The sequence below is a fragment of the Colossoma macropomum genome, unplaced genomic scaffold (genome assembly GCF_904425465.1).
Source record: "Colossoma macropomum unplaced genomic scaffold, Colossoma_macropomum, whole genome shotgun sequence".
In the NCBI taxonomy this organism is placed as follows: domain Eukaryota; kingdom Metazoa; phylum Chordata; class Actinopteri; order Characiformes; family Serrasalmidae; genus Colossoma; species Colossoma macropomum.
Genome location: NW_023494798.1, coordinates 11,800,770 through 11,944,948, shown reverse-complemented (window position 1 = coordinate 11,944,948; position 144,179 = coordinate 11,800,770). Strand labels below are relative to the sequence as shown.

General features: G+C 39.2%; 5 protein-coding genes across 5 annotated transcripts in view; 3 read left to right on the top strand and 2 right to left on the bottom strand.

Moving 5' to 3' along the window:
• Positions 1–26,297: 26,297 nt before the first annotated feature.
• Positions 26,298–71,080, bottom strand: nrn1la (neuritin 1-like a). The gene is made up of 3 exons (XM_036585747.1): positions 70,885–71,080; positions 33,678–33,825; positions 26,298–27,652 (listed from the first exon to the last, which is right to left on the bottom strand). Exons 1-3 carry the CDS (start codon positions 70,934–70,936, stop codon positions 27,364–27,366), a joined length of 489 nt encoding a protein of 162 aa, XP_036441640.1. The 5' UTR covers positions 70,937–71,080; the 3' UTR covers positions 26,298–27,363.
• Positions 71,081–75,024: 3,944 nt separating this feature from the next.
• edc4 (enhancer of mRNA decapping 4) lies at positions 75,025–98,444 on the bottom strand. Its single transcript, XM_036584845.1, has 29 exons — positions 98,219–98,444; positions 96,720–96,876; positions 96,359–96,470; positions 96,158–96,257; positions 94,157–94,343; positions 93,840–93,987; positions 92,210–92,314; positions 91,966–92,075; positions 91,573–91,656; positions 91,260–91,355; positions 90,901–91,000; positions 88,481–88,661; positions 88,146–88,212; positions 87,808–87,902; positions 87,452–87,642; positions 87,091–87,167; positions 86,709–86,841; positions 85,135–85,646; positions 84,695–84,796; positions 84,117–84,260; positions 83,942–83,975; positions 83,156–83,336; positions 82,612–82,767; positions 82,125–82,240; positions 81,547–81,712; positions 81,028–81,214; positions 79,915–80,134; positions 79,435–79,598; positions 75,025–77,352 (listed from the first exon to the last, which is right to left on the bottom strand). Exons 1-29 carry the CDS (start codon positions 98,304–98,306, stop codon positions 77,169–77,171), a joined length of 4,197 nt encoding a protein of 1,398 aa, XP_036440738.1. The 5' UTR covers positions 98,307–98,444; the 3' UTR covers positions 75,025–77,168.
• Positions 98,445–100,014: 1,570 nt separating this feature from the next.
• LOC118818555 lies at positions 100,015–104,159 on the top strand. Its single transcript, XM_036585801.1, has 8 exons — positions 100,015–100,027; positions 101,128–101,201; positions 103,057–103,131; positions 103,243–103,320; positions 103,452–103,550; positions 103,668–103,715; positions 103,807–103,887; positions 104,010–104,159. The coding sequence occupies exons 1-8, from the start codon at positions 100,015–100,017 to the stop codon at positions 104,157–104,159; spliced, it is 618 nt and encodes a 205-aa protein (XP_036441694.1).
• Positions 104,160–110,644: 6,485 nt separating this feature from the next.
• On the top strand, positions 110,645–124,580 carry LOC118818554. The gene is made up of 10 exons (XM_036585800.1): positions 110,645–110,715; positions 116,553–116,630; positions 121,700–121,773; positions 123,270–123,325; positions 123,439–123,513; positions 123,625–123,702; positions 123,834–123,932; positions 124,048–124,095; positions 124,187–124,267; positions 124,390–124,580. The coding sequence occupies exons 1-10, from the start codon at positions 110,645–110,647 to the stop codon at positions 124,537–124,539; spliced, it is 810 nt and encodes a 269-aa protein (XP_036441693.1). The 3' UTR covers positions 124,540–124,580.
• Positions 124,581–133,139: 8,559 nt separating this feature from the next.
• The window catches only part of LOC118818553, an 11,185-nt gene continuing 145 nt past the window's right edge, over positions 133,140–144,179 (top strand). Inside the window, exons 1-10 of the mRNA XM_036585799.1 lie at positions 133,140–133,329; positions 133,411–133,498; positions 141,475–141,548; positions 143,038–143,093; positions 143,207–143,281; positions 143,393–143,470; positions 143,602–143,700; positions 143,816–143,863; positions 143,955–144,035; positions 144,158–144,179. The exon at positions 144,158–144,179 is cut by the window's right edge and continues 145 nt beyond it. Of these exons, the coding sequence (XP_036441692.1) occupies positions 133,140–133,329; positions 133,411–133,498; positions 141,475–141,548; positions 143,038–143,093; positions 143,207–143,281; positions 143,393–143,470; positions 143,602–143,700; positions 143,816–143,863; positions 143,955–144,035; positions 144,158–144,179 (811 nt within the window). The remainder of the gene's footprint in view (positions 133,330–133,410; positions 133,499–141,474; positions 141,549–143,037; positions 143,094–143,206; positions 143,282–143,392; positions 143,471–143,601; positions 143,701–143,815; positions 143,864–143,954; positions 144,036–144,157) is intronic.

Below are 144,179 nucleotides of genomic sequence, written 5' to 3'. Positions count from 1 at the left end.
CGAACGGAGCGCTGAATGGCTGTGGCATCGCTGCTGGAAAAAAAAGCAATCACTTCAACTCCAAATAGGGCAATAGGATGATGTAGCACTGCTCTGAATGCAAATGGAAATGCCATATGAAATGGTAAGCTATAGAACTGGTGACAGTCATCTGTAGCCTGTAAAGGGCACGGACTCTGTGACAGACCTACACTGAATTAGATAAGATAAAGTGTTTTGGTGAAAAAGGACAAGCAGCATAAAGGGAAGGAGAGTTAGAGAGAGGGTGAGAGGAAGAAAGGATACTGTATGGCTGTTGTGTCTTTATGAACAACATATAGAACTGTGCAAATGTCAAAGACCACCTTTTCACTCAAAACCTCCATTAAATTATTCATTTTTCATCATTAGGAAAAAAGAAAACATATTTAGCAGAAAATTACACAGAAGCCTTGATTTCTATCAGGAAACTTGCTTTCAGTTTTCCATATGCAGGGATATTTTTCCATGCTTCTTGTAAAGAGCAGAGTTCAGTCTTAGAAGTTGGTTGTATTATCTGCTTCTCACAATCCAAGTAATACCAACCACATTCAGTGGTGATGAGGTCCTGTTTCAGTGGTCTAGTACAAAAAACCTTCTTTTCTGTCTATTTGCTTTTCTCAGTAACAGCTTCTTGACAGTTCCACATCCTTTCAGACTCATAGTGTTAAGTGGAGTCACAGTAAAAAGATAAACAGGTACCTGTGGATTTTTTCAGATCTGAAACAAGAGTGGAGCTTGAGCTTCTCCTCTCTCTCAAAGATGAAAGCTTTAAGTTCTGTTTTTCTGACTGTGACAGTTTTGGTGGTCTAACAGTTGTTAGGAATTCCGTTTTCTCTGTATTGTTAATAATATTTCCAAAGCTCCAGTTTTGGATTGTTCTGTTTTTCACTTGTTGTAATTTGACTTTCACCTTCCTTGTACAAGTGGAATATTTTATTTATGATTTCCCTTTAGAAATACCTCCTTTAGCTATTTTGGATGCACACGAGAAAGAAATATGAAGGCAGCTGAGGTGTGTTTGGGTAGTTGTTTGTGTGAATGTGTCTTTGAAGGGGAACATAATGTCAGTGACAGCTTTGGAAACAGCTTTTGTTGGGAGGACACAGCTGTGACTCGTTTTTAGGATTGGAAAGATGGAAGGGTTAAAGTGTCAGTAGGTGCATGAAAGTAGAGAGTGGACAAATAAAATAATACATTTTATATTTGATACATAGTTTTGGAGGCTTTTGTGTAATTTTCTGTTACAGTTTCTGCCTTGTTGTACAATACTGTAATTTCAGGTTTATTTTTTATTCTGATTTCAAGATTTGATGATTTTTTTATTTGACTTAATGAAATCTTGAAATCAGTTTGAATTGATATTTTGTGTTTATCTGTTACAGTTCTGTATAACTCATGTCTGTATTCTACAAAACTAATGTGAAAATACTATATGAAACTTTTTTTAAAAAAAAAGGCAAGGTAGCATGTGCTTGTGATCGTATAAAGCATTTAAAAAAAAGATTTGTTTTTTTACACTAAATTTACTTACTAATTAAAGGTTTCATGTCTCTCAGATTTTCAGCGTGAGATGAACCACAAGACTTTTATATGACCCTATTTATAACGCCCCCAATTAATTATGGAGCTGACTGTATAAACAGTATAAAAAGATGCTGCACCCATCATAGTTTTTAGCATTTAAAGTGGTTTCCATAAAAGACAGCAAATGAGATACTAAAAGAGTTTCTGAACTCCAACCTAAAGTCATTAGTCTGAATGGGATTTTTGCCAGCGTTCTGTAAAGCTTGCCCAAACCTCACAACAGTTGTTATGAAAGATTGCATTTCGGGCAGCGCATGGACAGGTCAATTTAGGCTTCTGTCCAGCTCTTTTTATGAGGTTTGTCATTCTGTTGCTTTGCAGGGAAATTGACTTGGTCATGGTGTGATCTGTGTTGCTCAGCCCCTCCATAACAATCTGCAAACAAATCAACAGCATCAGCGTGATGGATCGGTTGGATCTCTCTCTCTCTCTCTCTCTCTCTCTCTCTCTCTCTCTCTCACTCTCTCTTTTTCTCCTTGTCCCATCTCCCTCCTATCTGCCCCAAAAAGGTCAATACCATCCGTTAAATCCAAATTTGCTGACTGGTGTGCATTATTTATCAGCATGAAGATAGAATTGGCTCTATTAAAAGCAGCACTGGCTCTTCCTCTCTCTCAATTATTCTCATGATAATCAGTCTTGGCCTGTGGGCCTGTCCAGCCTGGAATTCTGAACAGGGCAGAAACGAGATCTATAGGCGCTCTAAAATTTGGCAATCTGGATGCCAAGTCTGGAGCGAGTTCACATTCAGCCGAGCTTTCCAAGCTAGCCCTGCTGAAAGTCTGAAATGGCTGAAAAAGTTTTAATTCCCAATTCCCACTTTAATTCCCCCCAAAGCTATGTTCATTATACAGAAAGCTCTGAATATAATATTTCCAAATATTTGGAGGATTATGCACTATTACTTCTGCCAGGTCTGGGAAGCATGCGTTAAATTTTTCTCTTTCATAAGGTGGAAATCACAGGCGGCCAATGTGGTGCAGGGTGTTCAGTGCATAATCTGCTGTCAGGTAGAGCTAAAATTCTAGACACATTTCTTGTCCGTGTTGCTATTCCTAGCCCGCACTCTTGTTTCACGGCATCTCCGATGGCCCCAGTGGCTCCCCAGGCGAGAGAGAGAGACTCAAACACTGTGGAAGATCTTTAAGAGGGAGGCCCTTTCTGCCCTGGTTTCAAACTTCAGCTTGCCTGCATTTCTATGGCCAGTTCAAAGAGAATCAATAGATGGGTTCCACTAGGCCAGACTAAATTTCTGCCTTGAACGTGTTTGTGAAATCCATTACGTGAGACCTGAGAGCGGAGAGGACACGCTGTACGCTGGGCATTATGCAATAGTGGACAGGGACTGAAAGATTCTACATGCTTCCAAGGAATAGCACTAAAGAAATGCTATAAAAAGTAAGATACATTTCAACTAGTAAAATCGAGTTTGAGAACAAACTTTAAGCTGGATCGCCAGAGCCCTTTACAAGAGCATGAGAACAACAGGAGAGCTGCCTCGCTCAAAAGTTCAAGGAGTGTGAAAATCTATATGTTTTGATACAATAGAAGGATGAAGGAAGAGATAGCAGTGTTGGAAAATAAGTTTGAAATGCAGTCTTGTGCTTTGGGTCAACCAGATGTGTTGGATGTATCATGATAAATGAAGTAGCAAAAGTAGTCTACAAAATGTTGGAGGAAACACAGACAGATGATATAGTATAGAATACTATAAGGAGCTGACTCATTCTGTAAGAATTGCTGATTGCAGCTCAATAATTCACAAAGTACTGAAAGTAATGGGTTTCTGTGGGATGATGGAGGGAAGGAAAAGCTTGTTCTACCAAGTTTGCTGGCTCTTGCTCATCCTTCGCTAGCAGGTTGTAGCTGGTATCAGGTTTGAGGTAGTTACAAAATGAAATTAGTAGTGAAATCAATGGGTTTCTATGGGATGATGAAGGGATGAAGGAAAGGATAGAATGGTCAGCAGGAATGAAGTCATGTGCTTTTGGTCAGTGGGTTAATGTTTCTATTAAGTTTACTGGAGTATTAAAATCAGCAGTTTTCCATGGGATGGTAGAGGATGTGAGAATAGATGGATGATGGGAAAAAGGAAAGATTAAAGAGCTGTGGAGAAACACTAATTTTACATAGTTTTACAGTGGTGATGGGAACCAGGGGTTGCGAGTGAATTTATCTCAAAACTATCGTAAAACTTCTCATCCAGCACATTCAGGACCATTTTGTGGAATAACTTTCTATGTGAGAGTCTTTAGAGGCATTAAACTCTTCAGACATCTGGTTCCTATCACCACCACTGTGAATAATAATGACTCAGTACATTTCTCTAGAACTGAGTATTTCACATCAAACCACTCTGAATGACTTTGCTTACATATTAACCATTTAATTCTGCAGAGAGTTTGAGAAATCAGTGGAATTCCCCTTTAATGAACTGTGTAAAATCTTGTTGGTAGATTCACCCTTTGTTATGGTTTTCCTACTTCAAGTGAACAGACTGAATAAACACATCAAAAACAGCTGCTAAAAATCAGTGTTTGACATACAGGCACTCTTTTTTACTACCAGTATATGTAAAAAAGTTTTGTTCCACTAGCAACAATATATGAACTGATGTCTTGGCGATTGAAGGACAAAGCAGAGGTCTTGAAGTGAACCACTGAGAAATACGATAGAATTCAAAATTATTTTGAACTAGTCACGTTTTTTTAACAAGTGCAGGGCTCATTGAAGGTGAAAGGATGTCACGAAGGACAGGCCATTAAACATGAAGAGCGTGTCATTCCCAACCAACTACATCCACTCAAAAGGCCGTCTCGCAGCATTCTCAGGGTATTTTTAGAATGAGCTGGTTCCAGCCGGGATCGCTGCCTCCACAAATTAATGCATATGAAAAATGAATGTTAAACTGCACAGAGGGCCTTTTCTCCATCACTTACCCTCCTATGTGGTAATTATGAAAATTATGTCCGGGAACCAAAAATATGATGAAGACTGATCAATTCTGTTGTAACCTTTCTACTGTGAAGGCCAAGGGTCTTTAAACCGTAAGGCAGCAAGTGAATACACAGATAAAAATCTTACTTCACCATGAGTCCTCAGGCAAAACTGATAGCAGAATTCATGAGAAAGAAAAAAGTGCTTCTGAAACCACGAATCACAGCCAAGATGGGGGGTCAAAACACACTTTAACACTCAGCCATTGTGGTTAAATTACTGCTGTAAGCCTCTGGGGTATCTGAGATTTCGCACCCACATTTGGCACTGTTTGCCCATTTCTCTTTGCAGAACTGTTGAAGTTCAGAGAGCCGTTGTTGGACTGCATGCTTCAGACCACTCCACAGGCTTCCAATTGGACTGAGGTCACTGTACTGTTGCTGAGGCTATTGCCCAGAGAGCAGCAAGGTCAGAATCGATGTGTGGTTTCACTAGCATGCTGTACACGAGCATTAAAGGGATTTGATGCAACTACGAGAAGAAATAGTCTGAAACTATTCTACAAGACTGCAAATGCTAAAACAGACAGTGAGTGCACACCATGCTGTAAAAACCTACTCAGTGTGCTGTATAACACATGTATAAGCATTAAAATATTCTTGAAATGATCCATTTACATCAGGATTAATGAGATTAGATACTTTATGAAGCAAATAACATTGTATTGACATTGGGGCCTTTAAAGGAATAGTCTGGCAAATCAAATTTACATGATTTTCCACTTACCCCAAATGCAGTTGATCAGCCAAGACAAGTTTGGTGACCAAATTTTGCTTCTTTAGTTTAGAACTGGGGTTGCTAGGCTAACGGTGCTAACAAACACTGTTAGTAGTCACCCAAAATGTTGCTATAGATACATGTAAGAACCTCACATATTATAAATTAGGTTGATAAGCTGTTGTAAGAGGTACGTAGTGTTAGCACAGTAACTCCTAAGCTTTGTTTGCTTACTGTTAGAAGTTGCATATCGAATGATGATGAACCTATAAAAATGAGGTTTTGCATTCTGTTTTTCAAAACCAGAACAAAGAAATCTACTGGTAGTCTGGTATGCTGCAATCCATTTCCTACTGTTGCAGATACATGCAGTGGCCATAAACTAGCAAGAAAGACGTTATCAAAATCTCTGTGTATATTATGACCGTTTTTCACCTGACGATTACAAGGAAGGTCTCTTGTGGGATGTTCTAAAATCTATAGCTGTACCAAGTACATTTTTATGGATGACACTCAAAGAAGTGAATCCATAGTAAGCATTATACTTTTTCTCCGTCTGCATTGTGCTCACTGTCATGCCATATTTGGCTAAGCAGTAGTCCGGAGAGTCACTGATGGGTCCAGCATCCAATTGATGCATTTTTCATGTGTGTATGCAGGTTCAAACATATACAGTTGAGGCTCTTTTAGCAAAAAATGTGGTCATAATTGGACACTGTATTGATTTTCTGAATACACTCTTACCTTCTCTCTGTTACTCTACAGTAAGTCTGTGTTGTGATTTCCCTTATAGCCCTTAGCATCTTAAGGTGTCGATACCAGTTCTAGTTCTCCTACACGGCTGCTTCTTCTTTTAGCCACACAGATGCTTTTTTCATTTTTATAGCTCATAGTGAGTCAAACTGTGCCCTAAACCACACTGACTTCTCTGTGTGACCTGAGTAAACCCTGGGAGTGGTTTGAGGAGGTTGAGAGAAGTTTTGGGCATATATTTATGGAAACGGTTAAGGTGACTACTGACTTACAGTGTTTCTTAGCAATTTTAGCCTAGCAGCTTCTAAACTAAAGAAAAAAATTTGGACAGCAAACATATCTTGGCTGATTGACTGCATTTGGGTTAAGTGAGAATCATGTAAATTAGACTTTTTGCTGAACTATTCTTTAGGCTACAATAATACACTTCTGTTTATAACACTGTTACCAGGCATTATAATACACCAGTGTAATTAATATAATGCCATCTTGTGCATACTGACATAAACACACATTAATGCTCAAGCTTTTTGTAAACACAAATCAGTGCTTATGCATGTGTAAAGGGTCTATGTGTTACTATTCTATACTGTGATATTCAAGTCAAGGACCTTTTTACGTACTTGTGCTTGTTTGTTGACTGAAATTTAAATATTTTGTTCCTCTACTTCTATATTTCAAAACTGGAGTTGGGACACCTCAGAGATTTGTACCTACCGCAGTGGCTAATCAGAAGGGCAACCCTCTGTGAAAAACCCTAGAATAGTGGGGTCATCCTGAGCCACCACAAGAGCTGATCAGGAGGGATGTACTTGTTGTTATTACTGTTATTATTAGGGAAGAACACTCAAGCATTTGTATTCTTTGCACTTACTTGCTGCTACAGGGTTCCATAATTATGACTCATGAAATTTCACATATTATCTCTTCTTCTTACAATACACCTTCAAAAATAATGTATGTTCTTGACTTACAGTAATAGGAAGAACCTTACATTGTTACAGAAACTTTAGATTATGTGGATGTTCTATAAACTTTAAAAAGGTTCTTTAGGGCTCCTGAGTAGCGTCTAAATGTTGGCCCTATTATTGGGAGTTTGATCCCCAGTGATGCCACAGCTGGGAGTCTTTGTCAATGTGGGTGCTTGTTAGCTTGTCGGTGGGTGGTGTTCTCCTCCAAGCATGTTGAGCTGTCAAATGACATGTTAGTGGCATATTGAAAAGGTGCAATGCTGCCTTCATGTCTTGGCATGTGCTAACCGTTACCCCCCCAGCTTGTGATAAGTTGAGACCTCACTTGTGAGTGAAACTGGTTCGTCATGCTTATACATTTCATTCACAAAAACAATTCTTTTAAGACCCATCTACTTTATGTTCTTTATGCGTTTCTTTAATGGCATCACTCCAAAGAACGCTTTTTGGCTCCTTTATGGTTTACAGCCTTTTCAAGCATTTGAAGCAGTCTAAGTCCATTTGATCTCTGTTAATACTTTTTTTATAGGAGTTTCAGGTAACTGTTTTTACCTGACACACTTTCATTTAAGTACATTGCTGTGGTGAGCACTAATATTTAATATCTGCTGCAAAGTTGTTACTGTGCCACATTTCCATGCGTCTGTGGCACTCTCTAATTTAAATATAATAAATGTCTAGCTTAAAATAAATAACCTCTGAAGTTGCATGCCATTATTTTTATGAGGCAATAACATTCCTTGTTGGTGTAGAATAATGGTGGATAAAGTAAACACATTTAAAACAAGAATATTTGTAGGAGCTGTGTTTGGATATTTGGTGATTAATAGCATCAAGAGGAGATTTTAGTGATATGCAGGTGCTAGTGTCATTCTAGCATGGCTGATCATCCGCAAAACCAACATTTGATGTGTTTTGGACACTTGCATGCTGGTCAACCAGCACTAGACCAGCTTCCATGCTGGCCTGTGCTGTTTTTTTTCAGCAGGACTAGCAAACCATCCAGAACTTCAGAGAAAAATGTCCCGAAACGTCCAACTGAGGAGAGCCTTTACTGGAGAACTATACACAGGATGATGCTTATATGAGTGGAAGATGCTGATTTTAGGATTTTAGGCACGTAGCAGGTAAAGAGTGAGCTTAGTCTTTACCTGTAACTGTATATGGCCAGATACTAGCTAAATTCAAATACATGATGAGCAAGTTATGCTAGTAATTTCAATAGAGTTTAGCCAAGCAAGAGAAGCTATATATTTTTAGACATGACAATATTGCTGTTGGCCCAATATAGTGTGGAATAGATGATACAGGACAATAAAAAAGTAGATGCATTCTCTAGCACAACATTCTACAACTAATGACAAAGAAATTACTGAAATAAAAACAAAGACCACCATTCAAGAAAGTACGATGTATTAATTATTTAGGATAGGATAGATGACGGATTCATCATCTACCATCTGTAGGTCTGTAGGGTATCACTATCCCTTTAACCTATCTCTCCCTCCCTCTCTCTCTCGATAGATTATTCATCACTGTTTCTCTGTGTGCATAGTGACTGCAAGCCCACTGCTACCTCCTGTGATTTCCACTGGGACACGTTAAGGGACCATTCCCTCATCTCGGCAGGGAATTAGAATATGGTGGTGAAGAAAAATTAATCACAGCTTTTTACACGCACACACACACACGTAGCCTCTCGGTCTCCCCCACAGTTGAAGCTGCACTGTATACAGTCCGGTAAGCCCTGGCGGAGTCTAGCTGATTGGTATTTTATGAGCCCCGTAAAAGCACAATGCCATAAATCCTCCACCCATGTGTGTGGTAAATATATGCTTTGGGACACATATAGAGACCCAAACTAATCCACTATCAGATATTGGATCCTAGAAGGCCGAAAACCTGAAAATGAGAAAACGAGCCTCTTACACTTCAGATAATCGATCCACATTTGTCTAGGCAGGGGGACTGTTACTTGTGTAAATTACACATGAAAAACGACGCTGCTCTCACTGTCCTTAGTTTTCTTTACGTCTCTTCTCCCAGTCATTTTCATTCATCAGACTATACTAATATTGTGGACAGTTCTGATGAGGAGAATCATCAGTTCCAGAAAATATGGACCCCAGAATTGAACGGTAACTGGCCTTTTCTTTATTTCTCTACTTTTTTTATCCCGCATTTTGGAAGATATAATATTAAGTGACATTTTTCATTAAAGAAAAACTCCAGAATTCTTCAACCCATTCTCTATCTGCCACATCTCTAGCGTACATCCATTTACCAAAAACAATCATTTCAACATAAAAAAGTACATAAAAAAGGAAAAGAAAATCTGTTGACTCAAAATACACACTCCAACGCTGAGTTCTGTGAGTAAACGCTTACATGACACGTATTTTGTGTGGAACAATTTATTATTAATTATTCAGTTGAAAGTGTTGCACAAAAAATCTGTAAATCAGTAAGTGAAATGGGACTATAGGGACTAATCTGTGGTCATTCATTAGCAGTGTAGTGGCATGGGTGGGGTGTGATGTGTGGTCTTTTATTTTCACAGGTTCTTAATTGATCACACATGAACACCATAAAACCTCAGCGTGAATCAGAAATCATAACACATTTTCCTTCCACAGTGTGATGTGTTTCAGAGTGAAACGCAGTGTCAGAGAGGGGCTCTGAGCTAGCTGAGCATTTGGCTCAATGACAGAGGGCAAAGTGTATCATGATATTACTGGTTATGTCATTTTTCCCCACCCGCTGGTGCACGATGACACAATCATTAATCAAAAGACGTTTTCAAGGTGGGCAAAAGTCACTGCACTTTCATCACAGAGTATGGAAAAAGAATTTTGTCTGTTAAATGATTTATAATCATACTTAATATGATCAGGGACAGAAAAGTCCATTTTAATTTCAAGTTAACCTTAAAGCTGCACTGCATTGTATTTACTAAGCAGAGTCAGGAGAAAACAACAGCAAGATTTTTGGACCACGACATGTGTCGTTACATATTAACGTCACACGCACAGGCTTGAAAAGAAAACATCTCAGTTTTTAGGTCTCATATGCAAAATCAACATTATACTGATGAAGATTTGATGACAAGATTAGATTATTTACTTTCATCCTCATTGAAATGCTCTTTTAACTCACGTCGAGTCAAGTCAAAGTTTATGTATGTAGTGCTTTTTACAACAGGTGTTGTCACAAGCAGCTTTACAGAAAAATCCAGGTCCAAGCCCCCATGAGCAAGCCAGTAGCAACAGTGGCAAGGAAAAACTCCCTAAGAGCAAGAGGAAGAAACCTTGAGAGGAACCAAGACTCAAAAGGGGAACCCATCCTCCTCTGGTCGACAGCAAATATCATTAGTACAAATATCATTAGTACAAAAGATTAGAATACAAAACGGGGAAAAACAGGTGAAGCAATGGTTAATTAAATAGTTTGAGTTTATGCAGCAGCAGCAGCAGCATCAGGAGGGACAGTTCATGCAGGTGAGGTTTGGGGAGTTGTTCAACTTGGCAAAGAAAAAGAAAACACACAGAGAGTTGAGTGCAATCATCAGAGTCATCTGCGTGGGGAAGGGGTACGAACCGCAACTGATATTACAAAATCTTTCCAAAAGATTACAAAGTCTTTCAAATGTTGCGTGCAATGACACATTGCCACCAGAGAGGTCCCCAAATCCCCAAATCTTACATAGTGCAGCTTTAATGTAAGTAAAAGTAAAGAGAATTGCTTTTTCACTGTATTAGTAATGTGTAATAGTAAATTTTGCATTATACAGTCACAAACTTTAAATGTTTATTTATGGAATGGCCAATGTTTTTTTAAGTACTGTACAAGTACTATACTATAATAATACTGTAAGTTCTATACAGACACAGTAGATATAGAATAGGCTGAAAATCACTTGAGTATTCCTTTAATAGAGGTGTGATGCATGCGAAAGATTGCAGGCAACATTGGAACTCATGATGCAATATTAGTGCATCAGAGTAACCGCCAGTTATTTGCAGTCCACATGCAGAGCTGCTCACTGGTTAAGCACAATTCTGGATTTGATTATGCTGTCAATTGCGATATTCTATTGAAAATCAATTTTTTCATTGCATCTGTATGCGGGAAAGCACTGTGTATTGTGGCAAGGACATATGCCAGTGGACAACTCTCCCTTGAACATGAAAACGCATCTCCATACCGCTTTGTATATTCAGTTAATCAATAGGTCACCTCAAAGCGACCTCAGTGATGTGGCCTGCAGCAAGCCACAGATAATCCTGTGTGTGTTCTGCGCTGCATCAGTGCTTCAGTGTTGCTCGTTAATGGCTCAGATACTTAAACTACAATTTAGTGTTAAACAAAAAGAGTATACTGTTGAGCTCCAGGATCATTACACTACTATGAACCCACATTCATGTATAATGAATTACATCTGTTTCAAGTATTTTTGGACTGTGTGCTTAATTTTGCACTACTTGTACTTGTTGTTTTCACTGCTGTTCTGCTATGATTCAAATCTTCGGCTCTTTTGCAGAATCTTTTTTTTCTCCCCTGGCCATGTCCCCTCATCCCACGCAAACTTCTTTTCTTTCTTTGCAATGACTCTCATTCCCTCTTTCCACCCAGTTTCATCTTATTTTTTTTCCCCTGTTCTCTCAGTTTTCTCACCTCCTCTCATCCCATCTTTCCCTGCACATGAGATTGGCCCTCATTCTACCTCTGCTCAATCCTTCGCAGAGGGGGAGATGAGGTGAGTGAGAGAGAAAGAGTGAGAGAAGAGAGAGAGAGAGAGAGAGAGAGGGAAAGAAATATAAAAAAGAGAACAGAGCTTTACTCACCATGCAGCACATTGAGCTACTTTACAGAAAGTAAAGTAGATTCAGCCTCTGGGGCTGACTTTTAATAAGCGAGTGTGCGCTCGTTTTGTTTGGAGCTGGTAGGGCAATAGCAGGATTTCCTGGGTGATAAATCACCTATTGTCTCTCTGAATTTAATGAGTGAGCGCGCTAACGGATTTTCACAGCCAGTATTCATCATGGCATGTTCATGTCTGCACAAGATGGTAGTGCAGCAGGGCCTCTACACATCATCTCCCAGTCACATGAACTCACTAATTTACACCTGGCTATAAGCAACTGTGAGATGTGCTGCTTTAGAACCTCGTCCACAATTCAACACAGCAGCAGAACACTCTGGAAGCAGCAGAAATCGAGTGGATGGTTGCTACCTGAATGGAAATGTTGTGTGCTGGGTCATAGGGCCAGATTTACTAAATGTATGTGGGGGCACCAATGCACTTATGATACTGATAATTATTCTTGAGAATTGATCTTCTCATGAGAATATTGATATTTGGGGTCCTCTTTAAGCAGTAAACTGAATATACATCAGTAAAACTAAACAGAAGGTGAAAAAGTAAAATTATAGCAAATAAATGGGTAGGATAGGAACTGCTTTTCCTTCTGCCTGCCTCTCTTACACAAACAGGCACAGACAGACACGTGAGATGCAGTGAATGCTCTATAATGGCAGATTATTTGAAGTTATTTCCCTAAACAGACAGTTTATGTGGCAGTTTATTTAATACTAATGCAAAGGCTTTCAAATATAATTTTGGTATAAACTCATTTACTCGTTTTTTTATTGTTATTAGCCTTGTTATTACTTGGTATCAAACGGGAAAGAAAAGCATGGTATTGCTCATCCCTATTGTCAACGTGAACTGTAGATTTTAGTGTGCCAGCATTTTAGGCCATGAAACTGTTAAGCTGCAAAAACAGGGAAGGTGCAAAGTGTATAAATTAAAACTGTATGAAAATGGCAAAAAGATTTAGTTCACTTTTGGAATTTAAAATATTTTTTTATTTACCCGCAACTCTTCAGACAAATCTGCAGATTTCATCACTCCCCTGATTTTTTTTCCATGGTGTTCTGTTAAGCAGTTCGTCTTTTCCCAGCTAAAACTCACCTCTTCTGACAGATCTTCCACCTCTTCTGGAGAGAATTTCCTCTATGAGTATTTTCAACTGGTTAAGGCACACTCTGTATGGATTTGTGTTTTAGCACCTTTGCAATTCAAATTAGCCGTTTTGTACAACGTCATTTAAACAACAGGTCATAGTAACAAACTAGAACTAGCTGCGCTTGCTAAATTTTAGCACTTGCTGCAGGTTTTGTGCACTGCTTTGTAAATCTGCCCCTTAGTGTCATCACGATTTTTTCTTTTAGTACTAATACAAATAACCTGTAAAATATGTAGTACATGCTAAAAAATATTTGCTTTAGCAATAGAATCAGCACAAGTGTATTACATGCCTGAAAAACCCTCATATGGATTAGAACTGCAGAAAAAGCCTGGAGGGCTTGTCTGTGTTTACACTGACCTCTTGTCAGTCATTTACTAAGACCCTCCCTTACACAACCTTACCCCACTCTGTCTGTTCAGTTGAGAAAACATGGCGGAATCCGGTTAGTGATCTGTGCATCACGTTCTAGTACTGCGGGGAAAAAACACTCAATGACAAAACAAAATTTTCTGTTCCACCTTAAATGCTGCTGTAGAGACGATATTTCACCTAATAGTGACAGTTCACTCAAAAGCTTGTGAGAGCTTGTTACAAGGAAGACCTGGACTGCAAAGAACAGTCTTGACTATTCTCGCAACAGCAAATCAGTATGAATAACAAGCAGTCGAATTTTCTAGTGGGCAACACTACATGTGCTAACAAAATCATGCTCCCCAGACAAAAGAGACACGGGAGTTGCCTGCTCTGGCCAAATGCCGCTGCAATACAAAGAAGTATTTGGAGAGCACTTGGATAGCATGATCTGACAAAAAGTCTTTCTGAATCAGTAAAATGCAATGGTATATACACACATATATATATATATATATATATATATATATATATATATAGTCTACTTCATGCTTTTCCCTCCTTCCTTCTGCTGCAAGTGGCTAATTGTGTAACGTAGGTGTGGTGCACATCCTAGCAATGAGTCAAAGCAGTGGACAAGGACAGTCAGTAGAGACAAGTTTCTGTCAGTAGAGGCTTCTATCTAGAATTCTGGTATAGAATTTTCCTGGGACCCCAAGGAGCATGATTTCACTGTAATTAGAACACAGGTTTGTTCCCTTTTTCACAGACATTTTTTTGTAACCGGAGTCATTCATGTGAGTCACCACCAAGTGATTGTGTTTGACTTGAATATCGTCCATTTGTGGGGAATCTTCAGTCTTGTAAACATGAATGAGTGAGTGAGTGAGTGAGTGAGTGAGTATGTATACATGTTTGTCACTTTTTATCTACAAATAAGGGCCACCATCCCACTTTGCCAGTCCACTGTACCTGATTTCATTGCATTGAAGATGTGTGCTAACACTATCCCAGTGCTTGTCAATAGTGTATGTGCTTAGCAGAGCTTGCACCTGTTTCCCCCTACTAAGGCACTAAATTGTTAACTGGAACATCTTTGAGGTCATTCTGAGTCTTCTTCCATGACCTCTCCCAGCTCCTTTCATGCCTAAGTACTTGCTTCTGCCACTGCTTTTTGCTGCACCCCCTTAAGCCCTCCAATATTGCTTAAATGAAACAGGAGAGCATTACTCAGAAGAGCTCCTTCTGCAGCTAGATGGCTTCCCTCAACAGCATGTCCTAGGGTTACCATCATGACAGCCACACAACCTTATTCAGCATGTACAATTCAATATCATTTAAATCTAATCCACTGCAAATTTGTAAAGGGCTTTTGTGTCCATTCTCGATTTAGCCCTTATAAGTTGATTGCAGCATAACGGCTATTCAGGACAAGGGTCTTTTTGCTTTGTTTAAATCCCACATATACTGTGCTTGTAAGGCATATTAGTTGTAAGAAAAACCTTGAAAAGATGTCAAATGAGTGCTTTGAACCACAGCGTTCTATAAAGATAAATGTGAGATTCTTATCAGATTGAAACATCATGGAACTGACTTAAACTGAATGGTTTTGGCATCTGAGTCGGAGTCTGATTTGAGCACCCCCCGCCACACACACACACCCTTTACTCTAGCTCTTCTCTGTGCTTTCATAAAACAGTACCTGGCTCTAATCTGCCAGATCAGGCCAGCTGCCAGAAGCCGCAGGGAGAGGAGGAGGGTGGAGATGAGAGGAGGGAGGGAGGAGAGGAGCAGAGGAGTAATCAAACAACCCAGCCTCCCCAGATCAATCAGCCAGTGTTGGAATTAATGTAAGCAGCGTTTATACTTTGGCATGGGACTGAGGTGTGTGTGTGTGTGTATGTGTGTGTGTGTGTGTGTGTGTGTGTGTATGTGTGTGAGAGGATATGCAGCATCTGCACAGGGCCAGTGATCCAAAAGGGTTCTCACCTAATGTAAATCAGCCTCATTCTGCCTGCTGCAGCAACACAGTTTGAATAATAGACAGAAGGACGCAGTGAGGATCGTCAGAAAGTTTCAAGCTTTGACCTCTTGCAACTTCTGCAAATTGACTTTTAACACAGAGTTGCCATATGGATTATGTTATTTTGGTGTCACTAACTAGAGCACTACAAAGTCATAGCAGGGTGCTGTTCCATTTTCAAAAGTAGTGAGTCAAAATGTATTGGCTCTAAAAAGAACAAAAACGTTGTTCTAGGGGAAACTGTGGCTGACTGATGGACAAAACTGGGCAGGGGAGTAGGGTGGTAGGCCTGGGAAGGCTTGAGCCTACCCAGACTGATCACAGGCCTACCTAATCAAATACAGAAAGAATATTTAGTAAGATGTGTTTTTTAGGATAATGACATTTACTTTGTTTTCTGTAAGTGCTGTCATTATAGTATGGCCAATCAAATTATTACGCTCTCCACCAAGCTGTGCATCATTTTCTCAAACCTCCAATCACTGCTTAGGAACCGTTACTGTATGTCATTGCCTTAAGCCTTCAGTGGGTGTCAGTGACCCAGTGTTTGAATCTAAAGCTCCAGTTGTGGTCAAAAGTTGTACCTGTGGCAGCAGTGTAGTGCATAAAAGGTACGGACAAGCAGCTTCAGGTAATGTTCACATCATCCGTTAGAATGGTAAAAAATGTGATCTCAGTGATTTTGACTGTGACATGATTCTTGGTGCCAGACAGACTGATTTCTATAACTGCTGATCACCTGAGATTTTTACATACAGCAGTCTGTAGAGTTACACAGAATGGTGCAATAAAGAAAAAACATCCAGTGAATGGCAGTTCTGTGGGCTGAGATGCCTTGTTGATGAGAGAGGTCAACAGAGAACAGAGAATGGTCAGCATGGTTCAAGCTGACAGAAAGGCTACAGTAATTCAGATAATCACTCTGTACCATTGTGGTGAGCAGAAAAGCATCAGAATGCACAACGCATTGAATCTTGAGGCGGATGGACTACAACAGCAGAATGCCACGTTGGGTTCCACTTCTGTCAGCCAAGAACACAAAGTTAAGGCTGCAGTGGACACAGGCTCAAAACTGGACACTTGAAGACTGGAAAAATGTAGCCTGGTTTGATGAATCTCGTCATGCAGATGCATGCACAGTAAACAGAACCACCACTAAAAATAAATAAATAAATACATTTTTGGTGCTTTATTTAAGCCAAATGCTGCATACCACTTATTTTTGGCAGATTTACCAGTGATTTCAAATCTGTTTTTGAAATGTTACTGTGGCTTTCAATTTCAAGTTTAAAGGTTTTTTCCCATTTGAGAAGACAAGAGCCTGGTCTTGTATGAGTGGAAATAACTGCCCTCCTTTATAATGTTTCTGATAGCACACTTTGCTGGCTAACATCTCTGAAGAACATCAAATCTTTGATTATCATGGTAGCAGTAAGAAATATTAAAACATCTAGTACATTTCACACAGTGTGGAACATAAACTGTGACCAAGTGCATTAGTTTGTGCATCACACTAAAAACATTTACCTGATTACTAAACTGCAGCTCTTCTCACATTTTTGATGTCAGCATCCTGAACTCAATCAGACAGTGGCGGGTCATCTGTATTTTGAAATGGAGATAAATGAGGACGATGTCTATTCACATTAAATTTTTACCTACGAACTGCCCTCTGTAACCAGACATGAGCCTCTTCTCAGGTGTGACCACTCCTCCTCATCCATTCGTCTAGAGCAGGTACAGAGGATGGTTCTCCTGACCACAGAATCAAAGGTGGTTGGTACCCTAAAACATATTAAAAGGTGGTAGCTGTCTGGAAGATTTAGCTTGTGCACATACATTCCATGATCTAACGAATTCCTGGATATCTTTCTTTAAAAATTCCCACTGTTTCTAACTAAATTAGGGGTTCTGTGTATCCCTGGAAGTCCAGAAATAGGGTTCAAATGCACTTTTTGTTTCTGACTGAGACCAGAACATATTCTCGGTCCTGGGGGCAATCAGAGGGAGGAGAGTCACCACTTTGTGCCTGCTGATTCTCCTCCATGATTTCCCAGCAGATCGGAGCCACAATACATGTTGGAATATGTAACTGTCAGGACAATTTTCCCTGGAGCTTGGCAGGAGAACCAACTCTGTGAGAGAGACTTGCCCCAACTCCTAAACCAAAGGCATCCACTTCCACCACGAAAGGTAAGGATGGATCTGGATGCCTCAGGACGGGAGCTGAGATGAACCAACTCCTTTTTAACATCTTGTCCTTTCCTTTCAAGTGCCGCTGCTATTGAACTGAACCCCTTAATAGAGCTATGATAAAAGTTAGAAAAACCTAGGTTTAGGCAATTGTCCTACCACTTTGACCTTGCTGTCATCCATGCGTATACCTCCTTCCTCCAGTTCATAGAAAAGATATCTTAGACTGATTAAATATACATTTTCTGCTCTCACAAACAGATTATTTTCTAATAGTCTCTGAAGAACCTTTTTAGCATGCTCTTGATGTTCCTCCAAAGACTGAGAATACACCAAAATGTCATCAATGTAGGCAATCACCCATTTGTCCAGCATGTCTCTCAAAACATTGTTAAAAAAAGACTGAAAAACTGACGGTGCATTGGCCAAACCATATGGCATTACTGTGTACTCATAGTAGGGCTGCAACAAACGACTAATTTGATAATCGAATAATCGATCGATTACTGAAACGAATAATCGATTATTCAGATTATGAATCACTACATTACCAAATAACTTTTAAGTAGTTATTAGCTTTGAAATTTAGCTTGAGGTTGTTTTATACATTTGCTAACTAACAATGAAGACAATAAAGATGAATAACATTCAAAAATTCACTGTTTTAATTAACTTTCCTGCTAATACAAAAGATGAAAACAAAAAAAAACTCCAATATATTTTTCCTGTCAAAATTTATAACCAAGGATATGCAAAGTAGCAAAATATAACAAAACTAAATCATTTTCCTTTAACCAAGTAAATAAAAAAATCAATCTAAATTTAAATGTTAAATTTAAATTGCAGTCTGTGCTTTGTGTATTCTGCTGTCTGTCTACACTTTGATGCAACTCAATTCTACAATCACAGGTCTTAATTGAAACGGAGGAAAGTCAGTGTCTCTCCATGCTCCTGTGAGATTCTTGCTCTCCTCTGACAGCAGATACAGCAGGGAAGACACGCTCTGATGGAGCTGATGGGAACGTGGCGAATGTTGTGGCAAACTTCTCTAATGAACAGTTAAATTTGAACAATTTTGTGTAAACTCTTCATTTCATCGGTGACCTTTCGTCCAGCTGCCCTGTATGTTCACAGAGAACTACCTCCTTAAACTGTTAGCCAGTGGTGCTGAATGTTCACGGAAAACGGAAAACTGTTTGCAGTCGTTCTCCTTGTGTTCGCCGAATTTGAACGCACCGGCGGCCTCGACGTTAAGACGATGATGCAGTGTTTACAACTGTAAACATTATCTGGAAAGTGAACAGGGTGGCTGTGAATAATAGTTACTTGCTTCTCTGTTCCAACTCCATTAACGATACCAGAGAGCAGCGCTTCGAAATAGAAAATGTTACAGCTCAGCTCAGAACATGAAGTAGGATGGAATTTAACATTAACATTAGCTAACTAGCTCGCTAGCACAACAATCGCTGCGTCCCAAACCACACACTTCTGTACTTCACACACTACACTAATGAGTGCACTTCTAATGGTATATATGCATTTTTACACACTATTTAGTGAGCTAGTATGCAGTTTGGGACCGTGAGAAGTTTCCTCTTCAGATGCTCCAACATGGAGGATGTGATCTCATGCCAGCTAAGGTTGGCTTTACAAACAGCACAGCTGACCTTTTTTCTGAGTTTAGCTCCCACACTTCTGAGGATTTTGTTCTTGAGGCAGCCATCGCGCTGTTGTTAGCTCTCCAGTGAGCGCGAGAAAGACGTGTCATGCCGTCACCAACTAATCAACTATTAAATTAGTTGCCAACTAATTTGGTCGTCGATTTTAGCCGACTAGGTCAAATAATCGTTGCACCCCTACTTTATAGTGCCTTCTAATGGTAACAAAAGCAGTTTTCCAATCACCCCCATCCCTGATCTGAACTGGGGGGTATGGACCCAGACAGCTCTATGGCACAATCACTAGGTCAATTGGGCAGCATTTGTCTTGAAAAATACTTCTGCAAGACCAGGATAACACTCAGGAACATTTACACATTGGAAACGGGGCTTTCTATGCTAGTTGCCTTTACAGGCAATAAAAAAAACACTGTCGAAAGCATTCCGATCCCCATTGGCAAATTTCTCCTTCCTCTCATATAATGTGTGGCCGATGTTTTAACAACCAGGGGAAGCCCACTATCAAATCATCTTTAGGTGAGCTTATCACATAAAATGAAATCAGTTCTTCATGACACATTCCCACTTTCATAGTGAGAAGGCATGTTGATTCCTTAACCAGTCCCTCCCCTAATGGTCGATTGTCCACTGCCTTGATGGTGAGTGGGGGTTGAACCAGTGTTCCGGTGGGATTCTCCATTCTTTCACCACCTTCTGGTCAATAAAACTGCCAGCATCTTCCAAGTCAATCAAGGCTAAAAGAGCAAAAACCTCTAAACCACAAGAAATGGAAACATTTACAGTCATTTATTTTCTAGAACTTCCATGTTGGAGAACCAAACTCACCTCCAACATCCTAGTATGGCTAAGACATTGAGAGCAGGTAGCAAGCAGGTCTCCGGCATGGCCACAATAGAGGCAGAGCCCTTCTCACAGTGTATGCTGACGCTCACTCTCAGGTAGCAGTGCCCTACCCAATTCCATGGGCTCAGTGTCCGACTGCAGAACTTCAGGAAGTGGTTCTGGTGCAGGGTGTTGGTGCAAGCCCCCTTCTCTTGTTTAGAAGACTATCCAAAGCTATGGAGGTTTACCCTTTCCACCTGTAAGGCTGTCCTCAAAGCTTTCTTTAACAGTAGTTAACAGTGCCGTTTCACTCCAGCCACTTCCTGTGGCTAATGTATGAAACTCCAGGGTGTAGTCAACTGCTGACTGATTGCCCTGACGAATTTCACATAGTTGAGAACCTACGTCTCGCCCTGCATGTGGATGATCAAACACAGCCTTAAACAGAGCATGAAAGCGAGTCTCTGACCAAAGTACATCACTTTAGCTTTGCCAGTGAGGAGGAAGACGACAAAATGTATTTTATCAGTGTCGGAGACAAACTGCTCCAGGTGATGGGCGATGTAGATACTACACTGCATCAAAAATCCCTTACATTGGTCGGGGGAACCACCGTACCGCCGCAGCAGGATGAGAAGAAGGAGATACGGGTGCAGTCACAGGAGGCGAGGGAACTGGCTCCAGTGGTGGGCTCCGTCAGTCCAGGTGGGAGTTGTGTTACGCACAACTTCAGATCCTGAACCAATTCAATCAGTTCATTCATGTGTTCTTGTGTGGCTAATCTTTGCCCTAAACTTGCTGCTTCCATGTTAAAGGCAAAGTCTTCTGTAACTTTACATGGAGATTAGGAATCAAGTGCAAGTTCTTTAGTATAGTGAGCAAAGTAACCAAACAAAGTCCAAACAAGGACCAAAGTTACTGATCATGGCATGATAGAAAAATTACAAAAAATCCATAAATCCAAAGCCGAAAATGTATTGTGTTAGGAAATAAACTGTCAAACCAAGTAGCATTTATTTCAAAGGCTGTAACTTTCTTTCAAAAGGTGACTGCTGTGTTTCACATCGCTATCACATAAGCAGTTACTGTGCAGACTTCTGTAGGTTTGCATCCAAAAAGCCTGTACTTTTTTTTAAGTTCATGATTCCATCAATGAATACCAGCTTACTAACACTACGGTAAGAAAAACAAACCCAGACTTTGACGTTGGATTCTTCTTCACACAAAGTCTATCATTATCACTTTCAGGAAAGCTAAAAGTGTTTTTCTCTAAACTAAAAAATAAACCTTTTACGGAGTAGCCTAAAGAGCCTCAGTGTTTCCCAAAAGTTTAAATGCTTGAAGTGTGCAAATATGTTTTTGGGGCCACTGTACCTAGAGCTGAAAAGTAGCTTAATGTTAACATAAGAACAATGAATAGCCGGCTATGTCTATTACATTTACAATTTAAATAATCTAGTAAGTAATATAACTGTTCTTTTTTGTGAAAGAATTTAATTGAATAAAATAGCTGCAGTTGTCATAGTTTACCTGTTCTAGCTCTGCCCTCTCCAGTCTCCTCCCTAGTCCTGCCTACCTGTTAGTATTTTCACCCATTTACTGTTTGTTACCCCACCTTCCCAGGTGTTTCTAGTCTTGTCTTTGTTGTAAATTGCCCTTTTGTTTCAGGGTACCTTTCTCTGGTCTTGCGTTTGTCTAGCCTCCGTGCTGCACATCTTTTTATGTTCCATTTGTGACAGCACTTTTGTCATGTCATATTTTTCTTTGCCAGCAGTACAGTGGTACTTTTACATGGCTGTCCTACAATTTTCTAGCATTTTATTTTTTCCCCTGAGGTCCACTTATGGAGTCGTTTTATGTATCCAAAACAGAAATAATAATTTTTTACATGATCGTTTTTCAACCTCTCTTTATCCCCTAGAATTACACAGACTGTTTTTGATACTGAGCCTTTGTTCTGATTTTGCTGCATTATATGTTGCTTCATTTAAAAAGAAGTCCAGGCTGAAACACTGCTTATAACTTCAGTGTGAATGGGCGGAGCTAAACTGCTATAGGCTGAATATGCAGAAATATGTAACTGCATTAGTTTTCATGATATTATGGACATACAGTGGATTCAAAATGGGATGTTTTTGCAGCTTAGTTTCCATTCGTGAACTGTCTGGACTTGGCAGTCAACGATACGTTTTTAATCAAACTCTATTTCTAAAACTTAGTTGTCCATAATATCAGCCTTTTAAGTGAAGTGCTTCAATTAGAAATCACTCATTTTAGAAATGAGTAGTGTTAAAGAAAAAAAAAAAGATGAGAAAAAAAAGATGAGAATTCAGTCAGTACTCAAGGTTTTTGGTATGAGAATTAGTATCAGAAAAGAAAAAGTGGTGTCATGCCATCTCCACTTGTAATACTTATTTGAATATACAAATCTGACCTAACAGCACCTTTAACTTTGGATGACCTACAAAAAAAATCCTCCCAGAATTCACATTATGTTTTCAAGATGTGCTTGTTTGGGCGCTATATACTCAAACTCCGGCATGATTCAGAGCGAGCATGAAAGTAATTGATGTAGAACAAGCAGCCATGTGCTCGTACCCATGTTGAAGTTTGTGTGGATGTGTGTTCTGGGCAGGAGCCAGCAGCACTGAGGGGTGATCTCCATCCTGCTAACTGGTCTATGTTTACGGAAGCAGCTGGGATGCATGAAATATTCATGCCTATGAGAGGCAGAATAGAAAAAAAGATGGCATTCGAAAGCAGCGGAGGAAACAGAACGCAATATGGCATAGCATTAACACAGAGCCCAGTGTTCAGCTCACTGTAACCTCACATCTCCAGCAAAGTAATGCTCATCTGACTGAGGACGCACTCTACACGCAGCAGCAGTGTCAGAGAGAGAGAGAGAGAGAGAGAGAGAGAGAGAGAGAGAGAGAGAGAGAGAGAAAGTGGAGCATCAGAGAGTATGTTTTCACCCAAGAAAGTGATGGACTGTGTGCCACATTGAGGCCAGACGTCAAGCTGAAATGTGGCCCTCAGCACCTTTTATTCATCATCTCTGCATGTGACAAAGTCATGCGAGAAAAGGAAAAGGCTACAAAACATGTTTACAAAGCTGTATAATTGAACTGTTTTTGTCCCTCGGATGATCCAGCCTTTTTGAAACCTCCGTTTGACAAAAAAGTTTCAGTACAAACTGGCTAAAGCTGGACAGCCAGTAAGAGGTCTCTGGTTGGTGGTGTCTGTGAAGTCTGGATGTGCACTGTCCAGTATGAGAGTCCATGGAAAGTCAATGGGAGAAGCCCCTTTCATTCCGAGGCTTCTACATAAACATCCAGTTTGATGGACAGTGATATGATAAAGAGTCCGAGCTTCAAAGGAAAGAGAGCAGAATTGTAATGAACTCTCGCCCTTTGTGGCGTCCCCCTTTATCTCTCCAAGGAGCACTGAAAACACCAAGCACAGGTGGTGGAGTCGTTCTTTAGAAAAGAAAAAAGGCTTCTGCATGCAACAGTATATTACATCTATTCAGAATATTACATTTTTTATTCATATTCTTAAAGATGACCTAATCTAATGTGAATTTCTTAATTTGATGTGCATTCTGCATTTAGCCCTTGTAGTCATGAGTAGAACCTTTTCCTAATTCAGTAAGAGCCAAATCAGAGCATACCAAAGGTTAACCCCTTAAACTGTGGGCTTATTGTTATTACTCTTAAAAAAGGAATTCAACCATTTTTTTTATTTCTATCATTTAGATGTAAACAAAATCATTTGGCGTAGTTTAATGTGAAGTGTGCTATTCTAGAGAAATTTACAGAGTCAGAATTGCTCACAGTGGTGGTGATAGGAACCAGATGTCTGAAGAGTTTAATGCCTCTAAAAAGCTCCCTCACAGAAAGTTTTTACACAAAATTATGAATATGCTGCCTTACACAGCATTATGAGATTTTTATAATTCTGACATAACGTTTTGCCTAACTGGTTATACCTTCATAGTGGAGAGCTACATGAACTGTGCTGTAAGGCAAAATAGTCCCCATACAAATCATATTTTTCAGATTTACCACTATTTTACCATTTTCAACATTACATACAGTGCTGTGCAAAAGTCCTGAGCATATTTTTTAAAACCATTTACCTTGGCTATAAGTGTGTTTGTGCTTGTAAAACACAGTGTAGCATTAGAATAGATGCAAATAAACATAAATACAGTAAAAAGTATTAGGAATTTCTTATTTTCAAAAGCTTGACGAACAATGTTTGGTTCCAGATTTCTTCTGGACACCTCAAGCAATCACATGGATTTGATTTTGGATTTGAATTCCAACACCAGCACACTTGATTTAATAATGAAGGATTAATTAGTCAAACCAGGTGTTAACTGATAACTACAGTTAATACTGGGCTTTATCAATGAGAGCTTTAGAACAAGTTACACAAAAACATTGACAAACATAAATAACTACTTATTGTATAATGCTATTTGTATTTATTCTAATATTAGTGCTTTGTCTGAACAAATAAACGCTCACTGCCTAATAGCTTTTAAATGTAATTGCGCAGGTGTCTAAAATGTTTCCACAGTAATGTATAAATATAAGACGTGTAGGTTCAGAGGTTATATTTGTGTTGTAGACATCGCGACCCCTGGTTCCTATCACCACCACTGTAAAGAAATCAGAATTTCTCTACAATGAACCATTTCACATCAAACCACTCTGAATGAGTTGTCATCTCGACCAGTGACTTATGCAAAAATTTTGAAAAATCTGTATCACCTTTAATATGTGTTACTCAGTAACTATAAACTACATTCCTTAAAAATAAAAGTGATTAATGGAACCAGAAAGGAATCACTTTTGCTACCGTTAGGAACATTTCAGTGAATGGTTCTTTAAAGTAACATTTCTGTAAATGAAATGTGTTACGGTTGAAAAGCTTCACATGAAGTAAATGTTCAATTAAAGATTTTAATAGAACTGTATATCCAAGCCAAGAACCACCAGAGAAGACCTAAATACAGGCCCTAAGAGGTTAGTAAAAGCTGACCAACAGTTAGGCTTACATCTTGGGACGATGGTCATTTGACTTTGTTTAGAGCTTAAATACATATCTGAAAAGGTTAATAAATCTCATTTAACAGTAACTACATTTATACAGTGCATAAACACATTTTGAGACACAAGTGGAATTTTTTGGCTCTTTGCTCGGAAAAATCGTTTTTGCCAGCCCTAATGAGTTTACAGTATTCGTAAACATGATTAATTTCCAATTAAAACAGAAAAGTAAGTAGAAACCTAATAGAGGGAAGAATGCTGAGGAGAGCAATGCCAGTGCGTTAGATGAGGGAATGTGAGCCGACAGTGAAAACACACTTTACGTGGCTGCTCACCAACACAAATGCTTACAAGATACACAAATGCTTACTGATCTCTGAAACAGCACAAGCCTTAACTGCATTACATACAACAGATGCTGCAGTATATTTGACAGATTTGCCTCAGGTAGAGACAAAATGAACTAAACCTTCTCTCTGTTATTCTACTATTCAGTACATTTCCTTCACATGGTACAGGCTCTTTTGAAAGCAATCTTCTCTTTTTGCACACAAATATGCACATTTGTGGAAATAGTTGACGTGTCAAAGTCACATTTACATTTATAAACACATTTTAGATACACAAGATAAACAAGGACATCGTTTCCGTGATAATGTACAGTACTACACAAAAGTCAGAGATCACCCTTCATTTATTTCATTTTCCACCTTCTTGATTTTTCAGCATTAGGGAAAAAGCAGAAAACATGTTTCACAGAAAATTACACAGAAGCCGCAATTTTCAGAACTTAGTGCGTCCACCCTTTAGCTTTATTACAGCTTTCCTTGTTTTGGGGAAACTTGCTTTCATGGTTTCAAAGAAATCTGCAGGGATGTTTTTCCACACCTCCAAAGTTCAGTCTTACAAGGTGGTTGCATTTTCTTCTTCCAAAGTAATTCCAAACACCTTCAGTGATGTTGAGGTCTGGACTCTGGAGTGGTCAGTGCATTGTTCTGAGAAAAACAGTTGTTTTGCTCATGTTTTGTCTGTTTCCTTTTCTCAGTAACAGCTTCTTCACAGCTACACATCCTTTTAGACTTATAGTGCTGAGTTGTCTTCTCACAGTGGAAGGATGGACAGAAAAATCTGTGGATTTTTTAGATCTGAAGTAAGAGAGCAGCTTGATTTTTCCTCTCTCTCAAAGATGAAAACTTTTATTTTTATTCATCTGATGGTGATAGTTTTGTTGGTGTACCAGGTGTTGTAGTGTTGTTAGTTGTCCCATTTTCTCTGTATCTTTTAATTTTTTTAGCTCCAGTTTTTTCTTTGACTTTCCCCTTCATAATGCAAGTATAATATCTTATATAATCTTATATAATCTAATCTGAAATATCTCCTCACAACAATGAATAGCTTGTACTTATTGACTGTTTAGATTGAAATTCAATAAATGAATGGTGGTCTCTGATTTTTGCACAGTACTGTATATTGCTATTTAGTATAAAAATGGCAAAAATGAATTTTTGCAGATGGCAGTCATTACAAAGCAAGCTTGCAAAACTGAGCCGAAAATGTGAACTTCAGAAACCCTCAGCGGTTTTCCCCAGCCTTGTTTGCAGGTGCGTTCTATTGCTTTGGGTTAATTTTATTCTGAGTGATCCCCTCTGATAATCCTCTCGGAAAAATAAATAACGGGTTTTGGCAGGGCTTCTTTATGCTGCTTTGCCTCCTGCAGCCCTGCATGTTTTGCAGCTACTTAATTTCATCTTCAGAGATTCCGGCTTCTCCAGCTAGCGGCCCGTATTGTTAGCAGTTTAATTTGGCCTTAAGAGGGTTGTAGGTGTTTGAGCTAAGAGAGCTGAGGCTTTCGCCTGCAAGTCTACAACACTGTGGGTTTTCAGATACTGTAAACAGCGCTTGGAATTGCTATTCCGCACATGCTGCATCTCCCTGGAGGATTCTCATCTGGCTGCGAGGGAAGTACTTGTTCATCTGAAATTAATTTTGCATTTGTATGTGTATACGTGTGTATGTGTTTGCTGGCATGTGGGAAAAAACAAAATCATATTATTTACAGCATGTGATCTTTACACAAGTGTCAGCGTCAAACGCCAGTCCATCAATGCTTCTTTGATGTTCGCTCTACTCTGTAAGTCTCTGTAAGGAGAAAGACTTGGCTTATATCCATGGATAGATGAGCAGTAAACACAAGCAAGAGAGAAGAAAGATGCTGTGAGCTGGGCTTATATGATTGGCATGTCCTTTCAGAGACTCCTGATTGGCCTTGTCCGCGTTCTGGGCCCTGGTGGTGGTTGCTGATTGGCTGCGGCTGGAGCACATGTCGTACAAGTTACCGGAAAACTGCATCTTTTTGGACTCTTGTCTCAGCGACTGCCACACGGCAGCTGCCTCTTCAGGACAGCCAGCCATGGCCAAGTTTGCACAGTCATGGAAATTGTCCCAAGACCTGCAACAGACACAGTTTACTATTTATTAGCTGAAGAGAAATTAGCTATAGCTGAAAAAAGTCAAATACTTAAAATTGTCTTTATGCTGAAGGTTAGCGAGAATAAAATTGAAGGCTACCAACATAGGGACTTCATAAACATGCATAGGCAATGGATAATGTATTCATAAAGCAATAGTTAAATATTTATAAACAGTTTATGCCAGCAGTTGCAAGACAACATAAGATTTATGAGGCATTGTTCCCAAGTAATGGAACTTATGAGACTGAGACCTAGTTAAGAACACTACATATTAGTTCTGAAGAACATTTCCATGCAATCTCTGATTTTTGCACAGTACTGTATATTGCTATTTAGTATAATTTTCATACATATTTTCATACATATGATAATATGTATAAAATACATATTATGATTATTGATAATTTTCATACATATTTTCCCATTTGGACAGTTTTGGGCACAAAACTTTGAAAAAATAGTGATGGCTAAATGTTGAATACACTGAAATATATTCAGTAATGTATTCAATTACGATACATAAAAAACTCTTCTCTTGTCATTTTTACTTAATTCACACTCTTCCTTGCAGGTGCTGTTTGACAGTTTTCTTCATGTAATTCTATATGTTTCATGAAATATTCACTTATTTAAATTAAGTTACAGAATTCTCAACATTAGTTTGACTCTCATATGTCCAGTTCAACACAGATGCTGTGCTTCTCACTTGTGAACACATAATACTGACGAGGCTGTTCAGTTCCATCATCCCACAAAAAAGTTCAGTAACGCTGAAATTAATAACTGATCATCACACTGATTTATCAGTTTACTCAGGCTTTAGCAGAGCTCAGTTACACTGAGATTCATAACTGGTCATCACATTGATTAATCAGTCTACTAAGACTTTAACAGAGCTCAGTAACACTGGGATTACATAAATCAAGGTCTCATCTACAGTGAGACATACAATAAAATACAATATAGTAATATAGTAAATGGAAATAAAACAACATTCTGTTAACATTAAGAACACATTTAAAACAGAATAATATAAAATGTATAGATCAAATAAAACTTGAACAAAATAAATAAAACAAGGCAGAAAGTAGAATAACTTTCAACTGAGTGAGAAAAAAATCTTTTACCATTTAGTCTACTGTGTCAGGGCATTGCTTTATGTCTGTTACATTTTTTATTTGTTCTGACTGTAAGGAATGTTAAAATGTAGAGCGGGGGCTGTTTCAAAAGAGCTTTGTAATAAAAAACAATAAATGCTGCCTTCTTCTTATGTGACAAGCCAACTTCACAGTGATAGGTTTTAGGTCTATAACCAGCCATACAAGAAAGTGCACTGTGAAAGATAGCACCTAAGATTTCAGTACTGAAGGAGCATTCATATACATCACCATAATCCAACACAGCTAAAACTTCTGCTTGTATAACTTTCTTTCTACTTTCTAAAGGAAAACCAGCTCTTCTTTATACAAATTCCCACATAATTTTTAATTTCTTCATTAACTCACCAACTTGTGCCCTAAAAGACAACTGCTTATCATTCCAAATAAAAAAATATTCCTAGCTTGAAACATACACTATGTTATAAACTAGTGAAATGCACAATTGTACCAATGCATTCACTGTTACAATATTAAAACAATAATATTTCATGAGATCTGGAAAACAACATACATATTGTCTTCATTCAACACTAGTTTCAGATTATGTACAGATTTCTGTAGGTTAAAGCCTTTCTGTAAATATTGCATGGCTAAAATATTGTTCCAGTTAAAGTATAAGTTCTCTGTCTGTACTTATACTTCAATACAAAAGTACAAAATTACTTTTAAATGTAAGTAAGTATCAAAAGTAAAAGTGCTTTGAGTTATTATGGGTATTATGCTATGTTCTTTGATGAACACGTTCTATTAAGGAAAAACTTTACAGTTAGTTGGTCACATCTGCAGCCACACAGCTCTCCTTAATAGATATTGTACTTTTGTGCTTTAACTTAAGTAGCAGTATAAAGAACTGATAAATGGCAGGCCTCTGCTTTGAAATTATTGCAATTATCACTTCCACTTATCATTTCCACATTAGATTTCACAATAATATTAAGCCACAACAAGAGAAATGTAAATTGAGTGTGGTGGGATAAGGCAAATGTAAAAATAAGAAAGCAGTAAAATGTAAATAAAAACAAAGAGTTTCTCAACCACTGGGCCATGGACCACAGGTGGGCTGTGAAGCACCCAATGCTGGTTCTCAGGCCAATACTGAGGTGGGCCAGCGGACTATAGTAAGCTTTTGATGGCACTTTGTCATAAAAATCAGTAAAGAACTAATTTACTTATCAATAAAAAAGGAATATTAAATGTTTTCAAATGGTAAAGTCCTGCAAAAATGGTGCACCAAGGCAGCTTCATCAGTTTTTTACTCCTTGCCTCTAGAAACAAAACACACTCCCCTTGACATTTCACTTAATTTGCCATCATTCTGCACGATTTTGGAAATAAAGCAAGCTCAATTTAATCTAATCTGTTGATTTTTTTTGTTGGGTTGGCACCCAAACATAACTGTGCTGAAAATTTTCCAAATATTTTTAAGCAAAAAAGTTTTGTTTTTCTGTGGGCCTTCATGCTTTCTAGTAATACATAGGTGGGCCTTGAGGCATGTTTACAGGGCAATGCTGAGTAATATTTATTTGTTAGCCATATAGCTAATTCTAATGTTTAGCATGTATGCTATCAGAATGAGAGGTTTGCTTGTATTTTCACTCTTAAAATTATCAGCTGTGTCTGAGACATATGAGTCTGTGTAACTAAGACATTTGTGTGAAAGTACATAGTAAACATACCTGAGAAGCAAGAGGGCTAATAAGCCAATATGGCCACATTTGAGTTATACTTCAATAGATGTACAGAATGAACAAGAAAAAAATCGCTATTATTTACATGACGCTTAATCATCAGACAAAATTTCATGATCATGACAGCCCTACTAATACATGCATGATTAATGCTGAATCACACGTGAATTATGAAGCATGGCCACAGTATGATGTCACTAAATATGCAAAAAAAAAGAAAAACAAAACACAATACCAGTCTAACCTCTGCAAAAAGTAATATCCTTAAATATTAACTTGCTAGTGATAATAGGTTGCCACAATTATGATGCTCGTGTTTGGATAAGAAAGGAAGAAAGGACATTTAGCAGTCAAGTAATACTATAATAACAGTAGATCTCATGGCATTGTAATTCTGTGCTTAAATTTCTCTCTCGTTCTCCTGAGAGGGACGAAAAGGAGCAGCCTTGGCCTAGATGTAAAACTGAAACTTCTGCTCTGCTGGGAAAACACTCCTGTTCCTGAAGAGGCCCCTGTTAGATTAGACAGGAGAACAGGCGCATTCTTAAAAGAAATGAACTCCTGTGAGCAAATGTGTAGTGAACATAGGAGTGTGTGTATGTGTGAGCGTGCATGCTTTATTGTGAGCCCAGTGGCAAGATTAATACCTTAATTGGTACCTTAAGGAATAACCTTAAACGAACATGGAGGCCCCGCTACGTCCCTACAGGTTGCATGAATGTGCTCTGACTGAATCACATTGAATGTTATGAGGCGGCTGTCAGGATCGCTACTCACTCAGTGAGTTCAGTAGAGCAGCAGTGTGGAACACTTTAAGTGTGACTGCGAGTACATGGCACAGTGTTTTCAAAGAATAGCTTACTGCTATACAATGAATACTTAAGCAGCTCCAGCACACGTGAATGTGACAAAATAAATATGGATTCAGGATGCATGGAGTAAAGAGTGGCAGAGAGAGAGAGAGAGAGAGACATGGAGAAAGAACCAGACAGACAGAGACTCAATCTTTAATTAGACCATCAACTTAAACGCATGGAACACATGGGAAAGGCTGTCAGGATTCAACAGACAGCTGAGAAAGATGAACAGACAGAGAGAGGAGTGAGAGGGGGTAGAGTGAAGGAGGAGAGAGAGCAAAAAAGAAAGTTAGAGAGGAGAGACAGAGACAGAAAGAGAGAGAAGGAAAGTGGTGGGAAGAGCAAGAAAAGTGGAGAGGAAAGAAAGAGAACGAGCTAGAGAACGTGACAAAGAGGGGAAAGAGTGAGGGAGGAGAGAGAGCAAGAGAGAAAGTAAGAGAGAGAGGATGAGAGAGGAGGAGAGTGGAGGGAAGAGCAAGGAAAGGGAGAGAGGAAAAAAGAGAACGAGCAAGAGAAAGTGAAAAAGAGAAAGAGAGAGAGGAGAGCATGAGAGAGAGCGAAAGAGAGAGAGAGAGAGAGAGAGAGAGAGAAAGAGAGAGAGAAACAATAGCAGATAGTGAGAGAATCAGGTGTCAAGTGAACCGTGCTACTCTACATCACCTATTTCTTTCAGTGACAACATAATGAGTGGAGCATGATGAATAATCCTGAGGTGTGAGTGAGTTTACTGTGTTTATGTAGGTAGAAATGGAGCTGCTTTCTGTATATCTGCCTAAAGAAACTGCCTCCTTGATATATACTCCTCATATCCTTTCATTTGTGTCTGAGAGTATACATGTGGTGTGTAGGGGTAGGAGAAAAACATTAACACAAGTATTGCGATATTTTGGGTGACAGAATAGTATCAATACACAGAAACCCATCTCAGTATTTAAATATTATGATGATATGCCTTGTTTTGGAGGCATCATTTGCATAAATCAGAATATCTCACATTATGTCATATTGTAAAGCTTATCATATCATATTAGAACTGAATCAGAGCTCAAGTATCATAGTAATACCATATTGTGTGATTCTCATCAGTGGCGTAGTGTCTAGTTATGTGCTTACATACAGGCCCATGCTTGGGGACCTGGGAATCGCCTCTGCTTCTTACATTATCAGTGCATAAGTGCATCATTTTCTTATGGCTGTAAGGTTACGAATCACCCGGCGCCACTGTTCAGTGAGTTCCAGCACTGCTCTATTTCTCTAGGAGCCACAGCAAGCCTTTCAGCATTTTGCTATTACTGTACTACATTACACCCAGAACAAGACCACCAGCATTGATAGTAGGTGGCACAGCTTATAGTATACACAAAGAAAGGTCTCAATCTAAAGTCTTTAATATAATCAGACAAATGCTAATTGTCTGTTTTCACCTCAGCTAATGTTACTAACCCTAACTAACTTATTTCATGTTGTACCTTTGAGCTGGAAAACACAGAGTATATGAAGAGTTAGCTAATCAAACATGAAAACACTAAATGATGGTGAAAGTTTTATTCTATCAAATCTGTACGCTGTGCAGGAGCCTTTAACGTTCCAATCACTGCTTAGCAACCAATTCTATGCATCATTATTTTGGTCAAGCTTTCAGTTTGCAGTACAGCAGAATTAGCTGTGAATATATTTTGAATTTTGAGCCTCCAGATATGGTCATAATGTTTTTTGTAATAATAATAATAATAATAATAATAATAATAATAATAATAATAATAATAATAATGTGATGAATCGGAAATAGTCTGGTCCTTATTATTTCTTATTGTATGGAGAAGATGATGATAAAGTTGACTTGCATATGCATGGTTAAACCAGACATTTAAATGACTGAAGCAGCCAGTTTGAAAGATCTGTATTGGTAAACTGACTTGAACATTCCCTCATTAAATGTAACTAGCTTGAATGTTATTTGGCCACCCTGCCAGTTCACCTGATGCACAGTTGTTGATGTCAGTTTAATAAATGCTTGTTGGGTATGGTGCTGTGTTGATTGTAAGAGTTCTCATCTAGTACTAACATATAATACAAAGACACCGTTTCATACATATTTTACAGCTTCTGCTATTATATCACATGGCCCTATTAGAAACTTGCTGGTACATCAGGCCCTGCTGAACTTATATTGTGGTTGTGTCTTTAACTAAGGGCAGCCAAAAAGGTTTTCATACAGACCCAGTTATGACTTGTTACGCACTGATTCCCACTGCTAGGTGTGTGTATTAGTGAATCACTGTAGGTAAGCATACACACCTGCAGATGGAGTCGATTTCTTGCGTGTCGTCGTCTTTTTGGCTGCTGACAGACAGACTGTCTCCCAGGGCCACCAGACACTCAGCAAAGCCCTTGTAGATGGAGCCGCATCTCCGAGCAGCAGCAGACCCGGGGCTGGGCACCAGCACTACAAACACAAACACAAACACAGACCAATATCAGGCAGGGCACCACACTTTTTAGTCCCCGCTGGATGCCATCTTATTACAAGCATAACTGGTGGTGTTGAGACAAAACACAATATGTAAGGAACGAAAGAACAAGAATATGATTTGTTTATGTTCAGCTTTAAAAAACAAAACAAAAACAAAAAAGCAAAGTTATCTTGTCAGAATCTCTACCAACAATGGTCACCACGCCAACACTGCCCATACACAACCAAACAATAATGCTTACATAAAAAATGCAAGGTGAATTTCACACACAGTCCCTCTTTTGTTCTTACTTTGCACATTTGCCTCACGCACCTCATACAACACTGAAAGAAACCCTTATAACATGCGTCTTGTAGAATCACTCGCTATTAGCAAAGGAGGATCTATGAGAACTGGACCCAATAGCAATATGATCCATGCTGTGTTTAGATAAATAAAAAGCAATAAATACTGAAGCCTTTACTCCCACTTCAGACTTCTAACTGCAACCTAGAAAGTAGCTATCAGGGCAACTTGATCTATTCCCTAGTTATCCCAAAGAGTACAAGTGATTTAAATGATTTTGTAGAATACTTCTAAAATAAGGTGCAAATAATGATCTCTCAAAGATTTCCACAGGGCATAGAACCAGACAGCAAAACTGCTTCTAGAAACTCTGATTTACCGCAGACGTAGCAATCCAGTATTCTCCAATATAAACAACAAAATACACAAAACACATGTACAGTCGTATGCAAAAGTTGGAACATCTCTAATCAAAGTACATGTTTTGTTTATTTCTAAGTGTAAATAGGTTATCGCATCCCCTACAGAGAACTTAAATAGGGCATGTTTTCTGCAAATTTGTTTGCTGCATTTAATATATTTGAAAAAATAAAACATAAAATGTGGCCTGGGCAAAAGTTATGTCCCTTTCACATTTTCATAAAACATCATTTGACCAGGGACACCCAAAATATTGCATATGACTGTAATCTTATAACTTGCTTGGAATGATTGTACCTTTTGTTTAAACAGTGTGGGTGGTGCTGGGTTTTTTATGCCATCACTTTCCAGTTTCCTCCCTTTCAGCTGTAGGAACACAGGCAGCTGAAGCTAATACAGCCACAATACTAGCTAACAGGTAAATAATTTTTTCTAAACATTTTGCGTTTATTCATTGAAAGCTTATGGAAGGTCATTTTTTGCATTGTATCTTACTTTAGAAGCACATTCTTCACAAAAGACACCATCATCATTTTACAAATCTCAGCAAAGCATGCAGAAAATGTTTTCAAGATGCCCTCTTTAATAAAAACGATGGATCCACACGCAGTTATATGAGGACACACTGACCTTGAAGAAATGAGCAAAGAAATTCAAAAGCGTCCCAAGATGTCTCAGCTGCTTTTATGTGTGAGGAGCTCATGCTGAGGCATCAGAGAAATACAAGCAACCAATTCTACTTGTTTTTTTCTGGTGTCTCCCCATGCTGGCTCTGTACAACTACGCTATTAGCTGTCTGCTCCTACAGCTATGCATGCAGTTATAGTGTACACTTAAATTGGTTGACTTAAAAAAATCATGCAAACTTGTTGCCTCAAAAATATTAAGTAAAGTTATTTAACAGATTCAAGCTTATCTATAAGTTAAAGATACTTTCCCCTTTTCAGTGATCCACACTTCTGCAGCAAGTAAGGTTAACTCGAACAGCTCAATAATTATTCATGGTTTTCTCTGAGCTCACAAGTTTTCAACTTCTGTTCACTCTTGAATTAGTTTGGTTGACTTGAACCATATATTCCTTCTTGTGTAATGTATTGCCATCACTTCAACTCCATTCTGTAACATGGACTGTTTATGAAGTAATGATTAAATGACTTAGATAAGACTAGAATCATCCATTTATGAGGACCTTGGTAGCTTAATGTATATTTGCTATTATGTTAGCAATCATTGTGATAGGCTGAACCAGTAAACCTGAACACAAAATGCATCCAAACTTCACATTTAACATGAGAGTTTGCTAAAATGCAAAAATAACAAAGAGAATTATATTTATAAATGAGAAAAATAAGAGCTAATTAACAGAATCCAACAAAACTGCTAAGAGTGCTGGAAAACGTTTAAGCAATAAGCCTCTTCAGTTTGTAAAACTTATCCAAATTAACTGATCTTAACTAGATTTACCTTAGTAACTAAGGATTATACAAGAAATAGTATGTGTTACTAGATCTGTATTAGTAATTTTAGCAAATAAGTAAAGTAAACCAAAAAAAAATTAGGTTGATGTGCTAGCTCTCCATACAAGGCTTCTTCTTTTCAGCTGTGCTGCTGAGCTCTTCTCTCTAGATGAGACATACCAACTGATGGCTAGACCGCAGAAGTAAGTAACAGCAGGCCTAAGCGAGGTACATGGTAGGATCTTAATTGGGTTGGACAGCGAATCACCGGCATTCTCCTCTGTCCCTCATGGGATTGCTCAATTAATATTTGATAGAAAAGGCTTTTTCCTCTTTCCCTCTCTCTGTGTGTGCCTCTCTCTCTCTCTCTTTCTCTCTTACTCTCTCTCTGCCAGCCTTCGTCCCCCTACTGATGCAAACCTATTGATTTCTGGCAATGTTTTTGCAGTGAGGTCTGAGGATTATTGGTTTCACTCATCTCCATCAACATTTAATGACGACCTGGAGCGCAAGGGAGGGAAACAAAAGAGTGCATGGGACAGAGTTGCAGAGGAGAAGGTAAAAGACATGCAACTACTCTTGAATCAGTGAGCCTTGGTGCATAGATAGCAATGTAAAATGGAAGTACAAGGAAAATCCCTTATCTTCACACATTTCAGCTGATCAGCACTAAGCCTCTCATAAAAATGCACTGTTCTCTTTCTTTAACGAATGGGGAAATGAATCTCCAGGTAGATTCAAATCTACCAAACAACAAGCAAACGAACCGAGCAAGACGAAATGGTAACCCAGAAGAAAGCAGTGTGCTCTCCACACAGTTCCAGCAGATTAAAAGTTATCCCATTAATACTTATGCTGCTGCCTGGCTGCACCCAATTAGGAATCTGTAGCTGTACATTGTACAGATGATCCAGAGGGAGTTCTGGCACATTCTGCAGCCATTCCCCCTCCCCCTTTTCCTCAGCACTGGTTATGTTATTATTGATGTTGTGTAATCTAGCCTCTCTGATAATTCTCAGCTCTGTCCACTCACGCAGAGCAGGATCAGGACCGTCAGTTCATCTGGTGACCCGCGGAGCAGATGCAGGACTCGTTTGAACCAAGACGTAAATATTTAATCTGTAATGCTGTGGTGGTCTCTATGGGGAGTGCTCCTTTAAAAAAATCAAGAGGGGGGCCTCGCACGAGAGGAGAGAGCACAAAAAAAACAGACAGAGAGACCTTCAGAAACACATAGGGCTCCATCCTACTCGTTATTCTCTTGCCACACAGTGCTACCCACTATATTGATGTATTCATAACAACGACATCCACCACAGAGTGACTTGATGTTCATGCAGAGTATGTTCTAACATAACTCCGTCAGACATGCAGATGATGTAAGACACCGTTAGCACACTCTTCCAAAATGAAGGTTCCTAAATGGTTCTTGGCTTGGACGCACTGTATTTTGGCCTTTTCATTTGGTATGTGGAGGTTATTTAAGCTTATAAAGGGTTCATCACACTCTTTAAGCAACTGTTCCTAAAGGAAACCAAAGGTGCTTCTTTTATGGCTCCAGGGAGCTCTTTTTGGATCCTTTATCTGTAATAGTGTACAGAGTTATGCCAATAAAGAGACTGCATGTTTCATGGCAGATCATTGAAGAAAAAAATCACTGTATTCAAAGGTTTTAATAGTAAATATATTGTTTATACCAGTAATATGGCACTACTGTTCCTTTTTTGTCTGTTCCAACTTATCAAACCACATGTAGTGCATGGTGAAAATTTCCTGAAGTATCATGATGCTGTATTTTTGCCATATCACCCACACTTAATGAGGCTATAGAAATGAAAAATCAACATGCATTAAGAATCATTTTATAACCGCATCTTGGTGCCCTGAATTGAAATCAAATCGAATTGTGAGGTTCCTGGACTTAAACCTACAGTTTCTTAGGTTCAAAGGCATCTACCTGACCGCTGCACCACTTGCACCATAGATAGCAGATATTACAGGACTTCACATGTGCAGCCATACTCTGTAGTAGTCATAAAGGCCAGTACAACACAAATACATTGTTAAACACCGCACATCAGCAATTAGTTTTCAGGACTTGAATCAAAGTTGTTGCAATAAAAAACTGCAGAGAACTCAGAGCCAAAAGAGTTGTATAATCAGCATCGCTCTCGCGGTCAGCCAGAGTGAGTTTGGATAAAAATGCTCTATCAGTGCTGGCTAGCTGGAGACTGTGCTTCTTGTATTGACCGGTTCATCGCTTGATGATGAACTGCTCAATGGTCCAGGGCAAACAACTGTAGGCCACCAAGGAAGGCCAGTCAGATAAAGGTGGGGTTAAGAAAACTGCACTCAGGGGGTCTGCCTTGCTTAGCTCCTCTCTCTCTCTATTTACTCCGTGATGTTTCTCCATTGGTAATTGGTTAGCAGTGCATGTAATTAGATGTGATAACCATACATTGTTTTACTCCTGTAAGCCTACACGGAATAATGTAGAACATTTGAGAGGAATAAGCTGATGGAGAGCCAGAGTTTATCCTAGAAACATGGAGATCAATGAAAGTTCCATTTCAAATGCAACTAGTTTATATGATGTCATCTTTGCTTTACTTTGAGAGGATCTTTTTGTGAGTATTTAATGCGCAGTTTAAGGACCAAAAGAACTTCAGCGTAAGCAAACCCTGAAATCACTTTACGTGCTCATATAAAGGAAAACCAAATTTTCCTCACTTTGTAAAATATAAATTTGATGTATATGAAATGTATATACCAGCATGACACCCACAACCATGTCAGCATCACTGCAGCGCTGAGAATGATCCACCACCCAAATAACACCTACTCTGTGGTGGTCCTGTGGAGGTCCTGACCACTTAAGAACAGGGTAAAAGGGGTATGCAGAGAAACAGATGGACTACAGTCTGTAATTGTAGAATGGACAAAGAGCACAGATACAAGGACTTGTACTTAATGAAATGGCTGGCCAGTGTATATTATAATTCACATATTTCATTTTTAAAAGCAAAATAACAAAAGTAGTCTGTTTAATTCTATGGGAATCAAAAAAGATTGGAAAATGAGCAGGTAAAAATGAAAAAACAGTCTTTGTTCATGTCGTTTGATATCGTCTAGGACAGAACATCTTTCCTGCATCATGATTTATGGCGCACTCTGCTGTATCTGTCATCATTTCTTTCACAAAACACACACTAAAGCTCTCAATAACCGCTAATAAAGACCTGTGCATTTTCACAGTGTGATAAATGCAAGGATAGAGACCCATTCACTATACCCTCAACTATTTATAAAGCCTCTCTCCTCACCCCACGCTCCCTAACCTCTGCCGCCCAGCAGGTTTCGGTGATGACGGAGGCAGAGTCATGCTCTCCACACGCATGGCCTGTCTGCTATTCATGAGAGAGGCATATGCATGCCTCGGCCGGGCCGCTGCTGAGCAGGCAGGACCGCCACTGATGTGCTGATGTCTGCTACACGTAGATCACCTAGACCGCCCATCAGGAAGCCTTCGAAATAAATGAAAGCAATTCTGTCTCATAGGTCGGTTTGGAGGGATGCATGTTGCATCCTCTAAAGCTCTCCATACATAAACAGTGAGGAGGCTTCTGAAGAGGCGTGCATGTAATGTGCCTGAAATTTTAATGTGCTGTGATTTTGCCTTCGCTCTTTGCTCAAAAGACCATGATGGAAGAGAAGAGTTTAGAACGAATGCAAGAAGTCATCACAGTATGGCACAAAAAGAGTTGAGGTTGACGTTTTGTGCTGACCAGACATGAACTTTACATCGATTAAAGTCAGGATTTGAATGGAGCTGGCCAAAAAGGGTCATTTGGAGCAGAGCCATAACAGAACCACTTTCTGCTTCCTAAAGAACTTTTCAATAGATATTTAAAGAACTCTTTTGTAGATGAAATGTTTGTGAAAAATCATTACAGAAGTTCAAAGGACAAACAAAATGTAAACGTTCTAGACAAACTGAAGTTTTTTTTCCTAGAACCACACAAGCCATAAAATGCAATTCCTGCCTGTTTTGGTGGTCTCTTGTTTGAACTGTGCATTTCCTCAAAAACACTAATGTATATATTTCGATGGAATTTTGTATGATTAACAAAACTGGAAGTGAACTGGATTTTCATATTTATAGGTGAGCAAGCAAGTCAACATTTACACGGTTTATTTTATTTTGCTTAAATGCTGTTTGTTATTATCCATGATGTCCGTTTTATCTCGCCACAGCCATCTTTGTGGAGAGGTGGGAATTGTTTTCTCATCTCCCCTTTCGCTCCTTATTGCTCACTAGCAGTTCAACACAGAGTTACAACAATTCACGCACAGAGAGAGCAGTGTCCTGGTTCATAGTAGAGTTAAGGAGAAAAATATGTCATTTGATTTTATTAATAAATACAGTTGATTTCCATTCCAACGGCCACTAGGGGCTCTGCAGAAGGAGGCTGCTTTTAAGACTGTGAAAAGTCATATGTGCATTGTTTCTTACTGTTTCAACAGGAGGCTGTTGAATGAACAGTAAAACTTCAACATCAAATTTGCAGAACGACATGCTAATCAAACTCACAAAGCACTACACTGTTAAATATAAAGGTGCCAAAAAGCGTTCTTTTAACCTTTGGTTCCCTACAGACTTTTGTTGGATAGTTCTTTAAAGAACTATTGTTATAAACAAGACCTTTTTACATTTAAAAAGCCTCTATAAAGGTTCTATACCAGTTTAAAGTTTTTCCTAGAACCATGAACCATTCAGAAACCATTATTTTTAGTTGAACTGTAGTAAGAGGCAATCAAGTATTGGGTGCTCTTCTCAAGTATAAATTAAGCCCTATACTCAGTGTACTAGATCAGCTGCATGACATAACTGTTTTGTGATTATGATCTGATTACACCTCTCTAATAAAAAGGATTGTTGCCATTATGACTCTGAACATGGGGGGGCTTGGTCCAGGAGGGGAAGGATGTAGCAGAAAACGTCAGAAGACTGATAGTGTTAATACCCAGCGTGATGTGAGATAATGCAGGGGGGCAGAACTCATTAAGACATTAGCCCATTACCCGCTGGGAGGACAACTCCATCAAAACCACAGGATGAGGCTCTGGAGAGAAGCTTCATTAGTCAACTTCTCACTGAGATATATTTAACAGCAGTGCACTGCTGGCACACTATGAAGTCACTCTGAGTTTCTCTATAGGTGGAGAGGTATACTGAGTGCTACGTCTTCTCATCTTAACAGAAGACTGGGTGCATAAGTGGGTGGGACAGTGGTGCTGGGTATTTTGAGTGGGAAAAAAAACTAATAAATATTCTTGCTCTACAGAATGAAGGAGTAAGTCTTCATTGTGGAGTGGTAAGCATAACGTCATCTCTAGTCCCCTGTGGTACATGTGCTTCTCCTGAAACATCCACATCAAAACACCCATTGTTAGTGTGACCTTTTTTAAAGGGGGAAAAAAAGGAAAAAATCATAGAGGTAGCTCTTCTGGTCCCAGGGTATGCCTAGATAAGGACAAAATTTACTATTATGTAAAATTCTCCAATAAAAATCATTTTAGTCCTAAGCTAGGCTTTTTTGCCCAGCTCACACAGTTAACTCTTTAAGACTGAGGCCTAAAGTGTCTATTTCTGTCTTTTAATCTACTCTTTATCTGTTTCAATGTGATTTCAATGCTGTTGTGGTTTATTCTGATTCTGATATGTAAAGAACACAATCTAACAAAGATATATTCTCATTATATTTGTCACAAAGTACCATTCTGAGTAAGCCAACATATAAATGGCAATGCACTTCACAACTCAGGCACCTTTCAACATTACTGCAATGAAACAAAGCAATAATGATATGCTTTCTGTATATATATATATATATATATATATATATATATATGTATATATATATATATAATATGATTTGCACATAGCACACCAGCAATAAAGGCAGCATTGTGCTTCTTTCATGTATTGATTGGTAGCACACAGAAAGCACCAGCTCCATATGCTGTATATCCATATTGTAATGTGCCTAACATTAAAGTTACTCTGCCAAAAATTAAGAAGCAGAATACCATCAAATCCAATTTGTTACTAAAGATTCTGATGATGGACAATCTAGAGGTCATAGGTCCCAAAAACATTTTGAGGAATTCAACTGTATTGGTCTGGCATTATAACTTTATATAACATTATAACTTTGCCCTCCAGACCAACCACTTGCATTCCTAAATCTAGAATTCTAGAATTCTAGAATTATTACCAGTGATTAGAAAGCCTTAACCTAATATAGTTGATGAATCACGTAATCTTCGCCATGTCCCTATGGTCCAGCGCTCCTTAGTTTTGGGAAAAACTTGTTGCCCACCAGCTGTGTTTTTTTAGAAGTAAGTATAACAAGCATGAATTATTTCAGGCTGGCTTTGGGAAAGATTATAGTACAGAATCAGCGCTGGCTGGGCTGGCCAATGATCTACTTGTTGCATCAGACTATGAAAAAGTCTTTCTTCTGTTACTGCTGGATTTGAGTGTGGCTTTCGACACAGTTGACCATAATATTTGAATGGCGTTGAAAACATGGTTGGTTTTAACAGACAAGTTGTTGCCTGGTTTAGGACTTTCCTGACAGGCCGCTTCCAATTTGTCAGGATAAAAGGGGAGTTTTCTGAGCATAGAAGAGTGCAACATGGTGTCCCAGAAGGTTCTGTTTTAAGACCTTACTGTTCTCCACATATTCACAGCTCCTAGGATTCATCATATAAATAATACCTTCTCCTTTTAAACTGATGATAATCAGTTGTACATGTCAGCCAAGTCAGTTTTATTGACACAGTTACACATTATGGACGAAGAAACAGGTGTTTTGCTGTTGGGTCCTAGATCTGCTCACAATAAGGTTGCATAAGGCTTCGTTTTTTCATTGCAATCAAAAGCTACAGTTAAAGACCTTGGTGCAATAATAGAATGCTGGTTTATTATTAGAGTCCTCAGTAATATCACTAAGACAGTGTTTTAATACTTGAGAAGCATATCCAAAATAAGACCCTACAAGATAAGAAATTAGTTCATGCTATCATAACTTCTACAACCCCATTTCCAAAAAAGTTGGGATGCTGTGCAGAATGTAAATAAAAATAGAATGCAATGATACGCAAATCACGCAAACCATATTTTTAAAGGAAAATACTTCAAAGACAATATATCAAATGTTGAAACTGAGAAATTTTATTGTTTTTTTAAAAATATATGCCCATTTTGAATGTGATGCCAACAACATGTTCCAAAAATGTTGGGACAGGGGCATGTTTACTACTGTTTCATCACCTCTTCTTTTAACAACACTCTGTAAGTGTTTGGGAACTGAGGAGTCTAGTTGCTGTAGTTTTGAAAGTGATATGTTTTCCTGTTTTTGCTTATCATAGGATTTCAGCTGCTCAACAGTTTGGGGTCTCCTTTGTTGTATTTGTCATTTCATAATGCGGCAAATGTTTTCAGTGGGTGACAGGTCTGGACTGCAGGCAGGCCAGTTTAGCACCCAGACTCTTTTAATATGGAGCCATGCTGTTGTAATACATGCAGAATGTGGTTTGGCCTTGTGTTGCTGAAATTAGCCAGGCCTTACCTGAAAAAGACGTTGTCTGGATGGCAGCATATGTTACGAAAACATGTTTATATCTTTTAGCATTAAAGGTGCCTTCACGTCACCTATGCCATGTGCACTAATGCACCTCTATACCATCATGAATACTGGCTTTTGAACTGTGCACTGATAATAAGCTGAGTTGTCTTTAGCCTGGAGGACACAGTGTCGATGTTTTCCAAAAAGAATTTCAAATTTTGATTCATCAGACCACAGGACACTTTTCTACTTCTTCTCAGTCCATTTTAAATGAGCTCAGGCCCAAAGAAGGTGTCAGCATTTCTGGATCCTGTTTATATTGGTTTCTTCTTTGCATTTTAGAGTTTTAACTTGCATTTGTGGATGCAGTCATGGACTGTTTTTTCACAGACAGTGTTTTTCAGAAGTGTTCTGAGCCCATGCAGCGATTTCCACTACAGAATCGTGTCTGTTTTTAATGCAGTGCCGCCTGAGGGCCCAAAGATCATGGCCATGGTTTTCAGCCTTGCCCCTTGCATAGAGATTTCTCCAGATTCTATGAAACTTTTAATGATATTATGTACTGTAGATGATGAAAAGCAGAAGTTCTTTGCTATTTTATGTTGAGAAATGTCATTGTAATTGAGCATTACTCAACTTTACCAGTCTATTTTTGAAACATGTTGTTGGCATCAAATTCAAAATGGGCATATACTTTTCAAAAAAACGATAAAATTTCTCAGTTTCAACATTTGATATGTTGTCTTTGTACTATTTTTAATGAAATATAGGATTTAAGTGATTTGCACATCATTGCATTTTGTCTTTATTTACATTTTGGACAGCGTCCCAACTTTTTTGGAAAAGGGGCTGTAGATTAAACTACTGTTAAATGAGAGACAAAGAGGTTGAGTTAAATGAGAGAAAACTGAAGTCTCTAAATTTATCACTGACAGCATGTTAGGTAAGAAGCAGGATTAATGCTTTGTCGAAGATTAAAATAAAACAAGACACTTCCTAATCAAACATATATTGTTACTAGGGGTGCGGGAAAAAAACGATTCTTAGATACATCGCGATGCGGACGTGAACAATTCTGAATCGATTCACAAATGTCAAAAATCGATTTTCTAAATATTTAATTTCTAATGTAATGTTGACGGAACGCAAAGGGCGGAACTTGGAAGTGGGTAAGCGAAGCGCCCAGACATTCTGTGACAGCACATAACAAAAACACAACTGGATGAGCGAGAAACCTGACCGGCTCCCTCTGCATTAAAAGCCAGGTCAGGTCAGGAGTCGACAACACAAATATTAACTTAGAAGAGCCATTTTGTCCTTTCAACAAAAATCAAAACACCTTGGGAGCCACATTTTATGTCCAGTATGTGTTAATGTCCTAGTACACACTAAAAAATATAAACGAAAACGCGGACTTACTCTGCGCCGCTTTAAGCTTTAGCTATAGACGCTTTTCTTCCATCTCCTCCAGAAAACTTTTCCTCAGAAGTAGAGCAGCTTATTGTAAAAATGTCTTTCAACGTTCGACTGCTTTACAAGGCTGAAGTTGCTTCTTATTCTCCAGCTTCTCTTTCTAATTTTCCCGTTCCACCTTAAATTCTGACTGAGGCGCCGAATGTAAATGTGGCACCATTTAAGGTGGAACGGGAAAATTAGAAAGAGAAGCTGACTTCATCTTCACAACTTTTTACTGTTTGACAGTCTCTCATTGCAGATTTAACGTACCAGGAAACGAACTGCGCTGCTTATAAATGCGAATAAGTCCATTCATCTCCAAATGTTCGCCTGTCTTTCTCTTTTCCTTTTTCGTTCGCTACTGGCCAGGCGAAACCTCGTTGCTATGTGCAACCTGCAGTCTGCACGCCAGTTCTCAGTTGTTGCGAAACAGGGCTTTCGCACTACCCCTCCTCTATCACAAGACCAAAGCCGAAGTTATAAAATCACTAAAGAAAACGGGTAGGACGGCTATAAAGTGCTGCGTGGTCATCCATGACCACTGGATCTTATTTCACCGTAACAGCGCATTTTGTCGCAGATGAGTGGCAGCAGCGTCTCCAAACAAGAGCAGTGAATGAGAGCCTTCTAGTTCACTTGCCATATCACTTCCATTTGTTTTTATCAATAAAAGATGTTGGACGTAAATGCATTATGGATCATTACAAATACTTTGCTTTAAAACTACCAAGTCCTCAGACAGTAAGAAAATAGAAATCCTGTATAGAAAAAAAGATGCATCGAGATGCATCGATAATCATTTTATAATCGCATCGCAGCCCTCTGAATTGTAATCAAATCGAATCGTGAGATGCCTAGAGATTCCCACCCCTAATTGTTACAGTATGACTTTTTTAAATGACAAATTACAGGGGTAGCTTTCTAGACCCAGGATTAGTCTAGTTAAGAAATTATTGTTAATACTCTGCTGAAAAGGTATTCAAGACAAGGCTTATTTTGGTCCAGCTCATCTAGTTAATCAGTTAATATTTGCTCTTAGATTGAAGTATAAACAAGAAGCATTGTGTAGTCGAGTGGCATCCTGGGGATGCTGGCAGTACGCTGTGCTCTGGTGAATAAGAGTGGCTCTGGCACTCTCTGAACAGACTGTAGCTGTGTCTCTGTGTTCCGAGTCAGCATTGCTTTGGAGCTCTCCCACAGTGCTATGGTAACTTTTACTGTGGTAACTATGACCCTCAGTTGCACAGCATCGTTAAGGGCAACGTGTTAACGAAAGCAGAAGCGGCCGCATAGCGTGCGAGAGGCAGAGCGACGGACGAATTCCCTTGAGCCAGCCTCCGAAACGGCACCTCCTGCGGCTCGGCCGCACAGGACGGCTTTGCACAAACAACACCTGATAATTAGCTCTGCCGGCAAACTCCCCTTTCCAAATGATTGGTTAACCTTTCCGCGTTTTTCCATTCACACCTCTGCTCCCAGAACACTGAATGGGGATAGGAGGGGGGGAAGGTACATTCACAGACTTTTAATTTCCACATAAAAGGCAGAGCGAGAGAGGTGGAGGGAAGTGGGAGGGAGAGGGGAGAGAAAGTTAAACTGTGACAAGAACAGTTAACGGGACAAGACAGGGGTAGAAACAGAGCACAACATTAGCCGCCCACTAATGAAGCTGGAAAACGAGGGCGACACCTGTTCGACTAAGTGCCATCGCAGTCATTATGAGTCGCCTTCGGCTGCACAGGTCGTCCTCCGGGTGAAAAGGAGTAATTGGAACATAGAGGAGTACAAAGAGAGGTGGTGTTAAAACGCCCTGCCTGTTACTGCAGAGACAGACCTGGTGTGCAGAAGCAGTTTGAGTTTCAGCTTCATCTCATCCTGCTCTGGAGGCTCAGCCTCTGTCTGCTGTTGGCCCTCTAGTACCACAAGCACAGGAAAGATGCTGAACTAGAACTGCCTTTTAACATCATGTTTTCAAGTGCGTATTTCTCATGCAGAGAGACATGCATGATGTCATGTAAGGGTGGGCAGTATGGAAAAATATAACATGACGGTACTTAGTACTTCTGAGATTTGCAAGCAAGTTGAAAGAGACAAAACGCATGAGCAATACACTTACAAAAAACCATGAATATAAGATTGTTTTTCAATGCTACTGGCTTAAGAAACAATTACTAACCTCAGAAATGCTGGTGTTCTCTTGAGCTCATCACGGAAAGGTCACTTTTATCACACAACATATCGTCACACTGACCGCCTCAAGCTGCATACAATAACGCACAACCACCTACAGTCTGTGATAGTGCCCAAAGATAGAAAAAACAGAATACTAAGATACCCAGGCCTTTCCCAATACGCCTAAAGTTTTCAAATCCCAAGGAGACTGCAGTTTTCCTGTGGAGACTGGGGAGCGGGTGGGGGAGGGGCAGACAGGCTGCATCCAACCCATCACTGATGCTCCAATATTACCTTTGATCACAGAGAGATGAGATAGAGCTCATGTTCTGCTCCAAAAAAACACAGATATGCAAGAAGTAAAGGATCGATGAAACACAACTTGCTTTTGACTGTGTCCATTCAATCTGTTACATCTCACTCAAGACAGTGAAGATAGAAGTGCTATGTAATTTCACCTGACAAAAACAAGACACTGAGCTTGTTTACAAAATGGTCTAGAAAAGCGATATCAAAGTCTCTCGGGTATTGAACTGACAGCACCCCAGTGTCCTGAACAAGGGCACACAGATAAATCTCACCGATCATGAAGCTGATTAAGCATTGCTGGAAGAGCTGAAGACCCATTTAAAACAATTTCCATATCAAGTGCATTATCACTTTTACCCGTTACTGACTACATGCCATACATTTTAGTGATTTAGCCACATTGAAAGTAATTTTATAAATTGTTTGGGGGAAAATATCTGGGAAGATAACCAGATCCAAAGAATACAGATTTCCTTTGATTTGACTGTAAGTAGGCCTGTTATTTATTATTATGTTATTATTACATAATTGCCTATCGTATTTATTGTAGATGACTACAATTATTTAAGCTGACAGCAAACATAATAATAATAATAATAATAATAATAATGATAATAATAATAATAATAATAATGAAATAACAGTAGAGGAAAAAGAAGAAGAAAAAGCAGAAGAAGAAGAGAAGATACATTAAATCGTATATTAAATGCAGCCCAAAAGGTTTTAAAACAAAGAAGAAATAATAATAAAAGTAATCATACAAATGTAAGTGTAGAAAGAATATGAAGGAATAACATCAAATAAGAAACATAAAACAATAAAATAAACAATAATAATTCAAAATAAAAGTCTGAGAAATAATAATAAGCAACGGCAACATCCATTTAAAAAAATACTAATTTCAAAATGCTTCACAAATGCCAAAAATATAAAAACAAGATTAAGAATATAATACATTAAAATATATTTAAAACTAAATGCTTCAGAAAAAAAGCCATGAAATGGCTGTACCTCAGAAAAATGCAAATGTAAAAGGACCTGTTTTAAGCTTCTTTTTAAAAGTGCTGATTGAATAGTGCTCAGCTTCTTGGGGAGAGAGTTCCAGAGCTTTGGGCCGTAGTGACTAAATGCTAACTCCCCACTCTCAAACCGCATTTTGGGGACTACCAGCAGATTGTTATTTAATATCCAAGTGCTCTAGTCAGAACATATTTAACAATCAATTCACAGAGATAAAGTGAAGCAAGACCATGGATGTATGTGTAAAAATGAATAAGAGAATCTTAAAATCAGTTCTGAAAGACACAGGTGGCCACTGGAGTGACTGCAGTGCAGATGTAATGCGATCCTTCTTCTTCTTGTGAGACAGATCTGCAGGTATGTAATAGATTACATTACAGTAGTCTAATCTTGAAGTGACAAAGGCACGGACAAGGTTCTTGCTGTCTGCAGAGGCCAGGATGTTCCAGACCTTTGCCATATTGCCAAGGTGACAGTAGGCTGTTTTGCATGTAGTGCCACTATGTTTCTTAAAACTAAGTCAATTCTCAAGAACATCTACTAAATTGTTCGTACATTGTACACATTGTTTGGCCTCTAAGTTCATATAGAGTGCATCTAGATAAGCCTGAATGCCCTTCCTTTGTACACTGATTCCATTTATGAGAACCTCAGTATTCTCTTCATTAAACTGCAGAAAATTGTTAGACATCCAAATGTTGATGTCATCAAAAGTAGCACTTAGATCTAACATAACTAAAACAGAGGCTACATGTGTCTCTGCCAACTCTGAAAGTCAAATAGGACCTTGACAAGTGCGGTTTCAGTGCTGTGATATGCCACAAAATATGAACAAATGTTTCATTAAGATAGTTTGCATTAAGATAATCATCCAACTGGATGCGCACAACTTTTTTAATAATCTTGCAAAGAATTGGAAAGTTAGAGAGAAGTCTGTAATTATCAAGCATGGATGGGTCAAGACTCCAGCCTGATAACGGCTGTTGCAGCGACTGATTAACAATGGTGAGAACTTCAGCAGATAATGAGCTTAAAACTTGTTTGAAGAAATGAGTTGGTAAGGGATCAAGAGAACATGCTGAAGATTTCATTAATAAAATGGCTTCTAAGAGCGTTTCCATGTTGATCACATTAAAATAGGATACAATGCTAGTAATATGGCTAACTGGTGGCCGAGTAGTAAAGCTAATGTGAGGAGCGCTAGGTATGTCCTTCCTTATGCCAGTAATCTTGTCATGAAAAAACAATGGAAAATCATCACATAAAGCAGCGGAGAGAAATTCAGATGAGAATGAGATAACAGGGATGTATTACTCTTCTAATTATTAATCAAGTAAAGCAAGCAATATGCTTTCCTAGTAGACTTTATTCTACTGTTAAAGTTTTCCAGTTGTGTTTTTGTACATGGTGTTTCTCCACAGCCTCTCTGCTCTTCTGCAGTCCCGTTTTAATTTTAAGATGGAAGAAGTATTTCTCCATGGAGCCTTTATTTTGCCTGAAAGGGCCCAGGTTTTTTGTGGTGCAACAATATTAATAGTTCAGTTTATAAGCCTAGGCTGTAGATTAGGTTAGTTGTGAGGTACTACTTCTCACTGCAGAGCTACTGAGCGTTTCCTGTTTGCCATTTTTGTGTATTTGACCCTTTTGCAGGATTTTCTGACTTTGCCTTTTAGTCTTTGCCCTTTTGGACCTGGTTGCCTTTGTTATTGTCTTTTTGCTGTTTTGGATTTGACCCATGCCTGTTCACTGACTACGAATCTTGTCAAACCCTTTACAAGTAAAGCCTCATTTCTTGTTTTTTTTACCGCAAGCGTCTGGCTAGCTCTGTCACATTATGTTCAATATTCTGGTGCATGCTGACATGCTAAAGAAGACACAAAAACTTCTCACTTCTCATATGGTGCGCGAACAGGGAAGTGCTGAGTAATGTTTGGTTTTTTGTTAGCTATGTAGCTAATTTTACGTTTTTAGTGTTTATGTTAATAGAAGGAGTGTTTTCACACTCTCGTGATGAACATGCAGCTTTGCTCAACTCTACTCATAATTCCATGTAACTACAGACAGTTGTGTGAGTGCATGCAACGTTGATTCGTCAGTACAACCAGTGTTAACTAAGTAAACATGGCTTGCTAATCAGCCAATATGGCAACTTTAGGCTTGTATTTTTATAGTTGCAAAAAATGAACAAGAAATCACAATTAAGACATTAATTGTAATTTATTATATGGCAATTAATCATCAGCTAAAATTTCATGATCTTGGCAGTCCTAATTGTAAGTAAGAAGTAAGAGTACTTCCCAAATTCTAGTATTCAAAACCTTATTGAAAATGAATAAGACAATCTTCTCTGGCCGACTACTATTCTAGCTACAGACCCAATCCTTTTGATCTAATTCAGCTTAAGAAAACCAACAATGTTGTGACAGCTATTCTCAATAAAGCAATACAGGACTCAGCTTTTTAATCTAATTCAGATTTACAGACCATTTATATCAAAGGCAGTGACTGATGTTAGAGAGAATGGTAGAGCGAAAGTGGGTGAATAAGAAATGGTCATTTTTCCTCGCTATCCAAAGCCTCTTACGCCACATAAGAACTAATTCCAGTGATTTTGCTTGATGTTGACAGCAGTCGTGTACATCCCCCTGCACTGCGCTACTAATCTCTAGAACACGAGAAACAGCAGTCATTTTAACAAGGCCGATCTAGCGGAGCTTTGAGGTAATTACATACAATACTCACAAAACCCTTTGTGTACCTTGGTGATGTTTCGTTCACACACTGAGCGTTTCATCTGATGTGCTACTCTGAGCCTTACAACTGAAGACGCCTCATTATGTCTGCAATAGGGCAGTTAAAAAAGCGGTGATCTTGCACACTGCTCAAACACAAAGCCTAAATTATTTCATGCTGATATCATACTAATGAGGCACAAGAGAGGACAGCATTCTGAAACCTCTTTTTAAAGATGAACTTTTTCTGTTTTTTGAAAGTCGCCTTCATTTTAAGTCTGGGAGAATCCAGACGTGTTCTAATTTCTACCAAACCCCTTCACTCTCCCTTCATTAAGAAGGAGTGAGCAGAGATGAAAATGAAGGCTGCAGCAAAATTTAAATCATTATAATTTCTATCAGAACATTACATAATGTGCTGATCAGAGAGCTTTATGAAGTAATGTTGAATGATTATACACTAGGAAAAATATTATGTAACAAGTAATGAGGGAATAGGACCGGACTCCCATGTGGATATCAGTGGCCCACCAGTGCACTACAACTCTACTTTATACAACTTGAAATTGAAAACCCTCAAAAAGATCACACTATGAACGCTTCTGTATTCTCCACTGATCCAGTGTGCCTTTTCCTCTCGTGTTTACTTCAGTGAGTGGAGAAAACACGAGCACAGCCAACCAGGTGTTCAAGGTCCGACTTTGACAAAGCGCTGCAATTAAGACGGAGTGGTGAAAAAGTAAGCTCGGTTATGTTGTATCTGTGGCACGGACAGCACAGGCCCCCAACCATCCAGGCAGCAGGTTTAAAAATAGTCTGAGGCACAATGCAACGTTGTGAGGAGCTTTTCAGCCAAACGAGCAGAAGAAGAACCCAATACAACCTTTCCAATGTTCCACAACCTTCACATTAATAGGCTCTCTCTCACACTAATACAAACAGCTCTGCTTCTGAATGCCTGCTTTTTTGCAACCACTTGGCACTGGCATATAAGTCGGACAATAGCAGAAAACCAATTAGCCTACAAAAGCACATCACAAAAGGACATCACAAAAGCTCTCGTAATGAGTAGGCTGCAGAATCGTTGGGATAATAAAAAAGAACCAATATCCTGATAAACATTTAAAAAATGAAATGCAGGTTCGCCTGAACAAATCATGAGAATAGATGCCACATCTGGTGAAACAGCTGGAATCGATCCAGCCTGTATTAAATGAAGAATTTGCATGCCTGTCTCTGGTCTCAAAGGCCTCTAAGTTGGGCTTCTCCAGAGAAATTGAATCATTTGTGTTCTGACCAATGTCACACTGATCCTTTTCTCTAGTCTACATAAAAAAGGCTGCTTTGTTGGGGAATGAAAACGTTTAACTCCTTACGATTGTGAGTAGGTCTGCCATCTGGTGTGGGTTTGAAACCTGACATATAGTGCAGCTGACAATGCTAAATCAGAATGAATTTTGCACTTTCCCTCTGAGCACAGCTGCTTTGTTGGCAGGTGAGAAATAGTAAACTGTTTGGCAAGATCACATGCAGGCTTGACCCTGCAGTATGGATTTGAAACACTCAAACTAGTGGCGACTGACCAGTGCTGAAATCGATATGAAATTTCTCTCTTTTTGAAGTGCGATGACGTGTGATTGGAGAGCAAAAGTAAGATGAAATGGAAAGGGAAAATGATGAGGAGTTGAGAGACTTAGTAAGGCAGACACTTCTTACTTTGATCAGTGGTGCTACTGATAAGCCGTCTATGAGCCTGAGTATTCTTTTTGAATCCTATTTCGGATTGCTATATGAGTCAATGGTAAAAAAAAAAAATAAATAAAATAAAAAAACAAAAAAAAACATACTGACCATGTGGACAAAGGGGTCTTCGAGAAAACTCAAGAAGCCGAACCTGTGCAGAAGCATCTGGCCTTGCCACTTTGCATTATTTAACGGGGGTAATTCAATGAGCAATCCCATGAAAGATTCATGGCATCAAATAGTTTACCTAGTGAGTTCTTATGTAAGCCAATTAAAAATATATATATATAGAAAAAATGTTGAGTAAACGAGAGAACTTCCCAATCTATTATGCATTTAAGGAACACTGCCTGCAGCCATGTCTGACAGGGATGTTCCACGTGTGGGAGGGATCTTCGGGAAGTCGGGGTCTCCTCTAGACCATCCCAGTGGCAGTTTGAGCCAGATAGGCTGGACACCGCAAAGCAGGGAGTGCGATTAATTGGCAGGTGGGTGGCTGAGAGCACCTGCGTTACGCTGGAGGGCAGAGAATCAAAGGCTACCCCAAACTGGGTTTCGTTAGCGTGTGCCTGGGGTTTCAGTCGAGCTAATGAGTTGGGATGCTCTGTCACTGCTAACTCTGGAGCTCCAGCACTTCATAAACATGCCTAAACTGCTCCTTATTCGAGGGATTAGAAAAGAGGGGGGTGAGCTGAAAGTTGTGGTGCTGCTATTTTTGGGCAGACGAAACTACAAGCTCCTAGGACATGGTGTCAGAGGACCAGCGGCAGACGTGATGAAGCTAGACGGTGTTCTTACACGCTGACAGAATGGGAGCTGAGAGACTAGTGTATTATTCTCGACCACTGGCCTCCACTGAGAAAATAGACGCCTCAAACTTCTTAACTGAGAGGGTAGCAGGTGGCAAAATCTCAAGCCGTGTTAATCTACATGCATCTGCAGCGAAACAAAGCACAGCAGAAAACATTCCATGTTTCTTCACTGACCTTTAACCTTTCTTACATGTTTCTCATCTCTATTGTTACAGAATCATACACGTAAATCGGCACAACCGCAAGCTTAAACCAAAGTGTCCTGCTGACAAAAGTGCAGGTTAGAGCCACATTAAGGCAATTCACCATCGGCCAAGTAAATGAGCTTCAGGCTAGGATCGATGGGGTTCTATCTCCAGTCCTGTGATGGAGAATAAATGTGAAGCTCATTGGAGTGGACACTCGCAGCAGAGCCGGCTCCTGCTCTAATGAGTTTTTATTGACTTCAGTGCTAAAGTGCCCAGCTGTAACTTATCAGGGTTAGCACATGCTTCCAGGTATACAGACTGCTCTAGTTCAAACTGCTGTTTCTTCTTCTTCTTCTGTCTCCTGCTTCACAGAATGCTGCTTCATTTTCTCCTGCACTCTTTTTCCACTGTGTAGCGTTGGATGTAACGCAATGTTAAGACTAAGCCTCCCAATGATTACAGTGAGAGTTCAGACTACCTATATAAATTAAAAACGGTTCAATTTTTGGATTTTTGTGTGTACAAGTTAATTAAAAAAGAACTATGTAGCATCATGTAAATAGTACACAGTACTGTGCAAAAGTCAGAGACCACCCTTCAGATGTGCAAAGAAATCAAAGAAACTGCTGATGTTCTCAGAACAATGAACTGACCACTCCAGAGTCCAAACCTCAACATCATTTAATGTGGGATTACTTGGATTGTGAGAAGCAGAAAATGCAACCAGCTTCTAAAACTGGACTTTGGGCTGTGCAAAAATATCACTGCAGTTTTCTTTGCTTTCTTTGCTTTCAGCAAGTCTCTTGAAAAGAATGGAAGCTGTAATCAGGGCAAAATACTGAAAAAACCTATATTATATTTAGTTGTGGAGGTTCCCATGTCATTTTCTGTTAAAATGTATATAAAATGTTTTTTCCCTGTTGTTGAAAAATAAATAACTTGTACTTACTTTTTGACAGGAATTTAAATACATGCAGGGTTAGCTCTTCCACTTTGTGGTGAAAAATCAATCTGACCTATTTGTCACAGCCTCTTTTCATAAATCATATTTGTTTTGATGCACATATAGTGGGAAAGGTCACCTGTACTGAAGTTATTATTCTTTGCGTCTTTTTTAGTGACTGTTACAACTAGCGCCTCAGTCTGTTACAGTTTAGGCTCTCACGTTGCTTTAGGTTGAATTGTTTACAAAGTTTTACACAATGTTGCTTGTGTAAAAATGTCTGGTGTCAAAGTTAACATGTTAATATGAGGTTTACCTAAAAAATTATTACCAGCAATATTCTTTTAGCAGCGTTTTCCTAGTTTGACCCTTCAAACCATCCTTAGTTACACTGTGAAGTCCAGCAGATCATGCTGTGACTGTGGCTGCATTCTTCTACTTTTTAACATCTTTCAAATGGCAAGTTCCATTATGGCTCTCTTGATAAAACCAAAGCTATTTCCGGGTACTGCCATGCCGAATTTGTTTATCCTCGCAGTACGTTGAGTCTGACTGATCCTTTACAAACACACCACTGATGCGGCAAAACTCACCACTGATGCTGCAATATCAGTAATATCAGTAACTTCAGCACCGTAGGATGTCTTCAGCAGACTTGACTGGACAGTGCTCGTGGGAGAGAAACTAACAAAAGCAACAGCAAAGTGGAAAGCTACAGGATCCCTTCAAAACAAGATGTAACAGCGGTACGTAGAGTGAGCAGCGTCCTGTGACCACTGATGAAGGACTAGAGGATGACCAACACAAACTGCGCAGCAGAAGATGAGCTTTCATCTCTGACTTTACATCTACAAGAAGGACTGACAAGGTAGGAGTGTCTAATAGAGTGGACAGTAAGTGTTTAAAAACTCCAGCAGCACGGCTATGTCTGATCCACTCATACCAGCACAACACACACTAACACACCACCACCACGTCAGTGTTCCTGCAGTGCTGAGAATGATCCACCACTCAAATAGTACCTGCTCTGTGAGGGTCCATGGGGGTCCTGACCACTGAAGAACAGGGTAAAAGAGGGCTAACAAAATATGCAGAGAAACAGATGGACTACAGTCTGTAACTGTAGAACTACATAGTGCACCTATATAGTAAGTGGAGCTGATAAAATGGACAATGAGCGTAGAAAAAAAGGATATTTTCATAGGATATGGTCATAATGTTATGCCTGATCGGTGTGTATATATACAGCATTTATCGCACAACTCTCCTTTCTTCTCCTTTCCTGTTATTTAGATCCCCCAACCTCAGGCCCTCTTCATCCTAACTTTGGCATGCAAATCACAAGTAATTGACTGCTCAAAAGTATGCATGACTGATCCTCTCAGGCATAGGATAACCCTATCACTATTTCAGAGCCAATGCACCCCACCTGCCAAAGTATGAATTTAACCACTATGTCCAATAATTCTGCACCCCCGAAAACTTCTTCATTTCAACTGGAGGACTGTTAGTTTTGCCACTACAGTCACGAATGAGCCATTAACAGCCATATGATTGGGGATAATTGTACAACACTATGGCACACCAATCCGTTTTCTGCCAGTAACATATCTAGAGCCAGTCGATTCTGAAATGCCATTTGAGAGGTGTGATGCATTTGCTCACCCAAGGCCTTCAGCGCATCTTGCATTAAATTTGCTAAACGCTGCTGATTATTCCAAATATAATTGATCCAATCTACATTCTTATTGACAGTAACGCAAACAAAAACAGACTCAAATCCTGCAGCTATCTAATTACACGCTTTATACTCATCAGGGACCCCTCGGGGTACAGCAATAGCGTCAATATAAGTTAGATGGTCAGTTAGGAAATCCCTTTTTTGTCTACCCGTGATCACGAAAGTAATAAATAGATTCTGATGAAGCTTATTTGGTCCTTATTTTTAATCTTCTAAAAAGTTTAAATAATTTAAAAAATGTAAACTAAAAACCCAAAATGTTCATTCCATTCGATTTTACTGCACTTTACACAGCTCTACTCTACTTTATTGCATTCAGTTTCTTTACAGTGTTGAATTGTCCATCCTAGAAACTGTTTGTCTAGTTTAAGTGTGTAACATAATGAAGGAGAATGTGACAGTGTGCATCATGGAGATGGGTGATATCATTTCCAGTAGGCTGTGATATGGCTACAGTCATCATTTGTCTTCAAATTTTATTTAGAATATTACTAGAACACCAAATAGTGAACCTAGTACTCAAATCGAGAGATCAGTGTATATTTAATACAGAACAAAAATATAAATGCAACACTTTTCATTTTCATTTTGTGCTGCTCCACAAAACATGGTGGTCACATGAGATACTAAAGTGGGAACTCTTGTTCAGTGCAAGTTATATACTTCTACTGTTTGGAAAAGTGAATGCTACACTATTCTTTCAAAATCTGCCATTTTTTCTTGCTCTGAGATTTATCCAAAGTAACATATTCCCGGACCTGTCCGGTCTTGACTTTGACACTGTTAAAATGTCCAAAAAAGTGAAGTATGTCAAACTGTGACCTAAATCTTGGTCCAGTTCACGCCTGTTATCAGAAAAGTACCATGTCAAATCTCTGGCAGCAAAGCCCTCCAATGAATCTCACTAGTCTAATACACTTAGGATTAAGAAGATTCTGGAGAAATTTTGAAAAAAAGGCTGAATGTTTACTTTGACCTCTTGTCTGACCTCACTGCAGTTTACACAGTTCCCCTCTTCTGGTTATCTTTGGCAAACTATTCCTCCTCGCTCCCCAGAGCCTACGAGTTAAACAGAAAGCCGGAGTGGAGCCGTCTCCGCTCTGCTGTCTGACGGTATGAACAGTCGAGTGAGCAGTCAGTCAAGTGTGGTCTAAAGGAAGTGACAGCCATATTAATCTTTTCTTATGTCCTCCTCCACAACACCCCCACCAATCACAAATGACAACAAAGATTTGTTTTCTTCTACCTGAACTCACTCTCTCTCTCTCTCTCTCTCTCTCTCTCACACACACACACACATTACACAAAAATGTTACAATAAACTTCAGCATATTTATAATAATGATAAAGTTAATAAAGTTTTTCTGTATAGTTATGGTAAGGCTTTAGTTGCAAGTCTGTATTCTGAATAATATGGTGCTCTGAAATTTCAGCTGTGAATTTTTAGCTGCAAATGGCAAAAAATGGCACTTTCAGCTTTTGGCAGAAAGAGAAAATAGGCCAATTCTTTTTACTAAAAAATTAAATAAGCCTAATAAGCCTGAAATGTTAAACAGTAAAAACAATCTACCACTATGCAAATAAACAAATAAAATACAAAGTAAATAAATATACATTTTTAATGGTAACTAAAATTAGAAGTAGTGATTAAAGACGCTGTTTACTTCCTTCACTCTCCTTTGCTGGTCAGGGCAGATGCATTCAAACAGTTTGAGCAGCATCAAGTCAACAGTGAAAATATCGAGTGTGTGCAATTAATTCACAGTTTCTGTAAGAGATGTAGACAAGTGATTTGTTATTACTGTCAAGTATTAAGATGGTGAACACCTCCCAAAAACTTCTCCACTATAGGTTTGAAACACTATTGGAAAAAAAACACCCACTCAATACACAGAATACAGCAAATCAGCAGAACTGAAAAAGAAAGTCTGTGCTGATAAATGACAACCAAAATCAGGAACAGCAGTGCCAAAGTGAAATGGAATTCCTTGCCTTGGATGACCAACTGTTCTCTGTTGTCGAGGGACACTGGATTTTGTAGGAACATAATATACATATTGCAATAATCTTAGAAAGTGTATTTTATGTTAACTGTTCTTATTTTATTTACTTAGTTACTTATTACTTTACTTATTTATTTAGTTTTGTCATGTAGAAAAGACCAACTTTCATTTTGATTCGATTTTAGGCCCAGTGCCTCCTGAATTTCAGTTTCAAAAAGGCAGTACACAGGATATAGATTTATTATGCACCTTTTAAAGAGAATTATTAGCATAGCTCCTCATTTAATTTAGTCTTACTGTCATCTGTGTAAAGTTATTATACTTTTGAAATCCTCTGTTATGATCTGATTTGAATTAGATGAGATCAGCCTAAAGATCAGACTAAAGTGATACTGGTATAACAAAGAGCTCTGGTTTAAACTTGAGTAGATTAATCTGTCACATGTTCTAGTCCTATCATGTTGATCCCTCAAGAGCAACAAAGTTACCAAAAAATTACATGAAGAAAACTGGTAACTCAGAGAAACAGTATGAATTGAGTCAGTGGTTCTCATGCCAGTTCTCAGGGACCCCCTGACGCTCCTTATTTTGCTCTCTCCCCATGTGTTTGGAGTTGAGATCAAGCAAAAAAGTGGACCATCTGGGGGTCTCTGAGGACTGGATTGAGAACCACTGACTAAGTAATATTGATGACTGACGATACAGCTTAGCTTTTTCTCTTGGGTTGATGAATAAGTTACTCTTTTATGCACTTTAATGGAATATTCTGCTGAATACATTTAGGACAGTGTATTCAATATTCAGCCATCAATAGCTTTTCATCAATACTTTTCACATATTCTGTCCAAATCTGGCTCTAATCCATTCTGCTCAAAACACTGTACTGTTAAACAGAATTGAATGCACCCTATGACTTTTGTGAAGTGTATTTATATACTGAGGAGAGTCACTGGTGGTATAGATTTTTGATTTATTTCATGAACACTTTAGAAATAACGTACCATTTCCTTCATTGGTTTATAAAGAAAACATGCACTTAATAATCTATCCAGCTCAGCACTGCACACCATCCGGCTTACGTGGTCTATACCTCACTTGCTGTCAGTAGCCTAAAACTCTACTGATTTTTAGCTTGGCCTCTCTCAGCAAAGGCCCTGTGCAGGGTCCCTGCAGTTGCAGCAACTGACCAAATGACAATGACCACATTTAACTTTACATTTACCCTCCGTAGGCCCTGCGGGATATCAGAAGTGTTACTACTGTTCGAAATCTGCAGCCTACACAGCATCAACCACCTGGGAAAGTGCTGCAGTGACCTTGGATGTCCAGTAAGAAAATGCCAGTGTTCTCTACAGACTGTGAAGTGTATACGCTATTCAGCTTACTTTAATTACCCAGCAAACTCTCTCTGTCCCTCCCTCTCTCTCTCTCTCTCTCTCTCTCTTCCTCTCTCTCTCTCCATCTCCCTCTTACAGACATACAGCTACTGAATCACCCCAAGATTCATTAGTGCTCAGAGGACACAAGTTCCTGTGACTCCTCACAAAAAAAAAGCAAGTCACACTAGCCATGAATATTCATCTCCAGCATCAGACGGAGGCGGGTAGTGGGGACGGCATCAAGCTTTTCACCGCGCTCTCATTTCGCTGTGTTTGTTTAGGGACCTCGCCTCACGCAGAGCCTCCTCTGAGTACGGCCAGAGGGAAATTACTGCGGCAGGGCCGATGTGGAATTACGGGGAAAGTTAACTCGCAAAGACAACTCCTGATGACTCAGGGTCACACATAAAGAAGAGATATTCAGTTTGTCCTTCTGTCTGCATGAGGGCAGCTTACAGTACAGGGGCGTGCAATTATGACTAGAAATCAAAGATCGGCTGAAATAAGTGTTCAATTGTGACCTTCAAAAGAAGAGACAAGGCCTCAATTTTGACTTCATTCTTTTTTCTCATGCATCAAACCAAATAAAGCTCCAATTTGCATCACCAAACTAAATAATGTAGTTCCAACGTCAAGAAAAACAAAAGCACCCAGAAAGGCCATTTTCAATTCAGTGGGTAAGATTAAGCATATTTTTCGGAGTTGTTAAATCCCTATTACAGCATGTATATTCCTGAACAGCCTTGATCCAAAGCCATGGCAGTAAACCTCACCACACTGTAAAGAGAAAAAAAAAACGTTTTTGGTGTTTTAACTTAAAGACCTCATTGCCTTCAAAATTTAGTTTCACTGAACTTGAAATAATGTAAATAGTCATTGCTGATCTGTTGATGTATTGTCTGAAGTTAAATGAACCCAAAATTTTATGCTGGCAGATTATTTTTCTATTAGTCCTCAGGATCTGACAGACACTTTTATAAATGAAGGTGCCAAAAGGCTTCTCGAGAACCTTTCGATTAATTTTCAATTAATTTTGTAATTAACTTTTCCTAAGTGAGATGTGCAAGTGTGAAGAACCTTTTTTTCAAGTTTATAAATGTCCACATAAAGTAAAGGTTATATACCAATTAAAGGCAAATGATTTTCAAAATTTCTGGATTATGCAGTCCTTGAGATGTAAACAAAGTCATTCAGAATGGCAGAGATGTGAAAAGATACACTGTGGAGAAACTTTAAAGCCATTTTATTTGCTATTCAAAACCACCAGTGAACCTCCACATGTCGTCTGAGTTTTTATATGTAATGTTGATAATGGTAAAATAGTAATACTGACAAAAACGTGAAGGGTTTCATTTGAAATCACATTATAGACCACTTTCAAAAATGTTCTTATTTTCATGATACGTTGTTGGGAGTGGGCTTTAAACATCAAATGGATACACAGCATTTTAGAATGAAACAAGTTTCTTTGGGTACTGTTTTGCCTTACAATGCATTAGACAGTGCAAACTACGTTTTAGGCCAAACCTTATGTTAAAACTATAACTATTTAACCAGACGGCTAAAGTGTTTAACATCTCTAAAAGCTGGCTCACAGAAAGTTATTACACAAAATGATTTCAAATACACTGCCTGATTCCTGAGTTTTATGATAGCTTTTACAGACATTCAACACTTCAGATTCAACACCTCCAACTGTAAAGAATTCTGACTTGGTAAGTTTTCTCAAGAATGGAGTATTTTACTTCAAATCACTCTGTATGACTTTAGTTACCATTTAATTATGCAGACATTATGAAAAGTTTGTGGAATTACTTTTTTAAGGCTTTCCTTGAACGTTATGTCCAGAGAACCATTTAGGAAGCTTTATTTTTACGAGTGCAGTCCTAATTCGGTATGATCATGATGTTTTGATGTTTTGAATTCACAGTTAGCGTTGCAGTTTACACTGAACGGGGGAATCAAACTCCACTCTTGGAGGGGAAAAAGAACAGTTTATTGTTTTGCTTGAATAAACATACCTGACTAATGAGCCAATTTAAGTCTTTTATGAGCTGAATCAGGCATGTTAGAGAAACCACTAAACTGAACGAGAATGCATGATCTAAAGGACCTGATTCAGGAGATTCAGAAGCATGTAGATAGTGGCCTGCCTTATGACATAAAAACCGATATGCCAACAAATTTCATTGAAATTAATCCTCTCAATCCATAAATAAACAGAGTTCACTTAAATATATACATTTACATATTTCCTCCAGAGATCAGATCCTTCTATCTATGTGTAATATCAGCTTAAAATATCCAGTGTTAGTGACCTATTTGGCAAGAAGTTTAACTTTCGCTATATAAAGAAGGCTCTCTTCTCTCTTGCGGCAACCTGTCTGCAGACCTCTAAAACTTTAAAAGCAAAGAGACACATATGAAAGAGAAGGTGATCAGAATGAAAGACGGCATATTCAGCTCTAGGCCCAAACTAAAAGAACGAACTATCAGATAACCTGCTCTTTTCCACCAATGAAAAAGCATAGCTTGCTGATTTTATCATTAAAAATATGTGATAGAATAATGTTTTAATTCTCACAAATGAGCTGGGCAGTATAACAATATTTTATTGTTATTATGATAAATTATGTCACAATATGCTTTGCTGAGCATATCTGGGATATCGTCAGTACTTAAAGAACACTGACCAACTACATGCTTCAATAAAAAGTGAGCATATTTAGGCCTGTTTGACTGGATATAGTTCAGTGCAGTTTGTAAAACACTGAATAAAATAATCAGTTCTACCTTTATTGTAGTATCTTTTAGGAGTATTTATAGTATGTGGTGCTACAGGTTCTATTTTGTCTGTTCCAACTTCTTAAATCTCAGAAAACAAATTATTGTGAAGTATCATAATATCATGATCATCATTTTTGCCATATACCCCATCCAATCTCACAAATTAAGGAGAAGTGAATGCAGGGGTGGAAATATTAAGTGGGTGGGTGTCAACATCAAGAGGCATACACAGCAATTCAAATGCAAAACTGTGTAAACAGAGTACGTCTACAATTACACATTATATTGATCTCTCATGCTTTAAATGTCAATACTAAAACACAAAAACAAATTATTATTAACAGGAATAACAATAAATTCAGACATTCAGTTTTGGTGCCAATTACACTGCCATTTTCTTTTCATACTTGATGATATATGCATATTGTTATAAATATTTTAATAAAATATGATGATAATAAAGAAGGAAATGAAGAACTATCATAGTACAGTAAAAAGTCAAAGATTCCAGATCAGGCTGGTGCTTTTGTCATTGCTGATCACAACTAAACTAAGCAACAATCTATTTTGGGTTTAGAGCTAGAATTTTAAACTGCAATTGACAGCTATACAGTAACTGATATCTGACAGCTCTTTTGCAACTCAGCTATGTACTTTTTTTTAACAATCATCATTCAACCCCCAAAATTATTTCACATCATTTTAAAAAGTGGAAGGAACAGGATCTCCCTTTGAGCTTTAATTCACTCTTAAATATAGAATTGTGCTAATGCTCTACATGTTGGATGCAACAATAAAACAAGGCCAGTGGAGCTCAATTTACTCCACTGTTTACCAGACGAAGGTCAACAAGTCTTTGTCTATAGATTTTTCCTTAGCGTGGGATGGGGGGTGGAAAGGGGTCATCTTACTTTAAGGCCCCAGTTAGGAATGTGTAAAAAAGATAATACCATATGGGGTGTTTGTTACATGCCACAGTCAGCAAAATCAGCAAATGTAGATTATGTTTGTAGTTCATCTTAAATTTTTAGTGAATGATCACTAATTCATTAAGACTTTCCAAAGTAAGCCACCAAGAAGAGCCAAAATAAGAATGTCACATACAAAAGAAAATGGACCATTCTACCAAATTAGTTCAAACTGCAGTCTCACAGTTAAAAAAACAATTTAAAAAACAATTAAGTATTCAGATCTTAGACATTTACAAGGACTGCGTTATGCTCTGTTTAAACCCAAGGCATTAATTGAGGCATTTATATGGTTTTGTATATACATTTTATGGATATATCATTTATATACATTTATACAGGGAGGTGGCTGTCCCAAACCCTAACTAAATTTCAACTTGTGAAAATAATGATGCATTTTTTTAAGTTTTTTTTTTTTAAATTTAATTTAAAGTGAATCTGAAAGAAGATTTAGATATACAGAAAATGTCACTACCGAAACAGAAAGAGTTTTAGTCCAGAGTGCCTAATTTCAGCCATACCCCTGCATTTTACAGCAGGCAGTGAGACTGCATCCCTGTCCCTCATGGCCACATGGTGGGCAGTTAGATTTCATTGTTTTAAAGTAATTGTGTCACAAAGTCTGGAAATCAGTGTGAAACATTAAGAATTGTCACTACTGAAAAACCTTCTGCAGTTGGGTAAGTTTAGAAACAGAGAACTTACAATGAACCATATGCTGATATTTGTTTACAACCCCATTTCTCAAAAAAGTTGGGATGCTGTGCAATACAGAATGCAATCATGTAAACCCTACATTTAATTGAAAATAGTACAAAGATAAAGTATTAAGTGTTAAAACTGAGAAATTTTATTGTTTTTGAAAAAAAATATATGCCCATTTCAAATTTGATGCCAGCAACACATTTCAAAAAAGTTGGGACAGGGGCATGTTTACAATGTGATGCATCAGCTCTTCTTTTAACATCACTGTAAGCATTTGGTAACTGAGGAGGTTGTGGTTATGAAAGTGAAATGTTTTCCCGTTCTTGTTTGATATCGGATTTCAGCTGCTCTACAGTTCAGAGTCTGTTTTGTCATTTTTTTCACTTCATAATGCACCAAATGTTTTCAGTGGGTGACAGGTCTGGACTGCAGGCATGTATAGTAGTATGTGCAGGAGGTGGTCTGGCATTGTCTTGCTGAAAAAGACGCCATCTGGAAGGCAGCATATGTTGCTCCAAAACCTGTAAATATCATTCAGCATTCGTAGATGTATTCAGCATTCGTAGATGTATGAGTCATGCCATGTGCACTAATGCACCCCATACAGTCACAGATGTTGGCTTTTAAACTGTGAGCTAAAAACAAGCTGAGCAGTCCCGCTCCTTTTTAGCCCAGCGAACACGGCATCCATGATTTCCAAAAAGAACTTCAAATTTTGATTTGTTGGACCACAGGACACTTTTCCACTTTGCCTCAGTCCATCCTAAATAAGCTTGGGCCCAGAGAAGGTGGCGGCGTTTCTGTTGATTCTGTTCATATATGGTTTCTTTGTTGCATGGCAGAGTTTTAACTTTTTTATTTTGTAGATGCAGTGACGAGCTGTATTCAAAGACAACGCTTTTCGGAAGAGTTCTACAGAACTGCGTCTGTTTTTAATGCAGTGCCGCTTGTGGGCCTGAAGGTTACGGCCAGCCATTCTTGATTACTGCTATTTTGTCTTGAGAAGCGTTATTCTTAAATTTTTGCACTATTTGCAAATTTTTGTACTACTTGCGGTCTTTCACAGAGTGGTGAACCCCTCGCCATCTTTACTTCTGAAAGACTCAGCCTCTCTGGGATTCTCTTTTTTTATCCAATCATGTTACTGACCTGTCGCCAATTAATCATATTAGTTGTGTTTTTTTACACAACTTTATCAGTCTTTTGTTGCCCCGTCCCTACTTTTTTGAAATGTGTTGCTGGCATCACATTCAAAATGGGCAAGTATTTAAAAAAAAACGATCAAATTTCTCAGTTTTAACATTTGATATGTTGTCTTTGTACTATTTTCAATTAAATATAGTGTTTAAATGATTTGCATTCTGTTTTTATTTACATTTTGCACAGCGTCCCAACCTTTTTTGGAAACAAGGCTGTATACTAATTACCAGTGATTCTCTCTGCTAAGAAACACATTTTAAAATCAATACTTTAACGTGAGTTTCTAAACAACATGAAACAGCTAACAGACTAACAGACTGGGGAACTGATGGGACAGCTGGTGCTTAATCATTGCCATTCACAGAAATAGCATTTTTAAATGTGTTAAGGGAAGCCAGGAGAAAAAATAATTTAAAGAAAAAAGAAAACTGCAAGTTAGAACATGCTGCCAAGGATAAACAAGTTAGTTGCTAAAACAAAATAACACTGCACAGTGGCCTCAAGTCACATTTCCCTCAACCAACCAAAAATGTGATTTGTGAATGTATACCAAATGACTGCGTTTTGAGAAGTAAGCCGCTGTAGAAAAGGAAAAAACTTTCAGAAACTTTAGGTGAAGTTGTGTGGGCTTCTGATTTGGGCTATAAGATCCACAGAGAATGGTAGTAATCAGTGGTCAAGTTGTAAGAAAATGTCAGACAGGATGGTCGTTTTAACCGACCACTTTTAGAATTCCCTACAGCAGGCAGGTTTGCCAGGTCCAGCAAAAATCTCCAGCTGACCACAAAAAGCTGAAACTAAATTTTTAAGTAATTAAAAATAATTTTCTCCCACGACAGCATTTTCAAACTAGCCCAATTTGGCTGGCGAGCCACAAACCTCGCAACCCAGACAGCAGCGGGTGCTCGCGCTGATTTTGAAAAAACACTCCACAGCACAGACATTGAAAAGTGAAAGTGTGTGAACCTACATAACCACCTCTTGTGTAGGCGCATGTGCTCTGCCCTCATCATAACTTACTTGTTTGACATGAAGAACTCCTGCAGTGTGGATAATAGACATCTTAAGGGATGTCACACTAATTAAGGCGATGGAAAGGGTTTTGTCTTTTTTTTGTTTGACAGAGGCGATGGCATCCTTTCATTCTAAAATCAAGCTCTGGTAGTGACATACATTCATATTGAGCTTCTTCCAGTTTCTCACACCCAGCATCTGCTACATGACTAAAACAAGTGGCATTGCACCAGAGCTTTTCCTGACAGACTCTGAACATTAGTAACTTGTTTCATGGATCTTTCCTCTGTATGATCCAAAAGTCTTTGTTAATCTCACTATTTGTGTCTTGAAGGTAAATTCCACTGATTTTCCATTTTTTGCATAATTAAGTGGTTCAATTGTAAACAAAGTCATTTCAGAGTGGTTTGATGTGAAATTCTTCATTCTAGATAAAGTTGAGTCAGAATTGTTCACAGCAGTGGTGACAGGAGCCAGATGTATAAAGAGTTATTACATGAAATGGTTTTGGATACATGCATGAGACAGTGTTTTACGACAGTTTTGTGATAAGATTTTGGCCTAAAGTCATTCATGGTGGAGAGGTATATGTAAGGCAAAAGAAAACATATTTTTACTTTACCACAATTTTACTGTTGTTATTACAAAATCACCTGATCGCAGTTATTTGAGATAACTGCAATTATTTAAACTGACTGCAGTTATTTTTAACAGTTGCTTTCCACGTTGGATCATACGCAGAATATGAAATAGATGTTTTCGTCAGTTCAGCTGAGAGAAAATATAATAAAGCAAGTAACACATTAACTCAGACAAGCTGTGGGTTATACAGAAACAACACAAGTTCTTAAAAGGGTGCTGTAACACACACAACACGTTAGGGAAATGTTTGTTGTTTTGATTCATTAGCTCGATAGCTAATGCTAACTTCTGCACACACATGATTCTGTCTAAGAGTAGAAACTTTTGACTACAGTGCAATATATAATTTCACGTCAGTACGACCTAGCGTCGGTTACAGAGTAAAGATAGAAAGGAAGCAATATAGCTAATCAGCTGATTTAGCTGCTTTAGTTGCATAAAAGACAATAAAATTGTTAACCATAAATCTTTATATGACAATTAGTCATCAGCTAGAATTTCGTGACTGTAACATACCTAATCAATGACAAATGTTAGGTTGTTCTGGATAGTAAATAGAATGGCTATATTTGTGTTGTAGACATTGTGACCACTGGTTCCTATCATCACAACTGTAAACAAACCTGATTCTGTAAGTTTCTCTTCAATGAACCAGTTCAAACAAACCACTCTGAATGACTTTATTGACATCTCAACAACTGAATTATGCAGAATTTTGGCAAAATCAGTGGAATTCTACTTTAAAGGAATGGATCAGCGAAAAATCTAATTTACAGTTTTCCCTCTTTACACCAAACATTGTTAAGCGACCAAAACATCTTTTTCCTTCTTCTTAAGTTTTTGCACTGGAGCTAAGAGGCTAATAAATAGCTAACAAGTAACAGTTGTCACTTTTGGCCTGCTCATTAGGGGCCTGGATCTAGATTGCGGTAAAGCTGTTTTGAACTGAAACTGATCTGAATAGAGTAAAACAGTTTCATTTCTCCAAATATCAGTTCTAGAATAATTCTATTATGTATGATGAGCCTGTTATTTGGAAACAATGGATACATTAGAATGTACATTAGAATGCTTTGTAAAGGCCTCTGGTTTGGGAAAAGCTGGTCTTGAAAAGCAGTTCTCCTTCCCATTAGAAATAGTTCAGATGTGCATAAAAGCATGCCGAGAAGGACTGAAGTGATGAAGAACAGGCAGCCTCACTCATTATTGATATGTGCTTGTCTAATGCTTCCATTGTTTTTTTGTCCGCCCCTAGATTTTCAAGAGCATTTAGTACACGCTTATAATATGTGTTTTTGCATCCTATCTATTTTCATATCCCACTGTCCAAGGATTTGGTCCCCTAAAGCACATCCTGATCAGGAGTCCATATGCTGTTCAGTGCGCTAACTGGGTTGACTCCCCCCTGAGTCCCGCAGTATGTTTTCATTTTCAGACGTGCAGGAATTTTGCAGAGGTTGGTTTTACATGGTCCAGGAAAAAAACACAGCCCCCTTTGCTGTAACACATTTTTTAGCAATGCACTCATGGCACTGTCTGAAAAGTCTATCTGATGAGACAGGTCACACGTACTGTGAGAGGGATTTAGTCACTACATGAAATGTCAAAACCACGTATTATATCATCATCGTTTTGTGACACGACCTGCCCTTCAGTGACGTTGGATTAAGGCAGCCCCACTGAAACTGCTCCACACTCAGGCGAGCTGTTCTCCACCATGTCGGGCTTATTCGTCGTTCTCTTTACAGATTTACATCCTAAACAGCACAACTGTTCGTGTTTTACAGCGTGTTCTCTACCAAAAAGTACAGCCTGCTGGAGTGGTGGTGTTGTGTGTGGTGGAGGGCGCAGGTAGACGAAGGAGAGAGAGAGAGAGAGAGAGAGAGAGAGAGAGAGAGAGAGAGAGAGAGAGAGAGAGAGAGAGAGAGAGAGAGAGAGAGAGAGGGCAGATGCGCTTCATTCATGATTTATTTCTATCGGCGTGTTTTCCCTTCCCACATAATCCTCAGAGGAACACTGTTACATCGCCATGAGCCTTTCGGCGACGAGCAGACGGAGAGCGGGGCTGCGCTCAGGCAACATCCGGGGCTTTTCAGAACTTCTGTGGCGCCCGAGCCCAGGACCGTTAAACTCGGTTTAGGAGAGAAATCTGAATCCTCACTGTTTTCAGTAAACAATAAACTGAATCAACATTTTTTGTTTTAAATTAATAATGAAAGCAGAAAAAACTCCCCAGAAATCAAACTCATTGTGGCAAGGCGGCTTTTAAAAAGGGGAATTCCACCGATTTTTAAAATTCCTTTAATTCGGTTTATTAATTCGGTTTTTGAGATGTAAACAAAGTAATCCAGAGTGGTTTGATATGAAATGGTGCACTGTAGACAAACTGACTCTGATTCATTTACAGTAGTGAATAAAAACAGGAATCGATGCTTTCAACGCAAATCTAGCCATTTATTACCCAAAACGAATCTACACGTTCAGAGTTTTATATGTAAGGTTGATAATGGTGAAACAGTCGTGAATCTGAGAAAAAAAGGTACTATTTTGCCTCATAACGTCCTGCATGTATCTCTCCGCCATACAGTACTTCTACAGAAGTCAGGTTTAGACCAATTCTTTGTCTCAAAACTACTGTAGAACAAAGCAGTTTTAGGCCTCAGATGGCGTTTTCACAACCACTTCACACAGCTTTCTGTGAGGAAAGCTTTAGCGGTATTTCACTCAGATATCTGGTTCCTATCAACATCACTGTGAACACTCTGTAAGTTTCTCTAAAACAGAGCATTTCACACATCTTAACCATTTAGTTTTGAGAAAATGAGTGGAATTCATCTTTAAGCTCGTAATATTTTAAGAAGAGCCGATATGTGTTTATATTTTGTACATTCCGTGTCTGTATAAGTGAACAACGACAAAACATTGACTCGCTGCTCCGAGTCTCAGTGTGAAGAAGAATAAGGCTGACCGGACTTCTGAATCGTTGAATCGTTTAGTCTGACGTTCGGCTCATTTAAACAGACAGTTCGAAAGAATCGTTTCTGTTAACTGAATCGAAACGAGCCAACTCTACAGCGTAGCGGAGCTTCAGTCTGCCTTCACACTGCTGTACGACTCAACGGACAGGATTACTGGAGTTTTATTATAACTTTCATATGAGAGCCAGACAGAAAAGGAGAGATGTATGAAAAGAGCAGCGCGGGATTAAAACGAGGCACGGCGACCTCTACTTTATAACGGTGTTTATCACGATTCCCCACTCAGTGCTCAGTATCCTGAAACACCGCCCGGAGCGCTGGCTGGAGGAGTCCCGGCTGTCTTTTCAGAAGTAAGCACTTTTAAAAGAAGACCAGCAGTCCTGCTTTCACAGCCAGTTTCACACCGAGCACATCGAACCATATAATGACACCCAGTGAACTTACGGAGGTGGAGAGCAACAGGCAGGAGGACGCAGGCGCTGCTGAGGGGCGTCATGGTGAAGAGCTCCTGGAGGAAAAGGGGAGAACAGAGCAGTTATGGGTCCTCGGAGCGCCGGTGTGCGCGTGTGTGCTCGGTGAGCGCGGCAAGCTCTGCCTCAGGTTGAGCGGAGACTGAGCGTGTGGGGCCCGGACCGAGATTCGAATCCGCGCGTGCGTCCGTAGTAACGGGGCGGAGCCTGCCGCTCTAGCGCATCACCAACGCGCCGTCACGCGCGCGGTCCCTCATCCCCTTCTCTGCTGTGCACATTTTCCGAGTTCTCTCAGCACTCACTGAAACTAACAGTGTTATCAGCTGGACAGGCGATATTAGAGTTTGGGGGAATTTTTAGCAGATGTGATTTGTCTTTGTTAACAAAGCTATAAACATACTTCAGTCTACTGGGGCTGCCTCCTAGGCAAGTCCCTCGAGGCCAAAATCCTCCTTTTTAACCCTCCTATTATGTTCACAATTCGGTTACATTAATGTTTGCGAGCTAATTTTGTTTAATTTAATTATGAATAAATTCACTTTTTTGTTATGGGTCAAAGTTGACCCTTACAGTACCAATAAAACCATAACAGTTGAACTCATTTTTCCTGAAGAGTCTGTGGGCACTGTGGTCAATCTGGTTATGTTCTGAGGTGTCATTCTACCCCGAGTTTCAGAGGGGGGTGAAGAGCATGCTGTTTGGGCATTTTTTTTTACATGAATGCCTCCCTTAAAGCATTTTGCTGCACATCAGTCTCTTCATCAGAGGATATTCCTCATGCTCTGAATTGATTTTAACATTGTCCTCTGTTTCAGATGCTCTTCTTCTGTTTCACTATCAGCATCTTGTCAATCATGTCCATCTTCTCGATCAGTGATTTCTTGGATTTCATAGACTGTGAACCTACTTTTAGCTATTATGATGGCAGCACACTGAAATATGCAAAGATAAATGTGGGCTCTGTCCTGCACAGGAGCCTTATATCAATGTTGCCCCTCCCCAGATAGGTCTGGATTATACCCTCCTGAGAGAAATATCTGTTTCCTGTGGACACTGTGTGTGTTTGAGTGCACTTGCATGGAAGGCAAACATGAGAAGTGTGTGTGTGTGTGTGTGTGTGTGTGAGAGAGTATTTAGTTCACATGTCTGTCTGTGTGAAAGTGAAACACTGCACACACATACAAGGAGGATCCATGAGCTGTGTGTGTGTGTGTGTGTGTGTAAAATTTCACAAATTGTAATAAACTTTACCTTTACTGCATTTCCCCAATCTGCCGCATTCTCAATTGCCATTCTGAACTAGAGTCAAATTTGACCCTGAACAGTATCTTTGTACTCAAATGGTGCAGAGACTTCATAGAAACATCAAATTGGTCATCTCCATTTTTACACGTTCATATTATCACTGTTGAAGAAGCCATCAAGTTTCATGAAAAGTTAAAAAACATAATAGAAATTTAGAGACACTTTGACCTGAAAAGGGTCAATTTTGACCCAGAACACGATAGGAGTGTTAAAGCAGAGCTCAGGAGACTAAAGTGCATAAAATTGTGCACAAGCAAGATGCATACAATTTTTTTTTTTCTAAAGACCAGTTCCAGAAGGCTCCCTAAACCATGCCGTCCTAGTGTAAGTCTGCACTTTGGTGACATCACCAACATGCTGACCTTTGAACAAAAGATCCTGAGGGTGCTAAGATTAAAACTGTGTTTGGGCCAAACTTGTGCGACATACAGGCCACACATGTTCCATATCAGGCCAAATTAGTGATCATACTCGTTTTTTAAAATGATCTCAATCCGGCTTATAGGCATAATGTTGATGTTTGTTTATTTAAATAAGGCTTTTAACAACAGGTGTTGCCACAAAACAGCTTTAGAGAAAATCTAGGACGAAGCCCCAGTGACAAAGTAAAGGGCCTCAGTGGTAAGGAAAACTCACTAAGAGCAAGAGGGAAGAAACCTTGAGAGGGGAACCCATCCTCGTCTGGTCGACGCCAGATAGCGAAACGATAACACAATAAAAGCAAAAAAAAATAGAAACCAGGATTTTACTATTAATATAAAATATAGACTATAGAGAAAAGGAAACCAGCCTGTCAATGGACAGAAGTATTCAGATTAACCAATGACAACCAATGACTACTGTTAGTAGTATCAAAGTAATAATGGGAAATAGATTTTTGAAAATCAGTCACTGTTACCAGTGAACACCAGTGACTACTGTTAGAAGCCTATCATGGTGACATGTAGGATGAATATGAGAAGAGCTCAGAGTTTCGTGAGGTAAGTGAATAAGTGAAACAATGTCTTTGATTAATAGTTTGCCTGTGTCAGTCAGCAGTATCATCAGGAGGGTGTGTGGCATGCAGGTGAGGCCTCCTGCACAGCGCTGGACAGCAGGAAGCTCCTTGGTATTCAAACTGGTCTAGAAGACAGACGAGCAGTGGGCACCCAACCATGGCAGATAAAGCAAAAGACAGCAGACCACACAGGATGGGCAGTTGTTCAGCTCAGCAAAGAAACACTCAGACAGTTCTGTTTGGAGACACTTAGAACAATATGTAGTGTTAACTGGGTGCAAGCAGTGACTCCAGCTGGCCTAGCTATTACAGCCTTACTGTAACAAAGATATGAGGGCTCCCTGAGTAGTCAGCAACCCTCCACTCCATTGTCAACAAACTTGAGTGAGTGCGTGAGAGCAGCAGGATGACAGCACAGGCATCCTTAGTTTACCATAACACTCCCAGAACTGCATCTTTTATCTAACAGGAAAAACTACCAAAAGGCTTGACTGAACAAGTAGTTATTTGACCTAGACTTAAAAACCGACACTATATCTGTGTCAGAACACTGACTGGAAGGTTACTCCAAAGCTGGGGGTCTTCGTATAAAAAGGCTCTAGTCTTGAATATAACTTTATTAATTCTAGGTACTAATAATAAGCTATATTATGATAATGCATAATGCATCAGTTCTAGCTTTTTTGTACTGCAAGGGATTTTGGTTAAGAGGCAGACACAGCAACAGTCTGCATGGATGCATGCTTCAGCAAAGGCTGCACTAAGGACGCATAGAGAGTGCTTGTAAGCAGCGCCTTGAACGCCAATATGAGAAACGAGACACTCTCAGCTTCACAGGCATGCACAATTAAGGACTGCAAGGCCGCAAGTGCACCAATTGGGATATGCCTTAAGTGTCAAAGCATCTTGCCATGCTTTGTGAACCCTAATCATAATCATCCATGGCTTTCATGATACACAATATGTATGAGACATTGTTTTTTAAATCGGTTTACTGACCTCATCTGCTGAAGCTCAGAAATGTTTGAAGCTTCACTCCTAGACACAAAGTTGAAGGCTTCAAAGAGAGATCTCTTTCATATGATGCAGCTACAGCATGTATTTTACAGTTTGTTAAAAAGTTAACAGAAAATTAGTTTTTCCATCTTCAACGAGGTCAGAAACGTCCACTTCAAGCATGGCACTGAACTTCTAGCTGAACAAACAGCCCTATACTCACGGTAGTGTCTTAAAAGAACTGTCTGCAGTTGTTAGGAGTATCTTCAGACTTGCCAGTATTGGTCTCCAGATCAAACAGTTGGGTTTGATAGCATGTCAAAGTTGACTGCTAGAACTGAGCAGTCCATGACTTAAGTACTGAGTCACAAAATGGGCAGGGGGGTAAGTCATGCTCATCTGGAATGAAGGAAGAAGAAAAAGTACCCAGGAATCAAAGTCAGTGTGGTGGTAATACGGCTTTACTGGCTCAGGGCAGGCGCAGGCGCAGCCACCACTCAGAATCGGTGCTGTCTTCATAAATTAAACTTAAAGCTTCATGAGAACAAGACATGCAACACAAGGATATAACCAACTATGCATTACAACGTAGCACCATTAACAAAGCAGCACCACAATTTATTCAGTTGGTTAAACAGCCAAACATCCAGTCTGTATAAATGACCAAAGCTGGCACAAACAGAATAGCAGATGTCAGATTACAGTAAATGCCTTCTTTACTATTCCTGTCTCATACAATGGGTATATTGGTAGATACCAATCAAGTTCTTGGAGCCAAAATGAATGATCAAACATTTTAGTGAACAAAGTATTTTCTATTCCAAAACATCTAAGGTAAAAGAAATAAGTGTAAAATATACAACATAATAATCCAAGCACAGGGACCAAAATTCAAAAAACACAATGGAAAAATTACAAATGATCCATATTTGTGGTACACAAAACAAGAGCTAGGTCTTAAATGCGAACTTGGAAAAAACAAGTTTAATAGAGCGTTTATGTGCAAGCCTCCAACATTCACGTCTGTATGATTTTGATGCTTAACCCTGATCAGTATCAAACATTTCTAAAACAGTATTTCAACACCATCAAAACCATGTGATTTTTTTTATTTTACACTGCAATTACCTGCCTAAAACTGCGGTATAAGATTAAGGTTAGTCTCTGCTGTAGCTGACAACACGAGGGGTGTTCTGAACAGATACGTGATACAAAGTAAACAAAAATTCAAAACTATTTGACCACGGACCATATGGTTTTTATTTATGTTTTTTTTTAAAGAGATGATGCGCAAAAGACATACTGTCATAATATAAATGGCTTAAGGAAACAAAATTAGATAAATGTGGGTCTTACATGGAACCGATATCTGATGGCCAACACAACTGGTAGTTGAGAACCTTGGAGCAAATAGGCATTTTAATCCAAATAGGCATGGCTTTCCTCAGTAGCATGCTAGTATTCTCAAATTAGTACATCCCTAATAGCAGCTCAAGATCCCCACAATCAACAAATTTGAACAGGAGTAAAGCCAGACATTATTTGCATTTAGGTTAAGTAGGGAAAAAGACAAGGAACCAGACTGATGGAGATGAATCTGAGAAAGAGGAACGACCAACATAGTCTACCAGAACTACTCGCCTTTTTAAACGGCACTCACACTACTTGGGAGAACATCTTGACAGGAACAACCCCAACAATGACCAAATCTATTTATAGCACTTCAAAAAAATAAAAATACTTCTGTATCACATCTGGCCACCCCATTTAGAGCCTTCCCTAACAGCTGAAAAGAAAAACTGCGCAGGGATCTGACATTCAGCTCGAACAAAAAAAGCTATATGGCCCATGTGATGGGGGATCAGGGATTACCAATGAGCAATAAGCTGATAAGGCACTTTCTGTAAAGGTGTCCTTTCTCCACTGAGCAAGCAGTATCCTCTCTTTCTGACTTAATAGCATTTCCAAGCGTATTAACGTTGCTCAGCTTGAAACAAATACAATCAGTCAGCTGAGCTGAACATCACTACTGGTTTCTGTCGGTTTGCTCAACATCAATCAAGCAAAGCGGGGCCGAGAGAACAACAAAACTAAATCTATGCGATGAAAGTGATGGAGACAGTGCTCTTGAGGGAAGGTTGCAGACAGAAGAAAAAAAAAACATCACAAAGACCACAGAGAACCAGCATATAAAAATAGCAAGATAATATCAATGCAGATAAGTGCCATATAAATGCCTGCCCTCTGGAGACCTAATCTGAGCACTGCAAGTTAACAAACAGTCAAATAACTTTTTCACTGTGAAATCTAAGAGCTTCTACATAAACCAAATCCAAGTGTTTCTTATTGGCAAACGTTTTTTTTTAACATGAGAAACAGCTGACAAGGCAGGACGGACCTTTTTACCCCTTTTTGCAATCATTTGTGGTCTAAAATGATGCAAAATGTATGGATTACTTCTCCAATGCTGGCTGCGGTCAGATATGGTAGTTTAACCTGAACATAACTAGCTTTTGATTAAGGAGTTTTTAAACAAAAAATCAGTGCTACAAGTCTCATGGTCTTGTGAGGATAACATAGAAGCTCCAAATGCACAAAAATAAATCCTATGTCTTGTGTAGAAGAACTTTTTTCCACACTATGACAAAAATGGAGCTCAAACAACAACACAAAAAAAGCTGGATCAAGAGTGCCACAAGGGTTATCATTTGAAAGAAGAGGTACAACTCTGAGGGCTCAAAAGGAAATGTAATGCAGTGTTATCATACAGAAAATGACAAAGTCTCTGGGTCTGGACTAAAACTCCCATCATGCATGCCACTCAGGGCTGTCTGCGCTACTGAGCAAAGCGTGGTCAGCTGTACAGGCAGAGGGGACAGTGCAGAAGCGCATGAACGTCTCCAAGACTGCAGAAGGAGGAGCTGAGGGCCATCAGGGCAGCCAAACAGGAGTACAGGGCACTAGTGGCTGACCAGGCCCTGTAGCATCATCATGAGGCGACGGGCACGCTTGCTTAGGGGGCTGTGGGGGTCCTGCTGCAAAAACTGGAACAGCTTCTGCCGCACCTGGGACAACACCGCGCTCATGTGGTCTCTGGTGACCGGGTCCCCGTGGTCCAAGTTCATCACTGCATCCTCAAGATAACTATACATACAGAAACAGTTATATCAAAATTAACATGACAGTCAGCATGCCATCACATGTCTCATAACACAGCAAATCTTTTCAGTCTAAATCTCGTCATGATGTGGTAACGCTCATATCACCACCCATGGACGTCACAGCATCAGAAAACTCTCAAAGGATACAAAGAAGCTGTTGATGTTCTTAAAACAATGGTCTGACCACCCCACAGCCCAGAGCTTAACATCACTGAATGTGTTTGGGATTACTTGGATTGTAAGCAGCAGCATATGCAACCAACTTTTAAGACTGAACTCTGGAGGTGGGGAAAAATCCCTGTAGATTTCTTTGAAAACAAAAAGAATGGAAATGGTAATACTGAAAAATAATGCAACACTGAAATGGCATTTAGTTGTGGAGGCTTCTGTGTAATGCTCTGTTAAATGTGTTGAAAAATGAGTTAATGGTCATTTTGACTGGACATTAAAGAAATAAGGGATGGTCTCTTTGCACAGTACTGTTTTATAGAAGTAAAACTGTGAATAAAGCCAAAAAGGATTAAATATTGGTACATGGCTGACATTAGTGGTACTATAACTCAAATATCAAGTATCAGTATATCATGAAACTCCTATCATTTCCATCATGTTTTTCTGGTAGAGCAATCTCCTTTAATCTCTGCTTTTCAGATCGTTATTAGTTTGCTTTGAAGCCTAATCTCATTACTTTCGAGAGGCCCTTTCCACTGAGACAGCACTCCAGCAATTAATATTGAATTGGAGAAGCAGTGGTGATCTTTGATATGCCCTGATTAAACACACACACACACACACACACACACACACACACACACACACACACACACACACACACACGCCCCCTTAGCATAGAATCCACAATCTTTTAACAGCTGTACTAACAGAGGCTGTTTGCTGCTTCTTAAATGCTATTCTGGGACAAAGCATTTTTTTTCTTTGTCTCTCTAGACAGGCAGGGCTTGATAAAACCTGGTAAAGGATTAGTAAAATGCCACCTGTCCAAATGGGGGAAAAAATTCACCATCTGCCTTTCAAGTGTAACGACTTTACTGTCCGATACTGTGGTGGCTCCCTCATCTTCCAGAGCATGTTACACAGAGGTCATATTAATTACCTTACAAGCACTTGCTAAGATTAAAGTGTCAGATTAAAACCTTGACATTCTCAGTGCTGTGTGCCATGTCCTGTTCCAGATGGCTAAGCTCAGAGGCCCTGTATCAGACTGTTCTGATTCCACATCTGTAGGGCCTGTTCCAATGCATTTAAACCCTTGCTGCTGTGTTCTCAATGGTAATCTTCAGGCTTAAAAGCCATTAGCCTCTCACGTTGTAGAAATGCACTGTTCACATTTTGACCCTGTGGCTCACATCAACCCCTCCTATTCAGCAGCCGATCTAATTAAGATAATTAAAGAAAGCTAAAGCATATGGCTCAAAACATTTTCTATTGAGCTCCTCATCAAATACAGAACCTCTACCACATATCAAGACTACCACGGGCTGCCTTTAATATCTGTTACAATCTTCCACATCTTAACTTCAGTGACACTGTTGTACCTGCATAATTAGTACCAATGCATACATGATAACGCATGACCATATGGGCAGTATCACACAGCCACATCCATGAGAGGAATTCAGAGATGGCCTTCGCTTCCATAGTAGAGCAGTAAAGGGACTTGGCGGCATGTGAAGAGAACATTAGGCTGTGATTGGAGGGAGGCCGGCAGTTCTCCCTCAGCACACATATCTAGCCTGGCCAGCCTGGAGAGATCTTTAATAAGCCTAGCTCAATGCAACTCAACGCAGCCTGCCCATCGTGCCTGGGATATCCAGCCCAGCAGCCATTTATTCAAGGTCATCGTCAGAGTGGATTGAAGGCTACTTTGCCCTATACCTAATTTACAAAGTGTCAGAAAATCCACATAACTGATATATTTGCCTGCACACAAACACAAATTTTGCCTTATGTGAGAGGGATGTCCCCTCTTGCGTAAATATTTGTAAATTAACCGGCTACCATGTGTTCAGAGCCAATGGCAGAATAGGAATACAGAGAGACTGACCTGATCTTGAGGTCGGTGCGTGTGGCCAGGCTGGTGGAGAGCTGCTGGATGAGTGAGAGCAGTACGGCCTGGTGCAGGGGGCATGGATTCTGGCCAAACACCTGCTGCGAGTCAATGGTCTCGCATACATACAACACTAGGTTTAAATCAGCTGCAGACAAGGCCTGGAGATAAAAGAAGACTGAGGTTCATAAAATGATTATGATACATTTGCATATATCAATAATACTAAGCTGAAATTTAATAAACTTAACTGAAATTGATCAAAAACATCGTTCTGTTCTTGGAGGCCCTTACTCCAGCACAGTTTGATGATTTCCTTGCTCAAGCACTCTAGATTCAACTAGATGCAACTTCCAACTAATAGGTTTTGCAGGCATGTTTGAGCAGGGCCCTCCAGGATCAGAACTACAGGCCTACTCTGTGGTTTCTGTCTGTCCATGTATGTTGCATAATATGCATCAAAACCATTTTTCTGACCTGCTGGAAGGCCTCATTGAGCTGGCCCTGCTGCAGCAGTTGCAGGATGCTGGCCTGCTGGGCCTGGTAGTCAAGGTGGGCAGTGGGCACAGGGGTCCCAGCGGCTGAGCGCATGGCCTGCATTATGCTGGAGGTGACTGCTGCCTGCTGCTCCTTCATGGCCAGGCTCACCTCACCCTTCACGATGCGCTGCACCTGCGTCAGGATCGAATCCTGCAGACTGCAAACACATCATAACACAAAAGATCATGGTAAGCTGGCAAGGCTAATGTATGCATCGCACTTACTGGCAACATCAGCTTTCAGTCACTACGTACACAGTACAGTCCTTTTGCAAAACTGCACCAGGGGAGTTTGTTAGGCTACAGCCAGTACCTTGTACTTCACAGTGCAAATATGTTGCTACATAATGCTTTACACAGAATCTAAAATAAAAAGCCATTTTTATTTTAAAGGAGTCAAGGAGAGGAAAGAAGGAAATGATGTACTGATATAAACATAGTTTACATAAGTTCAGTCTAGAATATTACAAAGAACAATATTCATATTAAAAGTCAAACTGCTGGCTTAAAATGTGAGAGGATGATAAAGCGAGTTCAGTATTTACAGCTGAACAAAACCACATAGATTTACACTCTGAAATGGCTCCAGATGGAATCACCGGTTTAGTATTCATAAAGCTGATGCAGTAATTACTTAAAGCTGTGCTAACTGAATACAAAAGCAAATTAGTACAAAACTGCAATTATAAATTGTTTTTGCAACCACAGTACAAACACTGGAAGGGGAGATTTTAATAAGTGTCTCCAACTTGAGTATAATACTACATAAAGCAAAACGCTGTGAGAAAGACAAACAGGCTTTATTGGCAGAAATTAAATCCAAACTTAAGCAGGATTCTGCATACCAAATATTTACGCATTGCCTTGAGCATCAAATCAATCCGCACCTCTAGAGCAAAGATTATCATGAGAATGGAAAAGACAAAGGAAGAAAATCTCAGTGTGCTTCTAAGCAGTGCCCTTCACTGAAGTTTCAATAAGTTTTGATTTCTGACTGAAGGTGGAAATCAAATTTCCACTACATGCGGGTGTGTGTGTGCGCATGACTTACTTTCCCACGATCATGTGAAGCTGGTGCTGAACCTCAGAGCGCACACTGGCTGCTACAGTGGTGGCCAGCTGATCTTGGGAACTCTGTAGTGTGTCAATCATCTGTTGTAGCTGACCAATAATAGGGTCTCGTGTATCCTGCTCACGCTGCTTCCTGTTCTTGACATGTGTCTCCAGCTGCTGAATATCTGTTGAGAATGAGAGGGATTAGTAATGCAATCCACTTAAATCATAACATCATTACAAAGCAGACAGAGAGAGAGAGGCAAGGAGAACAATACTGACTCCACCATAATAGGTCAGTGTTTTAATTCTCCTGTCTAACCTCTTGTAAAATTCTCTAAAACAGGGGATTTCAGATAAGACCATGACATACCATCTGTTCGATTCCCCAATATACTTATTACGTTTATCTTTCCACTTGGATAAACAAATACCAAACATCCCACAGCAGGCCCATGCAGCCATGCAGGCTTTGCTGTGGATTTCAAAGGGAGTGTTCAGGTTTGTTGGTTCTTACACTCGTGGGTTCCCTGTTTAAAGCTGTCATTGATCTGCTGGAACATGGATTGGCAGCCACGCTCGAACACAGGGAGCACAATGCTCTGGAAGGCATCTTTGTAGGCTGCCTGGATGGGACCCTGCATGGCCTCGGCTGCAGCCCTGCCAATCGCATCCGTGGTATTCTGAGAAGGAAACAGCAAAAAAGGAAGAGATGTGGTTTCATCCACTTAGAGCAGGTGCGTTTCTCAAATAAACAGTTAATTACACCGTGGGGTGAAAAAAATTTTTTAACTGTCCTGGTTCTTGGAGGTATTATAATAATATAATTGGTCAGTATATCGATGTATTGCTTCTGGAATGTGACCTGGTGCACAATAACAAATACTACAGGGCACAATACATCTAATTCAGCTTCTGCCAAAAAACAAGTCATAACACAATTGAATACACTTCAGTCATTACAGGAAAACAAGAATTTTCTCTTTTAAATGATGTGAAACATGAACTGTACTTATTATGACCAGGGTTATAACTCCAGGTTGACTATGAGGGTTTTGCAAGACTTGCAGTGTGAGAAAATCTTATGAGACAGACCTTAGACTTGACAACTTTGATGACGTTTTCCTTTAGTGTTCCCTCCACAGCGGTCAGCTTAGCAGCAATAGTGTTACTCATCTGCCCAGTAACAGGTTCCAGACTCTTTGAAATGGCTGCAACACAGTGAACAGTAACATTACAAACATCACTCCATACAAACAAGGTCTCATAACCTTCCCTTTAATAATTTAGTGGCTCTTATTGCAATTTGAGTGCTTTCTGTGTAGTGCATAGGACTGAGGATGAGAACTACTAGAGTGCATATCAGAACCAGGAATAAAAAAACATGATTACTTTTCCTTATTAAAGGGACGGTTGAGCCAAAATACTAAGAGCTTCATTTTAACCAGCACTATTACCCCCAATCAGCTACAACTGTTAGCCTCATGAGCATTCTTGGTTCAACCATCCCTTTAAATTGACAGAGAAAAATGTCAATAGCTAGTGGAGCACTGAATGGTAACAGTCAGCAGATGGCTCTTACTCTGTGGAACGGTCTTCTTCATCTCCTCGCGCAGCACTTTGTCCAGGCGGCTAGAGAGCGTGGTGCCCAGAGTATGGGCCAGCTGCTGGGCCATGTGCTCCTGAAGCTGTTGGCTACGTCCATGCCCCTCCGCCAACACCCGCTCAATTCTCCTTTCTGACACAACAGTCAGTCATGGACCAACCACCAAACATTGTTTGAAACCAATCCCCAAGAAAGGCATTAAAGCAGAGTAATTTAACTTTAATATATTAGCCTTCATAACAGGCTTCAGAAGTTTGAGTTTTCTGATTCATCATTATATTATGCATTTTTCAAAGCATTAATTAAAAGCAACTGCCACCAAAATCAAAACATACTGTACAATACAGTGAGTATATTCTTCTCTAAAACATTAAAATAAGATCAGAAAACAGAAAGAGGTCTTACTTGATTATTAACTGCATAGTGCTTTCAGGCAAGGTCTCATTAGCCTAATTTATCTTCACTCTATAGCAATTTTGTAAGAAACCCTTCTCACAGGCTCCCTCTAGTGGAAGGATACGTTCCTGCTCCTGCTGCGTTAGCAAGACATGCTCAACGTGGGCCATAATGGAGCTCTGAACAGCGTCCATGTGGCCCGTAACCCTCTGCAGCAGCTCCTGTTGGCTCTGTCGCAGCTCAGCCAGCTCCCTCTGCTGGCTCCTGAGCAGCAGCAGCAGCTCCTCCTGTACCTCTGCGCTCAGCTGGACCAAGAATATAGAGACACATACAGACTATATGCCAAAGAGACTCGTAGGGCACTTCTGATCCCAGAACACTTATGAATTATGCCGGAGCTCATCTAGGTCTTCACAGGAATATTAACCACGACTCTGGAAAATCAGCTTCCCTCGATAGCTTTAGATTATTGACTTTAATAAGTTTGCCCTCATCTCTGTTCCCTAATAGAGCAGAGCATATTTCTGTGTAACGAAATCAAAATTAAAATTGAGTATAGTGTCTGGAGCAGGGGTTTTGAAGTCCTGAAGGATCGGTGTCAAGTGCAGTCTGATGATTTTCCTGCTGAATGCACCCGGTTCAACTCAGCAGTTAATTACCAGATTTAGTGGGTGTGTTAGAGCATTGAAATCGTACCAGAACAAGAGCTATACACTCCTGGTCTAGAAATTATGCAGGGCGAGTAATGTGAAGCAGCAACAACTGCAAGACAACTTCTACCAAAAAACAAGTCACAACACAAGTAATTCATTACACTTCAGTCATTATAGGAAAACAAATTTATAACTCTGAATTCCTCTACTCCTCTTGGCTACATTTTGTAATGTAATGAAATTTGTAATGATCTTACCTGGTTATCCGCCTGTCTGCATTGCAAAGACTCACTAGCGGGGAAACAAAATTGACAAGTTAACAGCTGGGGTACTTGGGCTTCCCATCATAGTAACCTGCACAAACACATACTGCAGCACTCGGCAAAGTTATGTTTTGTATGTAAAAGTTTCACACTGATGCAGGCAGCTTACCCATCATCTTTCTTGCTCTTGCGCTTGAGTTTTGGCGAGCCTCGAGGTGAGGTCTTCCAGTCCTTCACAGGGAGCCTGTGAGAGGCTCGAGAGCCGCAGTTTCCTGAGGATGATGCCAGACTGGCCACCTCGTCATCATGATCACTGTCCAGCAGTACAGTCATGGCATGGAAAATCAGTCACACTAACGTTTATTCAAGTATTACATTACAGACATTTTCATTAACAAATTCTATTTCGGGCGGTTACATTTTAATTTTAATCATGGATGTCAAATGACTGCAGAAAATTAATTAATTAAATCACAGTTAAGTAGGTTTGTGACTGCAGTGATGGTTCAAGGAAGTAAGCAAGCTGGCTGGATTGTATTTCTATCAAAAACAGATTGTCACATTGAATCAAATAAAAACATTCTGTATGTTTCGTTTCAAGGCCTGATGACTCGTTTTGAAAAAGACAAAGGGATTATGTGCTTTGCAAATGAAAGTAAGACTATATGAATCTGTTTTATAAAATGCACTGAAGCTACTACATTGAGAATGCTACACAGGCTGCTTGGTGGGTGCCATGTTACCTACCTCTGCTCTGCACTGGCATCCTGGCTGTCATTCTGGGTAAGGTGGTAGGTGCGTCTGTGATAGGGGGATGACATGTGCCTTTCCTTCAGGTCCTCTCTAGAGCTGGAGATTATTTTTGACTTTATTGTTAATATTTCGGACTTGTTCAGCAGTCCTACTACTGTAGTAAAGAATCTATATGCTCCACAAAAACCTTGAAAAAAACCAACTAATCTAGGATTTTGCTGTTATGTGGCCTAATGGTGTATTTTTGCGCTGGAAAAACCTTAAATTTAACAATTCAAAGTAGAAGAGAAAGTAAACGTAAAATTATTTCATGTTATCTGGAAAGCTGTTTATCATGAAATCAAGTTCTCTGTAAAGTCTCTTTCCCCATTTCTACTCCCAATTATCACATCAAAACCTGGTTACTTGTCAATCATAAAATTCTCGTTTCCTACCAGTCTCCCAGGCCATTGTCCCGCAGACTGTTGCGCGTTTCACGTGTGATGTCCGGTGCTGCGGGCCAGCTGTGGTTCGCTCCGCTATCAGGGCAAGAGGCGGCAGCTGCTGCAGCGGCATTTTCCTGTGACAATGCTGTCTCCAACAGGGATGGTGTATTGCTGAGTCTCTGTTCACTGTCCCCGGCTCCTCCGCCCAGTTCCAACGGCAGCAGGTTGTGCTCGGAGCTGTTGCGGTTTCGTGGCGAGAGCAGGTGCAGGGCTGAGGCGGCCGACGCCATGCTGTCCGCATGGAGACCCTGGAGCGGGTCGCGTGCCTCAGCAGCTGATGTGCCCCCCAGACCTCTCTGTAGCGTCTCTGAGGCGATCTCTGGGATGTCCTGTGACATGGCTGTGGAGGCGGAAGAAATGACGTCTGGGGAACGGGCCCTGGTGGGGGAGGCCTGGGGCAGCATGATGGGCTCAATAGCCTGAAGGTCCAGGGAGAGGGGAGGGTTTGGTGAGGGCAGCACCTGCGTAGGGGGGAGCGGAAAGGGGAGGGGAAGCACATGAGTGTAGGAGGCTGCCTCACATAACAGAGAGGCCTCGCGCAACAGAGAGGGTGAGCGGACAAGTGGAGGAGAAAAACCCTGAAGTGTGGTCAGGTGAAAGGCACATGAGGCGAAGAAAGAGGGTGCCGAATAGAAAAAGGGTTGAGGGTGTGTTGCCTCCATTAGATTAAAAGGCAGAACTCTAAACGCAAGAGCCAACAGCAGACATATGTTGCACAGGAGAATTTCTCAGTTAGCTAGATAAAATGCCAAAAGGTGAGATTATGCAGTACGAACATCCCTTACTTCTCCTCCTCTCCTCCTACAGGCCAGTTCTGGCCATCTGTCTAACTCAGGAATCCTGTTTTGTGAAATAATCCCTACCGGCCGTATTACAAAAAACTTCCTATCCTTATTTAGTCCTAAGTTAAGATCTGGTTAGGTCAAGATAAATTTACTCTCACAACTGAAACTAATATTTGGTAATGTAAATAAATGCAACCACATGCTATTCTCTTTCATTAAACTGTCCAAGAGTAAAAGTGGAAGCTTAAACTAGAAGTTAGGACACAGTTGGGACAGTATTTAGGAAATTTTGTCTAGTTAGAATACTTTTGCAATACTGTTTTCTTATCTGCAGTTAGAATAAGATTATGAACTTAGGAACGTTTATTCTGTAATAACTACTGCCCTAGATTTTCAGCCTTAGCTGAAGTTGGCATAGTGACTAAGCAGATAAGATTTCAGAGTTTGGAGGTTTCTGTAACATGACCCTGGGACACAATGGGTTTTTGTATATTATTATTTGTAAACAGTGATATCAAAACACCATCTCAGGTCTAAATGCAGTTACATCCAAGAAAATAATGACTGTATAAATTCCCTAAAGTCAATAAACTAAATTACTTTCACAGGCTGTGGCTTCTTTCTTAAATGTAACTTCTTTATAACCTTTACAAGGCACAAATCAACATAGGAAAAAAAACTTCAATTTATGATCAGCCTGTTGGCGTTTCAGTACATGGTGCTGGCTGGATAAAGTACCTGGATGTTTTCACCAAGGCTAGAGATGAGGATGGAGCTGGACCTTGGGCTGCTGGTGCTGGCACTCAGGGCAAGGCTGTTGCTGGCTCCATCTGTACACAGCTTAGGGCTCTGGGTGAGGTCCTCTGCAGTCCTGTAGAAGAGCCAGAAGACACTGAGTTTAAAATGATCTTTATTTATAAAAGGGAAAGGTTAACAAAATAATACTAACATGACTAACGATGACTGGCACTGATATCACAGCATTAATCAAGCATTAGTTACAGCATCACTGTATGGGTGAAGCATCCCTTCAAAACACATTACAAATACATTTTACTCTTGAACCAACACTTTAATCTGAGAACTAGCTATGCTGCTTGTGATAGGGCTTGGTACCCACCTTGCGCCACTGTCTGAGCTGCTCATGGCTGTTACTATAGTCAAGCTGCTTGCACTGCTGCCAGGGGAGGCTGGCACCTGATGGTGAATATGGACATCATTATTAAAAAAGCATTCTAAATGAATACATATTTAACAAGAATAATAAACATACAATTATCCTTCGTTTAAAATCAAAGATATGAATAATTTTGATATTTGAAAGGAATTAATAAAGTTTAGAGCAATAGAGAAATCTGTCCCCCTTTGCTATCACTAAGTTATATTTCAATCAGCAGGAAAAACTTTAAATTTTTAGACTCCAGTTTAAATAAAGTAATAAACAAAGCTTATGGACCATGGCTAGTGAACAAGTAGCTTACAGATGCACTGGGGGTCATAAAGGCGTCCGGTGTCATAAGTTTGGGCATGGCTGAGCCAGCAGGACTCAGGAAATCAGCTGGAGCCGGCAGAGCAGGGATTTTACACAGGTCGCTCTGCGAGCCACTCCCACCGGATTCCTTATCCGAGCTCAGTGCCTCAATGCTCAGATCTGTGAGAGGATCCGCAAAACCTGCAGAGCATAAACAGAAAAATCAGAGCAAAAGACATGGGCACATATCCCACACACTGCAGAAAATCCTGGAACTAAGCTCCACTCAGTTCAGGTATTACGAGGGAGAGTAGCGGTTAGAGCCAGGAGAAAAGTAATCAAGTGTGCATTAAGCTGCGGCCGTACCAAAGCCATCCTGGGAGCCGGAGCATGGAGGCATGAAGAGGGAGGCAGCAGCACCCTGGTTGGGCTGGAACCAAATCTGCACGTCCTGGAGGGACCTGTGGGCCAGGAGCCAGTATTACAGAACTGCTGTTCGTTCTCACTGTAAGTTTACAGCCAGAACGCAATGAAAATTTCATGACTCTGCATGCAAGGATTAGAATTAATATCCACTAAATGTAAGCAAAAGCCCTGAGCTGTACAGGCTAATGAGAATTTTATTTAGAATGCAAGGCCTCGGGGATAAACATGATAGTTTGGCTCAAATTCTGTAGAAATAATGGGCAATCCAATCAACTCACTTTGTATGCACGCAGTAAAGCTTGATCTGGATTCCTGATTTGGACGCAGAGGGTCCCTGGCTTCCTTCTGTGAACACAAAAAAATAAATAATTTGTCTCTCCACAAAATCTGCAGTATAAAATGTTTTTTTGACAGAGATTAAAGCTAGCTTTGAAATAAATTCACTACCAAAAGGGAGCCTTCCTCCAAAATGCTTTTCAGTCTGGCACTAAACTCTATATAATTCAATGTACTTGTAAAATATAAAAAAAAAAACATTTATTAGTTGGTTAATTTCTGCCTTAATTTGAAGCAAGAAAACAAACACTAATGACAGCAATAAATTAGAACTAACCTGCAGTCATGCTTTCGCTCTCTTCATCTGGGGGAAGGACTTCAGTGTGGCGCAGGCGGGCATGACTGACGTCCTTGACACCAAAGCTCAGTACAGGATGTGTGAGCAGGAATTCAGAGACAGCCGTGAAGCTTGCACGGCCTTTGTCCTGATCCTGGAGCAGTTCCATTACATACAGAACCTGCAGAGTCAAGAGTGCAGATCCAGGATTAGTCTGTGCCAGGAGTCAGCAACCCAAATGTTGAGAAGACTGTTTAATACCATTTATTGTTAAAACTGTGTTAGAACGGTCAGCAAAGCTTGTTTTACCACAAAGGAGAATTATTTTATTTTTAATTAAAAATATGATTCTGCTGTGGAGCCGCAACAGGGCAGTAAAAGATCCGCATGTTGCTGACCCCTAAACTTTGCCCTTGAGATTCTAATGAGAATGTTTTTTAAACAGCAGTGCTGCAGGTAAAGTGGTACAAAGCCACACATTACAGAAACATAATTGCTTTTTATTCTAACGAAGTAGCATAATATAACACTGTTTACCATCACATCACAGTTACTGACTTCAGTAGGATTTCTTCTGTTAATTATATGTTTGTAAACAGTACATTTAAAACAAATTTTGACTGTGAAACTGTCAAAGTTAGTACACAGCAAGTGCAAGCAAGTTGTACAATGCTTTTTGTTTCTGGACTATAGGTTTCTACTGATTAGTTTCTAGTTTCTATAGGCTGTAGCCAAATTCATAATTTTAATCAAACATAACCAGCTATGTCTTCTCACGACTACTGGTTATCACCCTTTTCTTTCAAATTCGCACTGGTTATAGAGTGTAAATTGGAAGGTGAACTATATGTCCAAAAGTATGTGGGCACCCTCCTAAATATTGAGTTCAGGTGATTCAACCACTCCCATTGCCAATAGTTTAATAAAATCAAGCACACAGCCATGTAATCTCCTTTGACAAACACTGGTAGAAGAATGGGTTGTGCTGGAAAGCTCCATGACTTTAAATGCACTCTCATAGGAGTGCCACAAGTCAGTTTGTGAAATTTCTACCATGCTAGATCTGCCCTAGTCAAGTGTAAGTGCTCTTACAGTAAAATGGAAGCATCTAGGAGCAACAACAGTTCAGCCACGAAGCAGCAAATCATACGAACTCACAGAGCGGGCACCGAGTGCTGAAGCCAGAAGCATGTAAAAAAAAAACAAAAAAAAACGCCTATGCTCTGTTGCATCACTCACTCAGAGTTCCAAACTGCCTCTAACAGCAACATCAGCACTGTGTGTGAGAACTTTCATGAAAAGAGTTGCCATGGCCAAGCTGTCGTACACAAGCCTAAGATCAATATGCACAAAGGCAAGCATAAGCTGGAGTGGTGTTGAAATGTGTTCTTTGAAGTGATGAATCACACTTCACTATCTGGCAGTCCAATGGACAAACCTGGGTTTAGCTGACTCCAGACCTACCTACCCAAATGCACAGTGCCGACCGTAAAGTTTGGGGGAGGAGGAATAATGGTTTGGGGCTGTTTTTCAGGGTTTGGGCTCAGTCCCTCAGTCTCAGTGAAGGATAACGTTAATGCTACAGCATACAAAGAGCTTTTAGACAATTATATGCGTCCAACTTTGTGGAAAAAGTCCTTTCCTTTTCCAGCATGACTGTAGCCCTATGCACATAGCAAGGTCCATAAAGATATGATTTAACAAATTTGATGTGCAGGACCTGCAGTGGCCTGAACAGAGCATTGATCTCAACCCCTCTGACATCCTCCTTTAGGATAAACTGGAACATCATTGCAAGCCAGGCCCTCTCATCCAACATCAGAGTCTGACCTCACAAATGCTTTTTTGACTGAACGGGCATAAATTCTCAGAGGCACATTCAGAAGATCCGAGTCTGTAACAGGCTCATACAGGTGTGAAGGTCAGGCGTCCACATACTTTTGGCTACTGTGTAAGTAACCAGTAGTGAGATGACCATTCTCAAAATGATCCCATTACAGTTTAAGAGAAATAACTTGTAAAAACTGCACAGGATTCCTTTTCTGGAGCAATTACTACAACACTTAACAGACACCATTATATCGACAGGTAATTTGATCCCAGATCAGAGAAGACAGTGGCAGATACTTAAAAGTTTAAACTTTAATGTAATTAACAGCAAAAGAACGGCCCCCTCTGTTGACAGTTCCTAAGACAGCATTTCAAAATGAATATTTTGCAGAGAACAATCCGTATAAACAGCAAATCTCCTCTTGTCTTTGGCTCTACAGTGATGCTTATAACTTTAAAATTTCATGCCGTAGTGCAGGTACTGCAGTTTGTCTAGCAAGCCACGTTAAATGGCAAGCCATTAAAATCAGTGTGAGTGAGTGTGTTTTCACAGCAGTGGTGTGAATAATAGATAAGAAGAAGGCACAGACCTTCCTCTGCACGTCTGTGAGGATGAGGTACTCAGCAGAGAGATCCAGACTAGCTTTCAGACTGGGCAAGACACTTGAGTTTAATGGGTCAGGACTAAACCTGGAACATAAAAAACAACAACAAAAATGCTGGCTGAGAATGCTCATGGCTATCAAGGGAAATACCTGCAGTTATTTTGGAAAATCTTCCATCTTGCAAGTGACAGAAACTTTTTAAAGGTTACCTAAAAGAATTTTGAGTAATTGGCTTCTCCAAAACTAGGAATGACACATGTAGAAAATGTCTGAACTAACAACAATCAGCATCTTAGCGCTTATGTAAACTTTTGTCAAGATTTTCTTGTGGAAAATGAACAAACTTGATAGTCTGGAGGCAGGTCCATGATACTGTGCACCACATCTTCAGCTCCTGGTTCTGATCTGCTCCTGTGATTAAGAACCTCCAGAATGGCACTCTACAGTGCAGCAAAAAAGAGCAAATGTGAGCAGTAGTCAACACAAATAAAGCAGCATGGATTCTATGGTTGTGCAATCAAAAACTACAAATCCTGCTTTCACATTCCCCACCACCAATAAAGTAATTCTCTTGTTATTAGTTTCTAATCAGGATTTGAAGCTCCTGGTGATTGAGCTGGAGCTGCTAGGTTGTGCAGGGACTCCACAGTCACATACTCTGGGTCTTGCTTTTTGTGGTTGTCACAGAAGAGGAGGCAGGAAAGAGGCCTTCCATTATGGGGCAGCCACTCGTGTAGGCATCTTCAGGAGAGAAAGGTTTGAATTGAATCATGAGAGAATTGCAAACTGACCATTACAAATTCAAGCAGAAACAGAATCCTACTCAAACAGCACTTATCAGACAAACAACATGAGAGAACTAGAATAAAAACTCCATCAAGCTGTATTTCCAAAAAGAACATCACGCACAAACAAAATTATAAAAGAGATAAATATTACATCTAGTCATTTACCAGGTGGTAAACTGACAAAAGCAATTAATCAGCTATAATATATCTTCCTTCATAAAGCTAACTTAGAGAACCATGGCAGTAAATTTGGTAGGTGTACCTAGGTTGGTCCTGTCCTTCGATGTAGATTTGCCAGAATTTTACATAACCATCGTGACTGGCTGTGGCCAAGACGGTGCCATCAGGTGACAGAGCTCCCTCGCTGATGCGCTGTACAAAAGCAGAGTGCATAGTGAGCAAAAAGCAGTGATGAGCTGCACCACACTGTAATCAAAGTATTCATCAACTCATCAGTGAAGATGAAAGCATATAAGCAGCTAATAAGTTGGGAGATTAATGCCTACCGCTGTGTGTCCTTTAATGGTTATGAAGCCTTCTTTAAGCTCTGTGGCATCCACAGGCCATGTGCTGTTGCTGGAGCGGAGGATATCAAGGTCCCAAACCTCTGCCTACAGGCAAACAAGCCAAATGAAGAGATACTAAGTCAAGAGACAGCTTTAAAAAAAAGACTCAGATGACAATGGAAGTCGACTTTCCCCCCCGCAATTTCTTTTTTGATGATAACCATACGGTCCTACATGAATTTACTATTGATGGTCAAATTAAGAACAATGATGGTCATTTTGATTGAGAGATTCCTGCAGTTTTATATTTCCTCGTTAAAACCTGTCAGGAATAATGAGGTGCAAAAAGCACAGTTTGCGATCAGCAGGTTGTTTATTCTGCCATGGTTACACCACTGTCAATCACCACAAAGTCCTTGAGAAATAGGGGTACAACCCTTGTTCATAAAGCAAAATCAAAATTTCATCTTGATGAATCAACAAGCAATTTAAATAATCCTATTAAAATTTGGAAAACCATTACGTCTCTATCCTTCATCCGCTTTGTCCTCCAATATATTTTATAAACACAATTTATGTTATTTTCTGAAAACTTGATAGAGAGATCATCTTTGCCACAAATTAACACACTGCTGGGCAGACCAATAGAATTAATTTCATCTTATAAATATTTGGGTTTTATATTAGATGATAACCTGTCTTTTAAATTGCATGTGGAACAATTGATAAAGAAGTTAAAGTTGAAGTTGAGATTTTATTTTAGAAACAGTTTTTGCTTTACTCAACAGGCACAAAACAGCTGAAGTTACCTTTTTACCTGTTTTAGATTATGGTGATATTTTCTTATAGGTATACTTCAAAGACAACGCTGCACTCACTGGATTCTGTTTATCATTCAGCATTAAGATTTACAACAAGCGCTAGATATTCAACTCATCACTTTAAGAAATGGTTGGATGGCCTTCACTTTCAGTGCAAAGACAAATTCATTGGATAATTTTTGTCTATAAAGCAATAATTGGTCAGCTTCCTTCATATTTGTCTGCATTCATATCAACAAATAAGTCCTGACGTAGTTATATTCAGCTGGATGTTCCGAGAGTACGGTCTGAATATGGCACGGCAGTTTTTACTTACAGTGCTCCATCTGCATGGAATGATCTGCAGAACCATTTGAAACTGGAGCAGTTTATTTCCCTGCATGAATTTAAGATAATTGTTAAAGAACTGCATTACTCTGTTTGTTCCTGTTTTTAACTTGGTTTTGACCCTGATTTGATTCTGTTGGTGGTGGTTGTGTTGTTTTCATTGATTGTTGTGCTGCCCTCTTGGCCAGGGCTCACTTGTAAAAGAGATTTTTAATCTCAAATTACCCTGGTTAAATAAAGGTAAAATAAGAATAATTAATTAATTTATTTATTTAAAAATACCCACACAGTCCTATTCAGCCAGCACAGCTGTGTTTCTAGCTTTTAAGTCTATTTGAAATAACAACAGGTTTCAGTTACACCTTTGGCTAATAATCAGGTCTTATACCTTTAGAACAATTTGGATATTTTTAATATCTGCTATAGAGTTAACAGTCCCTTTAAAGTAAATAATGAAGAGCATGTATGGAACCACTGTTTACCCTGTCCTCATGCAACAGGGCCAGGGTCTGGCATGAGTCTTCCGGGTTTTCCTCATTGTCCTCAGGGATGAAGGGGCACCAGATGAGCCTGCGATTAGAATTCAGCGGCGTGTCCTCAGGCCTCCGGACGTGCACAATCACTTCATCTCTGAGAGATGTGGTTAAGGTGCAACAAGGCAGTATTTCCTACCTTTCTAACAAACTCGCAAAATTCTATTAATGAAATTTACTCACTTTAAGATGAAACAGCCCTAAAGCCTAGGTCAAATGAGTGCAAATGGTCAAATATTCCAACTCATTCTGGTGAAGAAAGATACTGTATTTTGCTGTCGTGGCTGGTGAGCTGCCAGATGAACATGTTCCCAGCCTCATCCACACAGCCCAGCAGGTTAGAGTCAAGGTGCGCAAAGGCTAGATCTGTGACTGCCCCAGTGAAGCCCTTCAGCAGGGTCCGCTCTGACGAGCCCAGCCGCAGCACCCGGATCATAGAATGGTTGTTGGTGCCTGCAAATACACAAGTCAAAATCTGTATATAACCTCTACAAAGAGTAATATTTCCAGCTCATGGATCACTATAAACCTTGATTTAACTGAATAATAATTGATAATTCTATTCACTAATATTCAGTTACTATTATTTTTAAAGTAACTACAAACAATAAGGAAACAGAACAATGAGGATATTGAGAAGTATATACTGAAAAACTAGTTACACTAATTTATCAATAAATGTGTAATACACTAATAAAAACAAAGCATTAGTACAGAAGACCTGTAACAGAAGTGCATCAACGGGAATATAAGGTCATTTAAACAGTGCAACTAAGCATATTAAAATGAGTTTGCAACTTAAGATGGTTGAAAATAAACCACTTAATAGCTGTTTATAATTTAAAAAAAAAATGCAGGCATGGAAATCAGGGTGTAATTTTATTTTACCTGAAACAAGCTACAGGCTATTCTACCACAGCTAAATTCAGTTGTAATTTCTAAACACTGCTTCGGCTTGCCTCAGGCACTCTAATGTTATTGCATAACACAGAAATACAACTACACCATCGGACTTGATGACAATAATTGTAACTTTCTGATAATCTAATCTGATTCCAAGACCTTTTTTGTTCCCATATATACACTACATGGCCAAAAGTATTTGACTTTAAACATGGCACTGTCATCTTTAAAAACAAGTCGGGCTGTGAAATTTCTGCCTTGCTATACCTGCCCAAGGAACAACAGCTCAGCCACAAAGCAGAAGACCACGCAAACTCACAGAGTGGGGTCGGCGAGTGCTGAAACACATGGCATGTAAAAATTCCAAACTGCCTCTGGAAGCAACATCATTACAAAAACTGTGCATTGAGAGCTTCATGAAATAGGTTTCCATGGCCAAGCACATGCACACAAGCCTAGAATCACAACGTGCAATGCCAAGCATTGCCTAGAGTGGTGTAAAGCATCCCACCACTGGACTCACGCGAATCTGAGTTTGGTAGATGCAGAGCCCTACTTACCCAAATGCACAATTCCAACAGTAAAGTTTGGTGGAGGAGGGATAATGGGATAGGGCAGTTTTAGGCCCCTTAGTTCCAGTCAAGGGTGATATTAATGCCACACCATACAAAGAGACAGTTAGACTTTCAGACAATTATATGCTTCCAACTTTGTGGCAACAGTCTGGAGAAGGCCATTCCTGTTCCCACAAGCCCCTGTATGCAAAGCAAGGTCCATAAAGACATAGCTTGACAACTCTGGTGAGGAGAGACTGCAGTGGCTGTCCTCACCTTAACTCCACTGGACACCTTTGGGATTAACTGGAATCTCGATTCAGAGGTTAGTGCTTGACCTCACAAATGCTCTTTTGACCAAATGGGCAAATTCTCCTAGACACCCTTCAAAATTTTGTGGAAAGCCTTCCAAGAAGAATACTGGCTGTCATAGTCGCAAAAGGGGAGGGACTGCATATTAATGCTCATGGTTTGTCCCACAAGCTCAAACAATTGCCACAGTCATGTGTGTCCACATACTTTTGGACATAAAGTGTATTTCAAACAGCCAAGTCTGAGTGTAACATCAGCAAGTATGGGGGAAAGGATTTTGTCTGTAAAGTGTCTGATCGATAGAAAACTCTCTGCCACATTAAAACATGCAGACAAAGTTATCTTGGTTTGGACACTGCATGACCTTATCTAAAACAGGTCGATACTCAATTCACATAGCTGTGCAAGAATTTGAGCTGAGCAGTATAGACGAAAAAAACCCACAAAATCAAGCTAGCCAGCAACTCAGACTGGCAAAGTTTGCGCACATGCACTTACCTCTAATGGCATATGCCAAGTATGCATTAGACACTGCTATTAGATTGCCGTAGTAATACTTGTGCTCCCAATCATATTTCGCCACTGGCTGAATTTTAACCTGCAAGAAATGAGCAATAATTAAAGTTCAGCTTTGATATATAGTATCAGTAACGGATAAAGTTTATAAAGCAGAACTTTCAAAAGTATTAACTCACATACCTTGTTGCTCCCTCGAGCTTTACTCTCAATACTAGAGTCACGGCTGGCGATAATTTCCACATTGCTAGAAGTGATGGCAATGCATGTAGAGCCATCATCCCCGGACAAGGAACTGGAGATTAAATGATATTTATACATTAAGGAATCAATAAAGATGCCATTTTGCACTCATTACAAATGTGTGGTTCTGACAAACGCAATACACATACAGACCCACACAACTTAAAGACTAAGACATCTTTAACACAATCATTATCAAACACTTCATGAGAATTAAAGTCAGTTATTATTTATTGAACTATTAAAATGCAGAAAAAGCCACAAATTTCTCAAATAGAAAAGAATAAACTCGAGTGCTCACATTGTCTGAATGTCTTGTGTGTTCATTTTATCTGAGTTGTGAGCTGTTGGTTCCACCACTGCAGTCCGAACTCCTGTTCCAATAAGATCAGCTCCCAGCAGTCCATTCAGCTCTCCATTAAAGGATGTTTTCCTTTGGGTCTCTACTGCTGAAGCCTCTGTGAAAAGAGCAAACAAGGTTTCTCTCAGGTACCGCTACCAGCACCGCACTCACAGACATCACTTCTTACTTGTCATTTGACAGCTAAAGATTTCAGTTTCAAAACTATCTAGCCAGCTAAAAGAGTTTCCCGAATTCCCAAATGCCACATATCCATTTGTAACAATTTAGAATATTACAAGATTTTGAAAAGAATACCAGCTGATGATCAGTGGAAAACTATACTCTTACTTTTCAAATAAACATGCAATTAAACATAATATAGCACTGAATATGTTAAACCCCTTCACAAAAACATTTAACTGGGAAAAAATATTCCTGAAAAAGGTCTATAATCTGCTTTGGAACCAAACCCTTCAATTCCAGCAATTTCTCTCACTCACTTCACTAAACCTTTAACCTACCTGATCAAATAATGACCAAAGGAACCAAGCCAGTGAAAAGGCTTTTCTTCATAAATGGAAAGATAGCTACCTAGCTCCTAGAACCACATACCTAACTAACACTTTATTTAACAAGAAGCTTTTAGATAAAAAAAAATGAGAAAAGTCATAAAATAACGTTTTCATAAAAGGAACGCTAGCTGACTAATTGAACTCTATGAAATATAATGCTGTCCTTTTACTTCTAAAGTTTAAAGATTAGCTAGGTTATCTAGCGTTACAAATGAAAACATGACAGAAGGCAAAGAAAACTTCAGCTTACATAAAACATCTTAACAAACGTTATTTATCCACACGCTGTACATGTGAATTTAAAATTTGCCTCTGTAAAAATCTAAGTACTAAAACTTACACTGACTTCACGATTACATTTCACTTTCCACTACAAGCACTTGCCTGAAATGATTTCGCGAAGCTTATTTAAGTAAACGGGAAACTCTAGACCACAATTCACGTAAGACGCTTTATGCACTAGTCTGTTTTAACAAGCCAGCCAATTAGCTAACTGACTAACGCATCCGAACTAACGTGTTTTGCTATTGCAGATGTTAGCTTGTTATGCTAGCAGGCTAAATGCTGGCGTTAGCTTGATTTAGTCCAGTCAGCCTGGTTTGTTCCTCCTCTCGTTCAGCCGTGAACACACAGAACAGTCAAACAGTTCGCTGTAATTTGCGACCTCGACAGATGTATAAGTGTCCACTTCATGTGATGGAAAGTAAGCTGTTATTGTGCAGCAGGAGCTAAAATAAAGGCGCGTACGCACCAGCCTATCTCACTGCTGAGGCCTAGTTCATATGAGTGAGGGCGCTAAAGCTAAGCTAGCTGCAGCTAAAGATGACCGAAGTAAAGCTAACGCTGCTAGCGGAGCTCCACCTGCCCCTTTCCCCGGTAACCTACCGGCTGAATTAGTGGGTCGATCCAGCTTCAGGATGTCGCGAAGGTGCTGGGTCGCGCCCTCTATATCTATGTTGGAACTGGAAGCCATAAGGTAGGGAGCGGGCTTAAATCTCTGAAATTCGACAAATATCCACTTTAGTTTTCTCCGTGTTCGCCCCTCCGAAAAGCTCGCAACTGTGTTTTGACTTCCGTTGGTGCTCCTGCTCTTTCACTCCCGCCACTGAGCGCGCTGATCTTTCAGTTCCGTCCTCACACGCAGGCTCCGTCTGTAGATGCTCTGTAGCGGTGTTGTAAATATGGGGGTAGTCGCTCTGATGCCCGTGGCGCGGGAGTCGGGGGTCTAAAATCCTTAATGGGCCCCTCATACAGATAGTGAGACAATCATACAACCATGACTCCCGGTTCCAGTTTATGAAAGTGAAATAACTTCCATCGATGAGCCAAGGCCCCCATAAAAATACAAAACAGATATATAGTATCTATGCACTACATGCACACATTATATATATATATATATATATATATATATATATATATATATATGTGTGTGTGTGTGTGTGTGTGTGTGTGTATGTCATTTATTATTATTTTTATTATTATTATTATTATTATTATTAACTGATATTCATTATGATTATATTAACTATATTATTTATTTATTATTTTATTACTGTCACTATATTGGCTGTTCATTTTTGCTTGTTTCACAGAATTATCCGCCAATATAGTGAGATCATTTCACTATATTTAAAATTACTTTAAAAAAGTTTTTGAAAAACATAGAAATATGTTGAAGCACCCATATCATGAACAACCAAATTTTCTTGCTTTTTCAAAATAAAAGAGATTAATGTGCGCTTTTTTGGATGAGGGACCATACAGCCTCTCAGAACAGAGCTCATTTACTTACATGTATGTATATAATGGTATGGAAGTGCTAAAATGGTTATATAAACATGAATGATGACTGGTTTTGGTACATAAAACCATCCAATGCTATAAATGGACATCAAAGGTTAAGGTATGTGCCCTTTAAGTGATATTACAACATTATTAAAACAATCTCAAAATGACAAATATTAGATATATCTTTTTTTCAACTAATGATAATTTTGCTTGCCAAGATATCAGTTTTCAGTTTTTCACAGTTGCACTTCTTCGGCAGCCCAGAGCCTCAACTAAATTAAAAATGTGCATCCAGGGGGCTCCATTCCTGTCTTTGGGGTAGAGCCCCAGAATCACAAAATCCGCCCAAGTCTACTATACGTAAAATAAATGTATGTTTAATAATTTTATATGCTGCACCTTTCTCAACTGTAGAGAGAAGGTACATGTGAAGGTTTTAATGTGCAGCATAAGAGCTGGAGTGAAGTAAAAGTTTGTTTTGAATGGTTGTTGTGAGTTAAAGTAATGGTGGCGTTAAAGGGAGTGCGAGAGACTGGAGGAAAAAGGGGCTTGTTTGGGAGGGATTTTTCACTATGTTAATCTCTCTGTAAGTTCTCTACATCATCTTCTTATTTGTCTTACATTGGTATTTTTAATGGCAGATGGCAGTTGGAACCTAACTGTGTACAATACTTATCAAACCACAAGATGAATTTAAACTTCCATTAAAGGTTCATTCACTAAATCAGGATATGATTTGTGTTTGAGGTTTTGGGGGTCTTTTTTTTTGAAAGTCTGACTATGAGGTGGTCTATAACAAAATACATAACAAATTAGCCATAAATGTAATACTTCTTGTAATACACAAAACAAACAATGTACCAAACAGGTCAGAGCCCCTCCAGTCCACCATGAACAAACTGCGTGAGTGTGTGAGAGCAGCAGGACCGGCAGCACCAACTTCCACAGTTCACCATAATACATAATATGTCAATGTAGTAGTAAGAGTGACAGTTCATAATAAGAGATAAGTTCACTCAGGTACTGAGGGGCGAAGCTGAGCTTTATATGTTAGTAGCAGAATTTTGTCCAACGGAGGTCATCGGTGATGTGCAGACCACAGAACTTGGAGATTTCGACTCTCCACAGATTTGAAGTTCACAATCATCTCTTTCTTCATGCTGTAGTGCTTTGATTCTGACTGGCTGGAGAGTTTGGTATAATGGTAGAATTATACAGTCTAACTTACACAAGTCTAGAACTGTGTTTTACAAAGAGGTGGTTCTGTAGGTGATGTGAAAGTGTGTCAAAGACAAACAAGCCAAAGCAAGTTCAGCTTGTGACTGACACCCATCCAGGGTTTCCCTTTATTGTACAGGAATCCAAGCATTTAATATGTTAGTGTTTCATGTGAAGTTTAAACTGCTTCTTTTTATCCAGTCTGACCATTTTAACATGTAAAGAATGGACTTCATTAGTTTAGATTACCCTCAAAATAGGGAGAGTTATTTGGGAAAGATGCACTGCTGCTGAAACGTTTAGGCAACAAGCAGCACTTCAGCTCAATAAATGAGCAGATAAAGTTCTGTAGCTGATCTCTAACGTATCTGCCTTAGACTGCATCGTGATCAGAGCTTCCTGTCTGCTGAATTAGTAAAAATCAAGCCACTGATCGAGTGTTCAGGAGTTTTACTGAGCTGAGATGTGAGTATAATGGACTGGATGTAACAAACACTGTTGTCACGTAACATAAAGATGTTTTGAACTAAAGAACGTTACCAAGGTGAAAGAACGTTCCATAGAACACTAAAGAAGCTGAGAGTCTGAAATCGTTCAGTCGTTCACCGACACCCAAACGAGCAAGCTGCTTTCACTTGAGCTCTCACTCACAGCGAACTACCGGAGTCCTTCTGCTTTAAGATGAAGCTTCCTCTGTTCATCTTCGGCGCTCAGCTGCGGCCAGCGGTTCTTTGTGCCGCCGGCATCTCAGCAGCAGCTGTAACCTCTTGTTTTCTTTTTTACAGGTGGCGGCGGATCCTGGACGGACAGCGGACGACGAGGGACCAAGATGCAGCGACCCAGACGGACGGCTGCGACGGTGAGTTAGCGAGCGGATATTTCTGCTAGCATAGAGCGCAAAGAGAGACACTTGATGTAGAACAACGGCTGCAGAGAGCGAAACTTAGTGCTGCTGATCCTGACAGCGTGTTCTGAACTGCAGCAGTTACAGCTGACGGTGTGTTTTAGTGTCAAACAGGTCTGAGGGGGTTTTGGGGAGAAAGGCTTTTAAAAAATGCACTTTTTATTTAGGTTACCGGTTGAAGACTTTAACAGGCCGAGACTGGGTGATTTTACAGATTTCACTTTTGTTTTGTGTCAGTAACGTTAGCTAACTTTAGCCCAAAGCTAATCAGTTGTTATGTCTGTTACCTAGCAACAGACGATACGTGCAGAGCCGAAACGTAAACACTTCGTGACAATAATGTGAAAAATGTAAGTCGGTTTGTCAGATAGCTGCAGTTGTCGATGTAAAAAAGGTCAAAACTAAAGTGTGATGAACTGTAAGTTGTGAATACAGTGAGAGCGCTCAGTGCTGTTTATCAGAGCAGTGTCAGTTTCTGTTCCCAAACGCTTTTAACCAGCAGCGCTAACGTTATTCCTCCTAATAAACAGACACACGATCAGCTCTGTCTCCTCATTATTCACCACCATCACTGTAATATCTTATTAGACGAGTTTTCATCAACATTAACACACGAAGACAATAAGAGGGGACGGTGTAGATCGAGTCTGCAGTGTCTGGGATTTTTAGAAAAACAGAAACATCTCAAAAGTCAACCCACCATTTTGCAGTATGAAATAAATGTAACGTCATTATGCTAGTAGTGAACTATGCTGCCTGTCACAGCCCAGATACTAAGCAGATATTGGTCCAATGGCTCGATAAGGTCGACACCCCCTTGACTGTATGCTGGTCCACCCTCAGACCACCCAGATTATTGTCCTGCTTACAAAATCTAATTAGTTTTTAATCTCCACAAACAGATTTTAAATGCATGCAGACTTTTATTTTGGACAATAAAATAAGAAAAATATTACAGGGGAAATATTTAATGACTAGGCCTGATATAATATGATTTTGTTGACAGTGTTGTTGCTGACACTGTGATAAATTAAAATTCTATACTAAACTAATTTACAAAGGACAACAAAAGAAAGAAAGAAAGTAAAGAAAATAAATAATTGACTGTGAGTGGTAAAAAGTGATGAAAAGTGACATTTTGTCTGATACTCTGTTTAACCACCGTTGGGCTGTCTGGAAAACACTGAGCAGAAAGCCATTGGGGTGCCAGTTTTGCCATCAGTGGGCTCTGCTGTTATCTGAGAGTTGTCTAAAAATAATAGCAACAGAGGGTTAAAACAGAAGTTAGAGTAACACTGGTGTTGTTCTAAAGTCAGGACAGTATTTAGGAAAATTTGTCTAGTTAGGATGTTTCTGTAATACTGTTTTCTCATCTGGAGTTAGGATAAGATTATGAAGTTAGGAACTGTTGTTCTGTAATAGCTTTTGTCCTGAAGTTGTCATGGTTACTAAACAGATAAGATTTCAGAGTTAAGATGTTTCTGTAATTCGGCCCCAGAGTAACAAACGGTCAGCTCATAGTGACCCTTCAGCTGCTCTTCATTCAGGAGAGTTTTTGAACAGTGCTGCAGATACTCTTTACACTGTAAAGCCCTTCAGGATCCTGAACATGTCAGTTACTATTTAAACTATTGTCCTCAGGAACGGAGGAACACAAGCGGGCCATCTTTTCTTCAGGCTGTGCCCCCATGCCACAGGTGGTCTTTCTTACTTATCAGTTTGAAATGGCTAAATATCATGAAGATAAAGTTTATTCATACTTGACTACACCAGTGTCTCTGTATTAACCATTTATTTGTCTTTGCTGTAGGAGGTTTCTGTGCTCAGCTGGCAGCAGGTGGTCTTAATTCCACCCCTTTCTTGTGGAGCGCTGGTGAGATTTGAGGTAAAATTCTGCTCTTCACACTGATTAAATGCAAAGAAAGAATTTTTCCCACTAATATCTGATTAGTACTGCAGTCTCCCCTAAACACTTTATTCTCCTCTGTCCCTGTAGCAGCACTGCCAAGCTTTGCACAGAGCAAACAGGATGTTTGCTTACACCTTCTCACAGCCACGTTTTGACAGCGCGAAGGTTCGTTTCAGCTGATTATTTTGCCAATGATACACTTTTCAGCACAGAGAAACACTTTACTGACTGTTGTAGTTTGATTCTGAATGTGACAGTGGTGAAGTTAATGAGATGTTTTCACATGATTCCTGCAGCTGGTGGAGTTGAAGCTCCAACACAAGACCATCTGTGAGGGGCTGGAGTCTGAGCACTGGTGGGTGCTCAGCAACGATTTCTATCATTTGTTCCCGGAGGTGAGACTCAGTTATTAGTGCAGAGGTTCATAATTTCACTGTGATCATATTTTCTGCCGTCTCTGTCTGTTTTACTACCTTTTTATTTTAACCTCATGGTGTTCACTGATTTTACAGCTTCCTCCTCAGCACTTCGCTACTGTGGCTGCTGTGACCTGCATCAAGGTAAAGCTACAATCTCATTTGGACTGTAAGACTTTTGCTACCAGATTGCCCTGTTTAGATATTTTCATCAACATCTCATCTGCTCATTCAGCGCTTTGGAACATCGATCAGCGAGGCGTCCATCTACCTTCGCACTGAATCAGTGGAGACATCACTGCAGAATGTTACTCTGGTTAGTACTTCATTGTGTAGTTTTGCAGTTGCAGTTAATAGATTGTAACAAAGTAGTTCTGTAAAATTGTGTCCAATTATAAATTTATGCATTTTCAGCATTTCTCTATGTGTGTTTTGCAGCAAACCAAAGTGTCGAAGACACTGAAGATGGTGTCCATTGGTTCAGATGGCTGCTTCAGGACTCATCGGTCCAGCAACACGCGGATCCTTGAGACGCCGTCACCATTCATGGTTTCCAGCAAACCAAGAGGACCCCCACCAGGCTTCTAATCACACTCTACATATCTTTGATATCATATATATTTTAAATTTCTTTATCATAGTAACTGTAGTTTTTGTAATGCAAATTATATTGTTTTTTTCTAACATTCTGTGAGTGTTTGTGTGTGTGTGTGTGTGTGTGTGTGTGTGTGTGTGTGTGTGTTTTCAGATGCAGTTTCCTGTGTATCCAGGAGAGCCCCTGAATGTTTACCTCTGAGAGCATGACAGTGGATCATCACATCTACTCATCTCTAGACTGGAGACATGGTATGAAATAATATTTATTTTAAAGGGGAATAACAGTAATTGTTCAAAATTTCAGATTTCAATTTGATGTGAAATAGTTTACTGTAGCGAAACGTGAAGATTTAGATTTCTTTATATTGCTGCTGATAGGCACCAGGGTTTGTGATGTCTACAGCGCAGGCATTTTATTTACTATCCAAAGTAGCAAACCAACACGCATTTTATATGTAATTTTAGTGATAGTAAAATAGTTCTACATCTGAAAAAATAAGATTTTATTAGGGACTATATTGCCTTACAACACCCTGCATGTACCCCTCCACCACAAAAGTATTAAAAAAATTGTTTTAGTCCATGACGTTATCTCAAAACTACTGTGTATGTATGTGTATGTACAGTGTATTTATAACCATCTGTATATAAAAACTTTCCATGAGGAAGCTTTAAGAGGCATTAAACTCTTCGTAAATAACACCTCCAAATTCAATATTTATGACTCTATCTGGAGCACTTTAGATCTCTCTCTTTTAATCACCCCATCTGTTCTTTCCTCTTCATCTTTTAATATTCACAGATTTCAGAGAATATCACATCTGTTAGATTTTATTTAACCATGTTTAGAATATCTTAAGCCCGATTCAGATGGAATTAGTTTTACATGATGAGGTGGGATAAAGTAACTTTTACTAGTGTTTCTCAGTGATTTTAGTCCCATGTCAGTCATCCATTATAACCGACTGTGTGCTCCCGTGTCAGTAAAGATTCTGGTGCCTTTTATCTTCTGTAAAATGAGCCATAAAAATAAGCTCAGGTTATATTAATCCTATGCGAATCAAAATGTTGGTAAAACAGTATTGTATCTTGTGGAAACTCCACTCCCATCTCTGTCATTTAGCCCGAAATTTCTTATCCTGTGTGAATCGCTCATAAACATTACAGATGTCCTGAGGTAAACTGGCATTGCCCCACCTCCTCATGGAAAACTAAACCCGTCTGAATAGAGCTTTACTCTGTCTTTTACTTTCTTTCTTTCTCACTGTGCTTCATTCAGGGTTCCAGTGCATCATTTTTCCTGGATTAGAGGCTCTAGACAGCAGTGATTCCTGCATGTCATCAAGGAACTCTGGACAAGAGGACTGTTCAGTTTCTGGACCAGATCAGAGGATGTACGTCGAAGGAAGCCTTGACAAGAAGTGCAGCAAGACCCTTAGAGACTTCACCATTAACCATCACTGGACTTTATCTTCAGCATTTATTTTGATCAGCAGCAGCATCACCACTGACATCATCATTATTATCTTAGCCACAGACCCAGGAAGATTAGAGACATCAGGACCCATGAAGAGGAGATCAGTGCCATCGTCACCACTGGACATTGTCGTCATCCGATTTTCGTTCTCATCAGCATCACCTCTGCCATCATACTCATTGAGATCTCAGTTATCATCATCATCTTAGCCATGGACTGAGTCAGAAGATATTAATTCATCTCATCATCAAACAACAAGCTACCAACCAGTTTTTGTGTTAAAGCAGTGAATCTGCTTTGTGTAATATACGTGGACTCTTTACTGAGATCCTGCTAGAAGGCTTCCCAGCCTGGGTTCTAGACTGTTGGCTGTAGTTACAGTTCTGATATTTGTCTATAACTAACAGTTTGGCATCCATGCTCAGACTAATCATCATTCAGATGGGATTTTGACTGTAATAAATAAAAAAAATATGTTAATAATTAATTATTGGCAATAAAAAATAGTGCCAACTTTCAACAGCATATCTATATATAATCTTCATTTCTGTTGTGTAAAATGTATTTGCAGAGTATTTATAACAACACTATGAAGATTTTTCAGTAAAGTCTGAATTTATTTCAATGTCACAAACAAATAGCTTTGTTCTAATTTTTACCTTCTGGGTCAAATAAGACTGTCAAAATTATTATTTGAAAAATTCTTATGAAAAAAAGATGTGAGGTGCATTTTTATACCTGCTAGAATCTGTTCAATGTATTTATATTTGTTTCAGAGCTGCTATAAAGGTATAAATTCATTTTAAACAAGATATTTAATCAGATTGACCACTAATTAAAACATATAAAGTAGGCATTGTTCTTGGGCACCAATTTAGGCCTTTGTTCTTGAACTTACATTCATACATACATTTTATTTTAAATATATGAACATTATTATAATAATGACACATTTTTATGGTTTTCCTGGGGTCAAACCACCTGACTGACAATAAATTACAGTTTTTACATTTTTACTCAGGAAAGGGCTACTAACCTTGGTATTGCACCATGAAGGTCACTTTGGATCTTGTTTGGGTCACCACTCTTTTTTAAGGATGTCAAAATAAAAGTCCTCGTCTGTTGGTTTTGCTACATGACATGACAACTACTCACTTTCGTAGGTTTTATCATAATTGGATATACAGCTTTTAACTGTCTTAAGCCTCAGATATAACTGTGCTAAAGCTACATACCTGCATAATGTTCCAGTTTAAGATTAAAGGTGTAAATAAGGTACATCCATGCAGTTCTACTAAACTGCTTTTATTTATTGAGTTTAGGTAGTTTATCAACATAATTTGAAGCAAGTATATAAAGATTTTGGCATATATTTGTGGAAACGGTTTAAGTCGCTATTAAATTCCAGTGTTTGTCAGCACCGTTACCTTAGCAGTCCTAGGGTCATTATCAGTATGCTGTGCCTTTAGAACCTCAGAACTTTCAAAAAATGACTTAAGATTTTTAATTACTTTAAATATTCATCATTGCTAAAAGACTATAATACGCAGAAAACGTCTGAGTGAAGCTTAAACACTTTATTTTGCAATGTCAAGTCAGCATCTTATGACACAACCACAAGTTCTCTCCACCCTGTCATGGAAAAAGACAACATATATAAATGGTGTTCATAAAGTGTTGTAGAAACTATAGAGTCATTTTCAGAGAGACGTTGTTGTCTCTTTTCAACAGTAACTCTTATGACCCCTGAAAATGATAGATTTTGTTATGAAATTTGTTTCTTTCCCCACCGTATCCACATCCAACATCCTTTTATCCCCCCAAACAATATAGTAACAGTAACATCTTTCAACAAAAATGCAATATAATTGTTTGAATTACTCATTGTTATGTATAATAAATCGATTATGATGGTTTGTTTACCTGTGAAGAATTTCTGATCTATTCTAATAAAACATGAAGATGACGAGGTGGACCAGGATATGACAGGGTGGACAAGAACATTTCATATTTACAACAATGGGCAGTAGTTTCATTAACAGTGTGTCCATAATAAATACCTAAGCTTATATTTGAGAGTGGAGAGTGACTCTGGGTGAGTGAGAGACTGAATGTGTCTGTGTTTTGGTCATGCTGACTATTTAAGTGCTCTTGTTACAGTGTGATGAGTGACAGGACGAAAAATTAACCTGTTCTAAAAACCTTGAAATAACAGTTTAACTGTTAATAGAAACTACTATTTTATATAAAAAACAAGAACAACAAGAAGAAAAAAGCTAAGAATTGTCATGTATTTGTCCACCCTATCAATGACAATGACAGGGTGGACAATTTTAGCTAAAGTTAGCAAATGATGAACACATGGTTGACCTACAGCTGCAGACATGTTGAAATGTTCAAGATGACCTTGTTTTGTATCAAAGATTTATTTTGATATTCTAAATTATTTTAATTAACTCAGTATTTCAACATGACAGGGTGGACATCTTAAGTTTGACCTCAGCTAATTATAGAGACAATGTGAGAAATATTAAGTTTAATTAACTTATATATTTACTGAATGTGCAGCAGGCGTCTTCAGTCCATTGAAGATACAACTATATGAAGGTTGTGACGTCACTGATGTCCAAGGTCACTTTCTTAAACAAGCAGATATCCCGAGATGACAGAGTGGACAGCAAATCTTTTACATGTTTGAATAGTTTGATATTTTTTTGAATAATCTAAATACCTAAATGCTCAAACATCTTTAAAACTTCAACCACGTAAAAGAGACGTTCAACTTAACCATGAGCATCTCAGACATGTCAAAATCCCATCTCCACATCAAAGAGAATGGTATTTGATGTGCAAAATATATTTTAAAGTGAACATTAACATTCTTATATATTCATTATATTGTGTTCATTCAGAGTAAAACTTGAAAAATTGATTGTTTCACAATGTTCTTATGAAATTCAAACGACTATGCTGGAACACCGAAGGCACATTACATTGACATTGACCAATAATTATGAAATTTATCCATATTATTAATAGAAATGGACCCTTTTTAAAATCTGACTATGTGCGTAAAGAAACTATTTTGAGGAAAGTGTAATCAGATGTTTTTGTACATGGAGGAGGTGAAACATTAGGTGAGGTGAGATTTAAGGACAGTTTGAAAGAACTGGTTCAATAAAGTGACTCAAACTTAACATCACTATCAACAAGCTATAAAAACTGCTCAGTGTTGTCACTGTTCATCTCCATCTTGTCTTTTACTGTCTTTTGGAGACAATTTCCTGTAAAACACAGCAGGATTAAGATTCCACTTAATCCTCCACTAGAGCTCTTTTACAGTAAATACAGTCTAAATCTGCTTTACACTGAGCTTCTGTGTTAATGTCACATGCTGCCCCTCCTCACCAGCAGAGGTCACTATCGCCTGAATACTAGTTCAGACCATGAATCTGAGTTTAATCAGAAGCCATTTTGTTTAGTATTTATACTCTGTGTTTTCAGCTACGAAGTCTTGTCTGGTTGTCCTCCTTGCGATTCTGAGCTGTGTTCTTTGTAGCCCTATAGTTTTCTTAGACTCTGTATTTGGGATCTCCTATGATTTCTGTTTAGTGTTTTTGGGACTGTCTATTTTGATATGTTTGGCCTTCCCTGGCTCTTTTGCTTCACTCTCCTGATCTTGCTCTCAATAAACTTGTACTTGACTTCTACCTGGTGTGAAGCTCTACAGGACAGAAGGCTTCACCTCCTTATGGAGTCAGCAAGTATGGAGGAGAAGAGAATGTCAAGGCAAGAACAACGAATGGAGGAATTAATGGGATTGATACAAGAACTTTTACAGCGTTTCCCCCCTCCATTATCTGCTACTCCAAATCCGACCTCATTAACCAATCCCTCTCCAGACCTACCAGCTCCACCTACTGGACCCTTCTTGGTACAGACCTCTGGAGCTCCGCTCCGCTGAGGAGCCAATCAAACTGCAGAACTCTTGTTCTGCTCAGGAATGAAAAGCTTCTCGGAACAGCTAGTCATGTAAATGTGCCTTTTGGCACTGCAAAAACACAGTGTAAGTTATAAGAATAGAATAAAAACAAGAGATACTTAATATAATACAAGATTAAAACAAGATTTAAATACAACTAACAATAAAATCCTAAAATTTTTTAGGAAGCCAGTGAGGCGCATATGGAGGAATGTGTTCATGGTGACGGTATTTTATAATGATTTCGTGTTTAGATACGTCCAAACATAACACTGAATCAGTGTTAAATCAGCATAAAATCGATGTACACAAATAAAACAATTCTGACATCAGACATCAATATTGATGTGATGCACTAGGCAATGGGAAAATGAACATTGATTCAGCGTAATTTTGTTATCTGGGTTTGCAAAAGAAGTTGGTTTTAGTAAAATAATAATATTTGATGGACAGAAAGTGTGCTGTGTTTTTGAACAGTTAAAGGTGAGAGTTAAACAAGGTGAGCCTCATAGCATCACTGACCTTTTATTTTGATAGCTAGTTGCCTGGTGTGACATTACTGGCTTCTGAGCAGAACTAGACTTCTGCAATTTAATTGGCTCCTCCGGAGGTCTGCAGCTGGAGTCTTTTGACTGTACCTGCGGACCCTCATTCCACGTTAACCATCGGCATGCCAGAAAGGTATGATGGCTCACCAAGTCGGTTTATCATGCAGTGTAGCCTGTACATAGAACATCACCCGGAACAGTTTGTGTCAGAAAGAGATAACATCCACTTCATCATTTCATTATTAACTGAGAAGGCTAAAGTGTGGGCTACAGCTTTATGTTCACAAAATAGTGAAGTGTTGAAATCAGAAATCCAATTCTATGTGTTGTTTAAAGCTGTGTTTGACCACCCCTGAGCTGGCAGAGACATCGGAACTCAATTATGCGAGATTAAACAAGGGAATCGTACAGCGGCAGACTATGTCCAAAAGCGTATAAGAGAGGTTTAAAGAAGGATTTACAAGCCGAAATGGTCTGCCGAGGTAAGAAGATGTACTTGGATCAGTTCATTGAAACCTGCATTGCTTTGGATGGGCTACTGTGAGAAAAGAGACGGCTGAGACCAGCAGCCCTTCCAGAACCCTCCACGGAACAGAGCCAGAACCCATGAAACTGGGCAGAGCACGACAATCAGCAGAAGAAAGACAGCGTATTCGCACAGAGCGCTTGTGCTTCTACTGTGGTCGTGCCGATCATATGCTTGGTACCTGCACCGAAAGTCTTGGCTCAGCTTGGGCGTTGGAGGTGAGTTCGTTGAACTATTCCTTTATCAGAGATAAGAATATGTCCATTATAGTCTGGTTGTCTTTGGGTTCACAGGTTTCAATGTTTTAGCATTGATCGATTCCGGAACTTCAGGCATCTTCATTGACTGGAAGCTGGTGGAGTGACACAACATTCCCCTCGAGTGAGTTCAGCCCCCACTCAGACTGCGAGCTGTGGATGATCCCCCCTCAGGAGGGGGTTTAGTGACTGAAAGGACTTGTTCACTAACTATGCGAGTGGAAATGCTGCACGAGGAAAGTATTTCATTTTACACAATACACTCCCCAAAGAATGCAGTTAGTTTAGGTTTCCCATGGTTGGTCCAGCATCAACCCATGATAGCTTGGGGAGAAAGAGGAATTGTTCAGTGGGGTTTTCAGATCTGTATTCCCAGCCACCTTGGTGGAAAGCCCAGATGTTTTAACTTCCTTTAACGTGCCTCCGAATTACTCTGGGTTCAGTGAAGTATTTTCCAAGTCCAAGGTTAATGAAGTACCACCACACCAACCAGGAGATTGTGCTATTGAACTGTTTCCAGGAACTTTACCCTCTAAGAATACAATTTATCCTTCATCACAACCAGAGCCTGAGGCATTAGATGAGTTAACTGATGAAGCACTAAAACTGGGGTACACTCGTCCCTCTGCCTCCCCTGCTGCAGCCAGCTTCTTCATTGAAAAGAAGGATGGAGGATTACGTCCTTGTATTGATTATAGGGGTTTGAATTCAATCACTGTCAAGTATTACTATCCTTTACCATTTGTTCCTGCGACCCTGGAACAATTAATGGGAGTTACGGTGTTTACCAAACTAGATCTGAAAAGCTTATATAACCTGATCGGAATAAGGGAGTGGCACGAATAGAAAACTGCCTGCGTGATCTCTTGGGGGCACTATGAACATTCAGTAATGCCATATGGCCTGGCTAATGCACTCTCGCTGTTCCAAGCCTTCATAAATGATGTTCTAAGAGACATGCTCGATTGCTGGGTGATAGTGTACATTGATGATATTCTAGTCTATTCACACTCCTTGGAGGAACATCAACAACACGTCAAACAAGTCCTTGAGTGACTGTTGGAACATAACCTTTATGTAAAAGCTGATAAATGTAAATTCCACAAGGACAAGATTTCATTTCTGGGTTATGTGTTGGAGAAAGGGGGAATGTTTCTCCGGATGAAAGCAAGGTAAATGCTGTTGTGCAATGGCCAAAACGCCACACTACCAAGGAATTGCAAAGATTTTTAGTTTTTGCAAACTTTTATCGCTGGTTTATTCAAGGTTTCAGCTCAGTGGCTGCACGTCTAACATCCTTGTTACGAGGCCACAGTAAGAATTTGCAGTAGGATAGTCAAGCTGAAGAGGCCTTTACAAGCTTAAGGAATCGATTCATGTCAGCTCCTATTTTGAAGCATCCAGATTCTACCCAGCTCTTTGTAGTGGAGGTAGATGCTTCCATCACAAAGGTTTGGTTATCTGGCTAAACTCCTTCCATGTGTGTTCTACTCACGCAAATTGACTGGGGCAGAATGCAACTATGATGTGGGAATTATTAGCCATTAGAAATTAGCATTTGAAGAATAGAGACACTGGCTCGAGGGGGGTCAACATCCATTTGTAGTTTTAACTGACTACTGCAATCTAGAATATATTAGAGATGCAAAATGTTAAACTCCCAGACAAGCATGTTGGGCTTTTTCTTTTTTTATATTTTTATTTTTTTACTTGATTTGACTTTACTGTTAATTACCTTCCAGGATCTAAGAACACTAACACTGATGCTTTGTCCCGTCTTTGGGAACTAGACCACGCACCCACGAGTTGGGATGTTTCTAATTTTGTTAAAGCTTGCAGTAATTGTGCTCAAGCTAAATCACCACGTCAGTTACCTGCCGGTCTGTTGGAGCACTTGCCCATTCCACTCAGACCATGGTCCCATGTGAGTATTGACTTCATGACTGATCTCCCTAGTTCACAAGGCTACACAACTATATTAGTGGTTTTTGATCGATTCTCTAAGTCTTGCAGATTGGTCCTGATGAAGAAACTGCCAACAGCTATGGAAACTGCAGAAGCGTTGTTTCATCAGGTCTTCCGATTCTATGGTCTACCGGAAGACAGAGTATCTGACAGGGGCCCCCAGTTCACATCACACGTATGGAAAGTACTTTGCAAACAACTCAACATTAATGTTAGTCTCACTTCAGGGTATCGTCTGCAGTTGAATGGGCAGGCAGAGCGACTTAACCAAGAAACAGGGCACTTTCTAAGATCATATTGTGGAAGGTCACAAAATGATTGGTCTTGCTTTTTACCATGGGCAGAATATACGCAGAACTCCCTTATTTGCTCCTCCACTGGTTTAATTCCCTTTCAGTGTGTTCTAGGCTTTCAACCACCATTATTCCCTTGGTCAGGAGAGCCATAGGAGGAGTAAGCAAGCTTGGGAGGAGGTGCATGTAAGACTTCAAAGGGGAGTTTGTAGACAAAAAGTGCAGGCTGATTTTCACAGCTGTAGAATTAACCCCTTTCGTCCTGGACAAATGGTATGGCTATTCACTCACGATCTAGTAAAAATTACCATGTAAGAAGCTTAGTCCTAAACACTTACGCCCGTCTTATACAGGTTAGAGATGCCTTCTTTTTAATGCATATCCCCCACCTTTCCATGTCTTTGTTAAAACCATAGATATACATATGTAGATGGCGTGTTGGGTCCAGCCAGGCATGTCAACAGGTTTGTCAAAAATTCTACATAATTCATGGGAGATGCAAAGTCATTTGGTGTTTGATGTGAAATGGTTAATCATAGAGAAACTTAAAAACTTGTATTATCTTTACAACTGTAGTAATAAGAACCAGGGGTTGCAATATCTACAACACAAATACAGCCATTTTATGTACTATGCAAATTGAGCAGTGAGCCTGAACACTTTATGTTTAAAAACTACTTGTTTTAGTATACAATACTGATAATGGTAAAATAAAAGAATAAAAATATTTTTTTTGCTGATGTTTTATCTTACAACCCTCTGCCTGCACCTCTCTGCCCTGAATGGTTAAAAAAGAAAAATGATCTCAAAACACTGTTTCAGGTCTCAGGCAGTGTATTCCTAACCCTTGTGGGGTGTTCATGTGTTTGTTTCTCAGTGGGTCTGGTGGACCCACCGCATTACTGTTTTTTTTTTAATCAATACTTGATTTGGAAAATTTCTCTAGAATAGAGCATTTCACATCAAACCACTCTGAATGTCTTTGTTAAAATCTTAATGATTTAATAATGCAGAAAGTTAGAAAAATCTGTGGAAATACTCTAGAAAGTTAGAAATTATTTCAAGACTTAGATGATTCAACAAATGGCCCTCATTAATAAAAGTTGCGTACTGTCAGTTCTGATGGTTAAATGAGCATACACAAATCTCACCAGCATTTTTTGTCACTTGATATGTGTGCAGGGAAATCTAGAATACGAGTGGATGTATTTATTTTACATGCACTCGGTGTAAACAAATGCTAGAGAGAAGAATGTTCATAGGACATAGAGAACTCCAGCTTAGACCTTCCTTATATGGGCATAAGAGCATGACGCAGACTACACTTTTGTGGTAAGCCACGTATAAGAAATTGGGAAAATGCCCCGTTACCGCTGGCTGTGTAGCTCCTATCAATTGCAGTTGATGAACGTCGGATTTAGAATGCAGACGGGGGACTTTTGTAAAACGTAACCCGACAACTGTTTAGATTGGTTGTATGAAAAAAATAATCCCCCACCCAGACGTGCCTCTGACGATAGGGTGTACGAAGATGCTGATTGTTCAATGAATTCCCATAATTTTCAATGAATGAGTCAAAAAATGTGCTTTTGTTGCTGCCGTGGAGCATCCGGGATATAAATATGCTGACCAGACCAACTACTAGCCGCTTCCATTGGTGCTTTGTCGGACGACGAGCCTCCATCATCACGTTACTGCTGTTTATGAGACACTAGCAAACATTTCCTAACCTCGCACATTAACTCAAGAAAAGATGATTTTTAAAAAGGCATTTTAATAATTACGTTCCAAGCTACAGTGGGCTGGGACCGCAAAGATCCTGTTTTCTAAGTGCTCTTTCCATTTATTTAACCTCTCTGAAAGGCGCACATAGGCTGTTGTAAACGACCACCCTGCTGATGGATTTTCCTTCACAGTAAGTTACAGGCATGTTTTAGATGTGCAAATGTAATATCTTAGGGACACAATCGTGCAGCAGCCAGCACAAATGGAAGGATGTACCGCTCCAGGGCTGTGTGATTCCAGGGCACCCAGTCAGTATTTCTAACTTAAATGCCTCCATACACTTATTCCAGTTGTCCATTTAGTAGTAAGAGTAAAACTTAAAACACTGGTGGTACAAAAAATGAGGATCAAAAAGAAAAAAATAGATACAGTAACATCACAATAATGTATTTAACTGCTCAGCTTACAAGTTGTTGCCTCCAACCCTAACTGGATCAAGGTGGGTGTGATCATCCTTTATTTCTCTCTGCCTCAGTCAATTTCCTGTCACCTGTGATTCCGTAATTCTCATGTAAAAACAGATTTAGTGAGTCGCAATATCCACCACAGAGGACTTCAAAAAGTATACTGTTAGGTGGTTAAACTTTTATGCATATCAATAAAAAATTGCTTTGAGAATGAGCTAAAACGTTTTCTACCTAAAACATATCAACTACAGGCTTTAGAAACATCATAAATGGTGTTTTACTGCTTCTCTTGCACCCATAAAATGTTTTTGCTGAGATGACAGGCAATTTGAAAAGGCAGAACTCCTGTAATGAATGAAATATCATTGGAAAGGTCAGGATGTCCTCTACATGATGGACCAGGTTTCAGCACTGTAGCTTATATGGTTTTGAAATATCCCTTGGACGCTCATGACCCCACTGAAGACAAAGAATAAATTCCCAGGTCTTATGAGGATATAACGATAAAGCATTGCCCATTTAAATGTGTAAGCACACACTACTTCATCTTCTGATTGGTCAGGGGCTCAAGCTGTTCATGTCTGATTGGTCTGAATGGTCACGCCCTCAGAGTTAAATCCTGTCGGCGAGCCTTTAGCAGGTAGGTACACCTATAAAATACATGAAGTGTTTTTTGCTGGTACTAATGTGGTACTGAAGTGGACACTTCATTCATTTTATTTCATATTCTTTCTCTCCATCAGTTTAAAGAATCACTGAAATGTGTTGATAAATGTGATCAAACATTACTTTTCTTTAAAAAAAAAATCCTCTTAATCTCTTTAACTCTTTTTACACAATGGATTATTGGCCAGTGTTCAGTCGAGAAGCGAAAAGGGAACTCAGCACTTTTCCTCATCTTCTGTGCCCCCCACCCCCGCGGACCCTGTTCAAAGTTAAATGGACTAGTTCTTTAGTTCTGTGTTCATGGTCTGTCCGTTTACTCACTGTGCTTGAGTAGCTGCAGAGTACTTGGCCTTGTTTGTCTCCACACTTGTTTTGGCTAGGATTTGCCTGTGTTGGCCGTTTATTGATTTTATCCCATTTATTTGTATAAAACCAAAAACCTTATTTTTTTCTGTTGACTTTGTCTCTTTGTTCACAGCTCGTCCACCTGCTCCAGCTCTAAGAGCATCTCCTTCCACAGCGACTTCAGCCAGAGCATCTCTACGGCCGCAAAATGGTCAGGTGTCCCGCCCTGCTTCTGTGGTGTGTTTATGATGCTTGTCTATTGTTTTATTATGAGATATAAACAAGGCAGCTGTGTTTCGTCCCGTTTCGTTTTTTTTTTATTGGTGACGAAAATTTTACTCGTCATGGGCACCAGAACCAGGCTTTTAATCACCGACACTCTACACTTTGTTATCACAGTTTTACCTTTTTATATTAATTGTAATTTTTGTAACACAAATAATAGTTTCTTCTAAAATTCTATGAGTGTGTGTGTGTGTGTGCTTGTGTGTGTTTGTGTGTGTGTGTGTTTGTGTGTGTTTTAGATGCAGTTATGTGTAGTCAGACGAGCCTCTGAATGTTTACCTCTCAGAGTGTGACGGTGGAGTATCACACCTACTCATCACCAGACTGGAGAAATGGTAGAAAATAATCATAATCATACTGATCAATAATGAAGGGAAATTCTCCTGTGTTTTCAAAAGTTCTGCATACCTGAATCATTGCAGTGTAAACAGTCATTCAGAGTAGTTTGGTGTTAAATGGTTTGTTGTAAATAAATTTAACCATTTAGATTTCTTTACAGTGGTGGTGATGGGAACCAGGGGTTGTGATGTCTAAAGTGCAAGTATAGGCAATTTATTTACTTTTCAATGGAGCAGGACCAGATGACTAGACCTCCGTTGCCTTACAACACCTGCAACACCCTCCACTATAAAAGCATTTAAAAAGTCATTTTAGTCCCAAACTAATAGACCCACATCTCAAAACTATTGTAAAACAGTGTCTCAGGCATCAGAAAGCGTATTCATAACCATTTCATGTAGAAACTTTCTGTGAAGGAGCTTTAAGCTCTTCAGACGTCTGGTCCGTTTCAACGCCACTGTGATCAATTCTGACTTTGGAAGTTTCTCCAGAACGGAGCATTTTACACCAAACTTCTCAGAATAACTTTGGTCACAAATAAATTTTGAATAATTGGTGGACTTCTCCCTAGTTTCAGTTTCAGAGGCATACACAAACGGGGAGTCACTGCCAAATATGAAAAATAACATTTTAATCATATCAGAGAAATAATTATATGTGTAATATAATTATTTATAAATATAATATATGTGTCATACTCAAGATCTGTTATCATCATCTTAGCCATGGACTGATTCAGAAGATGTTACTTCATCTCATCGTCAGACAACAAGCTACCAACCAGCTCAGAGGTTTTTGTGTTAAAGCAGTGAATCTGCTTTGTGTAATATACATGGACTCTTTACTGAGATCCTGCTAGAAGGCTTCCCAGCCTGGGTTCTAGACTGTTGGCTGTAGTTACAGTTCTGCTATTTGTCTATAACAGTTTGGCATCCGTGCTCGGACTAATCATCATTCAGATGGGATTTTGACTTTAGTAAGAAAAGAAATTAAGGTCATGATTATTGGCAATCATAAATAATGCAATATTTCAGCAGCATATTAATAACCTATAATTCTTTGATGTGGATTGTTGTGTAAATTGTATTTGCACAGTATTTATAACCTTCTGAATATTTTCAGTAAAGTCACAATTTATTTCCATGTTGTAAACATGTAGCTCTTTTATTTCTATTTGTACTTACTTGGTCAATGAGTGGTAAAGCTTTCAAAATCATAATAAAAAAATCTTTTTTTAAAAGGATGTGAAGTGCATTTATGTATCTGCAAGAATTTATTCAACTTATTTCATTTATTATATTACTTGCATAGCTGTCATATAGGTATGAATTAATTTTAAACTAGATCATTGAATTTTTCACCAAGACAATGTCAGTTGGTGCAACCAAACATAAAAAATAATAATCAGTTCATATTTAATCAAATTTATATTTATACAGTAGTCTTTGTATTTGGACACCAATTTAAACCTTTGTTCTTACAATGTATGTATAAAAGTTCATTTCAAGTATACAAACATTTATTATTACAATAATAACAAATTTATTTATTTTTATGGTTTTCCTGGGGACAAACCACCTGACTGACAAACTGAAACTCATAGTCATAAAAGGGCCACTGACCTTGGTTTTGAACATAAAGGTCACTTAGGGTCTTATTTAGGTCACCACTCTTTCTTAAGAACATGTTAGAATACACTGCTGTTAATTTTGCTGCATCACATGACACCTCATTTTTGTAGGTTTATCAAAATTTCATATGCAACTTCTGACTGTCTTACAGTTAGCAAGCCTGAGATATAACTGTGCTAAAGCTACATACCTGCATAGTGACATTTTACAACACCCTCCTGCATTACATCCTCTCAGAGTTTGAAGAAGGAATAGTACCGAAAAACAGGACGTTATCCAGATGATAATGTAGTTCCTTTTAAGATTAAATGTTTAAATTAGGTATATTCATGCAGTTCTACTAAACTGCTTTATAAACACATTTATGTAGCTTATTAACATAATTTGAAGCAAGTATATGAAGATTTTGGCCTGTATTTGAGGAAACCATTTAGGTGACTATTTGCTTCCCAGGCTTATTAGCACTGTTAGCCTAGCAGCTCTAATACTACACTAAAGAAGCAGAACTTGGACATCAAACATGTCTTTGTTTAATGACTGTATTTGGAGTAAGCAGAAAATCATAAGAGTCATTATTGGTGTGCTGTGCATTTGAGGCTGTTATGTATAATAAATCAATTATGATGGTTTGTTTACCTGTGAAGAATTTCTGATTCATTCTAAGAAAACATGAAGATGACGAGGTGGACCAGGATATGACAGGGTGGACAAGAACATTTCATATGTACAACAAGGGCAGTAGTTTCATTAACAGTGTGTCCATAATAAATACCTAAGCTTATATTTGAGGGTGGAGAGTGACTCTGGGTGAGTGAGAGACTGAATGTGTCTGTGTTTTGGTCATGCTGACTATTTAAGTGCTCTTGTTGCAGTGTGATGAGTGACAGGACGAAGAATTAACCTGTTCTAAAAACCTTGACATAACAGTTTGACTCCTTTAACATCAGTAGTTTAACAGTTAATAGAAACTATTAATTTATATAAAAAACCAAGAACAACAACAAGAAAACAACAAACACATGACATGTATATGTCCACCCTAATGTGCATGCGTCCACCCTGTCATGGCAACATGCATGATAGAAAATTTTAAAAGTTGCATTATTTAAGTTACACTTAAAAGAGACATTCAACTTAACCATGAGCACCTCAGACATGTCAAAATCCACATCAGAGAAAATAGTATAAAATGTACAAAATGTATTTTAAAGTGAAGGTTAAATTTCTTATATATTCATAATAATGTGTTCATTTAGAGTGGAAGATGAACTGGTTCAACAAGCTATAAAAACTGCTCAGTGTTTCCACTGTTCATCTCCATCTTGCCTTTTACATTCTTTGGGGACAATTTCCTGTAAGACACAGCAGGATTAAGACTCTGAGTTGATTCCACTTGTAGAGCTATTTTACAGGAAATACAGTCTAAATCTCCTTTACACAGAGCTACTGTGTTAATCTCTCTGTAAGATGACTTTAAACTCCCATTAAAGGTTCATTCACTAAATCAGGGTCTAATTTGTGTTTAATTTATATAACAAATTAGCCATGAATGTAATACTTGTTGCACAAAAACAAACAGGTCAGAGCCCCTCCAGTCCACCATCAACATACTGAGTGAGTGTGTGAGAGCAGCGGGACTGGCACTACTGTTTACATCTGTTACTCGCAACATGCACTTTATGGACTGCTGCTCTACATACTTGCACATACACACATGTAACTTTAATTTTTCTTTCAACTTTGCACATATAACTGTCCTTTTTTCTGTTGTTTCTAGTGTATTTCTACTTATTCTGTGTATTAAATATATATTTTTTATATTTCTATTTTTAAGATTATATTTGGTGAATGGAGGAACAGCAAAGTAAGAATTTCATTGTACAGTGTAACTGCCTGTTTCTGCTGTGCATATGACAATAAAACTCTTGAATCTTGAATCTGGCAGCACCAACTTCCACAGTTCACCATAGTACATAATATGTCAATGTAGTAGTAAGAGTGACAGTTCATAATAAGAGATAAGTTCTGTCAGTTACTGAGGGGCGAAGCTGTTCAGAGCTTTATACGCTAGTACCAGAATTTTGTCCAGCTGAGGTCATCGGTGATCTGCAGACCACAGAACTTGGGGATTTCGACTCTCCACAGATTTGAAGTTCACAATCATCTCTTTCTTCATGCTGTAGTGCTTTGATTCTGACTGGCTGGAGGGTTTGGTGTAATGGTAGAATTATACAGTCTAACTTACACAAGTCTAGAACTGTGGTTTACAAAGAGGTGGTTCTGTAGGTGATGTGAAAGTGTGTCAAAGACAAACAAGCCAAAGCAAGTTCAGCTTGTGACTGACACCCATCCAGGGTTTCCCTTTATTGTACAGGAATCCAAGCATTTAATATGTTAGTGTTTCATGTAAAGTTTAAACTGCTTCTTTTTATCCAGTCTGACCGTTTTAACATGTAAAGAATGGACTTCATTAGTTTAGATTACCCTCAAAATAGGGAGAGTTATTTGGGAAAGATGCACTGCTGCTGAAACGTTTAGGCAACAAGCAGCACTTCAGCTCAATAAATGAGCAGATAAAGTTCTGTAGCTGATCTCTAACGTATCTGCCTTAGACTGCATCGTGATCAGAGCTTCCTGTCTGCTGAATTAGTAAAAATCAAGCCACTGATCGAGTGTTCAGGAGTTTTACTGAGCTGAGGTGAGATGTGAGTATAATGGACTGGATGTAACAAACACTGTTGTCACGTAACATAAAGATGTTTTGAACTAAAGAACGTTACCAAGGTGAAAGAACGTTCCATAGAACACTAAAGAAGCTGAGAGTCTGAAATCGTTCAGTCGTTCACCGACACCCAAACGAGCAAGCTGCTTTCACTTGAGCTCTCACTCACAGCGAACTACCGGAGTCCTTCTGCTTTAAGATGAAGCTTCCTCTGTTCATCTTCGGCGCTCAGCTGCGGCCAGCGGTTCTTTGTGCCGCCGGCATCTCAGCAGCAGCTGTAACCTCTTGTTTTCTTTTTTACAGGTGGCGGCGGATCCTGGACGGACAGCGGACGACGAGGGACCAAGATGCAGCGACCCAGACGGACGGCTGCGACGGTGAGTTAGCGAGCGGATATTTCTGCTAGCATAGAGCGCAAAGAGAGACACTTGATGTAGAATAACGGCTGCAGAGAGCGAAACTTAGTGCTGCTGATCCTGACAGCGTGTTCTGAACTGCAGCAGTTACAGCTGACGGTGTGTTTTAGTGTCAAACAGGTCTGAGGGGGTTTTGGGGAGAAAGGCTTTTAAAAAATGCACTTTTTATTTAGGTTACCGGTTGAAGACTTTAACAGGCCGAGACTGGGTGATTTTACAGATTTCACTTTTGTTTTGTGTCAGTAACGTTAGCTAACTTTAGCCCAAAGCTAATCAGTTGTTATGTCTGTTACCTAGCAACAGACGATACGTGCAGTCACTTCGTGACAATAATGTGAAAAATGTAAGTCAGTTTTCAGCTCTGTCTCCTCATTATTCACCACCATCACTGTAATATCTTATTAGACGAGTTTTCATCAACATTAACACACGAAGACAATAAGAGGGGACGGTGTAGATCGAGTCTGCAGTGTCTGGGATTTTTAGAAAAACAGAAACATCTCAAAAGTCAACCCACCATTTTGCAGTATAAATAAATGTAACGTCATTATGCTAGTAGTGAACTATGCTGCCTGTCACAGCCCAGATACTAAGCAAATATTGGTCCAATGGCTCGATAAGGTCGACACCCCCTTGACTGTATGCTGGTCCACCCTCAGACCACCCAGATTATTGTCCTGCTTACAAAATCTAATTAGTTTTTAATCTCCACAAACAAATTTTAAATGCATGCAGACTTTTATTTTGGACAATAAAATAAGAAAAATATTACAGGGGAAATATTTAATGACTAGGCCTGATATAATATGATTTTGTTGACAGTGTTGTTGCTGACACTGTGCTAAATTAAAATTCTTTACTAAACTAATTCACAAAAGGCAACAAAAGAAAGAAAGAAAGTAAAGAAAATAAATAATTGACTGTGAGTGGTAAAAAGTGATGAAAAGTGACATTTTGTCTGATACTCTGTTTAACCACCGGTGGGCTGTCTGGAAAACACTGAGCAGAAAGCCATTGGGGTGCCAGTTTTGCCATCAGTGGGCTCTGCTGTTATCTGAGAGTTGTCTAAAAATAATAGCAACAGACGGTTAAAACAGAAGTTAGAGTAACACTGGTGTTGTTCTAAAGTCAGGACAGTATTTAGGAAAATTTGTCTAGTTAGGATGTTTCTGTAATACTGTTTTCTCATCTGGAGTTAGGATAAGATTATGAAGTTAGGAACTGTTGTTCTGTAATAGCTTTTGTCTTGAAGTTGTCATGGTTACTAAACAGATAAGATTTCAGAGTTAAGATGTTTCTGTAATTCGGCCCCAGAGTAACAAACGGTCAGCTCATAGTGACCCTTCAGCTGCTCTTCATTCAGGAGAGTTTTTGAACAGTGCTGCAGATACTCTTTACACTGTAAAGCCCTTCAGGATCCTGAACATGTCAGTTACTATTTAAACTATTGTCCTCAGGAACGGAGGAACACAAGCGGGCCATCTTTTCTTCAGGCTGTGCCCCCATGCCACAGGTGGTCTTTCCTACTTAACAGTTTGAAATGGCTAAAGATCATGAAGATAAAGTTTATTCATACTTGACTACACCAGTGTCCCTGTATTAACCACTTATTTGTCTTTGCTGTAGGAGGTTTCTGTGCTCAGCTGGCAGCAGGTGGTCTTAATTCCACCCCTTTCTTGTGGAGCGCTGGTGAGATTTGAGGTAAAATTCTGCTCTTCACACTGATTAAATGCAAAGAAAGAATTTTTCCCACTAATATCTGATTAGTACTGCAGTCTCCCCTAAACACTTTATTCTCCTCTGTCCCTGTAGCAGCACTGCCAAGCTTTGCACAGAGCAAACAGGATGTTTGCTTACACCTTCTCACAGCCACGTTTTGACAGCGCGAAGGTTCGTTTCAGCTGATTATTTTGCCAATGATACACTTTTCAGCACAGAGAAACACTTTACTGACTGTTGTAGTTTGATTCTGAATGTGACAGTGGTGAAGTTACTGAGATGTTTTCACATGATTCCTGCAGCTGGTGGAGTTGAAGCTCCAACACAAGACCATCTGTGAGGGGCTGGAGTCTGAGCACTGGTGGGTGCTCAGCAACCATTTCTATCATTTGTTCCCGGAGGTGAGACTCAGTTATTGGTGCAGGTTCATAATTTCACTGTGATCATATTTTCTGCCGTCTCTGTCTGTTTTACTACCTTTTTATTTTAACCTCATGGTGTTCACTGATTTTACAGCTTCCTCCTCAGCACTTCGCTACTGTGGCTGCTGTGACCTGCATCAAGGTAAAGCTACAATCTCATTTGGACTGTAAGACTTTTGCTACCAGATTGCCCTGTTTAGATATTTTCATCAACATCTCATCTGCTCATTCAGCGCTTTGGAACATCGATCAGCGAGGCGTCCATCTACCTTCGCACTGAATCAGTGGAGACATCACTGCAGAATGTTACTCTGGTTAGTACTTCACTGTGTAGTTTTGCAGTTGCAGTTAATAGATTGTAACAAAGTAGTTCTGTAAAATTGTGTCCAATTATAAATTTATGCATTTTCAGCATTTCTCTATGTGTGTTTTGCAGCAAACCAAAGTGTCGAAGACACTGAAGATGGTGTCCATTGGTTCAGATGGCTGTTTCAGGACTCATCGGTCCAGCAACACACGGATCCTTGAGACACCGTCACCATTCATGGTTTCCAGCAAACCAAGAGGACCCCCTCCAGGCTTCTAATCACACTCTACATATCTTTGATATCATATATATATTTTAAATTTCTTTATCATAGTAACTGTAGTTTTAGTAATGCTAATTATATTGTTTTTTCTAACATTCTGTGAAAGTGTGTGTGTGTGTGTGTGTGTGTGTGTGTGTGTGTGTGTGTTTTTCAGATGCAGTTTCCTGTGTATCCAGGAGAGCCCCTGAATGTTTACCTCTGAGAGCATGACAGTGGATCATCACATCTACTCATCTCTAGACTGGAGACATGGTATGAAATAATATTTATTTCAAAGGGGAATAACAATAATTGTTCAAAATTTCAGATTTCAATTTGATGTGAAATAGTTTACTGTAGCGAAACGTGAAGATTTAGATTTCTTTATATTGCTGCTGATAGGCACCAGGGTTTGTGATGTCTACAGCGCAGGCATTTTATTTACTATCCAAAGTAGTAAACCAACACGCGTTTTATATGTAATCTTAGTGATAGTAAAATAGTTCTACATCTGAAAAAATAAGATTTTATTAGGGACTATATTGCCTTACAACACCCTGCATGTACCCCTCCACCACAAAAGTATTAAAAAAATTGTTTTAGTCCATGACGTTATCTCAAAACTACTGTGTATGTACAGTGTATTTATAACCATCTGTGTATAATAACTTTCCGTGAGGAAGCTTTCAGAGGCATCAAACTCTTCAGACGTCTGGTTCCACTGTGAACAAAGTTTCTTTAAAACAGTGCATTTCACATCAAACCTCTCAGAATCATTTTGGTTAAATCTTAATTCTTTCATTATAGAGAAATTTAAATTCAAATACTTACCAAAATGTACATCAGTACATGAGAGTTATTTTGTTGACACGTAATTTAATTTTGAGTGTATCTAAATTCTTTTTCTCAGAAGTAAAACCTGTATTTGTGTTTTAAGGTTAAAAGACAGAGATTCAGAGAACTCCATTCAGCGTAAATAACTTTGGGTAAAAGGCGAAAACACCTCCAAATTTAATATTTATGACTCTATCTGGAGCACTTTAGATCTCTCTCTTTTAATCACCCCATCTGTTCTTTCCTCTTCATCTTTTAATATTCACAGATTTCAGAGAATATCACATCTATTAGATTTTATTTAACCATGTTTAGAATATCTTAAGCCCGGTTCAGATGGAATTAGTTTTACATGATGAGGTGGGATAAAGTAACTTTTACTAGCGTTTCTCAGTGATTTTAGTCCCATGTCAGTCATCCATTATAACCGACTGTGTGCTCCCGTGTCAGTAAAGATTCTGGTGCCTTTTATCTTCTGTAAAATGAGCCATAAAAATAACCTCAGGTTATATTAATCCTGTGCAAATCGAAATGTTGGTAAAACAGTATTGTATTTTGTGGAAACTCCACTCCCATCTCTGTCATTTAGCCCGAAATTTCTTATCCTGTGTGAATCGCTCATAAACATTACAGATGTCCTGAGGTAAACTGGCATTGCCCCACCTCCTCATGGAAAACTAAACCCATCTGAATAGAGCTTTACTCTGTCTCTTACTTTCTTTCTTTCTCACTGTGCTTCATTCAGGGTTCCAGTGCATCATTCTTCCTGGATTAGAGGCTCTAGACAGCAGTGATTCCTACATGTCATCAAGGAACTCTGGACAAGAGGACTGTTCAGTTTCTGGACCAGATCAGAGGATGTACGTCGAAGGAAGCCTTGACAAGAAGTGCAGCAAGACCCTTAGAGACATCACCATCAACCATCACTGGACTTTGATCAGCAGCAGCATCACCACTGACATCATCATTATTATCTTAGCCACAGACCCAGGAAGATTAGAGACATCAGGACCCATGAAGAGGAGATCAGTGCCATCATCACCACTGGACATTGTCGTCATCCGATTTTTGTTTTCATCAGCATCACCTCTGCCATCATACTCATTGAGATCTCAGTTATCATCATCATCTTAGCCATGGACTGAGTCAGAAGATATTAATTCATCTCATCATCAGACAACAAGCTACCAACCAGCTCAGAAGTTTTTGTGTTAAAGCAGTGAATCTGCTTTGTGTAATATACATGGACTCTTTACTGAGATCCTGCTAGAAGGCTTCCCAGCCTGGGTTCTAGACTGTTGGCTGTAGTTACAGATCTGATATTTGTCTATAACTAACAGTTTGGCATCCATGCTCGGACTAATCATCATTCAGATGGGATTTTGACTGTAATAAATAAAAAAAATAAGTTCATAATTAATTATTGGCAATAAAAAATAGTGCCAACTTTCAACAGCATATAATAATCTTCATTTCTGTTGTGTAAAATGTATTTGCAGAGTATTTATAACAACCCTATGAAGATTTTTCAGTAAAGTCTGAATTTATTTCAATGTCACAAACAAATAGCTTTGTTCTAATTTTTACCTTTTGGGTCAAATAAGACTGTCAAAATTATTATTTGAAAAATTCTTATGAAAAAAAGATGTGAGGTGCATTTTTATACCTGCTAGAATCTGTTCAATGTATTTATATTTGTTTCAGAGCTGCTATAAAGGTATAAATTCATGCATCAATTTATAATAATCATAATAATCAATAATAATAATAATCAATTAATATTTAATCAGATTGACCACTAATTAAAACTTATAAAGTAGGCATTCTTCTTGGGCACCAATTTAGGCCTTTGTTCTTGAACTTACATTCATACATACATTTTATTTTAAATATATGAACATTATTATAATAATGACACATTTTTATGGTTTTCCTGGGGTCAAACCACCTGACTGACAATAAATTACAGTTTTTACATTTTTACTCAGGAAAGGGCTACTAACCTTGGTATTGCACCATGAAGGTCACTTTGGATCTTGTTTGGGTCACCACTCTTTTTTAAGGATGTCAAAATAAAAGGCCTCTTCTGTTGGTTTTGCTACATGACATGACAACTCCTCACTTTGGTAGGTTTTATCATAATTGGATATACAGCTTTTAACTGTCTTAAGCCTCAGATATAACTGTGCTAAAGCTACACACCTGCATAATGTTCCAGTTTAAGATTAAAGGTGTAAATAAGGTACATCCATGCAGTTCTACTAAACTGCTTTTATTTATTGAGTTTAGGTAGTTTATCAACATAATTTGAAACAAGTATATAAAGATTTTGGCATATATTTGTGGAAACGGTTTAAGTCACTATTAAATTCCAGTGTTTGTCAGCACCGTTACCTTAGCAGTCCTAGGGTCATTATCAGTATGCTGTGCCTTTAGAACCTCAGAACTTTCAAAAAATGACTTAAGATTTTTAATTACTTTAAATATTCATCATTGCTAAAAGACTATAATACGCAGAAAACGTCTGAGTGAAGCTTAAACACTTTATTTTGCAATGTCAAGTCAGCATCTTATGACACAACCACAAGTTCTCTCCACCCTGTCATGGAAAAAGACAACATATATAAATGGTGTTCATAAAGTGTTGTAGAAACTATAGAGTCATTTTCAGAGAGACGTTGTTGTCTCTTTTCAACAGTAACTCTTATGGCCCCTGAAAATGATAGATTTTGTTATGAAATTTGTTTCTTTCCCCACCGTATCCACATCCAACATCCTTTTATCCCCCCAAACAATATAGTAACAGTAACATCTTTGAACAAAAATGCAATAAAATTACTTGAATTACCCACTGTTCTGTATAATAAATCAATTATGATGGTTTGTTTACCTGTGAAGAATTTCTGATCTATTCTAATGAAACATGAAGATGACGAGGTGGACCAGGATATGACAGGGTGGACAAGAACATTTCATATTTACAACAAGGGCAGTAGTTTCATTAACAGTGTGTCCATAATAAATACCTAAGCTTATATTTGAGAGTGGAGAGTGACTCTGGGTGAGTGAGAGACTGAATGTGTCTGTGTTTTGGTCATGCTGACTATTTAAGTGCTCTTGTTACAGTGTGATGAGTGACAGGACGAAGAATTAACCTGTTTTAAAAACCTTGAAATAACAGTTTAACTGTTAATAGAAACTAATATTTTATATAAAAAAACAAGAACAACAAGAAGAGAAAAGATAAGAATTGTCATGTATTTGTCCACCCTATCACTGACAATGACAGGGTGGACAATTTTAGCTAAAGTTAGCAAATGATGAACACATGGTTGACCTACAGCTGCAGACATGTTGAAATGTTCAAGATGACCTTGTTTTGTTCCAAAGATTTATTTTGATATTCTAAATTATTTTAATTAACTCAATATTTCACCATGACAGGGTGGACATCTTAAGTTTCACCTCAGCTAATTATAGAGACAATGTGAGAAATATTAAGTTTAATTAACTTATATATTTACTGAATTTAGTCCTTTGAAGATACTATGACTGGTTTGATGTCACTGATGTCCGAGGTCACTTTCTTAAAGGGTCAGATATCCTAAGATGACAGAGTGGACAGCAAATCTTGGACATGTGTGAATAGCTTGATAATTTTATGAATAATCTAAATGCCTAAATGCCCAAACTAAAAACTTCAAGAAAATCTAGCAATTTGAAAAAGACAATCAACTTAATAATGAGCACCTCAGACATGTCAAAATCCCATCTCCACATCAAAGAAAACAAATGGTATAAAATGTACAAAATGTATTTTAAAGTGAAGGTTATCATTCTTATATATTCATAATATTTTGTTCAATCAGAGTAAAACTTGGGGACACCGAAGGCATTTTACATTGACATTGACCAATAATTATGAAATTTATCCATATTATTCATTTAAATGGACCTTTTTTCAAATCTGACTATGTGTGTACAGAAACTATTTTGTACATGGAGGAGGTGAAACATTAGGTGAGGTGAGATTTAAGGACAGTTTAAAAGAACTGGTTCAGTAAAGTGAATCAAACTTAACATCACTATCAACAAGCTTTAAAAACAGCTCAGTGTTGTCACTGTTCATGTCCATCTTGTCTTTTACTTTTTTTGGAGACAATTTCCTGTAAAACACAGCAGGATTAAGATTTGATTCCTCTTCTTTTACAGTAAATACGGTCTAAATCTTCTTTAATGTCACATCCGCTGCCCCTCCTCGCCAGCAGAGGTCACTGTCGCCTAAAAACTAGTTCAGATCATGGACCTGAGTTTAATCAGAGAACTTGTAGAGAGGAGAATCACCAGAGCCGGTTTTCTCTATAACTTCTCTGGAATTACCGCTCTGCAGTGTCCTCTACTGTGGTCATGCTGATCATATGCTTGGTACCTGCACCGGACATCCTCTCTCAGCTTGGACGTTGGAGGTGAATTTGTTGAACTATTCCTTTATCAGAGACAAGAATATGTCCATTGTAGTCTGTTTGTCTTTGGGTTCACAGGTTTTAATGTTTCAGCATTGATCGATTCCGGAACTGCGGGCATCAACCCATGATAGCTTGGGGAGAAAGAGGAATTGTTCAGTGGGGTTCAAACTGTTTTCAGATCTGTATTTCCTTACACTTTAGAGCCGCCTCGGTGGAAAGCCCAGATGTTTTAACATATTTTCCATGTCCAAGGCTGTTGGAGCCCTTGCCCATTCCACTCAGACCATGGTCTCATGTGAGTATTGGCTTCATGACTGATCTCTCTAGTTCACAAGGCTACACAACCATATTAGTGGTTATTGATCGATTCTCTAAGTCTTGCTTAGTCAGATTGGTCCCGATGAAGAAACTGCCAACAGCTATGGAAACCGCAGAAGCGTTGTTTCATCAGGTCTTCCGATTCTATGACCTACCAGAAGACAGAGTATCTGACAGGGGTCCTCAGCTCACATCACACGTATGGAAAGTATTTTGCAAACAACTCAACATCAATGTTAGTCTCACTTCAGGGTATCATCCGCACTCGAATGGGCAGGCAGAGCGACTTAACCAAGAAACAGGGGGCTTTCTAAGATCATATTGTGGAAGGGCACAAAATGATTGGTCTTGCTTTTTACCATGGGCAGAATATACGCAGAACTCCTTTATTTGCTCCTCCACTGGTTTAACTCCCTTTAGTGTGTTCTAGGTTTGGAGGGATGAGGTGGGATGGGGGTTCTGACAACGCCCATCCTCGCCAGCAGAGGTCACTATTGCCTGAATACTAGTTCAGATAATGAGATGCATGCACCAGTTTAAAAAGATCCTTTTTATCGTTGTTGGTGTTGTTCTGTTGTGGTGTGTGTTTTGTTGTTCTGTGTTAGGGAGTGAATTATATGGGGTGTGTTGTAGAAGAGGACAGGTCACCGTCAGGGTGAAGACTGTAGGCTGGTGGTGACCTCACACAGTGTTATGCATGTGCTTTTGTACCTGATTGTTCATGGAAGATCAATAATAAACAACAATAAACAGTACTTTTTTAACTGGTTGTGCTCCAATGAGATCAGAATTGACTTTGTCTGATTTCTTTTTTTTTTAACTGTCCTTAAAAAATATAATAAATCAGTCATAAATGTAGTTGTTGCACAAAACAATGTAGGAAACAGGTTACCAATTAAACTTCTCCATAAACATATTGATGAATACTGTTTTCCACAACATACAGGATTTTTACAGAACCATCCTGAAAAGATGTGTTAGCTTCCCTGAAGTGAAAACTCACTATTTTATGTACTGTGCAAATTGAGCAGTGAGCCTGAACACTTTACATTTAAAAACTGATTCTTTTAGTATACAATATTGATAATGGTAAAATAAAAGTACACTTTGGAAAGAAGTTTTCTCTGGGCGAGCTGTTAACTTAAAACCCTCTGCCTGTACCTCTCTGCCATGAATGGTTAAAAAAAAGAAGTAAAAAAAAAACATCGTAAAACAATGTTTCAGCTTTCAGGCAGTGCATTCTTAATATTTTCTCGTAATAACCATCGGCGAGAGACGTTTTAGAGGCATTAACCAGATGGTTACTATCATCAACACTGTGAACAACTTTGATTTGAAAAGTTTCTCTGGAATAGAGCATTTCACATCAAACCACTCTGAATGTCTTTATGTACATATTATTGATTTAATAATGCAGAAGGTTTCAAAAATCTTTGGAATTATTCTTGAAAGGTAGATGGAAACTATTTCGAAACTTGATTAATTCAACAAATGGCCCTCATTAATCGAAGTTGCGTACTGTCAGTTCTGATCATTAAATGAGTTTTACGCAAATTTCACCAACATTGTTTTGTCACTTGATATATGTACAGGGAGATATATGTACGAGTGGACGTATTTATTTTGCATGCACTCGGGGGGGGAAACAAATGCTCAAGACAAGGACTAGGACAAAACTTATCGGGTTCTGAACATCTTCCACAAGGTGCGTTGGAGCTTAGTTTTGAAAACACTATTCATTCTGGCCATAGAGAAATCGAGGAGTTCCTAATATGGGCATAAGAGCATGACGCAGACTACAAAATGACCACACGACTACAGTGGTCTGTAAGCTCCAGTGGCAAAATTATTACTGTTGATATACAGTGACAACTTCTTGTAAAAGAAATGGAATGAGCATCATGATGAAGTGAGGTAAAGGTTTGGTTTGAATGGTTGTTGTGGATAAAAGTATAGGTGACGTTAAGGTGAGTAAACGCTTTAAATAGGCTGCTGGAAAACGCGGCACGTTTGGGAGGGCTTTTGCGGTAAGCCATGTATAAGAATTTGGCAAAATGCCTCCTGTTACCTCTGGATGTATCGCTCCAATCAGTTGCAGTTGAAGAACATCGAATGTAAAATGCAGACGGGTGATTTTCATGAGCCGTAAACAGTTTTATATTGGTTGTACTTATTGTTAAAGACCTTGAAGCACTGAATAAAAAAATTAACGCAAGACGTTAAGTTCAGTTTAAAATCATTTAAACAGGCTGAGCAGCGAGCACAAACGGAAGGATGCAGACACAGGAGGTCTGCGCTAGGATTTCATTTTTAGGAAGTTATCTATTTGTTCATTTTGTCACATTTATTTGTACAAAAACAAAAAAGCTATTTTTTTTTGTTGACTTTGTCTCTTTGTTCACAGCTTGTCCACCTGCTCCAGCTCCTTCAGTGGCATCCGCTTGCACAGCGACTTCAGCCAGAGCATCTCTACGGCCATGAAATGGACAGGCATCCTGTTCTGCTTCTGAGGTGTGTTTATGACACTTGTGTAGTGTTTTATTATGAGATATAAACAAGAGAACTGATCATTCTCCTCCTTTCTAGGACATTTAGAATAAACTGGTCACATATTTCGCACGTTTGTGTTTTGCTCGTTCACTGATTGTTATGTTTTGCTCCTTTATCTTGTTATCAATCTTTCAAGTTACTTTCTTGAACTAAATATTTATTTTTTTAATTGTTTCTGTACTCTTACAATGTTGTTTTTTCAATTTTTAACTAACTTTATTTCTTTATTTGGATGCTGACAAAATGGTGGCCGTCACTGAACACGAGCTCCAGACGCTGAGCAGAGAGCTGTAGCAGCTGGATCAGCAGATCAGGGCTCTCCTGAAGCGGCAGACTGAGCTCCACGACTGTAAAACCTGTTTGGAAGCAGCCCAGGACACATTGTACATGGCTGTTTTAGGACTAAGCCCGGTGGCAACTTCTACTCCACCATATGGAGCGCTACCACCATGGTTAACACTGGGATTGCCCATCTTCACACCCGCACCGGAGCAGGGCTGGGAACGCCAGCGTGGCCAGGGAAAGAGAAGGTTTTCACCAATTCTTCCAGCAATTATTCGCTGAATTTCACCTCCAGTAATCGATTTGAAGCCCTCAGCTCGCCACCTGCTTCAGTGCCTCGGACAGAGAATCAGGAGAGTGTTGTTAGAATTAGAGACTCTTTAGTGAGACATCTAAACGTATCTGGCTCCGGAAGTAATGCTGCTGTCTGTTTTCCAGGCGCCCGGGTCTTGGATATTTCCAAGCGGTTTCCCACGGCTCTGAGCAAACACGGGGACGTCAGCACCGTGGTCATTCACACGGGGGGGTGAACGAAATCTCATCCCATCAAAGTGAAGTCCTCAAGGAGCATTTCGGATTACTTCTCCTCACCGTTAAGAAGAGAACCAAGGCCAGGATCATCATCTCGGGACCGCTGCCATCCTACCGGAGAGGAAGCGAGGTGTTCAGCAGGTTCTATGCGCTGCACTGCTGGCTCTAAGGCTGGTGTAAGAACAATGGCGTCGTCTACGTGAAAAACTGGAGTGTTTTCTGGGAGCAACCGGCATTTTACCGCAGGAATGGACTACACCTGAGCCACTGTAGGTCTGTTATTCTGTCCGACAATATTGAGAAAGTACTGACTGGACTTAACGGTAGGAAACACGGGCATTAAACCTCGCTCTGCTCAACGTAAGGTCACTAAATAACAAAACACTGCTGATTCGAGATCTTATTAAAGAGCATAAACTAGATTTTATGTTTTTGTCTGAAACGTGGCTTAATGACAACGGCACAGCGACTCTACTTGAAGCTGCTCCTGAAAACTACAGATGTATGCATACTGTAAGACAGGGCAGATGAGGAGGAGGAGAGGCATGTATTCATAATAATGACTTGAACTGCAAAAAGTGTTACTATTGGTGAATTCATGTCTTCTGAGTATGTTGCAGTCAACCTTTTTAGTGATACTTCTGTGTTAATAATTGTAATATACAGACCTCCAAGGCAAAATTGTGAAATTATCAGTTGCCTCCACAAACTATGATAATACTCTTCTCTCTGGGGACCTTAACTTACATATTAATAATCCTTCAGATAGTAATGCATTAGAATTCATTAGACTTCTAGAGACATTTGATTTGAAGCAGCACGTGGGCAGCTCTACCCACAAATGTGTCCCAAATCTCTTATGTTTTCATATCAGATCATTTCTGTATTTTCTTTCAAATCAATTTAGAAGTAAAGAAGAAAGTACCTGAAAGTTACTATAAAAACAGTACATTGACTCAGAAACAGTTGAGAAGTTTAGAAGCGTTTATAATAGCTCAGCAAACACAGATCTGACTCCATCCTGTAATGATCTAATCTCTGATCTAAGTGCTAGATTACGGGAAACCCTTGACATTATTGTGCCAGTAAAATGGAAGAAAAACTCGCGTACTCATATAAATCCATGGATGAATGCAGAAATACACCAGCTTAAGAGAAATTGTCGTAAATTAGAGCGCTTATGGAGGAAAACTAAACTGCAGGTACATTACGCAGTTTATGGTTTCACTCATCAAAAAAGATTTGGCATTTCTTTTGGAGTCCCTCAAGGTTCAGTCCTAGGGCCTTTGCTTTTATCTTTGTACGTGCTACCTTTAGGTGATGTCATTACGAAGCATAATATAAATTTAAAGCTATGCTGATGACATCCAGTTATACATTTCCATTCCTTCTGATGATCAAGACTCTGTAGACAGACTAACCAGCTGTGTGTCAGATATTTCTCAGTGGATGTTGCAAAATGTTCTACAATTAAATCATAAAAAAACTTAAATATTGATCGTTAGTACAGAAACTCAGAGAAAAAAATGATTTATAAGAAACTTGGTTCTTTAGCTCCTTATACCAAACCTAAAGTACAAAACCTGGGTGTGATCTCAGACTCTGAACTCTGTTCTATCCTGCATGTAAACGCAGCCACTAAAGTAGCTTTCTATCTTTTGAGAAATATTACTAAAGTTCTGCCTTTTCTATCTCAGAGCGACACAGAGAAACTTGTTCATGCATTTGTTACAAGCAGGCTTGATTACTGTAATTATCTTCTTACTGGACTTCCTAAGAAAACAATACATCCCTTACAACTCGTACCTAATGCAGCAGCATCCTAACAAAAACAAAAGAGAGAACACATCACTCCCATTTTAAAAGAACTGCACTGGCTACCTGTATCATTCAGGATGGATTTTAAAGTTCTGCTACTAGTTTTTAAAGCTCTAAATGACCTTAAAGCAGCACTTAGATCTCAGAGTGTCTGTCTGTTTATGTTCCAGCACGTAATCTAAGATCTGCAGATAGTGGCCTTCTACAAATACCCTCTGTAAAATACAGAAAACATGGAGAGGCTTTCAGTTATTATGCTTCTACACTGTGGAACTCAATTCTACCTTTTATTAGACAGTCAAGCTCAGTGCTCACTTTTAAGAAGCAGCTAAAAACATATCTCTTTAACTTAGCATTTAATTAAGCCTCTACATCTCGTGGTGTTTATCTTCTAATTTGATCTGTCATTTTCTTCTGTTTCTAAATAAATACTAATAAATACTTATAATTTCTTCTATAAATATGTCTTCTATAACCTGTCTGTAAAGCACTTTGAGCTGCCACCGGCATAAAAAGTGCTATATAAAAAAAAAAGATTATTATTATAATTATTATTATTAGGCTATCTTTTAAACTGATGACGCGAAGTAAACTTGTCATCTGCTCTGGTATCCTCCCTCGCCCAGCCTTATTCGTCGTCATTCGCGCTCCTGCGGTGAATTTTTAGCTGGCCCTTCTGAATGTGGATGCCCTAGTGTGTGTTCTGTCTTGTGCAGGCAGTCCAAGCACCATCAGGCTGGTCAGCGCTAAACGTTATCCAGCCAGGAGGGCGTTCCACGCAGATGCCTTGTACAGGATTTCCAGCTGTCCGCATGTACACATGAGTAAACATGCATCTAAGAAACACGGCAGATGCCACAGGAAATGAGCGCAATCATAGTGGTATCAAAAATATTTTAAGGGTCTCCATCTCTGTCACAAATACTTGTGCTCACCACAACCTGCCTGATTTGACTTTTGTCCTTTAGTGGTCTTTTCACACTGACCCTAAAATGTTGTGTCGTTAACGCCCCCGCATTGTTCTCTGGAAGGTACCTCTGTAACTTCCGTTACAGTTAACATACATTTGAGACGTGCAGCCGACAGCACAGAGTGTATGTTGGAGTCCAGATTTTTCAAAATTTTAGCCGTTGAGATGCAAAAAAAACCCTTAGTGATTTTGTTTCTGCTTTAGTTATTGATTTAATGAATAACAAATCATGAATGATGTTTTACTATTTCTTTTGCATGCATATAATGTTTTTGCTGAGATGACAGGCAATTTAAAAAGGCAGAACTCCTGTTGCGAATTGAAAAGGTCAGGATGTCCTCTACATGACGGACCAGGTTTCAGCACTGTAGCTTATATGGTTTTGAAATATCCCTTGGACGCTCATGACCCCACTGAAGACAAAAAATAAATTCCCAGGTCTTATGAGGATATACCGATAAAGCATTGCCCATTTAAATGTGTAAGCACACACTACTTCGTCTTCTGATTGGTCAGGGGCTCGAGCCGTTCACTTCTGATTGGTCTGAATGGTCACGCCCTTAGAGTTAAATCCTGTCAGCGAGCCTTTAGCAGGTAGGTACACCTATAAAATACATGAAGTGTTTTTTGCTGGTACTAATGTGATACTGAAGTGGACACTTCATTCATTTTATTTCATATTCTTTCTCTCCATCACCTTAAAGAATCACTGAAATGTGTTGATGATAAATGTGATCAAACATTACTTTTCTTTCAAAAAAATCCTTTTAATCTCCTTAACTCTCGTTACACAATGGATTATTGGCCAGTGTTCAGTCGAGAAGCAAAAGGGGAACTCAGCTTTTTTCCTCATCTTCTGTGCCCCCCCATCCCCGCGGACCCTGTTCAAAGTTAAATGAACTAGTTCTTTAGTTCTCTGTTCATGGCCTGTCCATTGATGAAAATATTACTTATCGTGCGCACCAGTATCAAACCAAAAGGACCCCCACCAGGCTTTTAATCACCGACACTCTACACTTTAATATCACACAGTTTTACCTTATTATTATAGTAATAGAAATTTTTGTAACACAAATTATACTTTTTTTTTAATTCTATGTGTGTGTGTGTGTGTGTGGTGTGTGTGCGTGTGTGTGTGTGTGTGTGTGTGTGTGTGTGTGTTTGTGTGTGTTTTAGATGCAGTTATGTGTAGTCAGACGAGCCTCTGAATGTTTACCTCTCAGAGTGTGACGGTGGAGTATCACACCTACTCATCACCAGACTGGAGAAATGGTAGAAAATAATCATAATCATACTGATCAATAATGAAGGGAAATTCTCCTGTGTTTTCAAAAGTTCTACATAATTGAATCGTTGCATTCAGAGTATTTTGGTGTTACAGGAAGACTGAACAGATTGACCATTCCTGATGGTCATCAATCGTGAACCACTGGACATTGTCGTCATCTGATTTTTTATTTTCATCAGCGGGAGCAGCATCACCGCTGACATCATACTCAAGATCTGTTATCATCATTCTAGCCATGGACTGATTTAGAAGATGTTACTTCATCTCATCGTCAGACAACAAGCTACCAACCAGCTCAGAGGTTTTTGTGTTAAAGCAGTGAATCTGCTTTGTGTAATATATGTGGACTCTTTACTGAGATCCTGCTAGAAGGCTTTCCAGCCTGGGTTCTAGACTGTTGGCTGTAGTTACAGTTCTGCTATTTGTCTACTAACAGTTTGGCATCCATGCTTGGACTAAAATAAAAATATAAAATGTAAATAGAACATATATAAAGAACTTATTTTATTTATTATATTACTTGCATAGCTGTCATATAGATATGAATCAATTTTAAACTGGATCATTGAATTTTTCACCAAGACAATGTCAGTTGGTGCAACCAAACATAAAAAATAATAATCAGTTAATATTTAATCAAATTTATATGTATAAAGTAGTCTTTGTATTTGGACACCAATTTAAACCTTTGTTCTTACAATGTATGTATAAAAGTTCATTTCAAGTATACAAACATTTATTATTACAATAATAACAAATTTTTTATGGTTTTCCTGGGGACAAACCACCTGACTGACAAACTGAAACTCATAGTCATAAAAGGGCCACTGACCTTGGTTTTGAACATAAAGGTCACTTAGGGTCTTGTTTAGGTCACCACTCTTTCTTAAGAACATGTTAGAATAAAAGTCTTTTGCTGTTAATTTTGCTGCATCACATGACACCTCATTTTTGTAGGTTTATCAAAATTTCATATGCAACTTCTGACTGTCTTACAGTTAGCAAGCCTGAGATATAACTGTGCTAAAGCTACATACCTGCATAGTGACATTTTACAACACGCTCCTGCATTACATCCTCTCAGAGTTTGAAGAAGGAATAGTACCGAAAAACAGGACGTTATACAGATGATTATGTAGTTCCTGTTTAAGATTAAATGTTTAAATTAGGGATATTCATGCAGTTCTACTAAACTGCTTTATGAACACGTTTTTTGTAGCTTATTAACATAATTTGAAGCAAGTATATGAAGATTTTGGCCTATATTTGAGGAAACAATTTAGGTGACTATTTGCTTCGCAGGCTTATTAGCACTGTTAGCCTAACAGCCCTAATACTACACTAAAGAAGCAGAACTTGGACATCAAACATGTCTTTGTTTAATGACTGTATTTGGAGTGAGCAGAAAATCGTAAGAGTCATTATTGGTGTGCTGTGCATTTGAGGCTGTTATGTATAATAAATCAATTATGATGGTTTGTTTACCTGTGAAGAATTTCTGATTCATTCTAAGAAAACATGAAGATGACGAGGTGGACCAGGATATGACAGGGTGGACAAGAACATTTCATATGTACAACAAGGGCAGTAGTTTCATTAACAGTGTGTCCATAATAAATACCTAAGCTTATATTTGAGAGTGGAGAGTGACTCTGGGTGAGTGAGAGACTGAATGTGTCTGTGTTTTGGTCATGCTGACTATTTAAGTGCTCTTGTTGCAGTGTGATGAGTGACAGGACGAAAAATTAACCTGTTCTAAAAACCTTGACATAACAGTTTGACTCCTTTAACATCAGTAGTTTAACAGTTAATAGAAACTATTAATTTATATAAAAAACCAAGAACAACAACAAGAAAACAACAAACACATGACATGTATATGTCCACCCTAATGTGCATGCGTCCACCCTGTCATGGCAACATACATGATAGAAAATTTTAAAAGTTGCATTATTTAAGTTACACTTAAAAGAGACATTCAACTTAACCATGAGCACCTCAGACATGACAAAATCCACATCAGAGAAAATAGTATAAAATATATAAAATGTATTTTAAAGTCAAGGTTAAATTTTTTATATATTCATAATAATGTGTTCATTTAGAGTGGAACATGAACTGGTTCAACAAGCTATAAAAACTGCTCAGTGTTTTCACTGTTCATCTCCATCTTGCCTTTTACATTCTTTGGGGACAATTTCCTGTAAGACACAGCAGGATTAAGACTCTGAGTTGATTCCACTTGTAGAGCTATTTTACAGGAAATACAGTCTAAATCTCCTTTACACAGAGCTACTGTGTTAATCTCTCTGTAAGATGACTTTAAACTCCCATTAAAGGTTCATTCACTAAATCAGGGTCTAATTTGTGTTTAATTTCTATAACAAATTAGCCATGAATGTAATACTTGTTGCACAAAAACAACATAGCAAACAGGTCAGAGCCCCTCCAGTTCACCATCAACATACTGAGTGAGTGTGTGAGAGCAGCAGGACTGGCACTACTGTTTACATCTGTTACTCGCAACATGCACTTTATGGACTGCTACTCTACATACTTGCACATACGCAAACGTAACTTTAATTTTTCTTTCAACTTTGCACATATAACTGTACTTTTTTACTTTTTTCTATTGTTTCTAGTGTATTTCTACTTATTCTGTGTATTTAGTATATATATATTTTTTATATTTCTATTTTTAAGATTATATTTGGTGAATGGAGGAACAGCAAAGTAAGAATTTCATTGTACAGTGTAACTGCCTGTTTCTGCTGTGCATATGACAATAAAACTCTTGAATCTTGAATCTGGCAGCACCAACTTCCACAGTTCACCATAATACATAATATGTCAATGTAGTAGTAAGAGTGACAGTTCATAATAAGAGATAAGTTCACTCAGGTACTGAGGGGCAAAGCTGTTCAGAGCTTTATATGTTAGTAGCAGAATTTTGTCCAGCTGAGGTCATCGGTGATGTGCAGACCACAGAACTTGGGGATTTCGACTCTCCACAGATTTGAAGTTCACAATCATCTCTTTCTTCATGCTGTAGTGCTTTGATTCTGACTGGCTGGAGGGTTTGGTGTAATGGTAGAATTATACAGTCTAACTTACACAAGTCTAGAACTGTGTTTTACAAAGAGGTGGTTCTGTAGGTGATGTGAAAGTGTGTCAAAGACAAACAAGCCAAAGCAAGTTCAGCTTGTGACTGACACCCATCCAGGGTTTCCCTTTATTGTACAGGAATCCAAGCATTTTAATATGTTAGTGTTTCATGTGAAGTTTAAACTGCTTCTTTTTATCCAGTCTGACCATTTTTACATGTAAAGAATGGACTTCATTAGTTTAGATTACCCTCAAAATAGGGAGAGTTATTTGGGAAAGATGCACTGCTGCTGAAACGTTTAGGCAACAAGCAGCACTTCAGCTCAGTAAATGAGCAGATAAAGTTCTGTAGCTGATCTCTAACGTATCTGCCTTAGACTGCATCGTGATCAGAGCTTCCTGTCTGCTGAATTAGTAAAAATCAAGCCACTGATCGAGTGTTCAGGAGTTTTACTGAGCTGAGGTGAGATGTGAGTATAATGGACTGGATGTAACAAACACTGTTGTCACGTAACATAAAGATGTTTTGAACTAAAGAACGTTACCAAGGTGAAAGAACGTTCCATAGAACACTAAAGAAGCTGAGAGTCTGAAATCGTTCAGTCGTTCACCGACACCCAAACGAGCAAGCTGCTTTCACTTGAGCTCTCACTCACAGCGAACTACCGGAGTCCTTCTGCTTTAAGATGAAGCTTCCTCTGTTCATCTTCGGCGCTCAGCTGCGGCCAGCGGTTCTTTGTGCCGCCGGCATCTCAGCAGCAGCTGTAACCTCTTGTTTTCTTTTTTACAGGTGGCGACGGATCCTGGACGGACAGCGGACGACGAGGGACCAAGATGCAGCGACCCAGACGGACGGCTGCGACGGTGAGTTAGCGAGCGGATATTTCTGCTAGCATAGAGCGCAAAGAGAGACACTTGACGTAGAATAACGGCTGCAGAGAGCGAAACTTAGTGCTGCTGATCCTGACAGCGTGTTCTGAACTGCAGCAGTTACAGCTGACGATGTGTTTTAGTGTCAAACAGGTCTGAGGGGGTTTTGGAGAGAAAGGCTTTTAAAAAATGCACTTTTTATTTAGGTTACCGGTTGAAGACTTTAACAGGCCGAGACTGGGTGATTTTACAGATTTCACCTTCGTTTTGTGTCAGTAACGTTAGCTAACTTTAGCGCAAAGCTAATCAGTTGTTATGTCTGTTACCTAGCAACAGACGATACGTGCACAGCCGAAACGTAAACACTTCGTGACAATAATGTGAAAAATGTAAGTCAGTTTTCAGCTCTGTCTCCTCATTATTCACCACCATCACTGTAATATCTTATTAGACGAGTTTTCATCAACATTAACACACGAAGACAATAAGAGGGGACGGTGTAGATCGAGTCTGCAGTGTCTGGGATTTTTAGAAAAACAGAAACATCTCAAAAGTCAACCCACCATTTTGCAGTATAAATAAATGTAACGTCATTATGCTAGTAGTGAACTATGCTGCCTGTCACAGCCCAGATACTAAGCAGATATTGGTCCAATGGCTCGATAAGGTCGACACCCCCTTGACTGTATGCTGGTCCACCCTCAGACCACCCAGATTATTGTCCTGCTTACAAAATCTAATTAGTTTTTAATCTCCACAAACAGATTTTAAATGCATGCAGACTTTTATTTTGGACAATAAAATAAGAAACACATTGCAGGGGAAATATTTAATGACTAGGCCTGATTTGATTTTATTGAAAGTTTTGTTGCTGACACTGTACTAAATTAAAATTATTTACTAAACTTATTTACAAAGGACAACAAAAGAAAGTAAAGAAAAATTGGACTGTGATTGGAAAAGTGATGAAAAGTGACATTTTGTCTGATACTCTGCTTAACCAACGGTGGGCTGCCTGGAAAACGCTGACCAAAAAGCCATTGGGCTGCCCGTTTTGCCATCAGTGGGCTCTGCTGTTATCTGAGAGTTGTCTAAAAATAATAGCAACAGACGGTTAAAACAGAAGTTAGAGTAACACTGGTGTTGTTCTAAAGTCAGGACAGTATTTAGGAAAATTTGTCTAGTTAGGATGTTTCTGTAATACTGTTTTCTCATCTGGAGTTAGGATAAGATTATGAAGTTAGGAACTGTTGTTCTGTAATAGCTTTTGTCTTGAAGTTGTCATGGTTACTAAACAGATAAGATTTCAGAGTTAAGATGTTTCTGTAATTCGGCCCCAGAGTAACAAACGGTCAGCTCATAGTGACCCTTCAGCTGCCCTTCATTCAGGAGAGTTTTTGAACAGTGCTGCAGATACTCTTTACACTGTAAAGCCCTTCAGGATCCTGAACATGTCAGTTACTATTTAAACTATTGTCCTCAGGAACGGAGGAACACAAGCGGCCCATCTTTCCTTCAGGCTGTGCCCCCATGCCACAGGTGGTCTTTCTTACTTATCAGTTTGAAATGGCTAAAGATCATGAAGATAAAGTTTATTCATACTTGACTACACCAGTGTCCCTGTATTAACCATTTATTTGTCTTTGCTGTAGGAGGTTTCTGTGCTCAGCTGGCAGCAGGTGGTCTTAATTCCACCCCTTTCTTGTGGAGCGCTGGTGAGATTTGAGGTAAAATTCTGCTCTTCACACTGATTAAATGCAAAGAAAGAATTTTTCCCACTAATATCTGATTAGTACTGCAGTCTCCCCTAAACACTTTATTCTCCTCTGTCCCTGTAGCAGCACTGCCAAGCTTTGCACAGAGCAAACAGGATGTTTGCTTACACCTTCTCACAGCCACGTTTTGACAGCGCGAAGGTTCGTTTCAGCTGATTATTTTGCCAATGATACACTTTTCAGCACAGAGAAACACTTTACTGACTGTTGTAGTTTGATTCTGAATGTGACAGTGGTGAAGTTAATGAGATGTTTTCACATGATTCCTGCAGCTGGTGGAGTTGAAGCTCCAACACAAGACCATCTGTGAGGGGCTGGAGTCTGAGCACTGGTGGGTGCTCAGCAACGATTTCTATCATTTGTTCCCGGAGGTGAGACTCAGTTATTGGTGCAGGTTCATAATTTCACTGTGATCATATTTTCTGCCGTCTCTGTCTGTTTTACTACCTTTTTATTTTAACCTCATGGTGTTCACTGATTTTACAGCTTCCTCCTCAGCACTTCGCTACTGTGGCTGCTGTGACCTGCATCAAGGTAAAGCTACAATCTCATTTGGACTGTAAGACTTTTGCTACCAGATTGCCCTGTTTAGACATTTTCATCAACATCTCATCTGCTCATTCAGCGCTTTGGAACATCGATCAGCGAGGCGTCCATCTACCTTCGCACTGAATCAGTGGAGACATCACTGCAGAATGTTACTCTGGTTAGTACTTCATTGTGTAGTTTTGCAGTTGCAGTTAATAGATTGTAACAAAGTAGTTCTGTAAAATTGTGTCCAATTATAAATTTATGCATTTTCAGCATTTCTGTATGTGTGTTTTGCAGCAAACCAAAGTGTCGAAGACAC

Coding starts and splice junctions, on each gene's coding strand:
- nrn1la (XM_036585747.1), bottom strand. CDS start 70,936: ATGACGCCCCTCAGCAGCGCCTGCGTCCTCCTGCCTGTTGCTCTCCAC. Junction 33,826..70,884: donor GCCTGTTGCTCTCCACCTCC/GTAAGTTCACTG, acceptor TTGTGTTTGTAG/TGCTGGTGCCCAGCCCCGGG. Junction 27,653..33,677: donor GAAATCGACTCCATCTGCAG/GTGTGTATGCTT, acceptor TGTCTGTTGCAG/GTCTTGGGACAATTTCCATG.
- edc4 (XM_036584845.1), bottom strand. CDS start 98,306: ATGGCTTCCAGTTCCAACATAGATATAGAGGGCGCGACCCAGCACCTT. Junction 91,356..91,572: donor CACAAAAAGCAAGACCCAGA/GTATGTGACTGT, acceptor GCTGCACTGTAG/AGTGCCATTCTGGAGGTTCT. Junction 86,842..87,090: donor AGCTCAGACAGTGGCGCAAG/GTGGGTACCAAG, acceptor GCTCTTCTACAG/GACTGCAGAGGACCTCACCC.
- LOC118818555 (XM_036585801.1), top strand. Junction 103,132..103,242: donor GAGCGCTGGTGAGATTTGAG/GTAAAATTCTGC, acceptor CTGTCCCTGTAG/CAGCACTGCCAAGCTTTGCA. Junction 103,321..103,451: donor CACGTTTTGACAGCGCGAAG/GTTCGTTTCAGC, acceptor TGATTCCTGCAG/CTGGTGGAGTTGAAGCTCCA.
- LOC118818554 (XM_036585800.1), top strand. CDS start 110,645: ATGGTCTGCCGAGGTAAGAAGATGTACTTGGATCAGTTCATTGAAACC. Junction 123,514..123,624: donor GAGCGCTGGTGAGATTTGAG/GTAAAATTCTGC, acceptor CTGTCCCTGTAG/CAGCACTGCCAAGCTTTGCA. Junction 123,703..123,833: donor CACGTTTTGACAGCGCGAAG/GTTCGTTTCAGC, acceptor TGATTCCTGCAG/CTGGTGGAGTTGAAGCTCCA.